This window comes from Manis javanica, chromosome 11 (genome assembly GCF_040802235.1).
Source record: "Manis javanica isolate MJ-LG chromosome 11, MJ_LKY, whole genome shotgun sequence".
Taxonomy (NCBI): domain Eukaryota; kingdom Metazoa; phylum Chordata; class Mammalia; order Pholidota; family Manidae; genus Manis; species Manis javanica.
Genome location: NC_133166.1, coordinates 79,286,331 through 79,402,926, shown reverse-complemented (window position 1 = coordinate 79,402,926; position 116,596 = coordinate 79,286,331). Strand labels below are relative to the sequence as shown.

The window sequence follows — 116,596 nt, the reverse complement described above, 5'->3', positions numbered from 1 at the left end:
AGATGAGCCTTTGGCCCCGCCCTCAGCCACTATCGCGGGCCCCCAGCCAGGGTCCAGTTCCCCAACCATGACCTCTCCCCGGCCAGGATCTTTCCCCAGCCATGACCCCTCCCCAGCCACGATCACATGGCTCCAGCTGCCAGGGCCCGCCCTGAGCTGCAGGACTGGAAAAGTGCCGAAGGGGAGGATGTGGCCACCAGATCTTGGAGACCCTCTTACACAGTAAAACCAGGAGTTCTGAGATGGTCACTTGGCTGGTAGCAGGAGGAGAAAGGGGACCCCCAAAAAAGGAGGAACAATGGCTGATCCTCTGAATTAGGTATGTGATATCCTGAGCCCAGGGTCCTTAGGTGCTTCCTGAGCCCACCCCTTCCCACTTAATGGTGGGAGGGAAGTGCTGTGCAGCTGCTCCTGTGTCTACCTGCAGACCTGACTGGCCCTGGGTGAAAGCCCCCTGCTCCCCCCAGCTGGGTTCAGCCCCCCAGGGCTCCTGCTCTGGGAAAATCATCAGCGGAGGAAGGCCTGTGTTCTGAGCAGGAGCCTGCAGCTGCCCCTCCTGTCAGGGCGCTGGCTGGGTATTCATGTTTTCATCAAAAATATCTGTGCTAAAAAATACTCTAGAGAGTGAAGAAACTTTTAAAACTAGGAATGTTGTTGGTGGAGGAAATAAACATTTTTCCACACTTAGAAGCTGCCCTGTCTCTTGAGGCTCCAGGCCAGGAGGAGTGCCCAGAAGCCAGAGGACAGAGGACTCACCTGCACTGTTCACTTCTGGGGAAACTTGAAACACATCCAGAACCTTCTGAAGAAGCTAGGATGGAAATGTATGGATTTTATTACAGAGAATTAGTGTTGCTGCTTTGAGCATCCTGTCCCCAACACAGTAGCATCCCCACAGTCTGCAACTGCTCTCACTCCCTGAGAGGAATGCAGCCCCCAACCCCCACCCCACTCAAGTCCCCCGGCCCCCCAGCCTGGCTCACAAGCCACCATCACAGTGTGAGACACAACTGTGAGCTTGCTTGCTCTGCTCTCCACTTCCCTGTGCAGGGGCCAGCTCCTTTCCCCACTCAGCCCCTGTGATTCTGGGGGAAGCTGCCAATCACAGAACCCGCCCCTCCCTTCTGAGCCCTTGTGAAACCGGAACCCAGAGGTTAGTGTTCAAAGTCCTTGGGAATTCCCTGAGGTTCTGACCCTCAGCTGGTGTCCTGTTGACCAGCTGCCCTAAATTCTCCACAACGTGGGGCCTACGACCCAAGTCGCTTCACAGGGCAAACCAAGTTTCTCAGACATGAAACTCTCCCCCAGATAACGCAGCTCCTATAATATTTTTCTTTCCTTTGTGCCAGCCCTGGCCCTGTTCCATAGGAGAGATACAATTAGAAGCAGAAAGCTGCTAATTGATATGAAGCACACCTGCCTATTGGCCCCCTCTCCCCTTCTACCTTCTACCTTCTACCTAAAATGGAAAGTATTTTATGCAGAGTCCTCTCTGAACCTAGTATAGAAGCAGAGTTTGTTTCCATTGGCTTCCTGCCCATCTGAAGTGTTGGTTACTTAGCCATGCAAATAAGCATAAGCCAAGAGGCCTAGGGGCTCAGAGAATTTTATCTGGACCTGAAGGAGCTAGACAGAACGAGAGCAAACATTTGGAAGAGCATGAACCGCCGAACCTCAGAAAGACACTTGCAAAGTGTCTCAAAATTTCAGCAAAAGCCTTTCATTGACAGGCTTTGTTCTCTCTTTGTTGTGAAACCAAGAGGCCACATAGCAGCCCAGAGTCCTGGAGCCCCAGGTCATCTGGGGGTGGGTCTGGAAACATAATTGTGAGCCATACTCTGAAGAGATGGAGAACGTTATGTGTGCCAGGGACCACGGCCAGGAAAAAAGTCACTGCAGATCGCTGGTCCCAGCCTGCAGAAGATGTCCTGGGGCCTGGAGCCAGGGGATTTGGACTGGCCTGCCCATGGGGGTGGCCTGCCCACAGCATGCCACCGGAGTGAAGATCAAATTCTCTCCCCAAGCGACAGTAGTCTGGTTTGAAGTGGTGGAGAAGGTCAAGACCATCCAGCTCAAAACCTGCCTCCACAGATTGCTTTCCAAAGTCACTTCCTGCTGCTGTACAGTTACTCCATCCTCCTCAGGGCCCAGCAGGCCATGTGGTCTTATAGTACTTGATGCTAACTTGAGCTTTTATATGTATCTTTTTCACTATAATAGCAATACATATTCATCAAAACATTTTGGAAACTATAAAAAATGTAGTTAAAATAAGCATATGTGTTCATTGAAAACTACTTTCTAAATGTCAAGTGACTCTTCTGTGGAATCATAAAATTTCAAGAATTGGGAAGGAACCTGAAGGTCATGGTACCTGACCCTCTACCTTTCCCATGAGTCCCCACTACAGTCTCCCAGGTAAGTGGGCATGAGGCCTTCATGTAAATTTCTCCAATGATCAGGGACCCACCACCAAATTCCTCTGTAAGATGGAAAGAATTGTGAGACACGATTGAGTCATAACCTGTTTTCCTGTATCGTCTAAGCCTCAGTTCCATGGTTCTCTCTAGAACTACAGGATTAGAAAACGGCAGGAGTGAGGTAAGTCTTCTCCCTTACCCGTGAGACAGGCAACCGCTGCATTATGCTCAGTGAAATAAGCCAGGCAGAGAAAGACAAATACTCTGTGATTTAATTTATATGTGGAATCTAAAAAATAAAACAAAACAAATAAATAGAACAGCAATAGTTCCATAGACACTGAGAAGTGATAGGTGGTACCTAGGGGGGAGGGGTAGCACTGGGGGTGAAATAGCTAAAGGGAATAAAGTGGCACAAAATCTCAATCATAACAAATTAGACATGGGGATGCAAGTGCAGTGTAGAGGGCATGGTCAGTAATACTGTAACAGCTTTCTATGATGACAGAGAGTAACCACACCAGCCAGAGTCGGCATTTAATCATGTAGTTAACTGTGGGATCATGGTGGTGTACACTTGAAACCAGTATGATACTGCATGTCAACCATACTTCATTTCAGTAAAACAAGGCAAGCTGGAATATCTGAAGGTGGCTCTCTTGTCTCCACCTCCCTTTCTCTAGAGTAAATACCTCTGGTCCCTTCAACCATCACTCATATGACCTGGATTCCAGACATGCCCCTGTTCTGATCCATGTGTTTTGGTGGTCAATGAAAGAGAGGGAGAGAGAGAGAGAGAGAGAGAGAGAGGGAGAGAGAGGGTGGGGGGAGAGAGAGAGAGAGAGAGAGGAAGAGAGAGAGAGTGTGTGTGTGTGTGTTGAGACAGGTGTCTCTGTCCTGGGGGTGGTCACCTTACTGCCCAGCACAGATCTAGACCCACCATGAAATCAGTCAGCCACAGCCCTACTCCGCAGCCACCTCTGCCTCCCTTGCTGAGCTATTACAGCCCCAATCAAACCAAACCAGGGACAGGGCTCAGACCTCCACACTCCTATATCCTCAGCCCTGAAGGACACAGCAGGGACAGCCACCTCACATGTCCCTACAGATGCTAGCCTTTAGCTCTGTCGCTGCCTGCACCTCTTCTCTGTTCTCTCCTGAAGGAACAGGTCAGCGGAGGAAGTCTCCTCACAGGTGCTGTGGCCTGCCTAAGGCAGGTGGGAATGAGCAGGTGGAGGAGGAGAGGAGACACCCGGCCAGGGCCTCCAGCTCCTCTCCAGAGGGCCCTGCTGCAGTAACGTAGGTGGCTGCTTCCATGGACAGGGACTCCTATCAACCCTGGGGCAGGGGAAGCTAGAAACTGAGTGGAGAAGGAGGGAAGAGGGAGAAAGAAGCTAAAATAAGGAAGAGGCCCTGACAGAATTCACTGTCCAGAATTTTGCAGAAGGAATAGGACAGAAGGGAGGGAAGAAAAGGTCAGGATCTCATTCCTTCCTTTTTAAACCGGGAGTCAAGTCAGAATATTCTTTCCTTTGTCCCTGAGGGTCTCATCTCTTAGTGTGTAACATAGTGGGAAAGAACAGGACCCCCTGAACTGCTAAGCAGCGGGTGAACTGAGTGAGCTCATGCATGCTTCTTACCTCATTTGAGCTTCGGCGTATCATTCAGGGCTCAACCTGAGAAGCAGATGCAGTAGCAAGAAATTGGTTTAGTGGCAAGACCCCAGTCCTGGGGGCAGGCCATCAGGAGGGCCAACTGGCCCTCTCCAGCACGGGCAGAAGCTCCTATGCCCAGGTGAAATTTCTTCTGGGAAGCCTCAGTTCTTCTTTTATGGCCTTTCAAGGGATTGGCTCAGGGCCACCTGGATTATCCAGGCTAGTTTCCCTTACTTAATGTCAGCTGATCATGGACTTTAACTACATCTATAAAATACCTTCCCAGCAACATAGGATGACACTTAGAACTGACCCTCTTACTTGTTTTCTGCAAGTAGTCACCATGGTTAAGAATTAATCACATAATACACACACAATGCCTGGAATGCAGCTGATACAGAGCAGGTAGAGGACAAATCGTGATGATGCAAAGACAGAAACACAGGAAGAGCTACTCCAAGCTGTGAGCAGTGATTATAGGTGATTTCGTTCTTCTTGATGTTCCAGTTTTTTTATTCATACTCATATTCATATTCAATATCATATGCATATTGTTCTGAGCATTTTATTCATTAATTCATATTTTTTATTCACTTTATTCATTTAATCATATTAGATCAACTAATATTTTTAGTCATGTTTTTTGAGGAATCATTTACTACAGTACAATTTATCGTACAGTGAGTGAACGATTCTATGCACTGTCCTATATACAATTTGTCAAACACATACAGCTGTATAGCCATGACCACAAAGAAGACATAGCAGAGTATCTTCACTCCATAGAGCTCACTGGTGACCGTCTGCATTCAAGCCCTGGCACCACCCTCAGCTCTTGGCAACCTCTGCTCTGTTTTCTGTCACTGTAGTTTTTACTCACCCAGACTGTTGTATCATTAGAATCATATCTAATTATCATTAGAACCATGGCTTCTTCCACTTAGCATTTCAGATATCCCATGTCATTGTGTGCCTCAGTAATGCATTCCTTTTCTTTGCAGAATAGTATTCCACTGTAAGGATGACCGTAGTTCATCTCTTCACGAGTTGAAGGAGAGATGGATTGCTTCCAGCTTTTGATGATCAGGAATAAAGCTGTTATACACACTTACGTACAGTTTTGTGTGAACATAAAACATTCACTTTTCTTGGGTAAATAGCCGGAGTGGGATGGTTGGGTTGTATGGTAAGCATGTGCTTAATTTCATAGGAAGCTGCCAAGCTATTTTCTGAAGTGACTCAGCAGTGAGTCAGAGTCCCAGTTGCTCTATATCCTCACCAGCACTTGCTTAAATAGTTTTTTAAAGCCATTTTGATAGAGGTAATAGTATCTCGTTATGGTTTTAATTTGCATTTTCCTAATAACTAATGGTGTTGAGTATCTTTTTATGTGCTCATTTGCTGTCTTATTTGGTGAGATGTCTGTTCAAATGTCTTGTCCATTTGGGGAAAGGTTGTTTTCTTATTAATGAGTTTCAATCATTTTCATGTCTATTAATGGATGAATGGACAAAGAAAATATGGCATATACATACAGTGAAATATTATCCAGCCTTAAAAAAGCAGGAAATTCTGTCATGTGCTACAATAGGGACAAAACTTAAGGATGCTACACTACGTAAAATCAGCCAGTCACAAAAGGACAGATACTGCATGATTCCGTTTATATGAGGTATCTAAAGTAGCCAAACTCATAGAAGCAGAAAGTACAATGGTAGTTGCCAGGGGCTGGAGGAGAAGGGAATTGGGAGTTAGTGTTTAATGAGAACAGAGTTTCAGTCATGCAAGATGAAAAAGTTCTAGAGATGTGTCGTGCAAGTGTGCCCGTAGTCAACACTGTAATGTATTCTTAGAATTTGTTAAGAATGTAGATTTCATATTATGTTTTTACCACAATTAAAAAAAAAGATCTTTTGATATATTCTGGATGTAATGGGTTTATCTTTTGTCAACTATGTGTTTGTGTTTTGGAAATACTTTTTCCCTGTCAGGCTTGTGTTTTCATTTTCTTAACAGTGCCCTTTAAAGAGCAGGCTTTAAAAAATTCCAGTGAAGCCCAATTTATCATTTTTTTTCTCTTATGGTGTCATTATCTAAGAAATCTCTGCCTAACTGAAAATCGTAAAGATTTTCTCCTATATTTTCTTCTGGGAGTTTTATAGTTCAAGTTTTATGTGAGTTTTATAGTTTTAGGTTTTACATGAGTTCACATGAGTTAGGTTTATACAAGATAATTTTTCTTATCTGATGCAAAGTTTGAGTCAAGATTCATTTTATTTTATGTAAGGATGTCCAATCATTCCAGCACTATTGGTTGAAAAGACTAGCATTTCTATTGTTTCTTCATCGGTTGCTTTTTAGTCTGATGAACATGAATTCATGTGCGTGTGTAGATATCTTTCTGAATTCTCTCTCATGTCCCATTGATTTATCCGTGCCTTGGTGCCACACCGGCTTAGTTATTGTAGTTTTATAGTAAGCAATGAAATCAAGTAGTGTGAGCCTTCCAGCTTTGTTCTTCTTTTTAGATGTGGTTTCAGCTATTCTAATTCCTTTGCTTTTTATACATATTTTAGAATCAACTTGTCAGTTTCTACAAAAAAGTCCTTTTTAGGATTTTAATTTTGATAATTGACATCTTACAGATTGAGTCTTCTGACCCCTCAACTGGTTATTGTAGGGATCAGACAAGGGGTTGTACGTAGGTACATGCAACTCCCCTCCTCCCAGTGAACCTTCACGAAGTTGGCTGCTGGTTAATCGTTTGTTAGTGCCACAGCTGCTGCGTCCCTGTCAGTCTGGAGATGGAGTCGGTTTGGGGAAAATCATGAAAGGAAGGGGACTTCCTCTTCCCAGGGGGCGTTCCTGGGGGTCAGGAGAGGAGGCTCTGAGCAGCGGGGCTTGCAGACCTGTAATTAAATGAACAGCCCTTTCCTCGGGTACCTTGTAATGCACACGACCGCCCAGAAGGGGGCAGCCTCCCCCCAACAGGGGCCTCGCTATTTCAGCAGCCCCCTTGATGTCACTCCCAGCACGTGTTTTCAGAGAGCATAACTAAAATTGGGCATTTTTCCCCATTGAAATAAAATAGGATTGCTGTCAACAGCAATTGTCCCAGTAAGACACTTGGTCCATGATTTGCAAAAACTATTTTTAAAATAACCCAAATACATGCTGCCTCTTTGAAAATCACATAATTAGCATTGCTCTTCCTTCCCAACCCCCAGACTGCCTTACTCATTCACAAGTTTGGAAGGTAAAGGATGGAAGGTGGTGTGGGGAACAGTTTGTGATGTTATCAACAGGAGGCACTGTTATGGACTGAATGTTGGTGTCCCCCCAGATTTGCCTGTTGAATCCCTGATCCCCGATGTGACTGTATTTGGAGATGGAGCCTGTGAGGGCCAGATAAAGGTTCAGTGAGGTCGTAATGGGGGACCCCAACCATTCAGGCTGCTGCCCTATAACAAGAGACCAGAACACTCACTCTCTCTCTGCCATCTGGTGGCAGCGAGAAGATGGCTGCCTACAAGCCAGAACACAGCCCCCACCAGAAACCAAACCCTGCCAGACCTTGATCTTGGACCTCCAGCCTCCGGAGCTGTAAGAAAATTAATTTCTGTTGTTTAAACTACCCAGAGCATGGTATTTTGTATGGCAGCCCTAGCCGACCGAGACAGGCACCTATTCAAGGAAGCACTTCCCTTTCTTACATTATTATTGTTAGTATTATATCAAACTGTTATTTTCTTGTTTAAAAAAATGACTGCAAGCCCTCAGCTCCTGCTAATGTGTGAAACCCCTCTTCTCACTCTTTCCATCCCCTCCTCGCTTCTCTGCCGAATTTCTCATCTCAGGCCTGTGCGTGGCACACTAAATGCCAGGAGCAGGCCACAGCTGTTACAGTAAGGAGAGAAAATGACACACACGTGGCTTTTTGGTGTCTGCGAGAACTGGGATGCATTTTGTTTTTCTGGAAGGGCATGTAAGCCAGCTTGCGGACTGGCCAGTAGCCTTGTTTCAGCAGTCTGTTGTGGGGTGGGTGGGGAGGGCTACAGTGCCTCAGAGGGTCTGCATCGTGGTCTTGGTGGGGAGAGGGCTGTGTGGGACGCACTTGCCTGTAGGTGTCACACAGAGCCTAGAACAAACAGCGCTTTGTCAGAGGGCTCCAAACCAGGAGCCACCCCGCCCCAGCTCCCCTGGGCTGGCTGGGCAGAGGTCCTGCCTGTTGGTCTTGAGGGCAGAGCTGAGGCCTGGGCTCTACAGCTCAGCCACTATCCCCAGGATAAGACTATGCTTGGGGTCAACATTCCCAGGGCTCAGCCAGGCTTATAGTCACCAAAACCAGGACTCAGAGCTTGACAACCGCTGTCCCAGCAATCCTGTGATGCAGCCAGGTGCCAGGACAAATCCTGCGGCTCCTCCGGGGACTCAGTCATGTAGGGTCATGGGAAGATCTAGAGCTTTGAGTCGAAGCCTGGGGCTGTTGCTTACCAGCTCTGTGATTTTAAGATAAGTTACTTACTGTCTTGCCAAATGGGTTTCAGCCCTGGGGCTAGTTCACTATGGATTCAATGTGACCAAAGAAATTGACAGCAAAACGTTCTTTGGGGTGAAAGGGTTTATTACCTGGCTTGTTCTCCCAGCAGTAGGTCAAGCACTAGCGTCCCTGCCTCCGCTCAGAGCACTGGGCCGAGCTCTCTACATAGCGCAATAATAGCTTATTGCCTAAAGGTATGGAAGCGGTAGCCTAGCAACAGGCCAGTTACATCAATCAGGTGGTTTAAGTTCAGTGAGGATCCTGGCCATAGGAAGCCCAACTTCTCCACAGTTACCCTCTCTGTGTCTCTGCTTTCTTATGTACAAAATAGGGTTGACAGAGCATCTCATGGAGTTTTTATAAGGATTAAACTACTTAATCTTAAATCATGGGCATGGTGCCTGCCAGGTAGTAATTCTTCATCAGTAGGTGCAGGGGTTGGGGGACTTTTCTGTAAAGAGACAGGTAGTGAATATTTTAGGCTTTGTAGCCAGTCTCTGTGGTGCCAATTCAACTCTGCATTGCAGTGTGAAAGCAGACAGTACATGAAGGAGTGGTCATGGTTGTTTCCAATAAGGAGCTGTTTGTGAGAACAGGTGGGCCTAGTTCTATGGTGACACCTGTTGAGAAGGCCAGATGGTTAAGGAGGGGAAAGAGGCAGGCAGAGGCCAGGCAGGTCTCCGAGGCACAGAGATGCTTATGCAGTGGAGGCGGTGGGCACACATCCATACTGCATTATTGGGAAGGGCTATTACAAGCCAAGGTTCTTTAGCCAGGGTCCAAATACCATATGGGGATTTATCCAGGGGCTTTGGGGAAATGTGTGGGAGTCCCTAATTTGTATGTAGAAGTGTATATGCATATGGGCATTTTTCTAAGAAGAGGGTTCAGAGCTTCCTCTAAATTATCAAAGGCATCTGTGATACCCCAAAGGTGAAGACCACTACAGTAAGCCAAGTGACTCCCTAGACTTCAGCAGTGACCCCCAAGTGATCTTGGGGCCCTAGCAGATGGGGGAAGGAGAGATCCTAGAGCTGGCAGGGCCCACAGCTGCTGAGAGGCAGGCTTGGGTCTCCTGGTCCCTCGCCCAGAGGCCTTCCCCCATGCGCCTGTTATCACACTGGTTCAAGAAGGTCTTCCTGCTGCTCCCTTGTTATCAAGACAGTCTGAGTGCTCTGCAGACAACCCACTGTGGACCCCCAAGGAGCTCTGTTATTTTCAGCTTCTGTTCCTTTCTCAGACCTGGCAGAACTGGGGGACAGTTCAATGTGACCCCAGCTCCCTGCCCAATTAGGTAAGGGGGAAAGGCCCTCCGTCAGGGCATGGAGGACTGGCCAGAGGGCGGGGATGGGGCTGGGCTGGGGGCACCACTGTGCTGGCATGTATGGGCTGGGGTCACCACCATGCTGGCATTTACTGGAAAAGTTCTTAATGAAACTGAATTCACGCAGCACCCAGCCTGAGTGACTCAGCATGGTCTGTGCTGCCTCACGGTCACGTGGCAGCCAGCTGCCACTGCCTTCACAGTGTTGACCCTCCAGGGCTCGGGCACCTGTGTGGGGCTGCCCCAGTGACACCGCACTCCTGGCAGCTGACTGGGGCAGGGTGGGGGAAGCTGCATGTCTGCTCCTATCCTTCCCCAGGACTGGCCCCTCATGCTGACCTGACCACAGGTGGTCTCCACAGGACACAGAACCCAGGGTGGGATTTTAAAGTTGGATTGGAAGTAAGGGGATATGTGCAGCTACCATGATTTTCCCAGGGGTTAATAGGGATGAGGGGGTGTGGAGGGTAAGGCACAGCCTCCCATCTGTTAGCTGACCTAGGTCTGGAAGGGTCTGCAGTTTGCCATTGCAGCAGCTGCCATCTGCAGGGTCTGTGCTGACAGCACGACCTGACACCGGAATTGCCACATGGTCTCCAGTTAGAGAGGGGCTTCTCCAGTCCATGAGGTACATGGCCACCCTAAGCCCATCTCTCGCCATGAGCCCAGTGGTCCCAAGAGCTACCCTGCCCTTGGTTCTTTCCCTGGGTCCAGATGTGTGACCGGGGCAGATTACCTGCAGCCGAGCACCCTCACACTCGCTCTTTGGCTGAGGAGGAGACACACCTGATGAAGCATAAGTACTCAAGCAGTTGCTTCAGCCTCCATTTTGTACAGGCACCTAGCACAGTCCTTGAGAGATGTCAGGGGAAGAGAGTCAAACGCTCGTGAGGCTGTGGGGCTGTGTGGGAGTGACCCCAAGCCCCCATGATGTCCATTCAGGACAGGCCTGTTGGCAGCTAGCTCCCTGAGCTCCATCTGGTTCACGCTGATTCCTTCTTCTAAGGGCAGCAGGGTTCAGAGGGTAGCCTTGGCCTCTGAAGTTTGTCTGAAACAGGCAGAAAGACTCAAGGTACCATTAATTGAGCCAGAGAACACCACTTCCCCATGCAGGGGCCCACATGGCTTGGGGGTGCCCAGGTTTCTCTAACTACACCCCCCCACCCTGGGGTCCGGCCCTTTCTCCCTGGCCAGGGCCACTAGGGGTTTATGCTACATGCTGGGTGAGTAGGAGGAGAGGGTGCTTCCAGTTCCCTAGTTACAGCACTGGAGGGAGTTCCTGTCCGGTAGGTGGCCAACATCCAGGGTGGGAGAAGGGGGCAGCAACCGTGGGGTTTGGGGCTGCAGCAGTCTGTCAGCCTGCTGAGGGGGCATAGGAGGCTGAGTGGGGTGGGAGGTGCTGCAAGAGCACGAGTGGGTGATGCTTAATGACTACAGGGGCTGCACATTGGTGGGGGTCACAAAGCCAGGGGGTAGCCATAGAGGAGAGAATCATAAGAGGGCACAGTTCTCACCCACTCCAGAAAGCACTTGTCCAGTGCCTCTGTAAGCCCATTTCTGTATGATGGGGAAGCAACGGCTGCAGGGGCTATGGGACACATCACTGGACAGGGGACCCATGAGCCAAGTGGCTCTTTTGCCCTCACTACTGTGTCACTGAGGGGGCTCCAGGCCACAAACATGTACCCAGCACTCGCCATGTGATTGGCCCTCCAGGTGTGGGAACAGCAGTTACCAGGCTCCGTCCATCCTCGGGCAGCATCACAGAGGAGGCAGCTGCGGAAATCCCAGCATGTGGGCCAAGCTGGCCCATGGGAGGGCCGGCTGGGGCAGCCTTGCTCCAGCTGAGGGATCAGAGACCTTCCCAGGAGGCAACGATCAAGCCAAGACCTAAATGAGGCATCTCAGTGGGGATTAACAGCATCGCAGGGGAGGGCGTCCCCAGGGAGACGGGAGGGGCAAGGTCAGGACATCACGCCACACAGACAGTGGTCCCACCGGCCTCGCTGAGGGCAGCTGGTTGCTTGATCTCATAGGCCCATCATCCAGGAAGCAGGCAGGCTGTGTCCTCTGGTGGGAGTGGGGGGGATTGGGAGAAGAATCTATGGGCCTGTTCTTGCCTCTCCCTGGCAAAAGCTCTGTACCTTGGGGGATTAAATGCGTCAGGCTTCAAGGTTGTTCAGGCACAGGCTTGGGCGAATTCCAGGGCAGGAAGCCCGTGCAGATATTGGTTGGAGCCCACAGAGGAATAAATACAGATGGGACAGCCTAAAGTGAGCAGTTTCCACGTGACCACCTGGGTGTGCACCCCAGGCAGAAGGGACAGAAGATGTAAAGGCCCTGTGGCTTTTCTGTACTTTTCTTCTAGAACTTTTCAAAATGATAAAGGTCACACCAACCCCAGATACAGAATTCTGCCAATGGAGCTCCCGCAGTCCAGGGCTGAGAGGCCTGACGGGTAGCGTGCGGTGCTGGTGGGGGGCTGGCATTTTATCTGCTGTGCTGCAGGCCACCTGCTCTCAGCCTTCTTCCTCAGTCTGCCCAGACCCTCATGAGTGTACTATCCCCACTTGGGCACCTACTGTGTGCCACACCCGATACTTAGAGCCTGGGACCCAGGGCAAAGCTAAGTTCAGCTCCCTGGCCTCCGATGCTGCCTGGGAAGGGAGAAAGACAAAAGTGGTTTTGAAACCAAACAAAATTTGGATCCGAATCTCTGCTCCCCATTTGTCATCCAGGCCAAGTTGTTTGCTCTTTCTAAGCCTCAGTTTCCCTATCTGTAAAATGGAAACTATACAGCCCTGTTCATGGAGTTGACATGGGGATGAAGGTGGGTTGCAGGTGTGAGCCCCCAGTACCTAGTCCCACACAGAGCAAGGCTTCACAAGCAGTAGCTTCATGGGTGCCTCTGACCAGGGTAGGGGGAGCCCTTTGTGGCTATTCTATGGCCCTGAGCTGCTATGTAAAGATTTCATGGAGAAGGTAGGAAAGACTAATTTTGGACAGTGTTTAAAATCCTTTGCAGATTACAATGTTATCCAATCTGACCCCCATTCCCAGGGTGTCACAGCCCCAGTGGAATTCTTCAGCTTCCAGAGAACCCCACCTTCCACCCGAGACTCTCTTTGAGAGCTTGGGTCCAAGAGGACCACACTTCACACAGCAACGTGGTCTCCAGGGCCTTTATTCAGGAAGGTACAGAGCATCTGCAATCTGTTTGACAGGCACTGTGTGAGGAGTTTGTAACAGTTCAGTTTTCCCCAGGATGAGAAGGGTGCAGAGGGAAGGAGACCTCTGGAGAGTCCTCTTTCCAGAAAAAGGCACTGGCAGGGGGTGAACACCCTGCTTCTTCCCAAGCACAGGGCCTGGGTTATACACACACGGGCTGGCTGGATGCAGAGAAACTCAAAGCTAAATACAGCTACAGGAGGAAAGAGTCCATGGTGGGGGGTGGGGAGGTGGTGGCAGGGCTGCATCCGGGTCTTTCCACCACATGGCAAAGTCCAGAAAAGATAAGGCAAAGCTGTAAAGGAGAAACAGAATCTGGCCTCTCAGTCTTAGTGTTTTGTGCAATTTTAAAAACCAACAAAATAAATATAACTTAAAAACTTCTTACATGACACTAAAGGCAATTCTGAACAAGCAGTTGAGACTTCCTCAAATGCTAAGCAAGCAGTGCTGAACACCAAGAAACCCGAGGACCACATGTGCAGGGGAGGAGGGGCACCTGCTCACGGGCACATGGGTGCTCACAGCTGGTCCCACCCTCTGGGCACCTGCACGGTCAGGACCCAAGGAGTCCCTGCTGGGATGGGGCCTGAGCAGAGAAAGCCTCAGACCACCTGGCACGGGTTCTGGGAAATTCCATTTAGGACCTCCCTCTCCCACTAGGACAAAGGGGTTGGGGGGCCAAGGAGAGAACAACTTGAGAGACAGAGTAGGTGTGGAAGGGGGGAACTAGCATGGTAAATATGAGAACCCCAAACCCTTAATAAAATAATCTTATAAAGACATCACTTGATGTCACGCTCACATATATAATGTCACCTAAAACACAGTATTGCCAGTATAGGCTCCTTGGGCCTCCTGTAATAAACAGCCATTTGCATATTAGCACACTGTTTGCAAACAACTGGTGCCTGCTTAAAGTGCTCGGAAAGTCTGTTCTCTTAAGTAGGTTACGCTGGTCCCCTGTAAGTTTTGTTCATAGCATTAATATGTTTAGCAAACTTGTTTTGTAGACAGAAAGAGGGTAGCCCATTTTGATGAGCCCATTGTAGAACCTACATCTGAATTAATGATGTCCGTTTACAGCAGAGCCGACACAGAGAACACCGGCATCCCCTCTACCCACAAGTGACCACAGGTCGGAGATCCAGTGCTGGCTTTGGTGCCCCTGCCTTCCAGGAGGGTCACGCGCTGTCACAAGGCCTCTTGCATTCAGCAGGGGCGAGGTGACCTTTAGCAAGTAAGCCCACACAGGAGCTCACCACTGTTTTGAACAGGAGCCAGGAAGTTTAAAAGTGATTTCCTTTTAAAAAATCTGTACTTATACATCCTCATGTGTCCCACTCTCCGCCCCCACCAACCGTCACTCACCCAGCATGAAAGGGGAAATGTTATGTGTCACATGGGCAAGTCCACAGTTCCTCCAGAGACCTTGGGGGTGATGGGGGAAAGCTGGGGAAGCCCTCTCTCTGGACTGGTGCCCCCAGGCACACACACCTGTGCACACACATCACCACATCCCTGAAGCAGCTCCCTGCAGAGTGCCTGCTCAACTCTGGTACTCATGTTCCTCCTACAGCAAAGGAGGGCACCTGAGGGCACAGCACCAAGAGCTGGGAGTTCTGTTCTTAAAAAGTCATGCAACTTTTACATTCATATCAATAACACAGACTTACTTGCTTCACAATTAAAATAAGGCTTCAATTAATGGCTCTCCACGAATCTTCAAGCCACATGGAGACTCCAGGAAGAGATGCCTGGAACACGCCCTGGCATGCACACATACCCAGGAAGATACGTGCACATCTGGGCACTAAGGGTCTAAGCCCTTCAGGCCGTAAGACGTATTTCAGGGGAGAAAGTGGTGCCAGTAAGCTGTACCCTGCTTCTTCCCTGCCCATCACTGCCCCACAGCCCTGCCTGTAGCCAACTGCCCGGGCCTCTGGGGCTTATGGAAGAAGGCCAGGCAAGCAAGCTGCGCGGATGGACTGCACCAAGGCCCCTGCAGGTCACATCCCTGTTCCTCGGAGGGCTGTCTGTGCCCTGGCCACTCCCACCCAGCTCCCCAGACCCTGCACAGCAAGGCGGGCAGTGGGAAGCCCAAGTGGCTCTGGGGGCTGGGTGCCACCCCTGGACGCTCAGGTTTGCAGAGCATCCCTCTGAGTGCACAGGCGAATTTCAGATGGAAGAACACAGCTCCCACTCACCTCCTCCTGGGAAGGAGCCAGCCTTCTGGCTCAGGGGTCTGGCCCACAGCTGGTGGGTGTCCTACCAGATGGGTGGGGTCCCCGCTTTAGCAGGCCATCACACAACTCTGGAAGCCCTGGGGCCGCTAAGCAGAGGGTGCTTTACTCAGGGCCAGTGGTTTGCCCCCACTACCAGAAAACTGACACCAGGCCCCTATGAACCTGGGCTCTTAAGGCCCTGCAGCCCAGGCTGGGAGGTGGGGCAGAAGCTGACTGTGCCTGGCAGCCGTACTAAAGGCACCAGCCACCAGGGGTCAGCAGGCCCCCACAGGCAGCCGCCGGGGTTGGGTTGGGGTAAGTAAGGGTGGCTCCCCAGTTAGAAGCCCGCCTGTAGCCAGGCCCCCACAGCTACACTTGAGCTTCCCTCCAGATCCAAACCTCAATGACCTCCCCGCAGGAGCTGAGCCTCGGTGGGCATTTCCCTTCTAGGAGATCCTATTTACAGAGAGAGGTGGAAGCCCCAGCTCCAGGCCCTTCCTTTAAGAAAATACTAGAAAATCTCGTCTCATCTCTTCTACAAAGTGTCTTGTAGTGCAGGTCAGGAGAGTCAGTTCTGAGGCTCGGGCCCAGATGGAAGTGAAGGAAGCATTATGGAGAAAGAAGCATAGGGCAGACGGGGGCCGGGAGTGGCAGAGAGACAGGGCAAGGGTGGCTCAGGCGAGTGGGGTGCCTCAGCACATTTCCGTCAGGATGTCGATGAGGTTGTTCAGGCCGGAAAGGTAGCCATCCTCCCGGTTCCCTTCCTGCCAGGGGATGTCGTGCTGCAGGGTCTGGCCCTCAGGCAGGGGGGTGGTCTTCCCAAAGTCGATCATCCAAACCTTAGCCTGTTCCCTCTGGTCGTGGATGAAGAGAAGTGAGCTGCCGATGACCTGGGGGGAGCAGGGAGGTGAGGAGGGCGGCCGGCCTGTCCACACTGCACCCCAAGGGGGCCTGGATGAAGTGGGAGACCTTTACTTAGGGAGGTTGGGCTTGCCACTTTCTCCCTCATTCTCACTAGGCAGCAGGGCCCATGGCAAGGGGCAGAGCGGGGAGAGGACCTCGTATCCCAAAAGAGCAACCACCTTCAGTATGCACGGTGGTGCATACTGAAGGCAGGCTGGAGATGGCAGCCCTGGCTCCTGCCCTGCCTGTACACTTCTAAGACTTCTGACCACAGCTGAACCTTGGGGCCTTCTCGCCTCCCCGTCCTCCTGCACACCCCGAATAACCATGCATATGAGTGGGAGGTGCCAAGGAGATGTCACACTGTCCCGGGGGCAGAGGAAGGGCCCAGTCCATGTGCAACACAGTGCCTGAGGTGGTGGGCAGCCATCCACCACACCTGCAGAACAAGTCCTGCCAGGCTCTGGGCACCAGAGAGCCCTCCCTGCTAAGGGTCCCTCAGAGCAATTGCATGGCCAAAGGGCTTTCCCAGATAGGAACACATCTCCCAAACCCTCCTCTGGGGCAGCTGGGTGGGGCCAGAAGGACACAGTGGGGTGCATGAGTCACTAACTCCCAGGCCCTGGGCAGGACAGGAAGACCCCCTGGAAATGCTGAGCCCAGAGAGAGGGCTTCCTCCTCCCAGGTGGAAAATAACAGAAGCCCCAGCTAATCTGGCCTCTTCATAGACCAGGAGTTTACAAATAAGACTCAGAAAGGGTACAGCAAAGCAATTTTTGAGAAATAGCAGCAGAGATGCTGAAGAAGAGCGGGCCACGCTGTGAGACAGGCCTGCAGCAGCTGCTGGCAGCAGTGAGGTCCTTCCGCCCACCGTGGCAGGTCGTGGGTGGCTCTGCAGCTTCAAGTCTTTCTGGGCATGGCCCTGGCCTCAGGCAGCCAGGCAGCCCATCCCCTACAGAGGGGAGGCAGGCTGGAGAGTGGGGAGGCTCTGGCAGGCAGCACAAAGACCTTTTATCAAGCTGGGAATAAAGGCTCTGGGAAGACCTGGGGACACTGGGCTTCATCAAGGCCAAGGAGAGAAAAGGGCATCTCAGCAGCTGGGCTCAGTGCAGCTGCTCAGGGCAGAGCCTGCCAAGCTTGCCCTCTGGCCACCCTCCCCTCCTCGTGGTGGTCCTGTCCAGCGCCCCTTCAGGGCCAGCATATATAGTGGACAGGTGTATCCTGAATGAGGGGCAAGCAAGAGATAAAGTCCAAGAGCAAGCCTGGCTGTCTGTCTGGAGGAAGGGCCAATGTGTGATCTGCATGAAGATGCTCTGTGGGCTAGCATGCCTGGCTTCCCCAGAGAAAGTCCCCCGGGACCCGGTGCCTGGTGTCCTCGGACCACTTGTCTATGAGGCCAGTCTCTGGCTGAGGATCCCCCCGAGATAAGACCCTTCCCCCTGGAGGAGCTGCCATCCTGAAAGAGCTACAAGTCTGCAGGGAGTGGTAGGGTCACAGCCTCACATGCACCCACTAGGCCACAGCAGGAACCATTCTTGGGGAGCAGCATGCTTGCAGAGCTGGAGGGGCTGCGCTTGGACTCCTCAACATCAGGATCTTATAAACTCCAGGAACCTGCTAACAACTCCTGAGTCCTCTGTTAGGGTGTAGGTTGCCTACCCACTGCCCACTGTTGCTGCAGACCAACGTCTGGGAAGGCAGGAGCCTCTGGGAAGTGCAGCCCCACCCCCGAGGGCTCCTGAATCCCTGGCCACCCCTGAGAGCCTTGGTGGGTGGGGCTGCTCCAGCAGCTCAGAGAGCTTCTGCCCTACGGCCCTTGGGTATGGGGGACAGAAATCCTGCCACAGCCACGGAATGCATGAGCCTGGAGCTGGGATGAGGGAGGGGGGAGAACAAGGGTAGTGACCCCGTGCCCTGGCAACTATGCATTACTGGGGGGTCTGCTTCTGGCTGCAGTCACCCCTAAACCACCCCTCAGACATCTGAGACAAGTGGGACTGTTAGTGGCAGGCCTGCTTCCCACCACAGGGGCATGGCTCTCAGCCCAAGAGGGAAAAGCCCTGTACCTACCTCGTGGCACTTGAAGAAGGGAGAAACTTCTAGGGTGGCCCGGATGTCCTTCAGCCGGTCCCGGTAGGCAATCTGAGAACAGAAAGGTGAGCAGACTTGTACAGGGCTGGGTTTTTGGCCCCACATGGCCATTAGAGTCACTGGTTGTCAGAGTGGAGGCACCGCACACCCTGAGAGTTCACTCCAGCCTCCTCATCCAGAGGTGGAGTTGCCGAGGCCCAGGGAAGACAGGCAGCCAGGCTCCCGGTCCCGCAAAGTCTCTAACCCACCCCTTCATGAGCAGGAGGTGCTGGATAGCCCTACAGCCTCAAGTGCATTCTGGAACGCCAGCCAAGAGCAGGCAGCATCCCAGCAGGCTGTCACCATGGCATCTTCCTGAACACTGACTTCGGTACCTGCCCTCCCCTGGGGCAGCCGGGAGGCTGACGGTCCTCCCTGCAGCAGTGGGGCATTCCAGAGTACACACCACATGGAAGGTCCTCTGTGGGCACTGCTGAGGAGCTGGGGTCTTCCCCGAAGGCGACCCAGGAGGCAGAGGGTTCAGGCTTTGGAAGGCCTTCTGGGTGCATCCTGCCCACATGTGGTCCCTGAGTCTGTTTGGGGGAAGGTGCCTCTCACAGGAAATCCAGGGCCGGTGTCCCTGTGTGTCTGGGTGTCTGACTGTCACAGGGCAACCTGCCCCCGGGTGTAGAGGCTCATCTCAGCTGAGAGGGTCAAGGCCCTGACCCCAGTGGTCGGAGCATTCCAGCCTGCATGCAGCTGCTGCGACAAGCATCAAGTCACTTTGCCACCCACACCTCCAGGCTCAGAGGCAGCCAGTCAGGTCTGGGGAAGGACATGTGACCCAGCCAGGCCTGGGACACACCCGGGATACAGGGACCCACAGTCTGCCGACCAGCCTGCCTGTGAATTTCAACTCTGTCCTTTCCTAGCTGGGTGTCCTTGACCTCTTAGTTTCCTCATCTGGAAAATGGGGACAAGACTGTCCACACAGCCCAGAGGGCTGCTATGAGGATCCGACGACTGAGCACAGTACTTGGCAGGCAGTAGCCCTGAAGGAAATTCAGCCGTGGCCACTCTCCCAAGGGCGGGTGCAAGGTTCACCCTAAGGGAAATGGTGAGTGCTCACCAAGCCTCCCCGTTCACCGCTGGGTGGGGCTGCCAACTGCCACACCTTTCTCTGTGCCTTCTGAGCAGAGGTGTGGGGCCGTGGTTCTCAGTGCAGGTGTTGTGGCCATGGCTGCATGGCCTGGCTCAGTCCAGAGTGGGTAGTCCCAGACCAGGGCCCCATGCCAGCTCCTCCGGGGCCCGGACTCACCAGGATGTTCCGGTTTCCTTTAGTGAACTCTCTGAAGGCCTCGGTGACCTGTTCCCTCGTTTTGGTCTTCTTGAAGTCCCTGTTCACAGAGCCATCTTCTTTCTGAGAAGGGGAACAACACCCCACCCAGAAGGAATCAGGAGAGATGGGCACTCTGCCTGACCACCCAGCTGTCTGAAAAAGCCACTGGGCGCCCTAGCAGCTCTCCAGGGCAGTGGGGCGGCCAGGTGTCCACCATAGTGCAGGAGGGCCAATGGGGCAGCACAGCAGAGAGGAGCCTGTCCTGGGCCTGGCTGAGAACAGGGGCTGGAGGAGAGGGGAGGCCTCGCTCGCCCAGGGGCCTGGCCCCAGAACCCAGATGTCTGAAGGCCCCTGCCACCCAGAGGTGCCTCCCTCACCAGATAGGAGAGAGGTACCGCCATACCTGTTCAACTCAATTCCCTTTGTAATTTGAGACCCTTTCGGAATTTCTTACAGGGACTGCAGGTTCCCTGAAAGCCAAGATACAATGCTGCCCCCCACCCCCGCTCTGCCCCCCTGATTTGCCCCCCCTTCTCTGCCCAGTGTGGAGGATGGCTCCATTTTCTCAGCCCCGCTCTGAGTCTGTTCCCGGGAAGCATGGGGGCTTAGTTCCTCCAGGGGGAAATCTGTCCTTTAGGAACAAAGGATGAGAGCAGATGGCTCTGCTAGGACCCTCAGACGCGGATCTGTGCACCAGCAGGCTGGACGTTAGGGAAGCAAGCAGCTGCCTCTGAAAGAGTAGTTGGAGCCCTGACCCCGGGAGCTGGGTGGGTGGCATGTCTTGGGCTGGGCCTTTCCTGCGGGGTTCTTTGGGGGTGTTTCCTGGACCAAGGGATGGGAGAGGCAGGTGGAGGGCTGGTGAGGACAGCTGTTTCTCTTGGAGCTGATAGCCCTCCACTTGAGAAGACAGCTGTCGGCTGTTCCTACAGCCAGACAAAGGCTGGAGACCAGAACACCCTCTTGACAGGTGGAGGAAAAGTAGATGTTCAGATAAAGAAAAGAAAAGGGGGAGGAGGATGAGCGTATAATTTGCATCCTGCCTGACGGCTGGACATAAAAAGGAGAAAAGCTGGCTTCAGACAGGGAAGGGGCAAATGGCTTTCTCAGCCCAGAGCTTGCAATGCAGATCTCTAGGGGAAGGTGGGAACGTTCCCCTGCATGCCACCATTGGCAGGAGCTCTGCCGACTGCAGGAACTTATGGCTATGTGCCACCTGCCAAGAGGCTTCAGCTTGCTCACGAGTCAGGGCTCTCAGCTGCCCAACCCTGACTCTACTGCTAGACAATGTGGGCCAAGAATGGATGGAGCAGGGAAACTCAAGAATGCTAGAGCGGCCATCATCTGCTCTGAAGGGATGCTGCCCGAGACCCTCAGGGGCCTGGCACCTTGCAGCTGGCTCTTTTTAAAAGCAAGGGGTGGGGTGCAGGAGCTTGGATGTAGGGAGCGCATTCTTACCTTTCTCTGGAGACTGAAATGGAAAGAAAGGAGACCAAGGTAGCCTAGAAGGTTGGGGGCCTAGTGCAGCTTCAGCACACATATGTGGTGACATAGTGGAGCACAGCGAGGGACACAGCTCAGATGCAAAAGCAGCCAGCAAGCCTCCCTAGCCTGTGTCTCATGACCAGACACGGTTTTCAAGCCATAGGCAGAATGAGCCTACTCCCCACACTGGCATACATCCAACTGGATCCTGGGTGGATTCCCTGGGCCAGGCATGGTCTAGGGTAAGTGCTGACACTGGGCAGGGCTAGATGCCATCCCTGCTCCAAAACCCCACATGGACACCCCACCTGAACCCAGAATGAGAAGCAAGTTTATTTTGCCAAGTGACTGTCCTGGGGTGGCTGCCCACGCCCTGGGCCTCTAAGAGGAGGAAGTTTACAGCCTCTGGAGATGCCTGAGGGCAGCCAGGACCCCTGGGGTGGATGCTGGTGGAGCCTGAGCCACCAGCCCTCCCACCTGGGCAGCCTGACAGCCTCAGGCCACACCTGGCTGGCCTCACCTTGATGCCCTCAATCCTGAACCCAAGGGTGGCGGTAGAGCTGATGGTTTCCCTCCACTGCATGTACCGGGGCTTGGTCACAGCCCGCTGGGCTTTCTCCTCCTCGGTTGGGGCCTCCGGGTCCACCTCAATCATCTTCTGGTACATGTCCTTGCGGAGGCTGGGCTTCTTCCGGGCCTTGGTGAGCTCCTCCTCCAGGTAGGTCCTGGTGGGAAGGAGGACATGGGGGTTGTTGTGGGACCGCTGCTCCCTGGGGCCTCGCTGAGGGCTGCTGTCCCCTTAGTCAAGGTACTTATCCAGGACGGACTCAGCGTGGGGCGGCCCTGCTGGAGAGGAGCAACTCCATTCCCACACCACCGAGAAGGCCACACAGAGCCTCTGAGCTGCTCCATCTAGCGGAACCCTCCGCAGAGGAGCTGCCATGGCAGGGCAGCTCCGTGGCTTATCCTGTGCCCCCTCCCCTCATCCTGCCAGGGTTGGAGTGGGGGCTGAGGGTAGGGTCTACTCAGGGACCCAGCTGGCCCCACTTTGCTGCCTGGGATCCTTCTATAAAGCCAGAGCCCCCAAAGCTGGCCTGTGTGGGAGGGAGAGCTCATTCTGTCCCCCATGTCCCCATCTCCCTACGTTCTCAGGCAGCCTAAAGGGCTAAGCCACCATTAGATGTTTCTGGCTTTTTCCAAAGAGGGGACATCATGAGTACAAAGGTCAGGCCAAAAGGTGCCTCAAAGGGGCCATGATGCTGGAGGGAAGGTCTGGGGGCTCCATGACCTCAGTGCTGTCAACAACCACGCCTAGCTCATCCTGCCCACAGACATCAGGCCTCCGCCCAGCCCATGACTCCTCAATCCTGAGCCTCCTGCAAAAAACCCGAGAAAACATGACCGACTTCATTTGCTCATTGCCCTGTCCTCCAAACAAGCAGGATAAGCCTGCTGGCTGAATGGGGGTGGAGGGGGGGGCAGTCCCCTGGAAACTGGCAGGTAAGAAGGGAAGGGATCATACAGGATTGGAGCAGCCTGAGGCTAACCCCAGGCCCCTGGGCTGCCGTTCACCCCAACTGCCAACTGAGGTGGGGAGTCACCCCAGAGCACAGGACAGGAGCATGCTGTGGTCACAAAGGCCCACCCTCTCCTTGCTCCTATTGTAAGCCCCTCTTCTCTCCCCAGTGGGCTCAGTCACTGCCCATCACCCTTCATGAAACAGAAATCCACAGGGTCATCTGAAGGAGGTGGAAGTGTCCCCCCCGGCCCTGCGTGGGTAGCAGCTGTGACAGCAGGTCTGGCCCCCACCCCTGCCTCGCCCCTCCACTTCCACATGTCCAAGCTGCTTTGCTGGTTTGGGACTCAGAACAGACTGAACATCAATTCATGATATCTCTAATTGGTAAATTTCAGAAACCACTGTATCAACTTATATAAGAAAACAAAATACTTGGGTGTGAACTTGGGCCTGGTCAAGGACCTTTCAAGAGGTGATGAAAAAACCTCCTGACTTTCAGAGGAGTGTCTGCCTTGGTTGTGCACACACACCTGTGCATGTACATACACATACACACATACACACACACACACACACACACACACACACACACACACGCACGCACGCACACTGTGTGCACAGCCAGGTCAGCGATGCTGGAGCTTCAGGGCAGAGCCTGGGGGCCGCCAGTGCTCTTCTCATGACGCTGGCCCATGGGAGAGGATCTGTGTGCGGTGTGGTGGCGGTGGGGCCCCAAATGCTCCCGAGTACCTGCACTTCTGCAGAGAGCTCTCAGTAGCTCTTTAGGCGGGAAGCAGGCCTCAATGTCAAGTCCTTTTTTGCATGGGTCTTTTCTAGAAAGGGCCCCCACAGCTCCATCTGGGCAGAACTGCTCACTCTCCAGGAGGGCAAAGGGGCAGGCAGAGATACCCACAGAGGCCATCAGTAGGATGGTGGGGCAGGGGGTCCACTGGGAGATAAGCTGCACATTGTTGGATAGTGCTCCACCCTGTGCACCCAGGGGAAACCTCATCTCACATGGGGTGCAGAGGCCTGCTGGGTGGAAAGGCCACTCAAGACTAGGCAAAAGGAGAACTCCTTAGGGGCGGCAGACAGCAAGCCCATGGGACCCAACAGGTGACACCCCAAAGCCACCCCAGCTGCAATAAAAGCAGAGGTCCTGCAAACAGTGTCCACCTGCTGGCCCTGATCCATATGTCAGGAAGACACATCCAAGTCTCCACAGCAGGTCGCAGAACACAAAGAGTAGCAGGATCCAGTCTAAGAAAACTCCCCAGAGCAAGGTGAGCCTATATCCATGGGAACTGGGTCCCAAGGCACCCTTAGTTTAAGATACTACAGGTGCCTGCATCACCTTCTCCTGAGGCCCCACCCTAGCCGTGGGGCACCCTGCCCCCCGCCAGAGCCACCCTGCACCCCAGGCTGCAATGTCTGGGCCCTGGCACTCCTGGACCCCCTCCTCCGTGCTGACAGACCCACACGTTCTGCTAGCCAGCTCTCTCCCACTCACTGTTTGGGCTGGGGGCACAGCAGGGGCAGGGAATGCGAAGAGCCTCTACTGGCTCCCCACCAAGCTCATGTGATGGGGACCCCTAGCAGGCCCCCCGACCTGAGGGGGGTCCTCTGCCCTCTCCCTTGGGAGGCTCAGCACCCAGCCAGCCCCGGCTCACTGCAGAAGGGAAGACCCTGTGCCCCTGCCCATCCTGTGAGGGCACCAGGGTTCTAGTCATCCAACCAGACCCCCAGGCCTTGCCCAGGGGAGGTCTCTGGGTGAGGCCCACAGTGCCGGGCCTGGGAGTCCCGGGAGCCGGCTCACCTCACACCCATCTTGCAGTCCATGACACAGGGTGAGTCGAAGTCAGCCAGGAGGTCGTCCATCTGGTTGTAGCGCTCCCCATCCTTCACCACATCCCCATGGTAGGCAGGCACGAAGGGCTTCAGCACATCAGCCATCAGCCGGTCCAGGCACCGCTGCTCTGACTCACAGTGCTTCTTCAGGATCCGGCCATTGGCAGCAGCCTTGAAACTCCCTGCAGGGCAAGGTGGGAGCAAGCCCTTGGTCCCTAGCCATGGCTCTACCTGCTGTGACCCACCTATGTGGCAGCCCCCTCAGTGACAGTGCCTGGGCCTCTCAGCTGAGGGCTCACTAGGCATGGGGCTGGCAGTGTGCCTGGGGCCCCCACTGTGGACTGAGCATTTTAAGGGAAGTGGGTTGAAGTCCCAGATCCCCACACTGACTGCAAATCTGGTTTGGTTCCTCAACCTCCCTGACCCCATGCTCCTCATCTGAAGATGGAGGGACCCGAGTGCCAGGTGCTGCGGGTTAGCAGGGCTGAGCAAGAGGTCTGAGCCAAGAGCTATTCACCCCCTTGGGGTTACAGTCACCATCCCTATCTCTACCATTAGCCTGCTTCTCAGGGAACAAAGATGCTCCCCGTCTCAGTAGAGGAGAAGCCCTGATAGGACAGGGCTCAGAGCCCCACCAGGAGCCTGTCTGCGAAGGGGCATCTAGGCATGGCTCTCCTGGGTGGTGATTATTCTGGGCCACAGCATCAAGTAAGTTTTTAGGAGGGGTTTCTATCCATGAGCCTTGGGCTGGGCCAGTGTGTTTTGGGTTAACAGAAAAGTCAGACCCAATGCTGGCCTGAGGGCATGGAGAACACACGGCCACCACACGGCCCACAGCCACCGAAGTGCCCCTGGAGGAGGATGTACACCAAAGAGGCCCCACGTGTGGCCTGGCCAGCTCTGGGGTCTGGCACCACATGTCCCTCCTCCCATCTCTGATGGGCAAACTGGAGACCCCATGGCTGGCCTACTGCCTCGGCACTCCATACTGTCTCATGCTTGTGGTATGACTTGCCTGCATCTCCGACCACCTATGAGCTCCCAAGGGGAATATACTACATATAGAACCATGGTGATGTGGGCACACAGCAGATGCTCAATCAAGGGTCAGCACTGCCTCTTTTCCAGGATAACAAATGGCAGGCAAGCTGTCAGATTCTTGATTTCATCTTTATTAAGTTAAATTGAAAGAGACAGAGCTCAAAAGAGACAGAGACCAAGGACTGGGTGTATTTTAGGGAAAGGGTGGCACAGACTTGGAGAGGGCCAGTTGTCTGTGTCCACTTTGAAGGCAGGGTTAAGGCCACATCTCACAAGTGTGGCTCCAACTGCAGGCCACAAAGTCCCCAGGAGAGAAGATGTTTCAGATGCCCTTGGCCTGGGGGTGTCCAGGGCAGGCCCTCCCCTCCCACCCACGCTGGGTGCTTCCCAGAAGCCCAATCATCCCATGCAAAGTCTGGGAGAGCCGTGGCTACCTGCGTGTCCTGCCAGCTGGATCCAGGGGTACTTCTTCTTGAAGGACATGACAAAGGGAGACCAGTGCACCATGTTCTTTATTTTCCTCCATGATTTACTCTAGAAACAAGCAAATGAAAGCTCTAGGTTAGTGTGGATAAAATGAGAGTTTCTGTGGCCAGGATTCTCACCTGGCCCTGGCGGACTTGCTCACTGCACACCTGTGGGCAATACATGGCTGTTGACTCTATAAACATTGCACTGCCCAGTGCTCTGGGCACACACGGTGGCAGGGCTGCAAGGCTGCAGGAGAGCAAAGCAGAGGCTGGAGTGGTGGCAGTGCCAAGGACAGAGGCCCAGAGGACAGCTATGTGGGACAACTGTGCAGAGGCCCAGAGGATGGCTGTGTGGGATGGCTGTGCAGGCAGAGAGGCCCAGAGGAGAGCTGTGCGGAAAGAGGGGCCCAGAGGCAGAGACCGGCTTGCTGCATGCAGACTCGCTCTAACTGAATGGGATTTTAGTGACTGACCTGCCACCTGAAAATAAAGTTGGGTATAACCCTTTCACCCCAAGAACGTTTTGCTGTCAATTTCTTTGGTCACATTGAATCCATAGTGAACTTGCCTGGGGCTGAAACCCACTGGCAAGACAGTTAGAAAGAGAAATACTGCTCTCTAGTCACACTGCATTCAAAGTGAGTGGCCTGTGGCCATGGGGTGAGGCGTGCCACTCCCACAGTGCCGGTGCTCTTGGTGGCTCCACAGACCTCACCTCTGTCATGTCTGCAGTGAAAGTCAAAGTGAGCTTTGCAAAGACTGTTTTGAAACACCCAGAAGCAAGGGGACATTCAGGGCGAGGGTCTAACAGGCTCCAGGGGAGGAAGGCAGGGGAGGACAGAGTGTCCTCAATCCAGGCCTGACCCCATCCATCCCACTTCCCTAACAGAGAGCACCTGAACCCACACTGCTCTTCATGCCCCTCTAGGGCCTCAGCTTTCTCACTGTCTAGTGAGGAGGGATGGCCAGCTGATCCACCAGCCTCCCTGGACTGACAGGTCCTCTAAGACTGCAGAAAATGACCTCCTACATCCCAGCAGCAATGCCCATCCGAGAAACAGCAGACAGGGCCACTGTCACCCGGCTGCAACATGTCATTTCATGTGGCAGCAGAGACAGTTCTTGCCTCCAAGTAGTTTGAACAGAGACTTAAAAGGGAATTCCCCAGGGACAGCAGCCCCACCCCAGGCTTTGGTACCAGAGGGCTGAGCAAACCTGCAGGTCTCTCCTCTCACCAAACTTCTCCTTCTCAGATGTTTCTTAAGTGAAACCCTGTGTGTCTCCTGGGCAGAAAAGAGAACTAACATTTATTAAGCACCTTCTTACTTTAAGTTCACAACAAGCGTGCGGGGCAGGCATTGTTATTTCCATCTGGAGAGCCCAAGGTTCGGAGGAGTGAGGGATAAAGCAGGCATTCAAACCCTTACCTATGTGACTGCTTTTTAAAAATCTTTTTTCCCTTCAGCAATAAACATTTCTCTAGAAATAAAATATCCCTAAGTTAACTTTAATAAGAACAGGCTATGGAGATGAAGGTCAAGTGTCTCCTAATACATAAGCCACTGAGGTGGGTGATGAGAACCTGGACTGAGAAGCATGTTGAGTTTCTAAGTGGATCTCTGACCAGCAAAACCATACAATAAAAACCACAAAGCTTTACTTTGGCAGGAGAAGCGAGGAATTCTGCAGAAGAGGGAGATGGCAAGGGTCCTGTCCTGATGGGGAACCCTGAGGATACGCTCTTCATTCCCGCAGCTGCCATGAGGACATTGGACAGGCTCTGGCTGTGGAGGCTGCTGGGGCTCAAGGTTAAATCAAGGTTAAATTAGCCTCCTATTTTTTTCTCTCTTTGATGAGATTCAGCTGCTTCTGTCACCATGTTTTCAAGTTAAAAATCTGTTTAAGGAGAGGAATTCTTTCCTCCTGAACCTGGCCATTGTTATCCCCACCCCAGAATCCGCCACCCTGCCACCAAGATGTCTATTCTTAAGGGAGGATAGTGCTCTGCCAGGCCACGTTAAGAGAGGGCCGGGCTTTTACTGATGAGGATGTTCTTCTAGATCCTTCTGATGGAAGCCACTAAAGAAGGCTAAAGAAGGCCAAGGCATTTCTTATCTAAGCACCCGGAAAGCTGCACAAACAATCAGGACAGACAATGGGGGAAACAATGGGAGACCTAATTATGGGAGATGTGCTATGGGCCGTCCTGCTCCTGAGGAGGACATTAAGGTCCATACAGAGGAAGGGGCACAGCAGGTCACCACCTGCTGATCACGTCCCTGCAACAGGGCTCAGAGAGGGCGAGGGTCTGACAGGCTCCAGGGGATGGAGGCAGCGGAGGGCATGGTGTCCTCAGTCCAGGGCTGACCCATCCCACCCCACTTCCCCATCAGGGGGCACCTGAACCCACACTGCCCTTCAGGCCTCTATAGGGGCCTCAGCTTCCTCATTGTCTAGTGAGGGATGGACACCCAGTCCACCAGCCTCCTTGGACCGATGGACCCTCTAGGACCCCAGAAAATGACCTCCTGCATCCCAACAGCAATAGCCCATCCGAGGAAGACCAGACAGGGCCACTGTCACCTGGCTGCAACATGTCATTTCACATGGAATTTGCAGATACAGTGGCCAGCAGGGGGCTGTGCAAAGGCTGGTGGGATGGAGCTGCCCCCAGCAGGGGCCATGTAGGGCAGACACAAGGGACAGGAGGGAAGACTCTGCTGGCAAGGGGGCTGGAGAACAGAGCCAGGACTGGGACTGGGAGCAGCTGGGCTGGACCTGCTAGGAATAGAAGTGGGAGTCTATAGAGGAGGGTGAGCAGGTGAGGCAGGCTCTGGATGAGGGGCAGAGAAGCTGGAATTGGGGGAGGTTAGCAGGGAGCAGGTCGACTGGGGCCTCAGTCCTGGCTCCATTTCCTCTTCACAGACTAATGTTGAACAAGTCCCTGACCCTTCTTGCAATAACAGATTCCCCTGGTCCTGGGGGGAAAGCCATTAGAAGATCATAGGTGTTTATGGAAGAGTCTGGGCTCTGGGCACAAGGAGCAGTGTCCTTGTAACCGGGAGCCCTCAGCCAGGGAGCCCAGGGGGCACTGAACAGAGGTACTGCCATAGTTACTAAGGAATACAGGCCAGGAAGCCTCAGGCTGGGTCAGGACCAACCTGTCAGGGTACAGTTCTCTGGAGGCCCACGGGGACACCCCAGGTGGGGGCTGCCTCCCTGTGAAGCAGGAGGAGCAGAGCTGGGTGAGAACAGTGGGCTCTGGTCCAGCAGGGGCACTGGAGTCTCTGGTCCCCAGGCCCCTCTTAGGTTAAAGACCGGGGTCCAGAAAGGAGAGGGGTGCCCCAGGGTGGGGGTCCTCTGACAGTTCATGAATCTAAGAGCCTCCCCACGTTGCTGAGCTCTGCGTAAACAGGGAATTCTGTTCAGTTCCCCTCTCCCACACTGCCTGCATCTCTTCAACATGACGGGAGCACCACATGGCCAAGGCCATGCATGTCCTCCATCCCAAGGCTGCCCTGCTGAACCGCAGGCAGTAGAATATTCCACTTGTGTGGGTTTGCAAACCCAGCGACTCCTTGACTCTGCTGGCAGCAGCACACAGGGGGTTTCCTGTGGTTTTAAATAGCAGCGCCCAGGCAATACTAATGTCACTGCCAGTTCCTACACAGAAAAATCATGTCCAAGTCCAGGTCCAGGCCTGGGAAAGGAGGCAGCAGGGCGACTCTCTCCCCAGCTCCAGAAGCAGACCTGAAATGCGGCTGGGAAGAGACTGCAGACAGACAGCTCCCTTCCTGTCCGGGAGACCACTGCATGCACTCGGGGGCCAGACCTGCTCTCGATAGAAGCTGCCTTCCAGGCTGGACTAACAGTCTCCCTCCAAGCGCCTCACTGGAGGAAGCCACGGCCCTGGGAAAGGGACTCCAGGCCTCTTTCCCCAGGTAAGATGGCTAACGTGGCAGGAAAGGAGGCTCGACAACGTGGAAGGACTCCATGGGGAGGCATTTATCCCTCAGAGCCCTGGCCCTCTACCTCCTCCCTGGGGCCTCTCTCTGAAATTAGACCGCAGTCCCTGGTTCTCCAACCTTTCAAGTCGAGCTTTGTGAATACAAAAGTGGCCCTCAAAGCCCTTGAACATGGGCAAAGGGCGCCTAGTCCCCTATGCTGGGACGGCGCTGGGCACCTACTGGTTTCACCAGCCCCATTCCTTCATCACCTCCCAATCATCAGGGGCATCTGGACACTCTCTGCTGGCCCTTCCTGAACGTCCCCAAAGCGCCTACGCCTGACAGGTCCCTGCTGGGCTGTGGGGTCCTTGTATACAAAGCTGAGGAGTTAGATAGCTGGCTTGGGCAGCTCTGCTCCGATGCTTCACTTACTTGCACAGATCTGGGGACCAGGCCATCCATGCATAAGCCAGACTTCTCTTAAGCCTGCTGAGCAACAAGGTACAGAGGGAATGGCTCTCAGGAACTCAGTGCAAGCAGGCATGCCTTCTGTCATCTCACTGGAAGCTGGGTGGGCTCACTTCCCTAGATGTGCAATGGGCCTGTGCATGCATTCATGACACCCACCATTTGCAAGGCAGGTGTTGGCTGGGCACTTTAGGGCCTGGTTCCTAGTCTTCACAACACCACAATGACAGAAGTGTTTCCTCTTTAAGATGAAGAATCCAAGACTCAGCAACTTCGGTTGCTTACCCAAAGTCATTCCATGCCCGCCCCTGCTAATGGGGGCCAGCTCACACTGGGAACCTCCAACCAGTTCACCATCTGCCTGCCTATCGACTGGCAAGGGCCCATCGGGAGTGCTCCTTCCAACCCTGAGGTGCGGGATGAGAAGGCTGGGCAGGAAGGACAATAAGGATATTTTTCCTAGGTGGTCCCCTGAGCAGCCAGGGCGCTGGGCTGGCAGACTGCTCTGCTCAGGCTGCTCATTTAGCTGAGGAGTCCAGAGCCTTGGGAGCTGCACAGCTGGCCACCAAAACTCCACATATGTCCCATCGGGGACTGGGCAGGTGCCACTTCCAGGTTAACTACCAGGTAACACAAGGCCCTCCCATGAGTCAGATAGTGCCAGCTAATCACTGCTAGACTGGCTGAAATCCTGCACTTGGGATGTTTCTGAGAGCACCTCAAGGGAAAGGAAAGCACCACAAAGCTGATCAGCTGCCCAGCAGGTAAGGGAACCCCTAAAGTAGGCTGGAGACATATTAAGCCCGCTGAAGACCAGATGAAGTGTTTCAGGTGCCGTATCAGGGTTATGGGCCTGGATGAGAGCCGGCTACACAGATCCCTAGATGGCTGCTCCTGGGTCAGACAGGCACGACTTTGGGCTTTGCTCTGTCTTCTATGACCTCTGCTGATGCCTGTTATGGCCCTGACCTCGAGGTGGGTCTCCTGCTGTGCTCTGGCTGCACAGGGAAAGGGAGGATGCAGTTCACGGTCCTTTAGGACTCAGAGTGGCCTGGAGATGTCTAATGTTCAGAAGCTGCTCTGGGCAGTTCCCTGTCTTAAACCTGACTGGCAGGTACTAAAATATTCACAGAATGTGGACAGAGATCTGCAGTGGGAGCAAAGAAACCGACAACAACACAACACAACCCTCTTCATGCTGGAGGTGACAGAAGGCCCAGGGAAAGGGCAGACACTGGCCAGCCAGCCCGTCCCAGCGGCTCAGAGCCCACCCGCCCACAGAACAGGCACCTGCACCTGTGGGTGCTCAGGGCCTAACACACTCTTCTCTCCTGTGCTCTCTCTCTTTGCCCAAAGATTTCTGGTGTCCCCACACATGCGAACCTTTTGCCTAGGAGCCGGCAACTGCACGGGGTGAGCCTGCACCTCAAGTGGACCTCAGAGCTCACGGGTTTCCATGGTAGAGGCTCTTGACCCCACCCCACCCCCTGGACTCAGAAGTGCTAGAGCCCTTGAGGCCCCAGGCAGAAAGCACGCACTGGCTGGCGAAGCCCAGGCTGAGTGCAGTGAGGGGGCCTGGGCAGCAGCTCTGATTCCTCATGTCTATCGACACCAGATTCCAAGCCTCCAGTGACACTACTGGCTCCTGCATACATGCCTCCCTCCGGCTGGCTCTCCCACCAGTCTCCCCACTCACGCTGCAGGGGAAACACTGCTTTACATAAATCGATGGGCTTACTGGGTTAAGCTCAAAATATGGCCTCTGTCTTCCATAAAATAGGCAAAAAGGACAGGTGGAGAGGGAAAATGAGGAGGGAGGAGGGCAGCAGGGGGAGCTGCAGGGACACCCCACAGAACAGTCCAGCTGCCGTCAGGATCAGCTATATGGCATGTTGGCCCATGCAAAATGGAAAAGCAGGACTCTTGTCCAAAACTCAAGTAAGAACATTAAGATGGAGACACAGAGCACGGATAAGCGTGGGGCCCCTTTGAGCATGGACAAGTCCCCCTCTGGGACTACACTGCCCCCATGCCCAGGAAGCTGGCCCTGTTTCCTGGGGTGGCAAATAGCCCCACTGTTTGGTGGTGGCAGGTGACCCTGAGCCTGCAGGGCCTCTGGTTCCTGACCTGCTTGCTCCTGCCAATGACTGCAGGCTGCTCCATTGCCCCTCAATGCTGGGGGCCCCTGAGGCTCTTCTTGGGGGCTCACAGCAGCCCCCCACAGAGGCCTGGCAGCAGGGACAAGGATGGCCACCAGGCCTCAGCCTCTCCTCATTCACCTTGCACGTGTCCCTCAGGGTCCCACCTTGCCCTCTCCTTCCCCTGGCCTCCTTATCCACGGAGAGGTGAGTGGGCCCCACACTGGAGTGCGAGCCAAGGGTCAGCTCCCCACATTATCTGCTCCATGGCTCCATCTGGGGCTGCTTCCTGACTCTCTCTGGCCACCACCTGCCCCCCAACCCAGTGTTGTGTTTCTCCACATAGTTTGGTGGGGGCGAGGGAAGGTTGGAGATACCTCTTTGCCAGGAGGGCTGCCCCACACACCCTGAGGATCACTGGGCCTTAGTGCCCACCGCAGGCACACAGACATGTTTGCAATCACTGAACACATGTTGCCTCAGGCCTATGGGATTCTGCCAACAACTTCTGGCTCCACACACCTGTCCCCACCCACCCTCAGACCCCAGTGTCAGCTGCTGTCCTCAGGGAATTTGCACAGGGTGGCCCCTGAGGCATAGCACCTGGCTAACCCCCACACAGCTCAGATACCCCCTTCCAAGAATACCCCTCTTGTCTATAGCTGCCCCTCCCGGGTGTTCCCAAAGTGCTCTGGGCACACTGATCCCAGCTCTTATCTGGGTGCGTGTAAGCCTTCCAGAGACAGGCCCCCACACCTGGCCCCACCAGGCACACAGCAAGCCCTGCCAGGCCTGAGATGCCACCATGGTCAGCTAGGCCTGCAGGCTGAGCCGAGCCCCACATGGTTCATGAGGAGGGAGTCTAACTCCAACAGGCATGTGAAGGGCTGTGTCTGCTCATCAAAAGCCTGGTGAGAGCCCCCGAAGCAAGCCAGTTTCCAGGCAGGTATGGGCTCTGCTCCGTTTCTTATCAGGGTCCCTGATGCTGAGCCACAGCAATGCCTGGACTGTTTCAGGGAAGCAGGCCTCCCTGAGGACAGCTACTCGCAACCTCACATTTACACCAGATAGCCAGCCCTTCTCCAGCCTCCCTCCCACTAGCTTTGCTAGGCCTGCTGTGAGTTAAAGCTGAAGCGATGCTCCTCCCCCTCCATCTGATTTTTGTCTCAAATGCTCTGGCTCTGGGCTGGAAAGGCAGGCTACAGTATGGATTGTCCCAGAGGCAGCATGTGGAAAGGAGCCCAGTCCGGTCCTGGAGAATGATCCCTTCTCCACGGCCTCCTAGCTGACGCTGTGAGCAAGCCTTGAGGCTCTCCCACCTCAATGTTCTTGCCTGTAAACCGGGCACCATAACATTGCACCTGCCTGGCTACCCTGTGGGTTTACAGTAGGAACTGCCTTGGTAGTAGTGCCCACACACAGGTGGCTCTCTCTGCTGCCACAGGACAGGCGAGACTTAGGCGTTCACCTTGCTTTTACTTCTGCATCTGTTTTTTTTTTTTTTTAATCAAAGTAGTTTTCTCCTCCAAGGCACAGTAGACTGGTAAGAACCCAGCAGGGCACTTCCAGAGGGTCAAATCATTGCCAGGTGGCAAGAAGATGAGCTAACAGTGTGATTAACTGCTTAAAAGCTTCTGTTTGGATGCTCATGGCAGCTGGGAACCCCGAGGGTGGCTCCTGAGAACTCCGTGTTTGGTGACTCAGGGACAGTCAGAGCTAGTCAGAGCCCAGGCCTCTCAACACCAATTTCTGGGTTAGAAGGTCATTAAAATTGCCAAAAGAGTCTCCTAAATAACCCCATTTCATACTGGAACTCTGTTAGGCACCACCAGAGGACAGTATTTGGGGGGAAACAATGAGACTGCTGAACCAGTTTCATTTTATAACGTCCATACTAACATACTGCTAAGGCCTATCTATACTAACATCTCATGGGATCCCCACTCAAACACGGATAGAGTTATCTCCGTTTTGCAAATGAGGAAACATGTTCAGAGAGGTTAAGCAACTTGCCCAAGGTAACACGGCTTCCTGTTCTGCTCCATTTAATCCCAAGGACTTTGTTTTGTTTCAGCCACATCATAACTGGGCCCCCATCCCCTGCCCCCATCCCAGGGCTATCCGCCTTTCCCCAGTTAACAACAGCCTCAGAGAAACAGCAAGTGCTTTGTCAGGAGTGTCCTTTCAGATGGGGGAGGCTTGGATAAGGACCTGCCCTGTCTTCCCTGCTAGTCTATTCCCAAAACAGCCTCCCTGACATGCAGTTGGGGAAGGTGCTCTGGGTCGATGCCTTTGTGTGGCTCTTGTAAAAGCCTGAGCAGAAATCGCTGAGTAGTCCATGTTTGAACAAGTGCCTTTTTCTTACCCCTCCCTCTCCTTCCAATCTTTCTGTAACAGTGGGAATGTCCCTAGTGGTCCTTCTTCCCTTTGCTGGGGAAAGCCTGTGCTTCTCCCAGGCCGGCGGCCAGTGTTGTTCATTGTGTTCCCCTAGCAGGGCCTCCTGTGCCGGCAGCTGGGTGCAAGCCCAGGAAGGTGGGGCCCGGCTCAGCAGCCCCTTCAGGAGCCCTGCCTAGAAACTACAGATGAGACGTGCCCCCACTAAAGGTGAGCTGTGAGCTTGCAGCGGACGAGGAGAGGCCTTTCCAAACCGAGACACCAAGGACATGGCAGGGCAGAAAGCTCCAGATAAATACAAGAGCTTGGGTTTTAAGACTAACCGTCTTTCCCTTTAACAAACTAGACAATTCCCCTAAAAACCAAGTGCAAAACCACTTTTCAGAAAAGACCCACATAATGTATTCTTTAAGCCCACAAGCTGGGTGGCTCAGACCACCTTTCAAGGAGCTCATGGTGGGGGACACCATCTTTCCCTCCCCTGTCCTTTTGAGACACCCCTAGTCGGGAGCAGGTGACATCCCTTTCTCTGAATGGATGGCTCGTCTGGGGCAGCAGAACAAAGCTGGGGCCCCACTGACCCCAAAGACCTGAGGGTCAGGGATGGCTCTGTCCTCTCTGCTCTAAACTGGACCAAGAGGGTGGCTGTGCTCCAGGTTTGGAGAGTAGTGCTTGCTCAGGACCTGTAGCTCCTGTTTAACAGGGAAGCCCCTGGTGCAAATGTCCAGCTGGGCTGGCCCCTCTGAGGGCTGCCACATTCTGACCAGAGCCAAAGAACCCTGAGTGGTTGTCCTCTTCTGATGAGCTGCCTTCTTCCTTCTTCTTCTACTTGCTGCCTTGCAACTAGAGGCCCAGTTTCTAGGCCAAGGGCAGCAGCCAGACTGGCACACAGGGCTCCTCCATTGTGGTTACTCTCTTCCCTCCCCATTCTCCAGAATCCCTGCCAGAGGCAGCTGCCCCAGGCCCAGCTGCCAAGGGCTCTCTGACCTCCCACAGGAGGTCCCGCCAGGGACATGGCTGCCCCAGATGCCTTTCCGCCTTCACTCTGTGCACCCATGCTCTGGTGCCTCTACCATCTGGCAGGGCTGGCCCACGTCTTCTTGCCCTGCACCTGCCCCACCCCCACGTCTCTGTACCCGCAGGTGCTCTGCCTGCAATGTTCTCCTTCCTCCCGTCCCTTGATCCACCTCCTCCCACCCCTCCAGCTGATCTTGCTGCAGTCCATGAGTGGACCTTACCTTCTCCATAGGGCTTCTCCACTGTGCCCACACCACTCCTGTAACTCTGCCTATAGTGGGTCTGAGCTTCCTGATGCTTGTGCATTTAAAGGGTTACTTTGGACAAGCAGAGGATACACATCTGGAGAACCAGGGATGTGTCCTGGTGCAGCCAGGTGCCCCCAGCAGTGCACAGAGGGAGGACAATCCGCCATCTGACTGGCAGAAATGTGACAGGCCCAGCACATGGACAGGCTCTAGTCCTGCCACTTCCCGACTCCGAGAGGACAGCATACGGCCAGACCAGCTGCATTTCCTGATGCTCACCTACTCAAGCCTGGACTTTTCCAGAGACATCACCAGGGAGCACAGGGGCCCCTGGCAGGAACTGACTGTTGCATCTGCTGGGGGTTCTCTCTGTGCCCCCACAGCTTCAGGACCGTTGGCAGCCTGGTGGTCCAGGCCCAGGAATCTTTCCATATGTACACCTGAGGGTGTAGAGGACCCCAGCTCAGTCTACCTGGCAAAGACAGCTTGTTCACTATGACTGCTCCCGATCTACATGCCTTCCCTCTTCCAAACTTCATAGGAGCTGGCATCAAAAGGGCCCACCATCTTGCCAAATCAGCCTTTTTTTTTGTTTTCTTAAGAATGGGGAGGTTCCCTTCCCCCAAGATGGAAATGCTCCATCTCTGTTCTAGAAGTTCACTACCTTAGCTCCTCCGTCCCCTCTCAGGGGTCCCATCCCCTTCAGCACTGAAAATAATGGTGGCCTGGAGGAGAGAGGCCCAGAGGAAGCAGCAGAAAGCAGAGGAAATGCTTTGGTGCACGTGGCAGCCTAGCATACCTCTCCCACCAGGAGCCTGCTGGGGGCTCCAAGCTGCTGGGACCAGAGAGTGGGGGTGGGGGGTCCAACAATAGGAGGAAATAGGGAGTGGTGGGAGGGGGAAGAGCCCTGGGGGTGGTGGCGGCAGTCTTGAGCAGCTGACTTCCTAAGGCGCAAGGCTCACAGGACAGAAAGGCTCAGCCTTTCTCTGGGAAAGGGCATCCGGGCCCAGGCGGCGGGGCCACCCCTGCAGCACAGACCAGGCCCTCGCCTCCCTTCGCCTTCTCCATCCCTCCCCAGAGATTTTATTTTCACTTTGACAAAATGCAAAAAACAAAGCCAAGTCACAGAGGGTGGAAATTTACTGAAACTCTACACTGCTCAGTGGACAGTGGGTACTGAGGGTCTGGGACCACTGAGCACCCAGTGCTAGTACCTCAGAGGGGCCCACCGTGCACCAGCTCCAGCATAACTCCTCTAGCCTCCCTGGCCTGGGGGTCTAGGGGCATTCAGTACCCCTTCGTAGCTCTGGGAGAGGTAAGGGTAAGGCCGGGCAGGCAGAGGATCAGAGCTGATAGCAAGGGGGCTGCCTAGTACTTTGATAAGTAGCTGATTCATACAGAGTTGAGACACAGGGCTGAAGGCTTGGTGAGCATCACATATATGTGAGGAGGTGAGTATCCTGACCTGCCACATACGTACTCTACTATCCCATTGTACAGCTGGGGACACTGAAGCTGAGAGGGATTAAACCACCTGCCCAGGGTTCTATAGATGGTAGGTGGCATACCTAGGATTTGAGCCAAGTCAGTCTGCTCCAGAGTCCAAGCTCTTCATCGCTCTGCTAGGCTGCCTTGTTTCTTGTCATTTTTAACATGCAACTTTATAGCCAGATAGACCCAGGTTCAGATCCTGTTATTCCTGGCTGTTGCTATCAGGCACATTACCAAACCTCTCCGAGCTTCTGTGTCCTTCATATCTGTAAAATGGGAATACCACCTGTCCCTCAGGGCTGTTTTCAGATAAGATTCCCAATGTGCAGCACCTGCTACTTATGCAGAAGACTGCATGCCTCTTGTGTGTCCTGTCTGGTCCAGCAGCCCCCCGGAGAAGAGTCTGCCTGGGGACAAGTAACACACAGGAGCGGCTGTGCAGGCTCAGCAGATGCACGCAGGTCTGAGCCCTCCTGCTCTATCCCCAGCCCTGGCCTTTGAGTCACATCTCCCTGGGAAGTGCAGAGTGCGATGTCCCCAGGCAGGAAGTGGGTCTCAGCTGCAGCCCTGTTCCTTGCCTTGAAATGAGCACTGGCACCCCTTGGCCCTTGCCTTAAGCAGAGTGTTTCCAGAAGTCCAGAATGCCCAGAAGCCACTTTAAGCCAGGTGTGACAGACAGCAGGAGAGGAGGCAGCCTGGCACAGGAGCCCCGCCCAGTGCCACCAGAGGCTCTTCTGTGGCCTGCAGACCCCTGCTTGCACCCCAATCTCCCCCCAGGGACCTATAACCCTGCTTGTCCACTGGGAGCTCCATGAGGCCTCGGGGCCCAGGCAGCTCAGCCAGGGGCCTAGTGTGGAAACACTTCTTTATCCCATGCCGGAAGATGACATTTAAAAGCCAGGACTCTGAAAGGAAGTTTTCTGCAAAATGTTAGAGAATCTAAAATGTCATCTTATGTCCCCGAGGCTCTTAAAAGCACAGCCCTGCTGAAGGAAGCAGTTCATCCTGTGCTGGCTCTCTGTCACTGTCATTTCCTGGGAGGTTCCCTGAGATGGAAAATCTTGGTGCTATAGATCTGAAAGCCCAAGTATACCCCTGAACATAGTAGGAGCGACCACATAACCTCCACCTCCAGTCTGCTCAAAGTTTACTTCTCTAGGTCAAGGACATTAACAGACTAAAATACTGCCTTTTAAGTTGCTTTCAAGAAGCCAGAAAGCACTTATAAGAGATCTGGTAAGGGGTGACTCTGGACTAACTCCAAAGCCAGATTTTTGGGAACTCCCACATAAGGAATTTCTAACAAGGACACTTTTCAGGAAGGGCTTGCATACCACATGAGAACTCACAAGCAGTATCAAACAGTCAGCTATATTTAGAAAGTATTTCCAAGCAAGATCTGTTGGTGCAATTCATATTCTGACAGATTGCACTGATTTGCCTGTGGTTAAATGGCACTCAGCAGATGGGAATGCAGACTTGCAGAGAGAATCAAAGGCCCATTTCTGCAGCTCTGCCCACCAGAGGCTGATGCGCAGCTCTGACTTCTGCTACGAGTCACCAGCCTCGCTCTCCTGCCCAGAGCTGTTCAGAACAGAGGCCTGTCTCAGTTAAGCAGTCATGCATCTGTTCACGTGTAGACCGCTGGAGGCACAGGAAACAGGTTGCCAAAAAAGACACATCAGTGAACCCCCAAGTATGAGCAAGACTCGTCAGCTCTCAGGACGTGGCTGTCCCCCGGGTCATCTTGACGTTTGTGTTGGTGTGTGTCATTTTCATAAAGATTGACTCATCGCCTTCCCAGTGCATCTCTTGTCAACTGGGCCCCCAAGCGCTTACTTAGCACTTTCCCATGTAGCATGAGGCTCCCAGGCCCCAGAAAGGCAGGCAGCAGCTCAGCTCCCATTCCCGGAGAAGCAAATGAGAGTCCAGGGGCTCACCCAGGTTGTGTCTCAGAGGACCGACCTGAGGGTCCCGCCTCAACTCCTACCCCTGTAGCCTGCAGCAGAGGTCTCCTAGCCATGGGAAGCAGGGACACTCCTGGGGCTGTTTCCTTCACTTTTTGCTTTATGCCACAATGAACTCATATTTATTTTATACTGACATATTTTGGGATATTCACAGATAGGATGGGCTTTCACACAAGTGCAGTAGGGATCCCGTATGTTAGACACGGGCCAAAGAGAGGTTCCACCCCAGCTTCTCCCGTCTCCTCCTCTGGATTTGTGGAGAAGCTAACGGATGAACAGCATCAGCACCAGGTGTGAGAGCCAGGTTCCTGTCTAAGGCACGCAACCCCCTACCTCCCGGTATGACCCACACAAAAGGCTCTTCTTGCCTGCACAGCTTATAGAATGTTTCTGGTTCTCTTAGACTTGTTTCCTGTCCTTCCTATTGAGTTAGGGGAATGAAACACTGAGAGTGGTTATCTGAAAAATGTATTCCAGAATGGCAGAGGCTGAGGAATGAGCTTAATGACCTCGGAAAGCCAGTGACCCTGAACCACAGGAACTGGACACACTTAGAGGCCTGAGCTGCTCAAGGGAGCCAAGGGTTTAGGTCTCACCAAGCTCCTGGCCTCTGGGCACAGGGAAAAGGCAAGAGCCCAGTGCAGGCCTTTGCCAACCTATGAAGACAGCAACATCCTTTACGACATCCACTTGCTGCCTGCTGGGCAATACAGATACCAGGAGGGGGTCAGAGTGGCTGCCAAGCTGGGGGTCTGGACAGGGCATGGTAGCTGCCTCTTGGGTGAGCAAAGAGCCACAGAGCTGTCCCAGAGAGAGGGGAACTCGAGTCTCACGTAGACCACCGTGCTCCCAAAGGCTCAGCCCCTGTGAGGTCTCTGGGGACGGCCTGCATTTAGGAGCTGTAACATCACTTCTAGGGAACAGAACCAGCTGGCTGACTTATTCCCCTTAACTTTCAATGCTATTATTAGGGCACATCTGTCTCTGAGTGAAGTCACCAGGAAAAACCCAACCGAAGAACATATTTTTAAGCAGTTGTCATTTCAGTTTTTGGAAAAGGAAGCGGGGCAATAAACCACCCCAAAACCCCAGAATTCAGGGTGACCCTGGAGGAAGAAGGAAAGTCTCTGCCCTGGAAATGAAGGTGGCCCTTGACGCAGTGCGTTTGCCAGATGTCCGACCACTCTCTCCGCCCCTCCCCACACCCATCCTCTCCAGACCCTGAGCCCTGAATCAGACCCAGAGGAGGCAAGTCATGATAACTGACCAGAAGCTGTGGCGCAGGGGTTCCAGCCAATGGCCAGCAATTCTTTGGCTACAATTTGTTCTACATTAGTTGCCAACATTTAAAAATCAGGATATTTCACACACAAAAAGCTAGATGTCCAAGTTTCTTTGAACTACCTGGTCCACACTCCCACGTGGTGTCCACCTGTGGGCTGGAGTGGAACCACACATCTCAGGGTGGGTCTGCCCTTCCCGTCACCAGACTTGTGGGTCCAGAGTCACCCGCGTAGCCTCAACAGCACTGGAGCCAAGCCCTGAACTTAGAGACAGAGTGCAGGGAGCGCCAAAGACACCCGGGGAGCCTGGTCTTCAGTAGTCCACTCACGTCCCTGTGGACGTGGACAAGTCACCTGCCCACATCTCCAGGGCAGTAGGGGAGTTCCCTGGAGCACAGGAGGAGCGCTCTGAATACCTGACTACACCATGTGCAATGTAAGACATGGCCCCTCAGGAGAGAAGGACAAAAGAAAAAGCCCAAAGAAAATGGCTTCTCTAGATTAGCAGCCAGGGAGGGGAGCAGGGGATCGGAAGCTCTTCCTGTCTGCTCACTGAAGAGGTGAGCATCTCTTGGTTGTGGGGCAACAGGTGGACTTAGACTGGCCTCTGCCTCCCATTGGTCAGAGAGGAATTTGGCACTGGGGATGCCAAGCGTTTGGGAATGCCAGCCATGGCCCAGGCTGGGGAGAAGCCACTCAGGATGGCATCTGCAGTGGGCCAGGAGCAAGCCTGATGCATCTTGGCCATGAAACTCAACATTCAAAATGCTAGGGACACCTGAGGACACTGAGCCTCATGGCCACATGGTGTAAGTGCTGGCCACACCTTTTCACCTGTGCTGCAAAAAAACTGACCTGATGGCCAGGACACTGTCTGCTGCTTCTTGCTTCTGAGCCTCGTGTGCCGCCCTCTGGCCAGACACTCCTATGCCAATCTGCCCAGAGAACCATCTTCAGTCCAAACTATACTCAGTCATCTCTCCTCCCTGCACTTTGCCCAGACCCCATTTTCCCTTGCCCAGTGCATGAAAAATGAAAATGCTAATTGCTTCTTACTCTGCAGGACTGTGCCTCCTGGCCTTCACATTCATTCTTTCACTGCTGCCCTAGGGCACATTCAAATGATCTGGTTGTAATACAAGTGTCCCCCAACTAGATAGCATTCCTTAAGGGAAGCAAATACCTAATTCACTGCTAAGCCCCTAGACCCTAGCACACTACTTTTCCAGTGCCAGGAATCAATAAATTCCTGTTAAACGAAATGTCTGTAAGCACCCCCACGACTCAGAGCCTGGCTGGGGAGGCAGAGGAGAAGACTCTCCCAGAATCACCAGCCCTAACTGTGGAGTCTGGCTTTCTGCTGGGGGTCCTGAAGCAGGAAGGGAAGCCTCACATGCTCAGAAGCTGGGACCAAGCAGCAGTAGCTGCCCAGGCCCTGTGTGAGGTCCCACACCTAGGCCAGCCCCTCAGGATGCAGGCAGACAGGGAGATTCTGGAGCCAGGACCAGGCAGGCAACCTGGGGCTGGCTCCCTGGCCTCCTTCCTGGTATCAGTGCTGGCTCTGGCGGCACATGGCATACTCCGGGTTGGCTTTCTCCGGCAGACTTGGTGTAGGGCTGGCAGGGGGTTTGGGCACATGAGGAAGGCAGGGTCCCCTAAGGCACCTTTGTGAAAATCTGAACATCAGAGCTAGAAGCAGCTGGAGTTCAGACTCTGCTGTCCAGGCCCGCCACCAGAGAGAATGCCCAGCTGGGCAGAGAGACTCATCGTCTCTTCACACCCAGGCCATGCCTGTTCCACAAGTATGTCACCTCCCTTCGTCAGCCCTACCCTCCAGAAGGGCCATCCTTATTGACAGCAAACCAGTCCTGCTGGGCTCTCTCCATGTGCCAGACCCCCAGGCCCTTTTGTGACTGACCCAGCAGCCAGTCTTCTCTCCTGCCTGTGAAATCCGAAATCTGGTGGCCCTCGCTGCCTGTTCCCCCCTCCTTCTGAACTTTCCTGCCTAGGATAACTTGTACCTTTTCACTCCAACGACTCAATACCTATGCATGTACTGGGTTCAGGCCCAAGTCCTGGGAGCCCATGGCCCATGAAGGGCAGGCAAGGGCCTAAATAACTGTAGTAGAGAGTAGGGAATGTCTGTGACTTGACAGAGGCAGATACGGGGCTACAGGAAGCTAGTTTCTTTGAGAGTTGGGAAAGTGGAAAAGGTGGCAATTAAGCTAAATCATGAAAGATGAGGAAGACAGTAGGGTGTGTGCGCAGTTTGAAAGCAGGATAGGGTCTCAGTCTGGGAGAAAAACACGAGCAAAAGCAGAGGAACAGTAAAAGCATATCCAGAAGTGTGGGCCAGCCTGAGGAAGGAGGCCCGGGCCTCAGAGGAAGGCGGTTAGAACGTCAACGACAGGGCATTTAAACCTGTAATGGAACTGATGAGCTTTTTATCCTCACAGAGCTGGCAATTCCAGCTGAACATATTCCGACCGCCATTTGTCTAATTCCTCCAAGCCTTGTATCCAATTCCAATCACTGTATTACCATTTAGTGTTAATAAATACGTGAGCTCTAAATTCAGACTTATTAGTTAACCTTTAATAAACAATGTAGTCTACACAGAAGTCAATTCAGAGAATTCCCAGTTATAAAGTCACTCCCAACACACATGGAGACTCAGCTACACACATTTCAAGAGCCAGTTCACAGGACTCAGAACCGTTTTAGCCCAATTCACTGCAGGGTGTGTGTCCCCAAATTCTGTAGTGCTATGTGTTCCTGAGCTTCAAGAGCAGACCCGAAAGAAACAATGGGAGGAGACTAAGAAGACGAAACAGAGAACCTGCCAACTTCCATCCTGTCGTTCCATGAGATTGCTTGGAGTTTTTATTTATGTTAACATCTTTCAAAAGCAGAGACATTTAATCAGCCCCTAAGAAATACAGGTAAGGACAGTAGTATAATTTCTGGATTTACTGTGAAATGGGAAATTTGTGAATTTCTACCAAACTTATCTTTAAGATTTTTTTTCTATTTGTCTCTCTGTTGCATCAATGGAAAAAAATGTTTCAAGATTAAAATTAATAAAAGGGTTCTGCAGCCAACTGTAAGGGAAGACAGACTGATAAATCTGGCTCTATCTACTGGACATGAATATGCAAAAGAGAATGGTTTTATGAAGTCTGACAAATTTATACAAGAGTCAAAAATGGCAACGGCACGTTATTATTGTTCATTACAGCTACAGACCAATATGTAAGTGTAATTTCCCCCCTTTTCTAAAACATCCTGTAATGTAACAAGTATTAAATCCATTATTACATCCCCACACACTTTTCTTTTCTGGCATGATCAAATATACAAATGCAAGAATAGAAAAGTTTCACTGGAATTTTTTTTGGCCACTTTCATTATTTACTTCTTGATTATTACTGAAAATAATTTTGTCATACAGAAGAGAGGTATGTTAAAAAAAAAATCACCACAGCAAGTGCCTAAATATGCTAGGCCACTGGTTCAGTTTCCTGAAGAGCTTTTAAGAGAACAGAAGGTTCTGGAAATGAGAATGAGCTGAGCTCACCAAGGTCTTGTCTGCCAGGCTAATGAATTTGGACTAGAGTCTCTAGGAAAATGCGTAGAAATAACAGAGGAAATTATCAAAAGCTTTCTTTGACAATACAAAATGTAAGACAAGTGTCAAACACTAAGAAACTCCCAAACCAAAGGAAAAATCAAGTACACTAGAGAAAATATTCCATGAAATATATTATTGCGGAAAGGTTAATATATTTTGTACATGAAGAACTCAAATGGGTAAAAAAAAACTCTTAAGATGCCAATAAACAGCAACATTTACATAAATCAATGCACACATAATGAAAATAGCAATATACTATTTCCCTTTTAAACTAGCAAGAAAACAAAAAAATAAATACAAGTGCTCAAGAGAAGGACACAGCTGAATGCAAGCCAGTGCCAGTTCTCTGCTGGAGACATTAAATGTCCATCACCCCAGGAGAAAACAGCCCAGGAATATGGTTCAAGGGCCATAAGAATGCCTGAATCTTCCATCAGTTATTTCACCTCTGCAGATCTACTTAAGGAAACATTCTGAATTATGGAAAAAGTTACAAGCACAAAAATGTTAATTATACCATTGTTTATTTAACAATAGCATTGAAAATAACTCAACATCCAACAATAGAAGAATGATTACATAAATTAGGGGGACATGCTTGGGATTGACCATAGACTTAGAAAAAAACATGGAAATTTTTGTATAATATTAAGGGGTGGAAGCCCAATAGGCTATAAAAACTATATGCTTTAAAAGGCTGTGAAGAAATATACCAACTTATAATAAGAGTTAGTTGTATAGCTGACCCTTGAACAATGCAGGAGTTAGGGGCACCAACTCCCACAGAGTCAAAAATCAAAATAACTTCTGAACTTCCCAAAACCTGACCACTAATAACCTACTGTTGACCAGAAGCCTTACCAGTAAGATAAACAGTTGATTAGCACATACTGTTTATGTTCTATGTGTTACATGCTTTATTCTTATAATAAAGCCAGTTAGAGAAAAGAAAATAATTTTTCAAATGGTTGCAAACTCCAAAATATTTTCCACTACATTTATTGAAAAAGTCAGTGTGTAGTGCACCTGTGCAATTCAAACGTGTGCTGTTCAAGGGCCAGCTGTATTAGCATGCATTTCTACATATGAAGTTTACACTGACTTCAATAAAACTCCTTTGACCCTTGGCTCTGATTTCTTAGCTATCATATTCTATTGTACTGCATATACATCTTAAGCATCCTCAAATCTTTTTTGAATTAAGATGGAATATAAATCAGGCAATTCATTAATAATGATGTTTAATTATGATGGTAAGGTTGGGATGATCACATCCTTTTTCTCTATTTTCAAAATGTCTGTAATATGGTTAGTTTGCTTTTACAATGTAAAATATCACCAAAAAAGATCACCAAAATGACAGATAATGTGAGTAAACTGCTGCTGGACCTCGGCCAGCACTCAGTGTTTCCCCTTGCATTTGGCTGGGGACACAGTCCCCTCCAGAATGTTCCCCCATCTGAGGCAGAAACAGAGCTTCTTCCTTCCCCTCCGTGTAGGCTCAGTGAGGTCAGGACTGAGCTGTTCTCTGAATTGAGGCTACTCGGTAGCAAACAGCTAGAATCATACCGTGAGTGGCCTTCCCAATGTTCAAAAAGCACAGCAAGAAGAGATGTGGCCAACAGAAGTGTATGTGAAATGCTTCCACAAAGACCAGATAAAAGCCTGAGCCCTCGGGGGCAGGGAGCACGAGATCCATTTTTGTGCTGCACAGACGTGTCGCCCAGCAGAGCTCCATGAGGGCCACTGCCAACAGGCTAATGCAGCCCTCACTGCTGGACACATGCTGAGCAGGCACCGACCAGGGCCACCACCTTACGTGGGCGGCATGTAGCTGTGAACACAGTCCGTGCCCTTGAAGGGAAGGAGGCAGATGAGAAGCAAGTAAGTGCATCAGATGGCAGCAAGGGTTTTGAAGAAAAATAAAGGTGGAGGAAAGGGAGTGGCCAGGCCGGGGAGAGGGATGTGCCGCTCAGCCAGGCTGCTGGGGAAGGCCCTTCTGCAGGAAGGGAGGGGCTGAGCTGCACACTGGTCCTGGCCCTGGCCCTGGTGGACGGAATGCCCAAGTGCAGAGACCCCCGATGGGCATGCTGGGCAGGTTTAAAGGCCAGCAGGAGCAACAGAGTGGCTGGGATGGAGTGAGCTGACCGGAGCGTGGAAGGAAATGGGGTTGCTCATGTAGTTGCCTGTTGGCCATATTTAGGACTTGGGATTTTATGCAAGTGAGATGGAAGGCGCTGGGGGGTTCCGAAGGAGGAGGGCCATAACTGGGCTCTTGCTGTAAAAGGATCACTCAGTCTGTGTGTAGCAAGGACTGGGGAATAGAAAGCAGGGGAGAAAAGGTGAGAAGAAGAAATATCAGTTTTGAGGCCACTGCAATCGTCCAGGTAAGAGAGGAAGATGGGTAAAAGTATCTCTGCTTAGGCCAGTCTGTTGGTGAGAGGGCTCGGCCGCTCTGCATTTCCACTCTGACCAGACCGCTGTTGGCAGGAAGTGCCATCCAAAGGCCGCAGCAAGTGGGAAGGCATCTCGTGCAGAGATAAAGGGCCTCAGTTCAGGGGTGCTGAGGGGTGGTTCCAGGTTGGTGGGGTGGGGTGTCCATCTCACTCTCTTCAGACTGCAGCTCTTGAGAGCTTGAATCTGGGCAGACAACAGGAAGGAGGTCGTGGGTCCAGCACTGCCCTTGGCTTCCGTACCCCAATCCCAGTGAAGAAACCACCTGCCACCCTCAGAATACTGGCCCTTTGAACCAGAATACTGTTTCTGACAAGTGAAGAATATGCTTTAAACTGTACCGTGTATATGACAAGAATCTTTTTACAGACATTCCCATTTCAAGGGGGGATGCTTTGCAGAAGCTGTGGGAACACAGGTTCTGTGTTGTTTAGAAGTGGAGATGATTTAAGGAAGGCCTGCACAAGGCCTTGGCTGGGCTAAAGACAATCACAGCAGCCAGGGATCATACCAGCAACCAGTTCAGCTGACTCCCTACTTGCAGCCAGAGTCTCAGCTCGTTCCTATCTTCTCTACCTTCTCTAGATGCATGGATCCTCCTACCTTCTCTAGATGCATGGGAACCTTTGATAAGTCTTGTGGGGCCTACAGATACAGAGTATAGATATAGATCCATCACAGATACAGTTTGACATATAATACATGTTACATACACTAGATCTATGTTATATATTTTTATTTCCTGGTCTTTTCAGCTTGATTCTCTATGTGCACGAAGTTGGGAACATGACAAGCCTGTTTGCAATTGAAGTTTATCTGGACTGTGTCTTGCACATCTGCCAGAGTTGCAGGAAGCTCCTGCTTATTCTGCTGTGAGATGTCTGCCAGATAGGCTCAAAGGCCTGCTCCTTTACTGTTCTACTTAATAATGCATAAAGCACAAACACACAGAGTGGCTTTACTCTCCCCCTCTTTTTCTGGTGCACTCATAGCACGACTGGGGTGGAGCTGGGAAGTTTTACAGCCTATATAGGCCTCAATGCCTCCATTTCCCACACTATATCAGTTCCCATCCTACAAAGTCAGGGGTGATGGACTCTAAATCACAATAATTTTGTGGTGCTGAAATTCTAAGAAAAGTTCAGGTGGATTCAGAAGTTCTTCAAAACCAGAAATTACAAATATTAAAGAAGTACTGAAGTATTTTTAAAATATCTAAAAAGAAGAGCCTCTCTAAATTTTTCACTCACCCTTTATTGACCCTTTCCTTATATCCCAGCACCCTTCCAATTTCTTTAGAATCCCATTTGCTTCCGTTTGCACAGGGTATAACCGCCAAGCTCCGCTCCACTGCTCCTCGCCACTCCACTCCCAGAACAACTCCTGCAGCATCTTTCCCTTATCATTCCTCACGCCCCCCGAGTCTGCAGCCGCACTGCACACCCCCATGCCTCTGGCGGGTCTGGTTTGCCCCCTCGAGACTTAATTACTCTGTGTTCCTACTAAGATGACTCCAGCCCCACTTCCCTCCCAGGTGAAGCAGAAGACAGGCACCTTGGTGAGGGCTGCGTCTGGCCCGTGTAGGTTTTCTGTTCCCCAGGCCACTGCAGGGTACTCTGAAAACTGCACCTGTGGGGAAGGCAGCCCAGCTTCTGAACCCTGAGTGTGAGTGTGTGTATAAAGACAAGAGGGAAAGAGGGACCTAGTGAGCCTCAGGAGGGAATACTCTGCTGTACGCGGTGTTTACCCTGTTCTGTCGGGTGCTGAGGAGGAAGTGGTTACTCTAACCCCAAGGGGAAATGCTCGCCTGAAACAGGAAAATGGAACTCTTACTACTTTCCACTGGCAGCATGCAAGAAGCCACCACACTTGGAAACGCCTGCACATGCAACACCCGAGAGCTGAGTCCCAACACCACAAACCCTCCAGCACAGATCAGGACCCAGATATAGGCCCCCTTTTTCCAGACACATCTCGGCACTGCAAAATTCTCATGCTCATTTCCCTTAGCCCTAAGCAACCCGAAGGACCAGGAGCCCCTGGGGTGGAGGAAGAAAGGAAGGAAGGCTGGAAGGCCGGCTGGAAGGACCCCTAGAAGGGACACCCAGCTGGTAAGGATGAAAGCCCAGGCTCTGGCCACAGTCCTGCCACTGAGTAGCAGTGGGACTTTGGGCGAGTTACTCAACCCGCCTGCTTCTTGGCTTCTACTTCCTCCAGAGAAAAGGGATAGTATTAACAGCACTGCTCACATCCTTGGCTGCTGTGAGATTCATATGGAGTAGGGCATGAAGATGAGGAAGGTTCTCTGGAACACTAATGTGCCCTGCAGAAGCAGGTCATTACCAGCAACAGGATCAGTCTTTTTAAAGCTTCCTTGAGCACTGACCTCTGGCTCCTCAAACCCACCCACTCAGCTATATTTCCACTAGAGGACTTCCCCAACTCACCCTTCTGAGTCTTATTTACAGTTCTGCCCACAGTTCTGCAGAATTTCAGTAGGACCTCCTATAGAGAGAGTCTGGTCAAAGGAGGATTAGCCAGACCAAATAGAGGAACAGGGCAGAAGCAAATGAAGTTACCTGAACCTGGGCCCCTGCCCCCTTCCCTACAACCCAAAGACAAAGACTTCACCTTCCATGCTTATTTGCCTGCTTGGAGGGTCAGAGTGGCCCCAGTTCTGAGTCATATTTTCCATTTACTAAACTGAACATCTGGCTGCTGCCTGATGCTTTTCTGTGTATACTTTTTTAACTCACAATTACACGCCAGACAATTGTGATATTTAAAGCAATACAGACAGGATAACCATGGACCCCCACCCCCACCCCACCCCACGGAGCTCATGCGGCAATGGCAGGGTGCAGAAAGAGGCTGGTGCTGGCTCCCTGAGAGTCAGTCATCGTGGTTTCAATCTTACATGTAAATTCTAACACAGAAAGGCCACAGCCAGCAGGTCCATGTGCACTCTTAGAGCACTGGTGAATTAATTCAATCTGAGATTTCCTTGGGCCCTTGGGTCCCAGGAGCTATCTACTGTTTCATCTCAGCTGGAGACAGGGCCCTTAAGGAAAGACTGAGTTCCAGGGCCTTCTCTGCCCCCATGTGACCTCAAGCAGGCCACTCAACCTTCCCAAACCTTGGCTTTCCCATCTGAGAAACAGGGATTAGAACAAGACGGGCCCTGCCTCCTCCCAAGGTTACTGTGACAGCCAAGTGAGGAAATAGATGGGAAAGTGCTTTGCAAACCACAAAACATGTCCACGTGTGAGGTTTACTTGGCAACAGTGCCTGTAGAACAATCCCTGAATTTGTGTTGTGTTTTAATCTGTTCATAGACATGTATCTATTTTGATTGAAAAAGAATTTAAGGTATTCTTAAGCAATTTCTATATACAATCAAGTCACAGAGACAATCCACTGAACTGGGTAGCAGGCATTGGAGTTGCTATTAAATAAGAAAACTGCACATCTTTCACTCTTGTTTCTGCTTTAGAGCTTCGGAAAGGACTCATGTGTGTTGTGTTCCCTTTGGAGAAGAACCACACTTATCATCTCCTCCTCTCCATCCCCACTCCTCCAGAGCACCTTGGCAGCTCCTCCCCCAACCCTCAAACCCTTCTTCTTTGGCCCCAACGCTGGTTTGGAAGCCTAGAGCTATTTGAAACTATGTTTTCCTAAAATCTGGAGGCCAAAGGCATCCCCATCATCCTTTCAGGAGGGTGTTGCCCTCAGGGAGGGAGAGCAGGAATTTCCAGGACACACAAAGGCTCATTCTGCTCACAAAGGATATTTACCAAGTCAGTCGCACAAATTTGCCAGAAAGGGCAGAGCTGGGCCAGCCTTCTGATTCACGGCCTGGCTGATTTGCCATTCTCTATTATTAGTACCCCAGGCAAGATGCCACCAGGTCGGGAGAGACCTCTGGGTCAAGGTGGAGGAGGCAGGAAGAGGTGTGTGCAGAAGAGAAGTAGGAGGAGCTGTTTGAGGTTTCCCCCCAGAGAGGGAGGGGGCAGAGGGGTGGTTAGAGCAGGCTCTCCCTCTAGGTTCTCTCACCTCAGCTGAACTTTGGACAGGCCTGGCCCCAGGACCAGAAACCCTGGAACTCAGACCCACCCACCCTGGCTGTGGCTGGAAGTGGTGGAGGTGTGCTCCCCCTGCGCCTCCTGGGCTGGCTCAGGGTCATGGAAGCCTGCTTGCTGACTCCCCCGCCTTGAGCTGTGCAGGCGCTGCACGATGCAAGAGCCCAGGGTAACCAAGACAGCGGAAAGGTGGAGGACCCCTCCTTCCATGGCGAAGAGACCTGCCTGCTGCCTGACACATGTATGTCCCCTCCAAGGGACACTACCACATAAGGAGCACCTTCAGATACACCAACCAGCCTTCATCCTTCACCAAGTGGGTGTCCTCCTCAAGCTACAGACAAGAAAACAATCTTGGAGAGGCCAAGTTGCTTGGATAAGGATGTGGCAGTTGAGGGGAGACGGTTAGCTTCGCCTTTGTACATCTCATAACATGTTGTTCCACTTGTACACGTATTTCACTTGTATTATTTCACTTGCTATACTCAAGCTTGTACAGGTTATCAAAGAAGATGAAATGAAGGAATTATTTTTTAAAGACACATTTCCAGTCAGTTGTGGAGTCTATATTTAAACAAATTCGTTCAGTTCCAGACTGTGCTCCCTGGCCACACCTCCACACTTGTTCAAACCCAAACTGGGACCTGGAAGCTGACAAAGATTACGTTCCTAACATTATTCACATGAAGATGTTTACAAAAGAACTGATAACTAAATGGCAACTCGTTATAAAACGTGACAAAAATGGCCTGTGGAAAGTAAAATGAAATGATACAAGATGGAAACTAGCTGCCATGAAAACTCAGGACAGAGCACAGAATCAGTGTCACAAGACCTCAGATTTTCACTCAAGAGGGGAGGAAATAAAATTGCTGTGCATCGGGTGGCAGACCTCTTCTAGGATGCTGCCACAGAGGGAAAGGGCTGAACCCCTGTAGGAAACCACCCAGTTTAGTGAGTGGTAAGAAGCATGGTCTCTGGAACCAGGCAAAGTGTATGTTGTGGCTCTGCCCTCTACTAGCTGTGACTTCAGGCAAGCTTGTCTGTGCCCCATCTGTTCTCTCATCTGTAAAGTGAGCCTGGGTCACTTTGAGATAGCACTCAACGCCATCTGGGTGTTCATTCTCATTATTTTTAGTTCCAGGAGGAGAGAAAAGTGGGGATTATCTACTCCAAAAGAAGCCTGGCTGGGCTAAGGCTCTGGGCAGGTTTTTGCATGGTCTTGACAACTACCTTCAAACATACTTACCCTAGGCTGCTCTCACAAAGGTTTCCTGTGTGATGAGTGAGGCCTCCCAGAAAGTGACAGTGGGGGTGTCAATTAATACTCCAAGCAAGAGAAACAGGCAGGCACAGAGGGCATCCCTCTAGCTAGCAAGGGGCATTCCTCAGGAGGCAGATCCCAGTGGAGGTGCCACTGATGGAGGAAGAATAGTGGCTGAACAGAGGACAGGTCCACAGGAGAAGTACACAGTAGGAGTGTCTGGGCCAACTTCTACAGGGACAGGTCCGTGTGTCCCACAGAACTGGGTGCCACTCCAAGACAGCTCTCTGCTTCTCGATGTATCTCCTTGCTGGTGTTTCCTTCCAATGGGGACAGCATCTACTTGGAATTTTAGAAAATGTCACTTTTTTTCCATTTGTAAAAAGAACGTGAAATGCACCAGAAGTCCAAAGACTTTCAGATGCCATTGCTAGCATCCCCTCTTCCTTCCTCAGCGTGGAAACAGCCATCCTATTGAGTGCTACAGGAGTGTGGGAAGGAGCCTGGTTTAGAGGCAGGATGTCTGGGTTCTTTGGTCTCAGGGCTGCAGCTAATTCAGCGACGCCTAGGAAGTCATGTCACTTCTCAGTATCAGTCCACAAAACAGAAGGATTAACCGCATGAACTAAAAAATAACAACAGGCTCCGAATTCCGTGGTCTTTGAATAGTCTCAAAAAAAGCTGAGTTGTGGAGACTGACCTGCATTAATATTCTGCTTCCATTTTGAAGTGGTTTTTAAGGAAGACAGCAGGTAAGAGAATGGAAATGTTCTTCCTTATCAGTGTAACCCGAGAGAATAGACTTAAAATCGCATTTTGACAATATGAAAGCAATTTTTTTAAGTGCTTAGAAAAAAAGTCCAACAAGGTGAGGATAGATGACTTTTCATTTCTTTATAGTTTTCTGGACTTATCCAGTTATGTACAGTGGACGTATAATGCGTTTTAAGCAAAGTTGTTGTTTTACGTTTTATTTCGCTGGGGGTAGAAATAGACTAACTTCTGTAATTCCATTTTTCACCAGCGTCACTTGCTCTTACTCCCAGTCGGGAGAAACCAGACAAGAATTTATTAAAACGATGTGGAGGGAGAGGGAAATGTCCAAAGCTAGAGCCTGTTTCGGTACTGATACCTCGGCCCCGCGGCTGCCCTTCTGACACGCCCACGGACCCAGCCATCTCCTGCCCCACCCACCGCCGTGCGGACCCCTGGGCCGCTGACCAAGCAGGGGCCGCCCCACCCCGCCCCACCCCGCCCCACCCCAGCGCGGGGCGTGTGAGGAAGGGCGGGTCCCCGCATATGGGGGCGGCGCCTAGCGTGTGGGGGCGTGGCTGCGCGACCTCCGAAGAGCGCCTGCGCGGTGAAATTTAATTCGCACGCTTGAGCTCTGACAGGTGGCATCAGGTTCTTTAAATCCCTTTGGCAGGACGGTGGGAGGTAGGAAAGCCCGAAGGCCGTCGCGCACCAGCAGGAGAAACAGCCTCTTTCCCCTGAAGAGACGCAGGGGGCTTTAGGGCCCTCGTGCCCGAAACAGTGAGGGGGTACTGGAGGGTCGGCTTTACCGGGACCAACTGTGCTGTTACCACGACTCTTACTGGAAAGGAAAGCAGAATCTCAGTTTGGCGAGGAAGGAAAAGGGCTCCATTTTACGTGATGGCAACTTCTCAGAGAGCAGGCTCACTCAGGCAAAGAAAAGGCTGATGGAGGGAGCTGTGCTCCCAGGCCCTTTATATGTCCTCTCTCCCGGAAGGACCCATGCTGTCCTCTTGCCTTGAAGCCCACTGGCTGCAAGAGTTTACCTGTCTTCGAAACAGAAGAGGGAAAATGTGCCACTTCAGCCCACCCCAACACCCACACCCCTTGTGAATAAGCTGAGTTGGTGTGTCCTTCACTCTGCTAAGAAAAAGTCCCCAAATAGGCAAAGGCCAGCCCATGAAGTTATTAAATCATTGCTCCTGACTGCCCTCTGAAAGCAAAATTATTTGTGCCTGGTGGCCTTTCAGCTGAACACCTTGGTCAGAAAATGAGCATGCATCTCCCCTCCCGTGTTGGACCCAGTGGTCTGGGGAGGGGATCTAACCCCCGCATTCTCAGCCTAGTGGGATGGTGCTAGCTCCCAGAGAAAGGCCAGACAGCTCCCTTCTTTTCAGGCTGTGGATAACACTCTGACCTAGACCAGCCCTTCTGTTCCTGAGGGGTGGGTGTTGCTCCATTTACCATGGGGTTGGCTAGCAAGTTTCCATTGCAGAGCAACAGACATCCCATCTTTAAAATAGGGTAGAGCAGGAAGGGCAAAGAATTAATATGCATTGGGTGTATACTGTGCCTGGCCCTATGCCAGAACTTATATGCATTCTCTCAGCTACTCTCCACAGCCACCCTAGCATGAGTAGAAATTTTTATAAATACAGAGCCCAGATCCAACCCAGGCCTGCCTGATGTAAGGCTATCTCCTTGCAATATGCTTGGGGCACACAGAGGAACACTTTCATCCATGTAAAAGATTTCATTTAAAAATTAAATATAGTCTTTTATTTTAAAACCCAATTTGAATATTTCTGCACTGTGCAGGTATGGATCTGTGCTTTATCCCTTCCCACCTGTGACATGTAAATGCCTCAACCCAGGCAATGAAAAACAGAGCGAATGCAGTCTATTAGCAGACCATCTTTTTGGCAACCCTGCAAATGCACTGTCTTGACAACACCCCACCTCCCCCTTCAAAACAAATGTCTGTATTCTAGCATCTGTCTCTGAGAAGCCCAGGTGGGGAATTCAGATGCTGCTTATAAGCTTATAGGATGAATGACACATTAAGTAAAAATTCAGTGGCATTAAGTAAAAATTCAAGAGGACAGCAGCCATGTAGGGAGGCCACCTAAAGGTCAGGATGAAGAATTTCTTGTTCTCCTGAAGGATCCCAGGCAGCTGCCTCTCTCTCACCATCATTACTCAGGAGCACCAGCTGAAGGCCTGGTAGGCGAATGCAGTGGCCCTTAACCTGGGCTGCACATCAGCATTCCTGGGAGCTTTATAACCACTGTTGCCTGGGTCCCACTCCCAGGAATTCTTACTTAACTGGTTTGGACTGCAGTCTGGCATGGGGACTAGTTAAAACTCCCATGTGTTTCTAGTGCGCAGCCCAGGTGAGAACCCGTGGGTTGGTGTTTGGCCCAAAAGAGCTGGAAAAACCTAAGTAACATTCAGTCAGCCATTCAGGGTTCTTGGGAACAGGGAAAGCCCAAAGGGACTTAAGTTGTTTAGCAGTGGAAGGCAAGGTGGGACAAAGGTTTTGGGGCCAGGCAAATGGAAATTTGAATCCTAGCTCCCGCACTTTGCCCAGTGTGTGACCTAGGCAGAGCCACTTAAAGGTTCTGAGCCTTAGTTTCCTCATCTGTAAAATGTGGGTGGTAATGCTTCCCTCGCAGGGCTGTTTTAAGGACCTAGCCATAGCAGGACACTGCCTGGCTCATGCTAGGTCCTCCATAGATGACACCTTTGACAGCTAACCAACTGACTGCACTCAGGTTAACCTGTGTTTGGTGTGAAGAGATGCCGGGGGCGGGAGCCAGAGATGAGGGAGATTCACACTTCCTGAGGGAGAACCTGTGGGAAATGAAAGAAGCTAAAAATGGTAGGTGGGCAGCAGCTCCAGCCTCCAGCATGCACGACTTTTGTTTCCCAACTCCTGTCCCTTTCTGGGGAACATACATATTTATAGAGAGAATCCAGATGCATCTGGCCACAGCTCTACCTCCCAAGGTGGGTGGCCATCGAACTGGCTTGTGTCACCCTGAATTGCATCTTCCAGGTATGCCCCAGGACCCACGCCTACTCTCTCCCTCCTTCTTTATACCCTGATGCTCTGAGAAGAGCCAGGCCCAGAGGGGGAGCCAAGGTACCACAACCTGTCACCTGTTCAGTACAAAGGTGTGTGAATCTGTGTGGAAGTGGCAGACCTCAGGAATCTGTGACAGGTGTCCCAGGGCAGAGAGGTCAGGGGAGCCCCACTCAGGAACTACAGTCCCTATTTGTGCCCGAGCAGCCCAGCTGGAAAGACAAAAGGCCCTGCTGCTAACGTGACTTCTGGTCCTTTCTCTCTGTCCCTTTGTCACACCATAGAGTTGATGGAGCTCCTTCACATACATTGTTCCTTGTGCTCAAAGCCGCCCCAAGAGGCAGTGGTGTAGAGTGAGAACACCCAGGTTCGCCAATAAGAAAAAGGCAGTTCAAGGTCACAGAAGTCACCAGAGGCACAACCAGGACTTGACTCATGTCTGTGTACCAAGCCCCCATTCTCTCCACCGTGCCACACATCCTCCCTCCCCCCTACCCATTTCAAAAGCCTTCCTGTTTGCTGTGCAGTGGAAGCCAACCGTGAATGAGGGGGATGGAGGGAGGAGGTGGCCGGTTTGATTCTCAATTCCCAAACTGGGCGTTTGGGCCACGTGCCATCCCCTCTCCTGTGCCTCTCCTCCACCCTAATCTGAGAGATGGCAAAGCCACCTGCCCAAGGCCGGGGCAAAGGGGGACTGAAAACCAACCACCAAGAACTTACAAAGCCCATACCCCAGAGCACAGTGTTCATCTTACCAAATTTCATTTTAAAAAACAAAAGAAATGAAGGTAGCACAAGATATTTTACAAAAAGAGTTTATAAGCTGCTGCCCAAAGTGGGAAATGGTAAATTGGAGCCAAAGACCTGAATATCTTAATACCCTGGGGTATGTCCCATACTGACAAACCTTCAGGCTTTCTGGGTCTCAGGGAGATTTCCAATACAAAGAACAAAGGAACCTAATAGAAAGACAGCCCCCTACAGCACCCAGTTCTCAGCAACTGAGAATTCTCTCTCACCTGTGGCAGGAAGGTCTGACATGGGCTGTTAGGAACAAAACCCAGGGGAGTCAGGTGGAACCAGCGCAACATTACAAGGGAATGTGGAAGCCCTGCAGAGTCGCCCTCAAAGTGTTTATGGCGGGAGAAAGTCTTGCTCTTCTGTTGCCAGGAACTGTCCAGCCAGCCTGCTTGGCACCAGGCTTCCAGAAGGAGACGAGCCAGCCAGGGAGCAGAGCAGCCAGCCTGATGCTTCACCATCTTCTCTCAAAAGCCTGTGTAGGATGCCTGCAATTTGGATTCACAGAGCAGAGGAAGGGATGACAAAGGTAGCTAGGTTTGATTTTTTGAAAATCAAACCAGGTTATAAAATCTGAGATGGGCATTTATATGATGCAGTTCATGCAAACGTGAAAATCATCCTTGGCCCAGAACTCAGATCTCTCAGAGCCCTTCTCCTTGGACAGAAAGCCCACCAGGGGAAGCTGGGGAACAAGCCCTCAGGAAGGCCTGCCACAGGGAGACAGATGAATGCATGTGAGGCTGTCCTGCCTCATGCTTTCAAAATGGCATTTCTGTATAGTATTCATTTGCTCTTCATGGAGACTCCAGAGGTGGACAGGCATTCACATCTAACACAAAAAAAGAAAACCCAGGCACAGCGGCCTGAACCACCTGCCTGGACACACACAGGTGGGACCAGAATCCAGAGGCACCAAAGGCCACTTGCTGCTCCGTCCATGACGGTACCCTGCCTCCCGCCCTTCGCCCCCAGGCCATGGGTCAGCATTCCTGGGGTGGCAGAATATTTAACTCAAGAGTCTCTGTTTCTCTCCTACAGCCTGAGCAGACACTAAACCCAAGGTGGGGAATGAGGGAGGGAGCCTCCTGCACACCAGGAGGGATACAGCCCTTCAAGGAAACACCGCAGTAAGAGGCATCAGGATGTCTCGGTCCCCAACATTTCCTCTCTATGCCTACATTTGTTGATGCTGCTTTCAAAACTTGACGTCTTCTTATCACCCACAGGATATTTTAATTTCTTGAGACTGTGGCACTTCAAAATTCAACCCATGCTGACCTCAACGTGCAGTAAGCTGGTACATGTGCCCCAGCTCTTCTCCACCCCGACCCCTGTGTTCTGGAAACACTAGCCCACTCACCATTTCCCGGTCCTGCCACATTCGCTCTGGTCTCTTGGAATCTTACATCCCTCCCTGTCCAGCCACCGAAATCCAGCTCAACAGTGAAGACCAGTCTCAACCGTCCCCACTTCTAGGTGGCCTTCCCGGGTAACTCTGGCCACTGCAGGGTGGAAGTCAACCCTCCCCGCCTGGCCCCGCTGTGCCAGCTCCCTGATCTGATCGCACCTCCCGTGGCCAGCTATGCCGCCAGCTCCTCCAGAGCAGCCCTGGGTCTCACCCAGCTGGAATGTTTAGCATGCAACAGGTATTTAGTTCAGTGTTTATAGAGTGAACTAATGAAAAGCCCAAACGCACTGTAGAAAGAAAAAAAATCCCCTTTCTTGTTCACGAAGCTCTAGATCCGGGGAAGCAAAGTGGCTTGCTTCTAGGTGCTGGAGTACAAGGGTCGACACCAGCCTTCCGGCCCAGGCTTTCCAGACAACATGGAGCACCGGGGAGCTGATACTGGGGCACATGCGTGGGGCAACAAGAAGGGGGAGGATGAAGACACCCACCCAGGCGAACAGGCCCAGGTGAACAGGTGAGCTGCAACAGGAAAGAGGAGCCATGCAGCCCCTAGATAAGGCCCAGGACTCCCCAGGGAACTCTGGGAGCACTGAGGGCAAGCCATGTGGGTCAGCAGGCTTCCCAACCAGTTTTGTCTGCTGTGATAAGGCAGTGGAGGTGGGTGGCAAGGGCAGGTCACAGAAGCACCTGCCCTTGATTCACCAGTGAGGCTCCAGCTGGAGAATATCTCCAACTCCCTGGCCACCCAGAGGGCCTGATCTCATTTCTGCTGTGTCTGGTATTGATTGGAAAGGAGGTTGTGTTGGTTACCAAAGAGAATGGAAAAATTTTTCTGGGTTCCCAGACATACCATTACAGAAGTTGGGTCCTCTGAGTATTTGGCAGGACGGAGTGGGAGATCCACTTCTGGCTTTGGGGGAACAGAGAAAATGCTGAAGCAGGAGACCATGTGAGCTTCCTGAAGCTCAGTGGGAAAACATAAAACTGCTGTACGGCCCTCCCCATCCTCTAAGAGCCTCTACAGCCAGGTGACATGTCCACCACCTCTCGGCACAGATGTCACACAACATTAAACCACCATGGAAACAGCCAACCAGAGCCCTCCACACCCAGCCGGTGCTGGAAGGCTACTTCCTGGCAGAGGCTTCCTTTGTGAAATGTGATACACAGCTCTGCACATGTGGAAAAGGACATCCCAAAGGGCAGCGGTGTGTGTCCAGCCTTCCTAAGGGTCGTTCTGTGTGTGGAGTGTGGACTTGCCCCTGTGCTCTTAGGGCGACTGGAGCCAGGCCTGAGTAGTGCCCGGAAGGCCTGGAGCAGAGTGTGAGGTGCAGATGGGTGCACGGCTCAAGGGCCTGCCTGAGCTTCCCAACCGGTTCAGACTGAAAGGGTCCCCATTAAACACTGGCTACCCCACTCCTCTCCCCCAGCCCCTGGCAACCACTGTTCTTTTGTCTCTGTGAGTCCCAGGCTCCAGGACCCTACAGTCTGAACCTACAGGGAGGGCTGAAGCAGGGCCATGGCGCCTCACTGATGTGACACCAGTCATTTGCTGCATGGACTTTTCCGTATTGTAGTCAGTTAGCACAAAGGAATGCCTAGAAAAGGAGTCCTCCTACAGCATCTTTCACACTTGGATTGAAACAAGTGCAGAGTGGAGCCAAATAAACTCTGGTCAGGAAGAGAGGGCAGAAACAGGGCAGAATGCTGCCGAACATTTAGACTCAAGAGATGCAGCCCCATCTGTGATTTGTGCAAAGAGCTCATTCCCAAGCTGGCCCTCGGCCACCACAGCCCTGCTGTAGCCAGGTCATCCCAGCACAGGAGGCCCAGGTGTGCTGCTGGGGAGCAGCTGCTCAGAGCAGGGAAATGCCATCTGTGTCTCTCAGTCCAGGGGAGGAGCTCTCCACACAGCTTCTTTTACCTCAAGTACTGGCCTTGCTGCTCTCCTGTTTACCCTTCCATCAAGAGTCCTGACAAGCCAGGGGGCAGGGAGAGTTTCTCTAGATATAAAACAGGACTTTCATACCCTGCTGCGTAAACTTGGAGGGACATGTCTATACACCTCAGCCACTCTACAGAGTACCAGCTATTCAACCTGTCCACCTCACAAGGAGGCAGGGGAGTAGGCCTTCATCTCAGCATGTCACAACCAGCCTCTTGCAATAGCCAAAGGTGGAAATGACCCAAGTGTCTGTCGATGGATGAACAAAATGTGGACTGTAAACACAATGGAATATTATTTGGCTGGAAAAAGGCAGGAAGTTCCAACACCTGCTACACCACAGATGAACCTTCAGGACATTAGGCTAAGGTAAATCGGCCAGCAGCAAAAAGACACAGTGTGATTCCACTCACAGAAGGTCCTGGAGCCTGGGACTCACAGACACGGAAGAACAGTGGTTGCCAGGGACTGGGGGAGGGGGAGTGGGGAAGCCAGTGTTTAATGGGGACACTTTCAGTTGTGGAAGATGAAAAGAGTTCTGGAGATGGATAGTGGGATGGTTACACAACAATGTAAGTGCACTCAATGCCAATGAAACATACACTTTAAAATGGCTAAAATTGTAAATTTTATGTATATTTTACCACAATTTTTTAAGAACTAGTTTCTTCTCTTTGGGGATAAGGATGCAAATTCTTTTCTTCAAATTAACTGTAGACACATTTCTAAGATTCATTTCATCTATTCTCTTCCCAACCTCAAGCCATAGGTTTTCAATGACAGTGGTAGGAGGTAGGTAGTGAGTGAATGAGCATGTCTGGGGAAAGCTCTGCATGCACAAGAAGGGGGCATTTGAAAATCAGTCCCAGAAAATCCCTCAAGTGTTCATGAATCAACGGCATGAAGGGGAGGGCCTAGAGGGAGCAGACATTCCCCCCACTCAATTTGCAAAAGAGTATTTCAGCTAGTGCCTTTGGCCCAATACAGAGCACTTAATTTTAATGCAGGAACAATGAAAAGACTGCTAGCCTTAAGATTATGTCTTAAGGAAAACTGCTCTCTGACTAGTTTCAGCTTTCCCTAACAAATAGCAACACTGTAATGCCAAGCAGCCAGGCATGCCACCTGAATAGCTGTGAACTCTGCTTCCAAAAGTCCCATCTCTCCCGATCACATTACTGCACTTGATGTGTTTTACTGTAAATGACTCCAAACCAAAAACAAGCACAGAAGAGCACTGGATTACATCGGCCTACATGCTAAAGGCAGGGCTCACTGGGTCCCCGGAGGTTCACCCGAGGCCCACCCTAGAACAGAGCATCCTGGGACTTGCTGAAGACCAAATGTATGACCTACCAAGGGCAGCGATGAAAAATGACAGCCCTGGAAAGACAAGTTCAAAAGGTCTGGGAGGGAATCAGTACTCATCAAGGGCCTGCTATGTGTAAGGTGCTGTACCTTAATTTGTTATAGGGTCTTCATAACTGTTCAGAGTCCGGTTCTTAAAAGAGTCAAGTAATATGCCCAATAAGCAGTTAGCATTCAACTCCTAGGTTTACACTCTTTCTATCACACTGGCTGCCTCTCAGAATCTGAGTTGTTTTTGGTTGTTTTAATTTTTTTGTTCAAAAAAAAGAAAAACAACCAAAAACCATGCTTGCCTGGCTTCTAAAAGTCTCCAAGTTTTCCTCAGGCCCCAGCGCAGCCCAGCCCAATTTTCCTTTTGGGTAAAAAGAACATCATCCCAGCTGCTATGTCCCAAGTCACATGAAGTGATGGGAAGAGATATCACAAACACAAGTCCAAAAACCTCTTTAAATAAATAGAAAAGCAGAAATCATCGTTAAAGGGGTAAGCTTCTAAAGAAAGCACTGCCACTCTGGTTCTGCAGCCCTGGAGTCCTTAACATAAACCAGTGCTGACCAACCCCCACTCCATGTTGCCATGGAACAGATGAGGCTGAACTTGGTCTCCAAAGCCTAGTCCTCCAGAGAGCCTGGGGGTCTGGGTAGTATTTCTGGGCTAGCTATTTCTGAGCCAGCCACTGTCAGGGAAAGTCACATCAAACCACTGCCTGGCATATGAAGTAAGACAGAGCTGGAGGGTTCATGTTGTTCCAGAGATTTATCCTTCAAGTGAAATTGGTAATGCCCAAAATATACATGTAAATATTCAGATTTGAGGAACAAGCGAACTTCTTTAAAATGAAGAAAGAAGGAAAAAAAGTCCCTGTGTGGCCACACCATGGTGTGCATTTTTGCCAGTGTGAGGCTGCCTCTCATTTCTCCTTTTCCTATTTTCCCAATGAGCACCTACAACCAGGTGACATAAAATCTCAATTCCTAGCTCCTAAATCCATGGCTTGGTCTTCTCCTGGACCTGGGGACTCTTGCCTCAGCTGAAGTCCCTGACAAGCTGCCCGATGCCTGACTGTGATCGTAGCTGGTCAGGGAACAGTGCAGGCATTCTGATCCCAGTTTGGTGTTCTTTTGTTGGGAGATGTAAGAGCTATTCAAGGCAGCACCATTACAACAGACCCTTCTGGTCAACTTCTGTGAGCAGAGCACAGAGCCCTGCTTTCTCAGACGCTGAAGTGGACTTCCTGCTGTGAACAGTGAGGGCCAGGAGCCCCAGAGCAGGTATATGAGACACTGAGCAGAGGCAGCCTCAGGCTTCTGGAAGTGGCCAGGCCTCTCCACCATCTCTTGCCTCCTCTCCTGCCTTTTCCTGACAGGTCTAAACGCAATGCTGTCAAGCAATGCCGAGAAGCTCTTTGCACCCAGAGCCTCGACTAAGAATCATGGCTTCAGAATTTAATTTCTAGACTTTAGAACCACAACCTATGTGATTCTACAGACCACTGCCTGCTGCTTGCCTAACCTTTTTAATCACAACCCACCGTAAGCAATTGAATTTACAGCATGTACCAGCATATTCCTCACATACACACAGAAACTGAAAACAGAAGTTTCACAAAACAGCACTTACCACTGCTTTGTGCAATACACTTTGATAATTCTATTTCTTTAAAACATATTGGCTGCAGCCATCTATGTTGGACCCCCATTTGAGGGTCATGATCTGTAGTTTTAAAATTGCTGTGGTTCTTAGGAGCCAGTCCTACCTTAGTTAACATCTTGTGCTGACTTCATAGGTCAGACAGAAGGTATACACTAGGGGGTTGATATGGAGCTAATCCCCTTTCCTGGATAACTCAAATTTCCCCAATAAAGACCCACACTGGTGCTCTTAAGAGAATTCGAAATATCCCATGGCCCCAGCAGACTCTCACAGCATATCCTGCTTCCTATCCTTGTCTTCAAGGATAGCCCTGAAAGAACTCAACTGTGTGTTCACAGAGCCATTGCTAATAACTTTTAAGATAGTGCAGAGAATACGAAAAGGGTCAGAGGACTAAGGTTGGGTAAATATTTTGCCTATTTTGCCAAAGAGGATTCTGGAGGCTTGCAACTGGCAAACATAGGGCTGGATTCTAGAATAAGTGATTTGTGAATATTTACAGGGAAGAGCAGAAACCACTAACAGTCTAAATGAGTTCAGTAAGGGAAACTCTCAACAGACCAACCTCATTTCTTCTTTAGATGCAGGCTATAAAACCAAGAAGATGCTGCAAAGCATATATTTAGATCTCATCAAGTTGCATGAAAAGACAGAGAAATAAAGTCTGTATCAGAGTGCAGTTGTATAGTTTTGAAGCTGTCTGAACTACACCCTAGAGGCTATTGATCCTGGACTTGCAGGGACTTTGAGGAATGCTTCTATTTGGCCCCCAAAGGGTTCCTTCCTGAGTCTAATCCTAGTTAACCTTTAGATCAATGTCCTCTTTAATTGTGAAGAGCTACAGTTCTAACTGGTATGGAGTTCCCTCAATAGTAACTGAGAACTGAACACGCATATGGCACTCTGAAGTTTTATCAAGTGCTTTCACACCTCTTATCTCATTTGAGCCTCACAAGTTGGAAAGCCAGGTGTCATTATACTCATTCTGCAGTAGAAGGAATCAGGCTCAGCCATCAGGGTTTCTCAACCTCTGCCAAGTGACATTTTGGATGGAGTAATTCTTTGCTCTCCTATGCACTGCAGGATTTGGCAGCATCTCTGACCTCTACCCACAAAATGCCAGCAGCACCCCTGCTTACAGTAAGACAGACAAACATGTCTCCAGATATTACCAAATGTCCCCTGAGAGCCAAAATCACTTCTGGTTGAAAATCACTCTGTTAACTGGCCTGGTTAAGGTCCAGAGTTTAAAAGTTGCCAGGGCAATATTTGTGTCTCTTCATTCTTCCTATCCTCTCAAAAAGCTGGGAGGAATAATGAATACAATCAATCAGAGGAGTCAAGATTATCTTGATTGAAATGCTATATGCCAAAATAACTAAGAGGTCCTGAAAGTCCTTATTTTGTTTTGAAATATCCATCATGTGGAGAGAGGCTGGCGCTGGTGTATCAGCAGTTAGGAATGGTGGAGGCGGGGGTGGGGGTGTCCAGCTCTTGACCAGCAATCCAGGCCATCTCCCACTCACCAGCCCAGCGCTGCTGCCCTTGCATCGTTCTTGCATCCTCTCTCTAATCATTTCATCTTCTGAGCCTCAGTTTCCATTTCTGGGAAATGAGGATAACAGTATATCTAGCTCATCATTTTGCGATGTGGTTAAATGGGAATTAAGTGACACACACAAAGTGCTCATGAGTAGCCACCAGCTGTTAATGATGACCCAGCAGGTAAGTAGTAACCATACGTTGTACCCTGAAGGCTCCCACCTCTGACAAGATGAAGACGTGGCAGGCCTGGCCCTGTACTTCCTCTGTTCTTCCCTGAGGACACCACTTTCTAGTTGGGGCATTAGCTGCTGCTGTTTTCAGAGTCCCTTTGGAGACACAGTGACCACTAAAACGACTTTCTCCAGAGCAGTCACTGCTGGCATTGGCAATGAGAAAAAACACGACCACAATACCTTAACATCCGGGAGGGCTCTGAATGGTTTCTATTCACACTTGTGTGAAAGGTTTCATCACACTTACTAAGGTCACGGAATCTCAGAGCTGAGACAGTGTGGAGGCATGTTGGCCCAAGCCTCCCCCTTTGGCCTGGGTCCCCAATTCCCCCCTACCACCAGGGGCCTGGGGGGCTCAACACAGCCCATCCCCACCCCCAGGAAAATATCCTTGGCATGGGTCACACTCAATGATGCCAGTTTCTATAAGAAGGACAGGTACAATATCCCTAATTAAAAAGAGAACACAACCCTGAAGTTCATTCATCTTGGGAACAAATCATACCAGCAGCCACTAAACAAATGGGTTCGCTTTAATTTGGAGGTGTTAGTATCTGAGAGTACTGGTAATATAGTTTGTGGAACTAATAAACAGGGGCAAACATCGACTAAAAGTCAGTAAGTCCTGGAAGAAATCCACTGATTCAGGCAACGTGCCTGTCACACACCACCTGGTTAACCTTTCTGCATCTGCTTCCTTGTCTGAAAGATTATGGAAATAATCCTTGTGAGGCATGATTAAGGCATGAGGCATTTAAGGGCACAGTACCACAGTACAGTGTTTGGCAAATATTCAAAAAATGTTAAGTTTCTTTCCCCTTTCTCCACCAATAAGCAAATCTAAAAATATCATAAATATACAGCGCAGAAAACATAAGAAACAGAATTTCCTCCTTTTAGAGGAGTGAGCATTACAAAGCAGACAGAGCCCTGGTGTGAACAATTTCCTCTTCTCATCACCCCCCATCTGGAAGCCTGGAAGCCAGCGGGTGATACCTGCGCCAGAGTCTCCAACTCGGCAAATGCCAGCTGCCCATCCATCCCAAGGGAGCAGGGGAAATAACACCCCTTACAAGAGAACCAGGCTTCACGTAGTGCCCTGCAGCCTGAGGAGCACCCAGTCCCTCTTTCTCACTGTGATGCACAAGCTGGCGTGGGGAAGTGATTACAGGGAAGACACTGGCAACCAACTCCAGGTGGCATTAGTTAAAAATGGACACCTCACCAGGTTCCTCTGCACAGAACCCGCAACTCCCTGGGCAACAGCTGCCCCTGAGCACCATGGCTCTCCAGCCTTGCCTGGCACTGTGGGCATCAGCCATGCCCCATGCCAGGGCACTCAGAGAGGGCTGGGAGGTATCTCCTGGGTGACCTCACAGAGGCAGGTGCAGGTCCGAGGCAACGGGCTCCCAAGCTGAGCACCCAAGGGGGAGAGTGCCCACCAAAACCTAGTCCTAGAGGGAAGGCAGAACTGGGCTGTGTAACCAGGCCTCGGCTCCATGTTATCACATCATGGTGGCCATGAAAGTAGAAGCATCAACTCAGCAATCATTCCAGGGGAGGTTTCACTGAGACCTTCAGCATGGCCAGAACAGCATGGATGTTAAGGGGTCCCAGAAGGGAACTAACACCCTCTCGAGGCAGGCCTGGTCACGGCCACCAGACAGGAGGCAGGGCCTCACGTGCTGTGCTCCCCAGACAGATGGAATGTGACCGTGTGCTGGGGGCGGACAGCACTGCAGGCTGAAAGGCAGCTTTGGGCTTGTCTGCCCAGCCAGTTCAAATGTTTTCTGTCCCCTAAATGTCATGGATGTAGCTGTCACGGAGCCAAGGGGCTCACCCACACTGGCCAGGGCAGCAGCTCTGCTGGGTTTCTCTTTGTTTCCACAGCACCCAGCATGGTACCTGGCACAGGATGAATGTCTGGAAAATCTCTGTTGACGTGAAAGATGAGAAAGGTCACCGACTTACAGAGTCTGTGCAGCAGCTGCTTTAGGCAGTGGGGCAGGCGAGCAAAGCTGAATGAATGCACAGGTGCTCTGCAGCCTCCCTTAAGTGGGGGTGTGGATGCCCTGAGCCATTTAAAGGAAGGACACCTTTTGGAACCACAAGGCTGGGAAGTGTGTGCCTTTTCATCTTGCCTCTCCCTGGACTCAGAGCAGGGCCCAACTAAACCACGCCTGTAAAAGACAGAGGCCCCCAGGACAGGTATTACTCACACATGTCTGAGTGGGTTACAACTAATCCACCAGCAGCTGGAGAAGAATGGAAAAGGGAGACTCTTCCTGTGGGTGGCCAGTCCCAAAACTAGGGAGCCACACACTGACTGACATCAGTGGAGGAGGAGGAAAGGCATCTGCTGCAGGAGGTTCTGAAGAGCTGCATCCTGGAGGAGAGCTGTATCCTAGAGGAGGCAGCCCTCTCCTGCCCCGGGCTCCTGAGCCAGAGCTCAGCTCTGGGCCTGGCTTCTTGTCCCGTCTGCTGACTGAGTACTCACAGGCCTGCTGATGGTCTCCAGTAAGAGCCCTGGGTGTCACCTCTGCTGATCTGGTCATGTCACCAGCTACTGGCCTCTCCAACCTGTCACACTTACTTGCTTAAAATTAAGGTTGAGCTGAGCAGCTCAGGAAGGAAGGGAAACCAGTACCAAACCAGAGTCATCTGGAAACTCTGCCAGCTGCTGGGGAGGCCTCAGAGAAGAGCTGACGGGCAAGGAACAATGCCTTAAGTTTTCCTCTGGCTCCTTGAACTCTCCATGGCCCTCTGGCCTCCTCTCACACCCACCATCTCCCGTAAGGAACAGCCCTGGCTTTCTAACATGCTGATAATAAGGGCCTATCAGGCCAAGAAGGAGGGAAAGGTCCCAAAAGGAAAGTACTTAGTGGACCATTTGTCCAGTAGGAAAACTGAAGACAGCAGCCTCCTGGTCAGCAGCACCATGACAGTGAAAGAAAGGTACAAGGAAAGGACACTGGAGTGTGACCTCTGAGGGTCGTAGCACTGCCAGGTCCCTAAGCAGGCTGCTGACAACACTGATTCGCTGATCTGACAACCTGAGAGTGGGGTAGTGTTGAGCACAGCAGTTACGAGCCCAGCTTCTGGAGCCAGGTGGCCTGTGTTCACACACTAGAATTTTCTCAGACACTTGAGAAATTACTTAACCTTTTTGTGTCTCAGTTTCCTCCTCTGCAAAATAGATATATAATAGAACTTACCTCACAGAGCCATTACAAGGATTAAATAAACCAAATTATTTAAAGCACTTAGAGCAACGCCTGGCACATAGGAAGTCCTCAATACTTAGCCATCTTTACTGTCAGCTTTCTGAGAGCAGCCCTTGCTTGGATATTCTCCATAGCACAGTGCATAGCACAGCCAAATTTAAAAACAAAAACAATTAGTCCCATTTACCACAGTATGCAAGGCACTTTACTTACATCACCCCCCGTCCACACACCCAATGCAGGAAATATTTTTACATAAGATAGGTATCTTGCCTAAAATGAAATAAGTAACTGGCCAGGCTAGAACTGAAACTCAGCCTCTTCCCATAGGCTTCTCTGCCTGATTAACTCCACCTATCTATACAGAAGCAGAAGGGAGCAGCCCAAACAGAAGTCAAGCAAAAGAGGGACAGAATACAAAAAGAAAGGCTGGGACCTCAGAAAAATTCCCTATCTTGTAAAGGCCTGTGTCTCTTTCTGGCCCTTGGTCTGCCACCATTGGCAGCTTTCTCCTGGGCTCTGGACCTGACTACCCAGGGCACTACCTGGCAGCACCCAGCACCTTCACTGAGAAACCAGCAACACGTGGTCAGAAATGGTTTTTGTGGACACAGATGGGGACAAGACCTCTCGTGACATCCCAGCCACCCAATGACATCAATTCTTCATGTGAACACGCCTCCAAGGACTTCAAATGCTCTTGGCACTGTGATAAAAGCTAACCACAGGGTCTGTGTGAGCCTCAGGCAAGGCTCTCTGCTCAATAAACCCAGAACAACTGCTGTTTCAAGAAGCACCGAAGCACCATTTCTACGGAACAGTAAGTACAATCCCAACAGGATCACTGTAAGATCCTGTGGGCTCACACCTTGCCACAACAACCCTACTTCCAGAATTTGACTTTTCCCATTCTTTCCAAGGACATCATCTCTTAAGCTCCACAGGTACTCGGAGACCTGATCAGAAAACTGTCAGCATGGCAGGGAGTAGGAGGAGCAGGGAGTCTTCCTAGAGGCTGCTGCTGACTGGCCCCAAAGCAAACTTCAGGGGCCCTCACTCTCTCACCCGATTGTGATACAAGGGCTCAATGTCATGACCAACTGAATCCTAAGTGACCTTACAGCTCAAGCACCATAAACACTCTGTAATTCTGCAAAACAATCAGTACCACATAGCCATTTCCCTCTCACTGATTACTCCCTTATCAGAAATCTTCCTCTTCTAACACAGGCACAAACTAACAGAGGTTCAGAAAAGGCAGGAAATGCTTGCCTTGGACCAGAGAAAATACCAGGGAGCAGAAAGAGGTGAGAAAGACTGCATCAGGTTTTTATTGAGCAGGGCAACTATTTCCTCAACAGAATGATCAACTTGCTGGCTCCCCCTACTTCATCAAGGTGAGGTACCCCTCTGCTGGGCTGCCTATGCTTTTAGGGTCTCATTGTACCTCTCTGTTAAAAGGGCAGGAAACTGGCCCTGTGCCTAGAGAGGTGCTGAGTTGACTACATTGGGCACAGTAAGAGCACAGATTTAATTGACTCGTTTGGTTCTAAGAAACCCGACACACAACTTCCCCACCCGCCGCCCCGTGTCTTTAGTGGGCAGGTGGTAGTGAAGACCATTAACGGGGTGCCTTCCCCACCTGCTCAGTCTAGAACCCTTAGACTAGAGTGGATGGGAACTGGAGACCTTGGCCAGCGTGCTGAGAGGAAAGAATTTCAAGAGAGCAGGTCCGAGCCGGCAGATCTGATCTGTACTTGGCCTCGCAGGCCGTGTTTTGTGCCTGTCTGCACTGCACCTTGCCCCAGCTCCCGCTGTTGGAGACAGGCGTCTGAATAACTTTATTCCTCTTGATTAAACATCTTTCCTGCAACAGATAATCTGACTGACCCCACTAAGAAGTCCGAGCTGCTGCAGCTGCAGGAGGTTTATTTTCACACCAGTTAACTATCCAGTGGCTGGAACCCTGAGATCAGAGTGAGGCAGTGATTTCGGGGAAGGTGGACGCCATCAACGTGGGCAGCAGGGAAGGGGCAGGAAAGGACCGCGCCCCTCACACCGCTCTCCACCGGGACCGGCCAGCGCCGCCTGCGTCTCCCCGGCCGAGGCCTGGGACGCCAACGGCCGCTGCTCTCGAAGGCCGGTCTCCGCCAACCGGCCGCCAGCAGGGGAGCCGCCTCCCAGCATGCTCGGCGTCGGTCACGTGACGGGCGGCTCCCGGGTGCCGGCGGCGGCGGCACCGGCGGTGTCGCCTGGAAATAGCTCTGCGCCCTCGCGGCGGGAGCGCCGGGCCACTGCCCGGTGCCAGGCAGGGCGGGCGCTGCTCCTCAGTCCCGGCCCGCGGGCTGGCGTGGGTGTGCAGGACGCGTCCAGCAGCTCCGCATGCGCAGATGCCTCAGGGTCCGCAGTCCACCCAACCGCGTCTAGGCCGGCCGAGCGGCTCTCGGCAGCGCCTGTTTATTGTCACTGCTGCTCGGTAGTTGACAGACCCTTTCCTCCTACTGCAAAGCCACACTGGATTCGGCCCAAGACTGAATTAGCAATTATCAACTCCCACGCCTTCCCACATAGCTCACCCCAAGAAGCAACGAACAACTCGGCCCCACTGTTGTTAACTTTGGGTAACGGCTGCAGCAGAAACTAACACCTTCGCGGCTGCAGACAGCACTGGCCCAACTCCACCCACAGTGTGGACAGGGCACCAGGTCTGCATCCAGCCCTGCCTGATACTTAACGCTCGTATTTCTCAACCTCCAACGGCAAGAGGATCAGGCTTTTCGCGCTATGTGTTCAGACCCGGAGAACTTGCGATGACTCGGACTTTACTTCAACACACTCTGCTCTAGGAAAAACGAGGGTTGCTCACGGAGTATAAGGAAAATAAACATGAACAGTACAAGCACATGAGAAAAATCAGCATGCCATAAAGTATCAATTACAAGTTACCAACTCTTAGGTCATTAGGAAAAATTTAACTGAGCAGACAACAATGAATCTTGTCTTTCTGGGAAATTTTCTGGGGAAGGCACCATTTTCTCACCCTGGAGAAACAAACAGAAAGACTGTGACAAAAGTACTGGAGATAAATATGACACAGGCAAAGAGAGTTTAGAGTGGCTTGAAACAAAGCAGTCCATCAATCTGGCAACTTCATAGCCAAGCTCTTTCCAGAGATGGCAGGCTACTTAAATAGTAAGTGGTGGAGGTTGAACAATGCAGTGCCCAGTCCAGAATTGAGTCTTTCATCTCCACAGCTGTTGTGGGAAAACCTGTGATTGCACACAGCTTAGACTGCATTTCAAATCTTGAGCTGGAATAAACATTTTTATAGCTGTGGGCTTCTTTTGCAATATGAAACAATCTCCTCATGAAACAAGAATTGGAAGAGAGAAACCCTGGCAAAATTGCGTGCTTTTAAGAAGAATGACAGCATTGCTCTTGCTTCGTCAGAAGTGCTAAATGTTCAAAGAAACAAGGACAACACCAAGGTAAAACCAGATTTATAGGTTCTCCACACAGGTCACTCTCCCACTCAGCAGGATCATCCTAAAATTTCGTAGAATATTTAGGAACTAATCCCTTTATCACTCACATTTTGCTGGTGAGAGGGAAAAGATTCCAGAAACATAAAACATTAAATATATATATTCTAATCTCTCTCCTTCCTGCCCAAGTCCTGTCAACTTCCTGGGTCAAATCCAGATATTTGGAAAAGGACTGTGTGCACATATACACATAGATCCCTTCAACTTCAGACCAGAAAGAACTCGTATCTGTGACTGCTTCAACCTATTCCAGGAAGCTAGGCAGGCCTTGACAGCCCAAGGCTGTGGGCATCCAGGTAACATCCGAAGACACTGGGGTTTTTGAAAACAGATCTTTGATGCCTAGTCATTTCTTACAGCTCCCTCTCAGGCAGATCATTTGAAAAATTTGAATAGTCCTTGGGAACTGGAGCAAAGCCTCTTATACAAGCAAGCTCAGAGGTGCTGGGAAAGCACTTTGATCAACAAGAAAAGGTGTTCTCCTTCTGCCAACTCCCAGGTACCCATTTGCTCACGAAAACATCAGTCCCACCAGCCTATTCTCTCTTGTTCCAAGCTGCTAGAAGCTAAGGGTCAGCAGGTTAAGGTCAAGAGCTACTGGGAGTTGCCAGGAACATGAGGGCAAATGTGCCCCCTCCCCCTTCCTGTGGTGTACAGGTCAGAAAGCATTCAGAACCCATTTCTACCCCACCAACCCTGAAAGATTTTAATAGTTTCCATCAGAGACAGTACAACATTTAAAAAGAATAAGATGAAGAGAAAGAGTATGGTATCCCAAAGTTGAACTCAACCCTGAAAAATAACAAATGATAAAAAACAAGCAAAACTACCTGATAGTGAAATGCTTTGGGCTGGACAGTTGTTCCCTCCCATTTCTATCCCTAGGTTCCTTGACTGGAAACTTGTTAGAACCTGGGTTTTCAGAGTTAAAGGGACCTCAGAGATCAACAAGTCTTTGGGTTCTGTAAACCTGGAGACTGTGGACTGGAGTTGAGATGGGCTTCTAGCCACAAATGTCCTGGAAGAACATGACATGCCAAGTGGTTTGTGAAACAGGCATTTCTCCAGGCACGGGGGGCACCACTTTCACCACTCTTCCCAAAATGGCCTAAAAGGAGTTAAAAACCATTGATCTGGTCCAGCTCTTGTATTTCACAGGTAAGGCCCTGAAAACTCAAATGAGCCCTCCAGGCGACAGAGTAAATTATATGTCACCTTCTAAAGCTGGTTGGGGCCTGGAGGAGGAGGAGGAGGAGGAGAAGGACACCTCATGAGCTTACAGGCCTTTTCCCTTTCCAATTACAAGGATTCCGTGAAGTCTCCAGCCGCCACTCTGTCTGGCTTTCTGGGCCTGGGTGTGTTAGTCACCATGCTGTTACCAAGGTGTACAGATGGCCAGCGGACTGGGGGTGGCTGGTTGTGGCCAGTGGCCAGCTAGCTAACACCCAGGCACCTGCTCGCAGCTGAGTTGCTTCCTGGGGGCTCAAAAAACGGGTTTTCAAAACATACAGTCTTCATAGGGTGAGGCTCAATTCAATCCTCAAAGGACCCATCACAAAGGTTGGTTACATACAAAAATTTAGTAAAAACCATGGCCCTCAAGTAACAGATGGTCTCTATTTCCAGGCCAGAACAATTAAGAACAGTTTCACAAGGGGAAAAAAAAAGACCTATTAGAATAAGTTGGAATGAAAACATTCCGGCAAAATAGTGATTTTAAGAGCAAACCACAGAATAGAAAAATATTTACAGGTATATATTGATAGCTTATTATACAAAAATGCTCTCAAGAGCCATCATTACTGCAACTCAGTTCCATGGCAGCTCAACAGGGATAAGCAGGCAGTTTACACAGGAGTCACTAAAAACCATTATCACAAGGAAACATGTAGAGCCCCACTTGTAAACTGGATTTCAAGTTAAAAATTTCAGGGACAATTAGATATACAAAACTACAAAGAAAACCTGATGGTGAGAGAGAAGTTGGAGTGCTACAACTTTGCTTTGGCCCTGTAATGGGTCCGTCTTTCCCGAGGAAGGTGGAAAGGTGACACAGCTATGCACTCTTCTTGGGCTCTGGCCGACAGTATCACTGAGGGGGACATTTCCCAAGGAAGCAACTAAAGGGAGAAGAGAAACAGTAATTTTTATGAAAATGCTCATTGTTGCATAAAAGCAACAAGCACATCTAGAGCATATGTGTGATGACGTACGTGGTATAGTGGCCCAAAGCTCAGACTCGGGAATCAGACTGCAAGACATTTCTGGAAACTCTGCACCTCATCTGAAAATAGGTTACGAAGAGGATTGAGTAAAATAGTCCACTGTGCCTGGTACATAGTAAGTACTCAAGAAAGTTAGGTACTATTATTATATATTCACTTAAAATAACAAGCAGATGACTTCTGTCAATTCATGAAAATGAAAATGTGAGGTGACATTAACACAATGAAATTAAAAGATAAAAGAAGTACAGTTAGACTACAATTGTGTAAAACAAAATTAGGTAGCATATCAGAAGCCAAAATGTACTTGGAATGAATGAAATCATTCCTTTGGTCAGGGTTACCATTAGATTCTTTATCTGTAACATCTGAGTCCATGTTAAAAATCAAAAGTAACAAAGAAAAGAATCAACATGCCTCAAACACTTTGAGGGATGAAGCAGGAACAGAGTAGGGGACTCCCCTGAAGGAGCTCAGCAAAATGCATGCTCAGGGAGCTATTCCAGGAGTCAATACTCAGTGTTTGAAGTAACCCCCGTGCCAGAGGCTGACTTGGGCACCAGCATGGGACACAGTCTAGTCAGTGAGACATAGGGGATGTCTGCTGGGGGTCTTCTGAGAAAGACATCTTAGACATAAGGTAAAGCCATCCCCTTTGTCCTCCACAACATGCTGTGAACACAGAACACCTGGACCTGCAGCAGCCATTCTGCAGCCCTGAGAAGAGAAGTCACCATGCTATGGGCACAGGCAGGCTGATGCACGGACACAGGCCCTCGAGTGACGTGGCTGCGCTAGTGAATTACCCAAAACTTGAGTCGCCTGTGCTGGAACTTACTAATTAAGATGAAATCATACATTTTGTCTATCGTCCATGCCAGTGGAGTTGCAGCGTCCTGTTATTTGCAACCGAGTGCATCTAACGGCTGATACAGCATCTTAAGCAGCCTCTGGATGGAGGTCTGGCAGGCCCCTCAGGCCCCTTGGCTTTAGGGATTCTACCAGGACTCCTCCTGTAGCCCATCCTGGGAGAGAGCCTTGGGGAGGGGGAGGAAGAAAAGGCATTGGTATTGGCCTCCCTGGTGTACAGAAGAGCTTTCCAGGCCTAAGGATGACCAGCAGAGCCCCACACATCAGGCCCCTGCGGAGGGACCCTCCAGAGGCCCCCTGGCCACCAGCTCTCTCATTTCTGGAGCCATACATTTCACACAAGCCATGACGAAACTGCCCTCTGGAGTAGGGCTGCCAGAAAAAGGACAGGCCACCCAGGTAAGTCTGAAGTTCAGATAAACAATGAGGGACTTTTCAGTGTACGTAGGCCTCCATGCCTTTGCTCTATGCCAGGCCCCAGATGGGATAAAGGCCACTGCCTGCACACTGGAACTGGAAATGGCCTCTCTGCCCCTTGTCGTCTGGCTGCCCAGATGTCTGGGTGTGTCTGGCCCAGGGGTAGGAGGATGGCCCTTGTGTGGTCACACAAGGTCTCCAGGGAGTCAACGAAGGTCTGATGTGCAGTTTATAGTAACAGGTGAGGAGTGGCTGACACTTAAAATGCAAGAGTGGGGTGGATGTCACTGTGGTACTGAGGTTTGGAAACTCTGCACCAGCTGTGGGAGGATCCCAAGTGAGGGCATGGGCTCCTGGAGTCCAGCATTCCCCCATGAGAACATCCTAGATGAAGCAAAAGAGATGATATTTCCCTGGGCCTTCCCTGTCTCAATATGAAACTCCACATCTGTCAACAAGCACAGAAAGCTGCAGTAGGCTGGACACTGGCTGTCACCTGTTCACCGTCTAGAGAATTGCCTTACCTGTGGCCACGTGGGCTCACAGCCTTTCTCCAGTTGGCCAGGTCTTACATTATCGCCCCCTCGGGCCAAGGACTAGGTCTGCCCAATTTGCTCCATGTGGCCCTATCTACCTGCTCACACAGTCCCTTAATAAAGCTAGCCCATGAGAGTGGGCCTCGTTTCCTAGAACCTGTCTTTAGGGTTCTGTCTGCTCTCCTTATGGTGCCCTGCCCAGGGCCAGCACTAGTTCAGGGCAGGTACATGGCAAGTGCCTGTGCAGAAACACCTCACTAACCAAGAGAGCTTCATGCTGACCAGCTGAAAGATACAAACACCAGCAACAGACAGACAGACAGACAGACAGCTTTCCCTTCCCTGCCTCTTCCTGTGTGCTGCCTTGCAGAGAAGGTGCTGTGCCAACAGGTATCACTGGAAGAAAGGTTTGGGCTGGAATGGCTGGCGACCATGACTGCCAGAAGAACAGAAGGGAGAAAAGACCTGGAGTCTATGTTCCTAGTGATCTCTTTTGATTACTTGTCTTTTTTTCTTAATGGAAACAGAAAGGAAAACTAAACAAAAATTCAGGTAAGAATGAGGTGAGCAGGGCCTGCTGACTAATTTGCGGGGCTCAGTGCAAAGTGAAAATGCAGTATCTGTTGTTCCAAAAGCAGTGGGGAGATGGGCAGGGCCTGAAAGGCAGTGAAATAGAAATCTCTTTCCTTTCTTCTGCATCTTTCTCTCAACCTGAAGCAGTGTTGCATCTTTGCTATTTAATGTGTCTGAGTGAGTGCAGACCCTCATGGAACCCTTGGGCCTCCCCGCACGCCTCTGGCCACTCAAGCAGCTCCGGCTCTCCTCCTGCTGGCTGCCAGTCACCGGGGCACTCTTCCCACAGCCCGCCTGGGGATGGGGGCAGCCAAGAGACTGCAAGCCCTGTGCGGAGGTGTGCCTGGGAGCTGGCGGGGCTCAGCCAGAGGCTATGCATCCCTGAGCTGCCGCCTTGGGGCCTCGACCCTGGCCCAACCTGATCCCTCACCCAGGCCCCCGATGGGGCATCAGCAGTGGCTGGGGCATGGCCAGAGAAGGCAGGTGGGGCCCGAGCCCAGGGGGATCATGCTCTGTTGCCCACTGGACTTCATTTACAAAGCAGAAACTCAAAGAGAGAATTACTAAGAATTTCAAGACAGTGACTGCAGAGCATTAAGCCCCCAGGCCAGGTCCTTGGAGGGCCTGTGAGTGTACAGCTCACAGACCCCTGAAGCTATCCCTGAGGTAACAGTGCTTAGGGATAGAGGAGAATGAAACAAAATAAAATGAGCACTAAAGATTCTCCAAGTAACTAAGTGTGCCCAACATACGTATGATGAAAAATTAAACTTTATCATAGAACATTAGGCCAATGCCCTGTCCAAGCTGATGGCATTTCTCTGCCTAGTACCCTACCTCTTCCCCACCACTCCAAAATTTCCTTTGGTTTTGCTTGATATCCTTTTGAGATTTTGCCAAAGTAAATAATTCTCTGCAGTGCTTCCTAACCAGGAAGAGGGCCTGCCCTAGCCCTAGAGGGGGTCTGCAGGTGGTGGGTGCACAGGGTACCCAGAGTGTAAATAGAAAACTAGCCGTCTGGACCTCCTCTCACTTGTCAGATGGGGCAGGTGCCAAAAGAAACCCCCAGGAGTACTGCTCACCGCCTCTTCAGGTTTTATCTGCAGCCAGTAGGGTGTCTGCCACCTGCTGTATCTACCCCAACCCTGAGGCCCCACATCAAAGGGCAAGAAGGGGAAGGAGAGGGTTTCCCTGCAGGCTGGGCCCATGTGGGTCCCCCTGGTCAGCTAGTGGGAGTCACCAGTGGGAGGCTGGTCACTTCTCTAGACACCCCTGGTTCCCCTCCCTCTTCCTAAGCCGGCCCCACAGCAGGCTTCCCTGGAGGGATGTTCGGTTTCTCAGAGAAAGTGTCCCTTGGCCTGAGCCCCAGGGGTCTAGGAAGGCCTCAGGTTATCTTCTTTGTGGCATGTACAGTCAGCCACCAGGGTGGAACTTAGCAGAGTGAGATAATAGTCGTTTTATATATGGCACCTGTGTCTTCCTCAGAGCACAGGTTAGAGCTGGTTTACCACCTTCCTACCACCCCAAGGGTGAGCCAGACTCCCTACAAAGGCAGCCCTTCCTGAGCCCAGGGCCTCCTGCATGGTGAGGTTCCCCAGCAGGCTGGGGCTCTTGCCCTCTGGGTCTCTGGGGCAAAATTCCAATCCTGGGGTACGTGAAGGTTATAAGCAGGTGTACAAAGCCTTCCCACACTAAGTGGGAGATTTAGAAAGCAGGTGAGAAAGCTAAGCTATAGGCCTGTTACTGAAACAAATCCCCAGAGCAAACACTTCCTGTCACTGAATACAACATGACCATTTCACAGCTGAGAAAACAAAGGTAGTGAAGGTGCCAGTGGCCATGGTGGAGGCAGCACTGGAGGAGGCAGGTGCTGGCCCGGGCCTGCACTCAGCAGCCTGTGACCTCCTCTTTCTTGCCTGTTTGGACCCGTGAGCTCTCAGCCACCTGCCCATCTTGCACTATCTGGTCCTGTAGAGCCTGCCGCGGCTTCTGAAGGCCAAGGCCAGTCTTGCTGCCCCGAGCTGGGAAAGGAAAGTGCAGTGGGGTGTGAAGAGCTGCAAGAGCTGGTGCATCTGGGGTGCCCTGGTGAGCCCATGGGGAGGGAGGAACACATGCAAGCCAGCTTCAGCAGCTATCAGCTTGGTGGTCAGTAACGCTCAACCTCTTCTGCAGTCCTCCCCAGGGGCACACGCATGCACACCCACCTCACCATCTGTGTGCACCCCCACATCCGCACTCCTGCAAGGCCCTGGGGTGGCAGGCTGCGTGTCTGACTATAGGGTTCATCCCTGCTGGAAATGCTCCTTCCCCCAAGGCCAGACAGTGATGGGCTCTGTGCCCCTCTGAGTCAATGCCATGTCCCCACTTCTGTCTATTCCACCTGCCCTGGTGCCCACACATGTGAGGAACAGCAGATCAGAAACAGAGTGGAGACCAGACGTGGGACACATACCTCACTGGGGAGGAGGTGGCTGGTCATGGCTATTTTTATTTCCATTTTCCTAGGACCTCTGTGCCCTGCTGTCGAGAGGTGACAAGGACAGCGTCCTCCCACAGTTTCCGGTGTTGTCCCATTTTAGACCCACAGCAGTCAGGCTGTGTCTCTATCTCCTCCTCCCAGGACCTGGGATCAGGGGCATCTGCAGGAGTTTCTGATGTGGAAAATGCTTCTGCAGCTCCAAGGAACATGGGGAGGCTCTGAAGGCCTGGGAAAGCTCTTGGGGCTACTGCTGGGCAACACTGTCTCCATCACTGGCAGCTCCATAAATTCACAGATCACACAGGACAGAGTCTTGACACTTGACACTTGGCTTGGCTTGAAAGCTGTTCTGTTCACTACAGTAACAGCCAGAGACAGCATCCTGTGTGTTCCCCTAACTACTGGTGTTGTCGGGTTCTGACTAACTACTCCCCCTCTGCAGTCTACCTCAATCAGGTCATATTTACTTGACTGCCTTCTCCCACTCCTCCCCCAACCTCCTAACTCCAAAAATAAGGGTCTGTGACCTAGTCCTAACCTACAAGGATCTCCCTGACTTATTCAGGAAATTCAAATATTTTGGCATCTTGATAGCTTAATTTTGTCTTTTTTGCTCAGCAATTTCTCACTGGGTTTGGCACCAAGCCATCTTTAAAGCTAAGCCTAGAAGGTCCCCAAAGAAGTGATTAGCTGTCCATGCTTACACATCCCCAGCTTGACATCCTGGTAGACATTAGAGCTGTCCCCCAAGTATTTCCAGTTCTCCTCCTGGGCACATGGTAGGACTTGACTCCCCTACCTCCTTAAAGTTAGCTGAGGACGTGAGACTTGCTTGACCAATTAAATATGAGCAGAACGGATCCGTGCTACTTCTCTGGGCTAAAGCTTTATGAGCCAGTATGTGTTTTGCCATCTTCTCATTCACTCTACCAGGTGATTGGCACTGCTCCAGATGGTGGCTGCACCATCAGCCTGGGACTTAGAGGGAGGACATGTGGCAGACCCCACAGCTGATCTGGACCAAGTATGTTCTAGGAGCAGGAAATGAACCTTTGTTGTTTGAAGCTGCTGGTTGTGGGGCTGTTTGTTTCTGCAACAGAACCTAGGCCATCTTGACTAACACAACAGCTTTGATTTAAAGTAAGAATTGATTAGCCGCTATGAATCCAGTTTGCCACTTGGAAGGAGGAAACAAAGAAACAGCAGCAGAGAGGGATATGACAGGTCCACAGCAAACTCTCTGCCCTGCCCTAAACCTGCCTTGTGTTCTCAAGCTTGCATGGTTTTGTGTATGTGGGTCCTTCCACTCTGAATATCCTTCCCCCCTTCTCTGCCTAAGTGAATTCCTTCAAAATTCAGTTCAGCACCATCTCTGAGATGCCTTTTCCTGACAACCCCAGATAGAGTGCAACTGTCATCTGCTTCCAGCAGGGCCTGGGTGGACCTGTCCCTCAAAACACACAGATACTGTACTACAACACTGAGGAGGCAGTACAGAGTAGTAGTTACCAGCACAAACTCTAGATCAGTGGTCCTCCATCGGAGGGGATCTGCCCTTTGGAGAAATATGGCAATGTCTGAACATATAATTGGTTGTCACAACCAGGAGAGGGAACTACTAAGTCAGGGATGCAGTTAAACATCCTATCATGCACAGAACAGTCCTTGAAAACAAAAAATTACTTGGCCCAATACGTCAGTAGTGCCCAAAGTTGACAAACCCCCTATTTCAGAGTTAAGGATACCTGGATTCACATCATGACTCTCTTATGACTGTGATTTTAGGCATGTAACTCAACTTCCATTCTATGCCTACCATATAATAAACATATAGTAGATGCTAGGTATGGTAATTTACCTCCTCTACTGAACTAAAAATTCCTAGAAGATGGGGACTAAGCTTTGCCTACATATAGATTCCTACCGGACAGCATGACTTTGATGCAGTTAACACATAAATGTTTGTGGACTTTATGACTTCACCCTTTCCTGAAAGCTAGCTAGTTGCAAATAGTAGATAAAACCCTCTGCCTGGTCCCCAAAAAAGACAAAGTCAGTATATACATTTAGCAAAACCTCTGTTGGTTTAGAGTATTTTATTACTTCTAGTTCATTGCAAAGTACTAATGCAAGTACAGTAACTCTCAGTTAAGCAGAACATTTAAAAAAAGGGATCAACACACACACCATCCCAGAAGAATGTAAGTTTGTGGGAAATAAATTTTATAACAGTGATGGCATTGGACGAAATGACTTGAATCAAAATGAACTACTATCCAATAACCATGATACATATTATTTATTCAGCCTCAAACCAAGCACAAATACCAAATTTTAATTTGAACCAAGAGTGTAAAAAAAGGTTTTTTTTCCTTAATTCTATTGACCAAGTTCGAACCAGAATCAAAGGTAGGTTCTCAAGAAGTTGCAACCAGAAAAATATGATGAGCCCAACCATCATGTGATTCAGCTAATCTTTGGTCTTGGGGCCCAATCATAAGACTGCCAAAATGTGCTGGAATATTCTAATGGACCACGGGGGCTGTGGGGAAAACCTGTGATCATATACCTTCATGAGACTATCTCCAGTACCCAGGCTCGGGGGACACATGGAAAACTCCTCTGCTCATTTTCCCAAACTCGTCTAAGCCCACATAGAAAACAGTTCCTTCTCTGTGATAAACTGTTTGTACAAATTCACCAAAAGAGATGTTGCAAATATTGTACTTCGTTATGCCAAGGAAGAAACAACAGTGCATTTTCATTTTTTATGAATCACTGAAATGAAGACTAAGGATGTTTATGTCACACACTGTAAAGGCCCATGTACATCATTAGGCAGAAAAACAAAAATAAATTCATTCTTAAGCAGATGACATTTACCCTGCTTCCCAGCAGAGGCCAAACCCTCCAGCAGGTCCTTAAAATGGTAGCAATTCCATTAACACTCAAGACCACTTCCCGCTGCCCCCATCCTGAGACAGGAGGCAGAAGCAGAAGGTAAGTAACCCTGCCAAGCAGCCAAGGAAGGGTGAAAGCTTTCAATTCAGTGCTGGTTTTAAGGAGAAAAATTACTTCAGTCACCACTACTCTTAGCAGTCTTAAATTAGAAGCAAACCTGACCACAATAAAGCAACATCACAATAAACTGAGTCAAATGAATTTTTTGATTTTCCAGTGCAAATAAAAGTTATGTTTATGCTATACTGTAGTCTACTAAGTGTGCAATAGCATTATGTCAAAAAAAAGGTAGATACTCTAATTTAAAAATACTTTATGGCTTAAAAAATGCCAGCCATATTTTGAGATTTCAACAAATTGTAATCTTTTTGGCTGATCAGGGTGGTGGTTGCTGAAGGCTGGGGTGGCTGAGGCAATTTTTTAACATAAGACAACAAGGGAGTTTACTGCCTCCATTGACTCTTCCTGTCAGAAACAACTTCTCTGTAGCAGCAGAGAAACATTTTAACCACAGTAGAACTTCTTTCAGAATTGGAGTCAATCTTCCCAAACCCTGCCACTGCTTTATCAACTAGTTTTATGTCATACTCTAAATCCTTTGTTGTCATTTCCACAATCTTCACAGCATCTTCACCAGTAGATTCCATCTCAGAAACCACTCAATTTGTTTATTTATAAGCAGCAGCTCATCTGTTCAAGTCTGATCATGAGATGGAGCAATTCAGTCACATCTGCAGGCTCCACTTCTGATTCTAGTTCTCTTGCTGTTACCACCACATCTGTAGTTACTTCCTCCACTGAGGTCTTGAACCCTTCAAAGTCATCCTTGAGGGTTGGAATCAACTTTTTCCAAATTCCTGTGAATGCTGTTATTTTGACCTCTTCCCTTGAATCATGAATGTTCTTAATGGCATCTATAAGGGTGAATCCTTTCCAGGTTTTCAATTTACATTGCCCAGATCCATCAGAGAAATCACTATCTATGGCAGTCATAGTCTTATGAAATGTGTTTCTTCAATAATTAGACCTGAGAGTCAAAATGACCCCATCTTTTTTTTTTGGATGCTGTGTTAGGAGGCATGAAAACAGCATTCAACTCATCGTCCATCCCCATCAGAGCTCTTGGGTGACCAGGTAGGTGCCTTGCCAGCGAGCAGTAATATTTTGAAAGGAATCTTTTTCTCTGAGCAGCAAGTCCCTGGGCTTTTTAAAACATTCAATAAACCATATAAACAGATGTGCTGTCATCTAGGCTTTGTTGTTCCATTTCTGGTGCACAAACAGAGTAAATTTAGCATAATTCTTAAGGGCCTTAGGATTTTTGGAGTGGTCAGTGAGCACTGGCTTCAACTTCCGGTCCCTAGCTGCATTAACCCCCAATAAGAAAGTCAGCCTGTCCTCTGAAGCTTTGCAGCCCAGTGTTGACTTCTCTCCAGCTATGAGAGTCCTAGGTGGCATCTTCTTCCAGTGGAAGGCTGTTTCATCTACGCTGAAAATCTGTTGTTCAGTGTACCCACCTTCCTGAATGATCTCAGCTTGCTCTTCTGGATAACCTGCTGCAGCTTCTCCATCAGCACCTGCTGCTTCACCTGCACTTTTATGTTATGGAGACGGCTTCCTTCCTTAAACCTCATGAACCAGCCTCTGCCAGCTTCACTTTTCTTCCGCAGCTTCCTCACCTCTCTCGGCCTTCACAGAATTGAAGAGAGTCAGGGCCTTGCTCTGGGTTAGGCTTTGGCTGAAGAGAATGTTGTGGCTGGTTTGCTTGCCTATCCAGACCACCAAAACTTTCTCCATATCAGCAAAATGGCTGCTTCACTTTTTTACCTTTGTGTTCACCGGAGGAGCACTTTTAATTTCCTTTAAGAACTTTTCGTTTGCATTTACAACCTGTTTGGTGCAAGAGGCCCAGCTTTTGGCCTGTCTTGGCTTTCAGCATGCCTTCCTTACTAAGCTTAATCATTTCTAGTTTTTGATCTAAAGTGAGGATACGGGACTCTTTCTGTCCCTTGACCACTGTAGGATCATTACTTGGCCTAATTAAACATTGCTGTGTCTCAGGGAATAGGGATGCCCTAGGAGAGGGAGAGGGATGGTGGAACGGCTGGTTGGTGGAGGAGTCAGAACACACACCCCATTTATCAATTAAGTTCACCATCTTACATGGGCATAGTTCATGGTGCCCCAAAACAATCACAACAGTAACATCAAAGATCACTCATCATAGGTCACCATAACAGTAATAACAAAAAAGTTTGAATTACTGCGATGATTACTAAAATGCGACACAGACACAAAGTGAGCAAATGCTGTTGGAAAAATGGCACCAACCCTTAATGCAGGGTTGCTACAAACCTCAATTTGTAAAAACTGCATTATTTTTGAAGCTCAATAAAGCAAAACACAATAAAATGAGGTATGTCTGTATATACACACTTTTTCTTGTTTGTTTAATTAACATAAAAAGGGAAGCATTTCTAGGACCTTCAGCACGACTGTGTTGCAAGACTAAGCCCAAAGCCCAGGTCCAGCTGAAGAGACCCAAAGGGAAGCTGGGGTGGCAGGTAGGGACCTCGCAGTGGGAGCCTGCTCTCAGCCACAGCTCTGAGAGAGGCCCGCAGGAAGGCTAAGTGAGGTGGCAGTAGACACTCCACATTTATTCCTTTGTTTTTATTTCCAGGGCCCACAGTCAATATACAACTTTCCTTAAACACAGCACCTGTGAGTCAGCCTGGTGGGAACCTGTGGAGATGGAGCTGGGAGGGTGAAGGAGGGCAGGGTCCCCCACTGGGCCCCCTATGCACCCCATGCCCACCACCCAGGGAGGCTGCTCTGGGTCACTACTCTATTTTGGAATCAGAGGAGGCTGGGGCAGGAAGAGACCTCAGAGATGAGCAAATACTCTCCCGGCAGTGCTGAGAGGAAGGTTCACGTGGGGTGGGGGTTAACGCACAAGGCTTTTGACACACTGCCTGTGTTTTCACATAACCTCTGTGGAATTTTTTTTTTTTTAAGCCAGATCATTCCATCAAAGAGGAAGTACAGATGGTGAATAAGTTCCATTAGCCATTAGGGAAAAACCACAATGTGAGAGTCCTGCACAACTGTCAGACTAGCTAAAATAATACCACATGCCAGTGAGGATGTGGAGCAGCCGGGTCACTCACACACACCTGGGGGAAGTATACAATGGTGCAATTGCTCTGGAAAACAGTTTGGCAGTTTCTTAAAATACTACACAAACCTGCACTATCTTATGGCCCAGCAACTGAACTCCTGGGTGCTTATTACCAGGAATGAAAGCTTATACCACAGAGAAGCCTGGACATGAATGCTCATGGCAGCTTTATTCATAACAGCCCAATGCTGGAAATAACACAGTGCCCCTTCTTGAAAGGGAGTTTAAATCAGTATCTCAGCTGAAGGCAAAGCCATGGCTGAGTAATCCTGCCTCCAAACAGGGAACCCTGAGGGCATAGCAGTCATCTCCATGCCCCACGGACTGTCCCGTGGTGGGTTGCTCACTGTCCCACAGGGCACCTCCATGATGCTCACAGAAGCCACCTTCATGTGCTGATGTATGCTTCTCACTAAGAAGGCTCTATCAAGTCTCTTCTTGCAGGTAGGGAGCCCTGGGACAGCCAGCTATTGGAAGCCAGGCCTCCTGCCATTGCCTCTTTGGAATAAACTTTCTCCCTTTGACTGTCCAGTGTTTCTGAATTTAACCGAAGTCTTTGGCAGGTAATGCAACTTGATGCATTCAGTTCCAATTTGAGTGCTGCTAACAGGTCTGAGATACAAACCCACAATCCATAAAAGGGTCCAGAATGTCCATAACTGTATCCAGCAGGCCCCAGGAAAGAGGGCCCATGAGGTGCTCTGGCTGGGCAGAGGGCACCGGGATGTATGCAGATCCCTATCTAGCCAGCTCTGTGGGGCCCCTCCCTGTAGGAGGAGGCAGGTGGAGCCCCCAGGGACTGGCTACAGGACAAACACCCGCATGCCTGCTCGCCCTGCACCCCAGGGGCTCGCCGCCCAGCTCTGCCCACGACAGGGAGCAGCTTAGTACTCATCATCGTCCTTTCAGGCTGTATTCAGATCACTCCACTTTGCTCTCCACCAGGCCAGGGGGCTGTGAGGCAGCTCTAGGAGGTCCCTTTTGCTTCCATTCCAGATACTGAGTCTGTTTTTGTACGAAGGCCCATTCATATAGAAGGAAAAGTAACCTCTCTGAGTAGTTCCACCTCTGCAGATAGAAAACTGACCTTCCAACTGACTGAAATGCTCCCCAGAGCAACTACGTGAAGACAGCTCTCTCGCCCCCTAGATGTAACATGTCCCCTAGGCAAAAAGCAACTCACACTCCCTCAGCCATCCCCAAGGCAGAGATTCAGAATCCTCCTCGCCACACCCGTTTTCCTCTGCACCCAATTTGGTAAGCAAGCCCCATCCTTCTAGAGCACGAGTACTCCCTCCACCTTCGGGGACAGATGATGGTGGCAGAGAGGAAGGGGCAGAGATCCCGGCCCTGACCGACCAGCTGTGCCCCTGGCGTGTGCTCCTCATCTGACTCTTGGCTCTCTGTGGAAGGAGGAAAATCATGTACCTTATGCAAATTAAATTAAAATCACTTATGGAAAATGCCTGGCACGTAACAGATACTTTGGAAATTGCCCCTGCTATTATTTTATTATTATTGTGCCTCCTCAGACTGGTCAGTATTCTTAACAGCTGCGCCACACAGTTAGTTTATATGAATTTTTAGTACTTCCATAACTCCTATGAGTTTCCTAAGTAACACTGATGAGCCAGGTTCCCACCATGCTTTGTCATGTGACTGGCTTTTTGTGACCTCCATTCAGGACTCACATTCTCTTGTATGATACCTGGTAGGAGATAATACTGAACTATTTCCTTAAGTTCTTGAAATCTTTTTTCCAAAGTCAGTGTCATATGTCCCCAGACCGCAGTGGGAGGCCAGGCTGATGATCCCCAGCAACGTGCCACCTGGGACATTCTGGCCACGTCCCTCCAGGCTAACCCATACAGACCCCTAGGGCTCCCTGCCGCTGCAGCACAGGTGAGGCACCTCTTGTCCTGGGGATGTGGTATTTAGACCAATGGTGACAGACCAGAAAATGTAGGCCAGTCAGAATGCCAAAGAAAGGATGCCAAGAAGAGTCCAGAACTGCAGCGCTTTGCTCAGCCTCTCGGTGTGAACCAGCAGCGTGCAGTGAGGCAGGAGGCGGCTCCTGGAGGGAGCAGGATGGTTTTTAATATGCAGTGTGGTACCTAAAGGCAAACAGCATCCCAGACACTGCCCCCATATGGCTCCAGAAAATGTCACACCAAGGAGCCAATGCTCAGTGCCTGGACATGCTGCCCAGATGCTCCACAGCTGGGCAGGCACACGAGGCTCATGTGGTGGGCCAGCGGCAGGTAGGATGGTGCAAATCCCAAGGATTGATGCTGCCGGCTGCCCACCTGACCCTACAGCCAAGCAGGAATGAGGGATTTTCTTATCAAATATGGAATGTGCAGATGGAAAAGCCCATGTTTGGCAGGTGGGGTGCCCAAGACTATGGTGATGTCTGGCGGAGGAATGAGTGACAGTCTGGTCACCCGTAGCCCAAGCACAGGTTCCCACAGGTCTCCCTGGGACTCCACAGTGAGCTGGTGTGCTCGGGGTCAATCCAGCTAGGCCCAGCCCACCTGACCGGGTTTTCTCTCCACACCACCGTCCCCCATCCTGGCCCTGAGGCACAGTCCTGCAGGCCAATCTAGCAGGGCTCCAGAGAGCTCAGTCAGGACAGTGACAAATGGCAGCCGTGTGTCCCAGGAGGTGCTGGGCAGACTCTCATTTGCTCCCTTCGAGAGGAGGTGGGGGGACCAGTGCAAAGTGGGCTGCAGAGACCCTGGTCCTCAAGGCCTCAGCTGCATCTGCAGTGAAAGAAAGCATCTCTTTAATGAAGATTGGCTTTAATAATCACGTGCCTTGCATGCCACCAGAAATGGCTCCGGGAAGTGATGAAGGTGCATTAACCTCCCTGGCAAGAAAAGCCTCAACTACGCAAGGTGGTGGTGCTTTTTCATCTCTCCTTACGGTGACTCCACAAGATGCATCAAGAAAGCAGAGTAGCAGAGGGCGGGGAGGGAAGGGTGGAGCCTTCCACACCCCAAGGGTGGGCCTTCTGGGCCAGTTTCCACCTCCAGAACAAAATAAAAGGAGGCTGGTCCCAGGGGGGAACCTGACGCCCCTTGCCAGCTGCTGAATGCCAGCTGCTGAATACAGGAGATTGTTTTCTAACCTCAGATTCTGAGCCCTGGTAACAAAGTGAGGCCTCTCCAGCAACTGAAAAACCTCCTTAGAAAAATAAACCCTGTTGCCTATTTTGTCATCATCATGAGCTCAGTCGGGATGAGGTGACATGGGCCCTCCTGCAGGCAAGGTAGGGCACAATCCGGGAGGGGCCACCCTGGCCATGCCTGTTCTGCCCCCCATGGCGGGGCTGCCGGATCTCACTTCATCTTCACAACGGTCATGGCCATGAGAGAGGACCACTGTCCTCACGCTGTAAAGAGGAAACCGCGGCTCAGGGAAGCTGAGTCCCCACCAAGGTCTGGACGGAGAGTGGGTACTGGTGCAGATCTGGCTGGCTCGGCCTCTCTTGCATCATCAGGGTTGTGCATCCAGCACGTGCCTCCTGCAGGTCTCAGCATCAGCCCCCAGGCCCCACTTTTTCTTCGAGGGGAAGAAGGGCCCCAGCAAGCAATGCCCCCTGGGGTACCCCGCTTCACTTTCACCTAAATGAAGTGGGCAGCAGCACAGGGTTTGACATTCCACACTCACCACCTCAGGTACCATCAGTCCCAGTTTATAGATGTTGAAACTGAGGGACTGAGAGACAAGACATCCCCCTGGGTCAGAGTCAGGAGGTGGCAGAACCTAGACCCACACCCCCGTGATCCACACCAGGGCTCGCTGCTGCTGAGCTGCCCGGTCCCTGCCTGCCCTGGCCTCCTCCTCAGGTTCAGGCCTAGGAAGCACTTGTGCCTCCCAAGTTTCTGACCACGTCCTGGTCAGTAGGGGTCAGGGGGCCCTCTTGAGGCCCCATTTTAGCCTCAGGAGAGCACATTCACAGTGCAGCTGTCCGAGGGCTCCATCTGTCATCCGCTGAGCATCTATCTGTGTGGAGTCCCTGTAGGGCGTTAGGCTGAGTGGGAGCGGGGGAGGGTTGTGGAGGAGGGTGAAGAGGAATTGCCCTCTTTCTTTCCAACCTCCCAGAGCTTTTGGATCCAGAACAGTCCCTTTGCTTGATCAGTTCTAACAAAAAGAACAAACCCCTCATGGCCAGACTCACCCCTCACCCAGATTCCCTCTCCAATGCTCAGTCCCTTCACCCATTTCCACAACAGGCATGGAAGCTTCCTATATCTCCCAGGTCAACACCAGTTCATCACTGATTAACTCATATGTAATGAATGTGCCTGTTTAATGGCCATACAACTTGCTCTTGAGTCTCTCAAATCTCCAGTATGTCTATTGGCATCGGCTCTGCCTCTTGAGAGTGGAATTCCAAGGCTGAGGCAGCAGCTATGGGCCACTCTTCAGCATAGATATCTGCAGACAAAACTCGAAGATAAATGCCTGCTGTCTGGGCAGCTACAGGGCACAATAGCCACTTCTCAGTGCAGGCAGAACCAGAAGAGAGGCCAGCTCTGTGCAGAGGTTTCGGATCTAGCCCAGGACCCAGCCATACTTACAAAGTGCCCAGTACATATCTGCTGAATGTAATGTCTGCTCAAAATGTGCAAGACTTTGCTGAAACCCTCTCTTTCACTTTGCAGGACACAGAGGAGAAAACAGCTACATAGTACTGGGAAAAAAAAATCAATGCTTCCTCTAAGCACCCTCCCTCCCCTCAACTCCAGATGAAGTGCAGCTCCCTCTCAGTTACCCAGGAGATAACAGCCCATCCCAGCACCACCAGACCACTACAGTTGGCCCTTCTTGCTCGCTCCAGCCTTCTCTCCTGTCCTTCACATCTGCATCCCCACCTTTGAGTCCGCAAACCACAGGGCCAGGAAGCTTCATCCACAGTCCACACTGGCCAAGATGGTCACTCAGGCAGGAGGAGGCTGTGTTGAGCTGCTGATGTGGAACCAGGATGTGATCTAGAGCAGCTACAGCTCCCCAACCCACACTTGGCAGTATCCACACCAGAACTGGCTCTGCTGTGGACATCAGGTTGCTTCTGACACAGGCCTCAGCAATTTCTCTTTCAGCAACACAGAGGTGGGAATATTGAGCACTAGTGCAGTGCCTGCCCTTGTCCATCCTCTTTTTGAAAAGCTGTAATTCAAATGAATTTAGGCAGGAAAGAATACACACTCTCAAGAATACATATGGACTCTACAAATACTGTCTTGTCTGAAACTCACAAAGAACACATGAAATAAGATAACTCTTTTCAATACACCCATTTTGCAGATGAGGATACCAAAGTCAAAGAGGCCAAGTGCTGAATCTGAGAGTCACTGGTTTTTCCAGCACAATGCACCCCTGGACTATGCCAGTGTGTTCTCAGAGGAGGCTCTGAGTCTCCTGAATTACTCGGAATTAGCAAGATGCTCAATACTAATGCTTAAAGCTGCAGTGACTACGGTGATGATGGTGAAGAGAGGGGAGGTTTCACAAGGATTAAATATCAATTATAACACAACCAAACTGCTCCCCACGTTGACAAATATTGTCTCTGTAAGGAGTTTTCAATAGTTCCTCAAAATCTAACAGTGTCTTCCCAGCAGCCCCCAGATCTAATATACAGCAATCAATTTTTCTACCCTTGGCCCAGTGACCTGGGTTCCCAGGATTAGCTGTCCCAACAAAACTTCCTAGTCATTTCTTGAGCTACTGGCTGTGGTTGGATTTTCCACTTGACATTGTTAAGAGATTAGACTTTTTATCTCATTGTCATACACAGGCCTTTTCAGTTTCCTGCTAACAGATTCAGGTTAGATAAGGATTACAGAAGTGATACTCCAGAGTTCCTCTCTGGACCCCAGCCAGCATCTTTTCCCTTTATTAATAGTGTATTTTATTAATACTATTCTTCAGTTAGCTAACTTGTAAAAAGAAAACATTATACACCCATGCATAGCAGAGGATTAGACAAACACCAGCCCCTATACAACTGTGGCAGAAGCACTTAACAGGAGATCCTGCTGTATTAAACATTTAACAACTCAGCGGTCAATTGCCATAGAGAAGAAGAAAACAAATTGAGCTGAGCCTGGAAAGAATGTCAGGGAAATGGGAAAAACATTTGCTGGGAACTGCCGGTGGGGGTGAGGGGTGGTGCAGTGGCCTTCCCTGTAATTGCCCAGGTCCCATCAGATTGCAGTTTGAGCTGGGGGATTGCCAGTCACCAGGGAGCCAAATCCCTCCACCAGGCTGGCTGAATACCCCTGTAGTGTACAAAGATATTAAGTGCTGGTAATACACATGTATTACAGCTTTTTCTTGGAAAACTACAATTGGTTTATTCATTCTGATTAAGTGGATGGGGTGGGTGGGGGCAGAATGTGGAGAACCCTTTCAGAGGGGTAAAGAAAGAAAACTACTGTCAGTGCCCCAAAAGCCAAAAGCATCTCAAAGTATAAAGGCAAAAACCTCATTCCCACCCTCTGATGCAGTATGACCAGCTTTATCAACATGAATGGACCACCCCTTTGGAAAGAGATGTACCTGGCTGACAATGAGGTCTTACCCTCCGTCATTAATACATATGATCCTCGTTGGTGAGGCAAACCCTAATCTCAGTCACCAGGTCAACGGAAATAATCTCAATGCCTTTGAGATGCTCTATCATTTTATTTTCCCTTTCCACCCAGACTCTTACCACAAAAGTAAAATGCTAGATTAATAGGATAACAACAAACTTCATGACGGAGTACTCGATTTAGCTGAAAATAAGTTCCCCCCTTCCAGGTTGAGTGAGAAGTTCTCCTTATTCTGAGATGGGGGAATAAATAAAACACTCCCTCCTCCTCCCCCCAGTGAAATACACACAAACATGAACTGCAGAGAGTCAGTCATCTTGCCCCTTACTGTGGGAAGCTCCTCTTTTTACATTACTTATAAAATTCATCAGCTGGTTTAGAGCAAAACAGAAACAAAAATTTCAGGAAATACAAAATGTATCACTGACTTTTGCAGAATGAGTTTCTATTAAAAGTGGTATCAAGTCAATAAAATGCTCAAGTAAAGCTCAACAGAGGAGAAAGATCAGATTTCTAACAGGAGCATTCTTAATGGACTCGCTAATAAACACGCCAAACAAGTTAGTCAAAGCCTGCCTGTGCTGGCTTACCAGTAACAAGGTTGTCACACGTCCCTCCTCAACAGGGAGAGCTCGGAAGGCCCTGCCTTCAGGTAAGAGACATCAGAGTAGTCTTCCCTGTGCAAACTCTGCAGAAGCTTCATCACTGGCCTTGCTCTATGTGCCCCATTCACCTGCCTCTCAGATTCTAAGCCTTAAAGCAGTCCCCAGCCCTGCAACTGAATGAAAGGAAGCCACTCAAGGGAACGGAGATTGGAGGTAAGGCCAGCCCTATTCTCAATGTCCCGTGAAATACACTTCAGGACACTGCTGTAGTTCCACAATGGCGTTGAAGTCATGGGAAGTCAATGAATACTGGTCTTTGAGAAATTAATTTCATTCCCACCTCTTTTGCTGATGCAGAATCATTTTCCAGGATTGTACTAGGATGAAAGTGGAACCTAAACAAAACCCTAGGATTGCTACAGAGCACTTCTTTCAAGGGGCCCAGAGAATTTTCCAGACAGACACTGCCTCGCCAGTGGCTCAAGATGTCCCCACCTCCCCTGTGCCAGCATTTACTGAACCTTTTCTTTGCGGGACACTCACAAACACTGCACCCCTGAACTCTGCCCTCCAGAGGGCTTGCGTGCCTGTGTGGACTAGGGTCGCAGGTCTGCTAAAACCCGGCAGGCACCTTACTGAGCACAGGAAGAAGCAATGAGCTCCGCCTCATTCTTTTTTCCCTCTTTTTGTTCATTTTCCAGGTGGCTTGACATTTCTTTCACAGGTAGGCAGTGCAGCAAGGTGTTGTATCTCATTCATTCATGCACCCATTTCCTTAACAAACATCTTAAAAATATGCACTGTTTAAAGCCAAGGCATATCTTCCAAGGAGAATCATGAACTTAGACTAATAAAGTTTTCAAGAAAAAAGGAAGATGTAAACATGAATCTATAACTGTATTAAATACTCTCTGGTCTTGCCTTCCTCAGCTGTAAAATGTTGATAGGAGACAATGTGCTCTAATGCCTCTCCCAGACCCAGATTGATATTATGTTAACTAGGTACCTGCTACAGAAAAGTTGTTATTTTTCTAATATCAAGAACAGAGGCCCAACTTCGTAATGAGGTCATATATATTTACTGTGTCTTTCTGCCAAGGAGAACTGAACTGCCTTTGAAATAGAGGTTCACGCCTGGAAAAATGAATGAGCAGGTGTCTGGAGGGTCACAGGGAGACTTAAGGGTGGTGGCAGAACTATAAGTGAGTTTGGCTATAGGGTCATGAGACCAGGTCAGCGGGTTCTTCAACCTTCCAGGCAGCCTCCACAGTGAGGTGGCTGGGCCCCTCAGTCTGCAGGAAAACTATATCACTGGGTGGTTCTGCTCCCTGTGGTTGGGGCTGCCTGACTGGGCACCCCCATCCTCAGTTCATGAAGTTAACAGTTGGCAGACACAGCACATGGTCTCAGGAGAACTGAGCGTATAAAATCCCAAACATACACTCTGCAGGGATTTTTGTATCACCAAACAGTTCACATTTGGGTTTAGTGAGATTTCATAAATAATGTGCTCCCCAGTTCATGAGAAACACGTCTTTCCTGGTGCCAATTCTACCAACTCAGGAATAAAATCAGCTCAAGGCACACTTGTCATGGATTTCAGGCCACCACATGCATGACCTACAGCACCGAGGCCATGTCTCCCATAAAAACCCACAGACCCCTCCCCACGGAGGGCAGAACCACGACTGGGTTTGGTAGATCCCAAGGTAATTCCAAACACCTGCTGGCTACCTCAAGTAATCAAAGATGATTTTCCTAACAAAATGTAAAACTCTTTTTTCCATTAAATACATGAAAATTCTACCTTTAGATTACTAAATTGAAGCCTGACAAAATAAAATAAGCCTAAACAATGTTATCAATACTCCTAGGAATATAAATAAACTAATCTAATCTGTAACTACATTGAACAGGTACATGCCAAGAAAATCATAAAACTGACTCAGTAGCAACTCAGCACTTAAAAACAAAAGTTCTGAAAATGATTTATGGAACACCTAAAATACATTTCTCTAAAAGCAGCAATTGGCTGGTTTAACACATTTTTCCTGCAAAATCTAAAGGCTAGGCAGACCCAGCTGTGATTCTGCTATGCCTAAACATCAATCTCTCTTTTTCTGTATACCACACCTTTGAAAGGATTTCAAGCTGGCTGAGATATTTTTATGTTTGTTAAAACAAAGTCTTTTTTTTTTTTGGTATCATTAATCTACAACTACATGAGGAACATTATGTTTACTAGACTCCCCCCTTCACCAAGTCCCCCCCACAAACCCCATTAGAGTCAGTCACTGTCCATCAGCGTAGTAAGATGCTGTAGAATCACTACTTGTCTTCTCTGGGTTGCACAGCTCTCCCCGTGCCCGCCCCCATTATACATGCTAATCATAAGGCTCCCTTTCTTCTCCGCGCCCCCCCGCACCCTGCCCGTTCTCCCTCCCTTCCCACTCATCCTCCCCAGTCCCTTTCCCCTTTGGTAACTGTTAGTCCATTCTTGGGTTCTGTGATTCTACTGCTGTAAAACAAAATCTTTTGAAGTGATGTTTTGACTCTCTGTAGATAAAGCCTCAGTTTCCAAATGTCACTCTCTGAGGAGGCCAAAGCCCTCAGATAACAGAATTCAATGCATCTTTTACTTTTCAAGTTCATGTTCTGGCATTATACCAGTGCAGCCTCTAATATCAGTCTAATTATTCATGAGAATCTTGGGTATTGTATTGATGGTTAATTCTGATGATACTTTTTCAATGCAAAATTACAAAGAGCCAAACTATTCTGGTAAAGAAAAAGAGGCAGATCAATTAATGGGTCTTGAGTAAAGGCACACATTTAAATGTGTCCCATTTCAGCCTCGGTGTCAGAGGGCTGTACCAAAGAAACCTTGTCACACTTCCAGACACAGACATCAGGTTTTGAATAAAACTTGATTCAGCAGAGACAGAAGTGGCCAGGTTGGGAAAAGAGAACAGGGTGTTGGTCTGGCAAAGCTGAGATGGTGCTGGCTCAGGGTTTACCTTTAAAGCACTGAAAGCCTAGAATTAATATAGTCATAATGATTTAGAACTAGACAGAAACCCCTGGGATCATCCTCATGGACAACACTCATTTGAAAAGAAGGAAACTGAGCCAGGGAGGCACTCCTTGGGTCCCTATTGCCTCTGAGTCTTGGTTTTCCCATTCCTAAACAGGTCAGAGTATCACCTGGAACCCCACATACATGACCTGGGGTCCTCCCAGCTTTGAAAGGTGGTGGGGCCTTGCCGGAAAAAGCATCTCCTCATCCCTGAGACAGAAGAGGGGTGCCCTATCTTGAGAAACAGCATGTGCACCTTAAACTCCTAACCCACAAATACGGGCCTTCGACATTCTCACCCAGAAAAGAGTTTTCTGTTTAGAAGTATGCACCAGTAGCTTCATTTTTTAAAGTATCTCTCTAAAGCTTTTAAATTTTAATTTGGTTTATCCCAAAATAAAAATATTACACTTTTCAAAACCACATAAAGGCATTTTAAACTATTTGAATTCTTTACCACATGTATGAGTTTGTTTTTCACTAAAAAAGACAACAAAACTAGTCGACACACACAAAAGAAGCAAAGGAAACAGAATTCCAATGGTCCTAAGCACCAAGAAGACAAGGATTTTGTATTATATTGTTTATATTTCCCCCAGGTAACTAGGCCAGTATTTTGTTTTGCTTTGTTTTTTTGCACATACAACTGACAGTTCAATTTTGGAATAAAAAAATTAAAATCTTTTAAAATAAGATGCATACATATTTTAATATAATTCTTTAAACCTGACATTTCAATAGACTAGATACCCTTAAATGGCATAACAGAGGAAAGTGAAGAATTGATGACCAATTTCTAGTTATAGAACAAAAGCAAGAACACCAGCCTTGCTCAGTGCAGTTCACCTCTGCCCACATCAGAGAATAGTAAGCCTGAATGTGCCTAAATTTAAGCCACTGAACACAATGCATGTAATATAATTACTTTTGAGCAAATTTCAAGCGTCTGATCCTTTATAGACAGAAGACATGCAGGTGCAACAACCTGGAACATTTTATTTCAGGTACAGGCCAATGGCAGCCATAGGAAAGACCTGAAGCATTTTGCATGCTTCGGAGGATGTCTCTACAGCTCCTACTCATGGAAGCAAATGAGGTGAGCAGGCCTCTCACAACATCCCTTCCAGTAAAAAGGCCACTGCTAATTTGCATTCTCTAAATGGTCAAGTCGTTTCCAGAGTGCATTTCTAAACAATCTACTTTTCACTTTGTTTTCAACTCTAGGGGGGCCTTCTCAATTCCCTGCACACTTGCTCTGGGACTTCCAGCTGAGACACCCAGTAGGGAGACCAGATGGCAGGAGGACTAAAAGGCAACCAGTTCAGGCTTCTCTGGGCTGTCATGTCCACCTGCTCTGCCTACACACGGCACCACACACAGTAACTCCCCTGCAGAAGTAAAGCATGTGCCACCCCAAGAAAGGCAGAGAAGCATAGCATAAAAAAATTCCCAGAGTGGGTCTGAGGGCCAGGGGCTGGCTGTGTGACTAGAAGGCTGAACATGGAATCTCAGACCTTCCTGTGTGAGCAAGCGTGGGTGTGCATGTGCCTGTAGAGCAGCCCTGCAACAGGAACAAAGGCAGCCAGGTTAAGAGAAGAGAACAGGGTGTTGATATTGCAGAGCTGAGGCAGTGCTGGCTCAGGGTTTATCTTTAGAGCACTGAAGAGCCCAGCCAAAATGCTCAGTCAATCAAGATATCTGGCGTCCTGTAGACAAAATATCAATATCAGGTAATCAAGTTATTTGTGAGCCACTGAGCAGATATTTCTGTGTCACAGACAGGCCGCACCATAACAATCTGTACAAGAGAAAGAAAACAGCATATCATGCAAGCAGTCAACCCAAAGCTCAAAAGTCCCTGGGATCCCATAATTTCCAGTTGATTACCCACCCTTCCCCCACACACACTCCCCACCAGCCTCACATGATTCAGAGAGCCAAGCTGGCAGGGGATTTCTCCCTGGCTCTCCTCTGTGGGTGTCTGAAAACCGGCCTGAAGGTGAGCAGTAGGCTGGACAACAGGCAGGCCTTGTGTCCACCTCTGGGACTGTCTGACTTGAGAATACCACTCAACCCTCTGGTTTCTCAGTTAGTATCCCTCTGGCAAATGTAAAAAATTATCACCGGTCTGTATTTACCTCCCCTTTAAACTTACTTCCAGACAAAAGCCCTTTTCAAATGTGGGGACACACAAACTATTTTGAGGACCAGCCAATAGGAGCTGCTAACCCACCACTAAAAAGGGCGAATGGAAAGTTGGAGAGTAAGTTAAGGCAATTTTGGCTGTACCAGCTATGCCTCAGGATTTAAAAAGCAAATGGGAGAAGTGGAACAGGGGACCCCTCCCACCCCACCTACTAAGTCTCTCACTATGGGCAAGAAGGCAGAGAAATCCAGTCTACACCTGCAATGAAAAGCCTTTTCTTTTACCACCTGCCCTTTACCAGCATCCCCTCCTGGTAGACTACCTCTAAATTATGTGGAGTGCCTATGCCTGAGGCCCTGACCTGGTCACAAAGTACCAGGCTGACTGGGACCAGCTTTTGCATACACCTTTGCCTCCAGACCATCAGCAGAAGGTAGTGTTTCAAAAAAGAAATGCCTGGTCTTCAAAAATTCAGACTGAGTTCTGAAGTGGGAGTCAGAGAGAAACATACTTTTAGATCTTAACTACCTCAGAGAAGGTAGAAACAAAGTTCTCAGTTGCTGCGGTTTAAGTTATTGAAGTTCAGTGAATGGTATTTGATATTCAAGATGAAATGAGAAGACTACCTATGACAGCACAATGCAGACTTTCCCCCAAGAGAGCCCAAGAACACTGTGCCTGCGGAGGAAATTCCCCATACCCTGGAAAAGCTAAGAGAAACTACAGACCTTTTCAGAAGTACTAGCTTCAACTCTTACGCCTTCCATAAAATACTCTGATCCTCCCATGAGTGAAAACAGCCTTGGACTGAGATTAACCATGTAATAAACTCCTGCTCACAGCCATAGCCAGAACAAGACGTCAGCATGGTGAATCAAAACATATGCACTTGGTTACGTCCTGAAATGTACCAGTATCAGCCAACAGATGTACCCATTAGGAGGTGTGACCCGGTGCCTATCTCAGGTAATTCAATCTAATACAATATTCTTAAGTTATTAAAGAAATTGTCTGCTTAGCTCAAAGCATGGTTTTCATTTTAATTCATACATCAAACTGTACCTTAGTTACACTAGTCCCGTGAATACTGCTATGTTCTGACCTTAACTTACTGAGGCTAGAGGGGTTCTTCACCCAACAAACCCTCCAAACCACATCCACAGGTTTTAGGGCCCTGCCAGAAAATCCCATCATTCATTTTCCTGGACTATCAGTAGAGGCTGAGTTAAACTGATGACCTTGTCTGTTGTCCTCCACCAAAATGAACCACAGAATTAAGTGTCTCACCTGATCAGACAAAAAACACACTCAGCAGTTCTGTTTACTGCCTTTGGGGATTAATTGGTAAGTTTTTGGTAATTCATGAATATTACCTTCCCAAGTAGTGAGTGCTGACCTATCAGGGGTACCTTACATTATTTTAAGATGTACATGGATATAGCAAAAGAAGTGACTTGGATTCACTGTCCAAGCTGCAAAGTGCATGGTCAGTGCCTAGGCACCTCTCCAGCAAACACCCAGAGAGAACTTTAAGTTGTGACTGCTCCAGGGCCCGGGTCAGACTCTTCACGACTTCACAGAAAATAAGAAAAACAGGGTACACATGGAGCACAAATGCAGCACAAGTTCTAGAAAAATCTCAGAGCTAGACTTACCACTCTGGGCTTCTGCTGGTCTAGGGTATGCAGGAAGGCAGAGTTAGGGTCCAGGCAGCGCTCAGGGTCACTGGAGATGTCCTCCTCTGAGTCCTCATAGGAGGAGGAGAAGCCAGTGGAGGAGGCAGAGGAAGAGGACAGCTTCCTCAATGGCAGGCTGCCCCGAGGGCTTCCCTGCACCTCCTCCAAGGCTGCGTCCTCCTGGGTCCCCATGTCTGTGATGATGACTGCAGGTATACTGCTGGGGCTGCAGGCCTCTCTCAGGGGAGGCTTGCCCTTCCCATCTGGGGAGTGCAGCTCTGGGCTGGGCTGAGAGTCTCTGTCCTGTGGCTGGCTTCCCCAGGTCCCCTCTGATTGCACCCCTACGCCACACGTCCAGGCCTGACCGGCTTCCTCCATGGGGCCAGGCCAAGCCCTGGAGCTCCCAGGCAGCACACCCACCCTGTCCCCCAGACAGCACTGATGGTCTTTCTGATCTTTTGAGGCTTCCCAACAAGGCAAAGACTTCAGCAATCTGCCAGATGAAATTCTCACCTCTACTTCCCGGGTGCCTGGCTGTGCTGAGTGGCTGCCCCCAAGCAGGCCCAGGGTCAGAGCCCCTTCCTCCGCTCTGCTGGAGCACTGCCCAGACTCCGCGACCACCAGGGCCACACTCTGGGTCACCTCAAGGACCACCGAGCTCAAGTCTTCACAGGGCCTGCACCAGTTCAGGGCCGCAGAGGACTCCGGGCCTTTTGCATTCACTGTCCTCTCCTGTGCCCTTTCACCCTCTTCGGGCGCCCTGGAGCCCTGCAGGCCACACTGCCAATTGCTCTTCCCCAGGGGCTCTCCACCGCCAGACCCGCCCTTGTCTGGGGCTGGGCTTGTCTCACGGCCCAGAGACTGCGGGGGACTGTCCACCAGGGCCTCCAGAGGGTGCGCACCACCAAGCTCGCGGGTCCTCTCAGACAGCTTGGACAGGGCAGGGTCGTGTGGATGATGCAGTACAGTGCATGCGGCTCTCGCTGTCTCCTCTGTGGCCGGCACCAAGTTCACTCCGAGCAACCCGAACGATGGAGTCCGGCTGCTCAGTGCTCCCAGAGGAGAGGCCCTCGCGTCAGTTTCCACAGCCGTGGGCGAGCCACAGTGGAATCTGGCAGGGACCCCCGTTTCCGTTCTCGCCGGAGCGGCTGGACTCTGAGCCCCTGATCCTGACGGAGCAGCCAGGCCGGGGCAAGGTGCCGCTCCCGCCTTGTCCTTCGAGGGGCGTGGGCTGGGCGCCCTTTCTCTCCTCCCAGGGTCGGCCTCTGAAGGTCCTCGATATTGCTCCCCCCAGGACTTTGTCCTCCGCTCCTCGCTCTGGGCCAGGACCCTTTCCGGGGGCTGACTGCTGCTGCGGGAGGGGCACGGGGAGGGCGAACGAGTCCTGCCCAAACGCGGGCTGCGAGGCGCTGGCGTGGCGGAGCTCTGCGCCTGGATGTGCGCCTCGAACATGCCCACTTTCTGATTCACCTGCACGTTCTGCAACTCGCGCTGCAGGATTCGCAGCTTCCTCTTGGCCTCCTCCGGCCCTGGAGGGGAGAGGGAAGCGCCGGTCACCACCTGCTGCCCGTCCCCTCTCGGGCGACCCGCCCATCTCGGGCTTCCCACGCTGCCGCTGCCACCGCTGTTCAGCCTGCGCCGGCCACTCCGCCAGTCCCCGGGGCTCCCGGGCTCCTCGGGCGACAGCGACTCGGTGGCGGGGAAGAGGAAGGAGGAGCCTCTCACGGGGCTGAAAACGCTGCCGGGGCTCAGGCTGGCCCTGCCCGGCGGCGCAGGCGTCTCGCTGCTGCTGGGCCGGGAGCCGCCGCTCTTCGCCTGGTTGGCGCTACTCATGATCGCCAGGCTGTTGAGCGCGTAGCAGGACACGGCCATAGTACTGGGTCAGCAGCCGCCCGCCGCCTCTGCTCGCGTCCCGCCGCTGCCGTCCGCTCCGCCCCGCGCGGTTCCTGGCTCAGCCCCGGAGGCCCGGCGGCCGCGGCTCGGCACGCAGACGGGCGGGCATGGCCCTGGCGGGGAGCGCGGGGCAGGACCGCGGGCTCGGCCCCCGCCCAAAGCTCCATAAACGACAGCGCCACTGTGGAGACACAAGGAGATAAGTCAGGACCCCAGAGGGGACGAGAGCTCCCAGCCCGAGGAACACCCATCCGTGCGTGGTCGGGGCCTCGGCGAGGACACAGCCCGGGGGCCTCCGTCGTCAGCGCGTTGCGTTGTACATGTGCGTTTCCCGAGGGCGCTCCCCACCCCTCTCCCCAGGTTGGGATGCGCTTTGAGGGCGCTTAAAGTTCCAAAGTCTGAGACTCGTCTTGAGAGTCAGGCGGCCGGACGAGGGACGATATACAACTGCTCGGTTCCTAAGTGTGCTGTGTGCAGGGCGCGGCTGACTAGGATCTTTCAGAGTGCGGAGCCCCATCCAGCAACTCGGGGTCCCCGCGACCAAAGCAAACATTGATTATACCGGCCACCAGGGCAGCCTCCGCCCCTGGGCATCACGCTTTCCCCGCTCCACCCTCCTGGCCATCAGGGACCGACTCGGAGAAGCCCTGAGCGGGACCTGCCCGCCACATCCGCTGCCTGAGCCGGGTCTGGAGGACCGGTGTTCCCGCCATGTGCCCTCCTGGATTGGCCTTGGGACTGTGTCCCTCCGCCTACGAAGGCCTGGGCGCTGCGGGGCCGCAGCTAAGCATTTTCCAACACTGGCCTTGTCGGCTGTCCCCAAACAAGTGTGTTTTGTGAGTGAGGACGCGCCTGCGCGCGCCCGGGACCGAGACGCCGCACGTCCCCTGTTCCGGAACCAATACTGGCCGGCCTGCAGTCGTCCCCCGCAGGGGCGTGTGTGTGTGTGTGTGTGGGAGGGAGGGGTGCGTGTGCACACGGTGTGTGTGCGCGCGCGCACGCGCTTGTGGGTGTGTGTGGTGCGTGTGCGCGCGCGTTCAGTGGTCGGCCCTCCGCACGCCCAGTGCCAGGGGATGCGGCAGCCCCTGAGCGCTCCGGCACCCGCGCCCACTCGGAGGAACCCCAAGCGCGCGTGGCTGCAGGCGGGCTGGAGCCCAGGCCCAGCGCAGCTCCCGGCGGCCGCGTCCCAGAGCCCTAGGCGGCGCGGCCGAGGGCAGGACTTCTCGGCATCCTGGGCAGCCTTGCCCGGCGCCCACGAAGCCGCCCGCGGCCCGAGCACGGCAGCCTGGAGCTCCGGGAGGCTGCCCGGAAGGCGCGGAGCAGCCGGAGAACTCGATTCTCGCTCCTCTTCCCGCACCCCCGCACCTCCACCCGCACCCCCCCCCCCATTCCCAGATCAAAGCCCCTGTCAGTCTCGCCAGCCCACCTCTGCTCCTTTTCAGGACGCGGGCTGCCCAGACCGGCTACAGAACGCAGAGCGGGGTAAAAGGGGGCGCCGGGGCAAGAGCAAGAAAAACGCCAAACTTACCTGCAGTGTCTCCGATCCCCGGTCCTGTGCAGACTACATGGCCCCGGGACGCAGACGGCGTAGGAACAAGAGAGCTTTAAAAGTCAAAGAGCAGAAATGATTTCCTCACCCAGCTGGGAAGACAGAAAAGGAGAGTGCGGAAGAGGAGGCGAACTCTGGGCAGCGGCCGGGCGACCCGCGGAGGCGACGCCGCCCTGCGCGCCTTCCCGGCGGTGGAGATCCTACCCTGACACTGCTCCGCGCTCCCTCAGTGTTTGTTCAACGCGCGATTTAAAAAAAAGTTGGGGGGTGGGGAGGGCGGAGGGAGAAAGGCGGGGGCCCGGGGGAGGAAAGCAGGAAGGAAGTTGTGAGCCTGTCTGGGGTTGAACTCAGCGGAACAAGTTTTTCTTTTCTTCTTTTTTTTCTATTGCTTGGCAAGACCGAGGGAGGGAAACACTTTTAAAAAAAAAGTTTCCATTGTTAGCTAACAACAAAAAAAAAAGTCTTTTAACTTCTGCTGGTTAAAGATATACCATCCATTTTCCACCCCTCCATCAAGCTTTGCTGATGTCTAGCTTATTTATGAAAAATGTTTTTAATAAAGTTTTGAGTGCGCATTTTAAGCAAAGCAAATAATGGAGACCTTGTTAGCACTTAAAACCGACTAAGCTATAAACGGTTTATGTTCTTGTACACAAATATGTAAATTCAAAGAAGGTACTTTGTGGGCACCTCCTTGCAAAGTTGCAGATTTTCAGTGCATCATAGTGGTATTTTGGAAGACTGGTTGGGCTGTGAGCTGTTGATGGTTTTGCAGAGCAATTGTTAGTTATATAAACACACCTTTACGTTGCACGTTTATCTTATTACTAAATGCACACTGCAAATGTGACATTGGCATATTTTTGCACTTAATTCTCAAAGTTATTTTTAGAAGAAAGATAGTCCTGCCACTAAGAAAATCTGAGACCCCCGCTGGCTCAGTCTCCCATAGCTGGATCATTTTTAAGAACCTTTCACTCCCACCCCTACCCCCACCCCCACCCCCATCAAAAAAGGGGGAAGAACATCAGCCAATACTACTGGGCATGCAGGTGGGTCCTATCCCGTTTCTGCTTTGGTGCTGCAAGTGTGTTTTGCATAATTCCCTATATCCTAAACTATAGCATTTGGTGGAAAAAGGGAAAACAACAGCTGCCAAGCTCAGATTTAAAAATATAAAGCCTGAATCAGTCCTTGTATTCCTGTTGGCTAAAGATGAGGTGGAAATTTTTGCTTTGTAGCAAACACATCTTTTGCTTGTTTAGGTAACAATACTAAGTGAGCAAAGCAACCTGCTGCTCAATCTAGTAAAGACTCATGTTAAATCTGAAACCACGAGGTCTTTTAGCTAAGAATTCCTGGGATTCAGACACTGTTGAGTGCTTTCTAAATTTTTAAAAACATTCCATGAAAGGACTATCCCTAGTTACTCCCCCCACCCTCAATGGGTCCAAATAAAAAGAGCCCAGAGATTATCTGGGTGTTGACTCAGGATTTGGGCAGTTGTTAGGCAGAGAAGCTAGCCCTATCTTTGCCCCTAATTCTGTTGCCTAGTGGCAAGGAGGAGGAGCTGCCCATTCCCAGGACACCCATTCCATGGAGTTTATTTCTGAGTACTCTAGGAGACACAAACACAGCATGCATCATGGTGGCAGCAACTGGAGGACACAGCCATGCATAGAGTGAATACAGAAACTGAGCTTCCAAGGCCCTGGGATATGGCACTGTCACCTCACAGCCAGACACAATCAGCCTTTCCAGAACTGAGAAATTCAGGCTTCCTGATTAAAAAATCATCCTGAGGAATTCTTGCTCAGAAGGCAGCTAGTAGCTGGTCAGTTGTGGCATGCAGAAAGGATTCTTGCCTTGGGCTAGAGGTAGAGCTAGATGGTAATTCTACCAGTCTAAACCTCTAATTGTGCCACCAAGAGCAGCAGGGATTAGGGAAAAGATGGAGCAAAACCCACATCTGGAAGCCAGCATAGTTGGTTTGCATCCTGAAGTGGAATCTACTTGCCTTCCATGATTTTAAATTAACATAAGGGAAAAAAATTCACATAGCACTTATTATTAGCCCAGCATTGTTCTGAGCACATTATAAATATTTACACATTTTAGTCCTCATAAAAATCTTATGATGTAGATACTTTTTTTATCCCCATTTTACAGATGTAGAAATTAAAGCACAGGTCTGTGAGTAATTCGCTTCCAAATCCCACAACCAGTAAGTGACAAGACTAGAATTTGAAACTGCCTGGATCCAGAATCCGTGCTTATCACTGTTTTTCCATATTCTATACTAGTTATCTACAACTATAGGGAAATTTTGTCTAGCTTTTCAGGATTCCTATTTACCCACCTTTGAAATGGAATTTTAAAAATCATAGCTATGAAACTAAGAATAGAAAGGGAATCTCCTCAGCTTAATAAAGGGCATTCACAAAAACATACACCTAACATCATACTTTATGGTGAAGGACCGAACACTGGCTCCCTAAGATCAGGAAAAAGGCAAGTCTGTCTGTTCTTGCCACTTCTATTCAATATTGTACTGGAAATCCTACTCAGAACAATTAGATGAGAAAAATAAATAAAAGGTATCCATATTAGAAGGGAAGATATACAGATAATATGTTAGGAAACCCTTTGGCATCTACCAAACAGCTACTAGAACAAATAAATGAGTTTAACTATTTAATAGTTTGCTAGGGTTACAGTAACAAAGTCCTACAGACTGAGTGGCCTAAACAACAGAAATTTATTTTCTCACATCTCTGGAGTCAAGAAGTCTGAGATCAAGGTGTTGCAGGTTTGGTTTCTCCTGAGGCCTCTCTCCTTAGTTCATAGGTGGCCGTCTTCTCCCTGTGTCTTCATGTGGTCTTCTCTATGTGTGTATCCGTGTCCTAATCTCCTCTTGTAAGGACATCAGTCATTTGGGGGTAGGGTCCTAATTTTAACTTAATTACCTCTTGAAAGACCCTATCTCCAAATGCAGTCATCTTCTGAGCCACTGGGAATTAGGATTTCAACATACACATTTTGAGCATACACAATTCAGCCCATAATAGCAAGGTTGCTCAAGTCAATGTGCCAAAATCAATTGTATTTCTACATTATTAGCAATGAGCGATCAGAAATAAAAAAAATTGTAAAAATATTTATAATAGCATCAGAAGCTATGAAACACACAGGGATAAACATGGCAAAAGACATATAAGGCCTGCAAAACACTACTGAGAAAATTTAAAGACCTGCATAAATGAAGAGATAGACCGTGTTCATGAATTGGAAGACTCAATATTTTTTAACATGTCAATTCTCCCCAAATTGGTCTATAGATTAAATGCCATCACAATTAACATCCCAGCAGGATTTTGCTGATTCTAAACTTCTTAGGGAAATACAAAGGATCTAGAATACCCAAAACAGCTTTAAAAAGAACAAAGTGGAAGGACTAACACTATCTGATTTCAAGACTTATTATTAAACTATGAAAATCAAGACAGTACAATACTAGCATAAAGTTAGACAAATAGACTAGTATGGAAGAATGTAGAGTCCAAAATAGACCAGTATATATAGAGACAATTGATATTTAACACAGATGCAGGAAAGTAGAGAAATTAATCTCGACAAATAGTGCTGTGACAATTGGATATCCATATGCAAAAAAAAAGAACTTCAATCCATATCTTGTACCACATAAAAAAATTAACTCGAAATGGCTCACAGATATAAGTGTAAAACCTAAAACCATAACTTTTATAAGAGAACATTTTGGGGACATTTGGCTAAGCAAATATTTCTTAGATATGACATCAAAAGTGTGATCCACAAAAGTATAATTTTGACAAATTAGACTACATTAAAATTTAAAAATTCTGCCTTGTCTTCTGAAAAAATGAAGACAAGTTACAGAATGGGAGAACAATATATGCAAGGTATATATTTGATTTGTACCTAGAATATATGAGATACTCTTAAAACTCAATAATAAGAGAACAACCCAGTAAAACATGGACAGAAGATTTGAGCAGATGCTTCATCAAAGGAGGTATAGGAATGGCAAATATGCAAATATGAAAAGATGCTCAGCATCATTAGTCTGTAGGGAAATGCAAATTAAACCACAATTAAACACCATTACATACCTCTTAGAATGGTTAAAAATTTTTTAATTTACTTGGTGAAGATGTGGAAGAACTGAGCTCTCATATACTGTGGGCAGGAATAGAAAATGATATGGCCACTGGAAAACCATTTGACAGTTTCTTAAAAAGTTAAACATCACCTGCCATATGATCCAACCATTCCACTTCTAGGTGTTTACTCTAGAGAAATGAAAACATATGTCCATACAATTATCTGTACACAAATGCTCGCAGCAGCTTGATTTGAATTAGCCCAAAACAGGAAACAGCCCAAATGTCTATCAACATGTGAATGGAAATAAACAAACGCTGGTATATTTACACAGTGGAATACTATTCATCAACAAAAAGAAAACTCTTGCTATACACACAACATGGATGAACCTCAGCTTAGTGAAAGAAGCCAGACAATAAGAGTATTTGCTGTATAATTCCACTTGCAGAAAATGTAGACTCATCTATGATAACAGGAAGCAGATTGGTGGCTGTAATAATAAAAGTGTGCATTTTATTATATATCAATTATAGCTTAGTAAGCATGTTTTAAAAAAAAAGTAGCTATGGGTAGATACATCCTTTGACGAAGATGTTAATGGGCCCTGTTCTAGTACCACACACAGTGCCTGACATCAAACACCCCTTCTGGGTAAAATATTAAGTCTTTCATTCAGAGATTCATTCATGAGTTTCATGGAATAACTCAGTGTCTCCTTTCCCCATCGTATATATCTCTGTCAAATTATTGGGTGCACTGTATAATAATCTTCACTCTTCCTGTCTTTGTTCCGTATTAGGGAGCTCTTCAAGGGAAGGACCCTGATATTGGTATCTTTCAGATTTAGGTTTTAGCCCCACACAGAATAGATCTAAATATGTTTATTAAATACAAAAAAAATAGACAGGAATTAAGCAATCAATCAAATCACTATGCAGAAGGACCAAGGAACGAGCCCCTTCAGGAAAATTCCCCTCCGATTTCCCAGGCAGCCACAGTCCTTCCCAAGGCCGTGCTGGCTGGTTTGATGATGAAGGTTTCCAGCAGTCTTCCCTTTACCTACACTCCTTGCTGGACATCCTCAGTTCCCAAACATTATTAGCCCAAAGCACCACCAAGGCCAAGGTGGGATTCACCATACATTTCCTGTCCCGCACAAACAAAGCCACAAACAAAGGAGGATCTTCGCACTGCTTGTCCTCCCTGGCCTGGCCCCCTGGCCCCTTCTTCACATGTCTGCCTCACCTTCCTCTTGATCTGGGTGATGCAGTAAATCTTTCATTCATCCCTCCATGTACTGGATGATTGAATGTGAACTGTGTGTCCGGCCGTGGTAGCGATTGCAGATGGGGTGGTGCCCCAGTCCAGGACAGACCAGTGAGTGCACCAGGAACAGACGGTACCCTCCTTTCTGCTGCTGCCAAAGAGGATAAGAGGGAGGCCCAGCTGAGTTAGAGCAGAGGTCCTCTGCAGGCTCCTCCATGTGCCACAGCCAGGTGTCCTTGGGTGAGTAACTGAAACTGAGACTCCTTCTGAGCCCTGTAGAATGGCAAGTGTTGCAATACCTGCCTCCATGGGCTCTTATGAAGATCTAGTAGATAAGCACAGGTAAGCACTCCGAAAGATAGGCTTCCTTAAAAAGTAGCTCATAATCCCCATACCAAAAAGATCCAGGACTGAGAGGATCTGAGAATCACCTTACCCATAGCAGGGACTCAATAAATAGTTGCTTCTAAAATGGGCTCCTTCAGCACCCAGAGCCCCTCCTTCCTGTGCTGCCTCTGTTCTGCTGTGCTGATGGCAGTTCCAACAATGGTGGGGTGCCTGGGGTCTGGGGTCTGCTGAGCAGTTACTCTTTGCTCTATCTTTAGAAACTCTGAAGTCTAATGACTTCTGCATGGCTATACCCACATGCAGGCATGTAAATCTCCATGAGACATGCCTGTTTGCAGCCCACATGCCCTTCCAAGTGAATCTGCCTGCTCTGGTCCCTAATGAGAAGTGCAGGTATCTGGGTCCATAGCTAATTAGACCAAGATGAACAAGGGTTCCAAAGACAGCTAATCCACAGGCTGGCTAATGAACTGGCATGCAAACATGAGGTGGTCAATTGGATTCCCCTCAAGGGACCTCAGAATCCTTACTACAGAAGCTGGGCAGGAAGATCATGAACCCTGGGAAGCATGTGTGAGAGCTGTGAGCCAGAGACCAGCAATGAGCAGGGACTGCCTGGGTAAGCAGAAGGGCGAGTGCAGACAGCTGTGTCCAGACCAGAGCGACCACAGTGCCTGATGCCAGCAATGGGGAGAGAAAGGCAGGGAGCCCCTCGTGGCTGGTGGCCTCCCAAGTCCACTCCCAAGAGGCTGGCAGGTTCTGTGTCTGCCCTCAGATTATTGAGCAGCTAAGACATTTTTATGAACAGCCCCACCTTCCTCCAGCCTTGCCTTATACATAAATAGCTCTTCATGATTAATTCCTTAATCTTTAAAAAATACTATTTAAAAAAAAAAACAGACTTGTTTATTTTAAACATACCCACAGAGTTTTGCTGTCCTCTGCCACTACTAATAGGTGACAGAATCTGGAACAGCAAAATGCAAACAGCAAATGTTATGATCCTAGGCAAATATGAAGAAAAAGTTCATTTTGACACCCACCCCCACACCCAATCCTAGTTAGATGTCTTCCTGGGCACGCCCCATGGTTCTGGGGCTTCCCTGTGTTATAATACTTATTGTTCATTTTTTCATTCACTCACAAACATTTACTAACTCCCCCCCTCCCAACACACACATACTATTGTGATCTGCTTTCTTTTGTCTCCTTTCCTTTGGGGTAGGAAATAAAAATGCCTTATTCCCATTTGTATCTGCGGTGTCAGATATAGAGAAGGTACCTGATAAATATTTGAGGAATGATCAGTGTCTCCAAGTCATGCAAGGGCAACAGACAAAAGGACTTTCTACCTCTCCTAAACCCAGAGGGCATATTGGGGTGGCCTAGAAAGGGAGCATCAAGGGTTGGAAATATTCCTGCAGCAAAACATAAGATACTTACAGACTATACCACTTACATGTGAACCCTGAAATTGTCTTGTTTCAGAGTGACATATTTTTTCTTCTTCTGCCTTTTTTCTTTTATTAAGGTATTATTGATATACACTCTTATGAAGGTTTCACATGAAAAACACTGTGGTTACTACATTTACCCATATTATCAAGTCCCCCCCATACCCCACTGCAGTCACTGTCCATCAGTATAGTAAGATGCCACAGAGTCACTGTTTGTCTTCTCTGTGCTACACTGTCAGACTGACTTTCCAGTCACGCCAAGGACAGATCTCTGTGCAGCTGGATCAGCTCTGTTGCAGATACGACTCAAGCACAGAGCCCCAAAGGCTTTGGATCAGCCATGAGCCCATCCCATTTTTGTATATGTTTTCATTGTCTGGAAACAAACATGAGCTGAAGGGATGCATTGAAAATATGTCCTCCTGCTTGTCATGTCTAAGTGTGAGCTTAGCCAACTTAGACAGTCACATTGAAATGTGGTGTCAAGACTTCACTGAATTTAAACCAAGTCGTTTGCTATCAGGTTAAGATATTGGCTCTATGGTTTGGGGCCACATACACCCCTTTCCAGGGAGGGGCCCCCCACACAAGCTGGCTTTTTTGCCATGGAAAGGCTGTTCTTGTTGTAAAGTATAGACAGTGAGGAGTGAGCAACAGCCTCAGTATCCATACCCCTTCCAGGTCCCCTTCTCTGGATAATTAGATTTGTGTGACATCTGGGAAACCCCTAGGACAAAAATAAATGGTGAGAAAGAACATCAAGGACATGAAAGTTATACAAAATGTATGTGATGTTTTATTTGTGGTTCTGATGGAGTTGACCTTGCGTTTGAGTGGTCTCAACTAGCAAGTCCAGGAAAGCTCAAGAGAGTCTTTGAGTCAAACCCACCCCATCATTTAATATTTCAGGAAGAGAAAGAATGTGTAACGTTTAAATACTGGGTATTTAAGAAAAACCTCAGAAAAGGTCACTATGTAATGTTCTAACACAAAATAGACAGCTATCTCCAGCACAAAGAGGAAGTTTCTTGGGGCTCCCATTTGTCCTGTCCCTCACAGTGAAGGGACAGTATTAGCAACATGAGATCGTATCTCTAGTGCTTGCAAACCACCTCCATTAGCACCTCAGGAGCCTGCAGAGCTCCTCCTACCTACCCACTAACTAGCAGCTTGTCTTGCTTGACTCATGCGTGCCTTGTTTCAGCCTTGAGCATTATTATTAATGCTGTTCATTTTCTCATCATGCCATTCCTGAGTTTTCCAGGCAGGGAGAGGGGCAGGGAAGGCTGTGAAGAGGGATACAAAGAAGAATAGAAGTATACGAATTCTTCAGAGAATGCACAGACTAGAAGGGGAGCCACACTCAAAATTAATTCTGAGCGTGATTCACACTACACGAGCATTCAAAGTACCAGGCGTGCATAGTGGCGGGCTGACCTTGGGCTGGGGAGAAGGTGGGAAGGCTGCAGAGGATTTGGAGTTAGGCCATAAGGGATGAGTAGGAACTCACTGGGGAATGAGGAGGGTCTTTCAGATGGGGGCACAGCATGTGCAAGTGCCCTGACCTTGGAGGAGAAGGTGGAAGGGCAGTGTGGCTGGAGCATAGGAAAGAAGGGGGTCCAGAGTGAGGGAAAAGAGCCTGGAGTAGCAGTTTGGGGACCTGTCATGAAGTTCGTTGATTGCTATGCTAAATAGTTTGGATTTTTTTATTAAAAAGGACAGGGAGCCACTGAGGAGTGTGAAGCAGAGAGTGACAATTAAGTTAGTATTTAATAGCAATGGTAATGTGTAGGATATACTGGAGGGGAAAAAGACAGTGGGGTCACAGACATTCCTAGAGCTCCTCTGCTTGGCACCAGAACCTCAAAGATGAATGGAACACCATCCCTGCCTTGAAGGAGTTGGTTACTAAGGGAGGGCACTTATTTATTGCTGGAACAAATTATCGGAAACTTCATGGCATAAAACAATCACAGTTTACGTGACATAGTGTGGCTTAGCTGGGTCCTCGGCATCAGGCCACAGTCAAGGTCAGGTGAGGGCTGGGGTTTCATCTGAGGCTCGATTGGGGAAGGCTATGCATCCAAGCTCACATTATTGGTGGACTCAGCTGCTTACTGGCTTTGGCCAGTTCACACCTCCTTGGCATGACTACATTATCAAAGCATGTGAGCTGAGAAGACAACAGAGAGTTCGCAAGCAAGACAAAAGTTGCAACCTTGTATAACCATCTCAGAAGGGACAGTCCTTCACCTTTGCTATATCCTGTAGATTAGAAGCAAGCCCCAAGCTCCACCCAGAATCGAGGGGAGGGGATTAGCCAAGGGCATGAACACCTGTAGGCAGGAATACTTTGGGGCCATTTTTAGAGTCTTTCTCTAAGGAGGGAGACAGATCTTAAACTGTCTCAGCAAAATCAGGGAAAACTAAGCTGGGGGTGTTTTCAGGGGGCTGCTCAAGCAAAGAGAGTTTATCTAGACCAATCCAGCAATTATGGGGATGCTTCACTGAGGAGCTCAATTAAGAGGTTATTGCTATGGACCTATGAGATGTCAAGTAACTGAGCTTCTCCTATTCATCATTTTATTCTTAGTATTCATGGGATCCTTTGGTTTAAAAGTCTGTGATGGACACAGACTTGAGTCCCAGTTCTGACATTTACAGCTGTGTGAATTTGTAAGTTAAGCAGCGGCTCGGAGCATCAGTGTCCTGATCTGACAAATAGGGATACTGTTTACCCCACTGGGCTCCTGAAGGATTAAATGGGATGGCACATACAGAAGAACCCAGCACGGGCCCTGTCACATCCCAGCTTAGCCAGTAGCTAAGGCCAAGGGCGTAGAGCCAGGTAGACACAGGGTCACACACAAAGCAAACTCTGGCTGTGCAGAGCTTAGAGTGGTGCATCCCAGACTGCCACAGACACACCCAATGCCATGCCATCTCAGTGGCAAAGGCAGGGCACCCTTTTGCATCTCTAGGTGTGAGCACCACATTCTTTTGGTAATTACCTGAGAAATACATGCTGACCACCCTCCAGGACCTGGGCTCTGGACCACTCTCCCTTCTCCAGGAGCTCTGCCAGGGCCCCTCTGCTTGTAAGGTCCCCTCTAGCTGCAGTACTCATCCAAGGGTCGGGCACTGGGAGGCCCTGAGCCAGGTGTGGGGGCACATGGAGCTTTGCTCAGCGTAGCTGGCATCTCTGAGTCCAGCACAGTGGACTAGAGGTAGTAAAAATGCTGTCAGATCATCCACCTTTCTGTCTGTGAACAATTTCACACACCTGGGCAGCAAAGGTGTCCCACTGCTGCACCCCAGATCCCAGGCCCACAGCCTCTGGCGTGGACTTGCCCTCTGCACTCCTTTCAGGCTTACTTGTACTATTACTCTCCCCATTGACTCAAACATGCAAGGCAGCCCAACAGAAGAGATAGCCTTCAATCGCTCTTGAAAGTATGGCTTATGTGCCTAGCTCTGTGCTGAACTTCAGTGCACTACTGAGGATGGAAAGCAGGGGTAGACAGGCTGTGTGGGGTAGAAGCAGTGCCTCTGGGGCTGGGGCTTTACTTTCCTGTCTAGAGGCAACGTGCTTCTGCTGGGACGGCACCCTGAGACAGAGCTGGAGGTAGGCCCCGATCCTCTATCCCATCAGGTCTTGTGAGTATAACTAAAGCAGTCGTTACACCGAGTCTTTTCAAATATCCTGGAAATGCAGCTTGAGAAGAATGGCATCCAGAGGGGTCCTGGGGTGAATGCTCTGGGTGACAACTCTCCATCCACAATCTCTCTCTGGGTGGTGACAATGCCACCACTGGGTGGTTCACATCACATGGAGAATGAAATCCAACTGAAGAAGATTCCCAAATGCCTAGATGCACAGTATCTTCAAAAATAGACATTTCCAAAGAGCACAGACACTGTGAAAAGCTCCAAGGTGAATGACTTCAAATTGTGAGATGCAATGACTGCTAAATTGCTCCCATCGAGGTCAGGGGCACTGGGAGAGGTTAAGGTTTATAGCAGCCACTGCCTTTCCAGGTCCCTCCCATCTCAGTGGTCACTGCACGTGCCCCCTCTGTTGGCACTGGTGCTAATTGCTATGGAGTACCCCAGAGCAGGGTGGGCAGTGCTCAGGGTTCCTAATGGCCAGCAGCAGAAACTGAGATTTGCTTCTCCAAAGCAGAAGATGAACTTATAACTAAGGATTTGGGGAGCTATAAAACCATGAAGAATGACAGCAAATCAGGCTTGATTTTCAGTGGGGCCAGAAAGAGGGAGGCTCCCAAGCCCCAAGCGTGCCCCAGAACTGGCCCAACACCACACATGGCATCTTCAACACAGATTGTGCCGTGGCCCCTGCTACTCCTGCAGCCTGGACGTGGCCATCACTGCCACCACCACTGCCACCAGGATGCCTCTCCCTAGCCTGCTTCTCTATGTTCACGTTCTGCCGGAGTGTCTGATAGGCTGAGCCTGGTCCTGCATCTGTGCTCAACTGCAAGGCACGCAGTGACCAACTCCAGGGCTGAGAGGCGAGAACACTCAACAGTGATTGATATCCACTGGGCTTATTCCCAGGTCCCACAGGACCTTCTCTCTTTAGATAATTAAAAATTAATTAAATGTAAAAAAGGGAAGAAGACAAATTCATTCCAAAACATGTTATTGAGCAGCTATATGTCAGGCAGTGTCCTGGACAGTGAGGATAGAGCCGTGGGCAAAGGAGGGGCAACCCTCCAAAGCCTTGGAGAGACTCCACTTTAATGGGAGATGGGGGTAGTGTGTGTGTGTGCGTGTGTGTGTGGTATGGTGTGAACGCACGCGGTGGAGAGCACTCAGGAGGCACATGGGGTGTGGCGGTGAGGCTGTATGCGGGGGACCAGGAAGCTTTCCCTGCTGAGGTGGGTGTTGAGCAGAGATCTGGAGGGAGGAGCGAGCGGAGGGTCACCGGCTCCGTAAGGAAGAACGTCAGGGCAGCTGGGCAGCTGGAGCAAAGAGCCTGAGCTCAAGGACAAAAGCAGCCCTGTGTCTGGGGCAGAGTGAGGGAGAGGGGTTGGAGAAAATAAAGTGAGGGAGATAGAAGAGGTGTTACCTGACACAAGAAGCCTTTTTGTGTGTCAGTCAGACCTCAAAAAAGGGTCTTTTTTTTTTAAGTGCTTAAGAGAGCAATTCTATCACTAGAACACAAAGTTCATCAATTCATCCTCCCACCTTTAAGGGAAAAGTGGCCGTCCTCAAGCGCCTCTAAGTACTGACAACTTTTCTTTCATTATAAAATTACTTAAATATGTGCAAACATAAAATTGTTCATAAACTCCTCATTATTAAAACCTTAAAGAACTGTTAATGGCCAAAACAATTTTTGAAATAAAATGCCCCCTGCATCACTGCTTCCCACTCCCATAGACAAGTAACTAGCAAGAGATACATTTTATATCATTACCAAATATATCCTCAGACCTACTAGCAACTCTAGAAATACCTACAGAGATAGATGTGTTATGTAGATAGAATAACAAATTCCAGCAAAGCCTTCATGAAACTTGACTATATTAGCTGTGATGTACTCCCATAGATGCTTTTCATTCCATCCTATTCCATTTTTTTCAAAATGCTGGTCAGGTCCCCTGAAATTAGTTCTGTAACGAGAGCCCTCTAATAAAAGGTAGCTTATCTTTAGTTTGCAAAACACTGTACCTCTGGAGGCTGAAACTACGTCTTTTTAGTCTCTGTATCCTCAGCACAGAGGCTAATGTTAAAGTTTATTGAAAGAAAGAAGAAGTGAAGGTTAAATTAGTAATATTATTTCAAGTTTTAAAGCTGATGAGGACGATAGAACTCAGGTTGATTGACTTGCCCAATATCACACAGCCACACCGATGTATTCGAACTCAGGTGCATCTGAAATGAAAGCCTGCACTCCTTCCACTGTCCCGCCTGTGTGTGTAAGTTTCACTAGAAACAGAACCTGAGACAGGGGTCTGGTGCATATCATTTTTATATGAAGTGCTTGCAAAAGAAAGGGGAAGGACTTAAGGGAAAGATGTAGTTTTAGCCAGAGACTGGTCTCTTTAGCCCAATCCCATGAGAAGCTCTAGAGCATGAATTACACCACAGAATTTGTCTCACTTGGAGATAAGGGGGGACCCAACTTTTATACCTTTATCTGTCGGTGAGTCTTTGGCCATGGGGTCCAGAAGAAGGAGAGGAAGCTCCAGGGTGAAGCAGCTTCCATTTGGCCAAAGGCAGCTCCCTGGAGAAGACAGGCATCTGTGGGGTATTAGCGGTCAAGGGTCACAGCCACTGGAGATGAACCCACCTACCCAGTGAAGGGCTATGGGTAGGCCAACAACAGCATCCATGACATTCGCATTGCATCCTGACCCCTGACTGAAGGAATAAATGAGTGAACGTGTTTCCTCAGTAAGAAAACAAAAATGATTGTGTACACTTCCAGGGTCTTTATAAAGAGTAAGTGAGATCACATGCATAGGTCATTTAGTCTAGTGTGCAGCCCAATGTAAGTGCACAATAAATAATAACTGTTAGTAATAAAATTAGTATTGATTTGGCAATAGC

General features: G+C 50.1%; 1 protein-coding gene across 4 annotated transcripts; it reads right to left on the bottom strand.

The window, feature by feature from the left end:
- Positions 1-13,107: 13,107 nt before the first annotated feature.
- Positions 13,108-102,920, bottom strand: ITPKB (inositol-trisphosphate 3-kinase B). 4 transcript variants are annotated; one of them, XM_017658969.3, is made up of 8 exons: positions 102,780-102,920; positions 99,338-101,432; positions 26,029-26,128; positions 24,522-24,735; positions 21,707-21,911; positions 19,684-19,785; positions 18,366-18,437; positions 13,108-16,282 (listed from the first exon to the last, which is right to left on the bottom strand). In XM_017658969.3, the coding sequence occupies exons 2-8, from the start codon at positions 101,228-101,230 to the stop codon at positions 16,085-16,087; spliced, it is 2,784 nt and encodes a 927-aa protein (XP_017514458.3). In that variant the 5' UTR covers positions 101,231-101,432; positions 102,780-102,920; the 3' UTR covers positions 13,108-16,084. The 4 variants fall into 4 exon arrangements, with proteins under 4 accessions (XP_017514458.3, XP_073072840.1, XP_073072842.1 ...); XM_073216739.1 differs by lacking the exons at positions 13,108-16,282; positions 18,366-18,437; positions 19,684-19,785; ... (1 more) ...; positions 24,522-24,735; positions 26,029-26,128 and adding an exon at positions 44,910-47,294; XM_073216741.1 differs by lacking the exons at positions 13,108-16,282; positions 18,366-18,437; positions 19,684-19,785; ... (1 more) ...; positions 24,522-24,735; positions 26,029-26,128 and adding an exon at positions 57,411-57,575.
- Between the last annotated feature and the right edge of the window lie 13,676 nt (positions 102,921-116,596).

Excerpts from the sequence above, each read along its gene's own strand:
- ITPKB (XM_017658969.3), bottom strand. The coding sequence starts at position 101,230 with ATGGCCGTGTCCTGCTACGCGCTCAACAGCCTGGCGATCATGAGTAGC. Across the intron at positions 24,736-26,028 it reads CCAGCTGGCAGGACACGCAG|GGAGTTTCAAGGCTGCTGCC; the intron begins GTAGCCACGGCT and ends CTTGCCCTGCAG. Across the intron at positions 19,786-21,706 it reads TCAGGATTGAGGGCATCAAG|AAAGAAGATGGCTCTGTGAA; the intron begins GTGAGGCCAGCC and ends TCCCCTTCTCAG.